Source organism: Polyodon spathula, chromosome 23, assembly GCF_017654505.1.
Source record: "Polyodon spathula isolate WHYD16114869_AA chromosome 23, ASM1765450v1, whole genome shotgun sequence".
NCBI lineage: Eukaryota > Metazoa > Chordata > Actinopteri > Acipenseriformes > Polyodontidae > Polyodon > Polyodon spathula.
The window spans coordinates 21,166,036-21,310,214 of NC_054556.1; the positions used below are offsets into that span (position 1 = coordinate 21,166,036).

At 37.4% G+C, this 144,179-nt stretch overlaps 2 protein-coding genes across 13 annotated transcripts; both read right to left on the reverse strand.

The window, feature by feature from the left end:
* Positions 1 to 938: 938 nt before the first annotated feature.
* Positions 939 to 102,177, reverse strand: LOC121298050 (phosphatidylinositol 3,4,5-trisphosphate-dependent Rac exchanger 1 protein-like). The gene is given in 41 exon segments (XM_041224802.1): positions 939 to 1,706; positions 2,086 to 2,153; positions 2,523 to 2,625; positions 3,215 to 3,402; positions 4,343 to 4,409; positions 4,843 to 4,957; positions 5,243 to 5,386; positions 5,514 to 5,616; positions 5,899 to 6,116; positions 7,332 to 7,373; positions 7,819 to 7,947; positions 8,052 to 8,142; positions 8,286 to 8,368; positions 8,602 to 8,690; positions 13,132 to 13,157; positions 13,159 to 13,342; positions 13,668 to 13,941; positions 16,368 to 16,578; positions 16,772 to 16,933; positions 17,526 to 17,707; positions 18,954 to 19,065; positions 19,594 to 19,733; positions 23,307 to 23,392; positions 24,284 to 24,432; positions 27,978 to 28,070; positions 33,333 to 33,475; positions 35,313 to 35,385; positions 36,942 to 37,017; positions 39,410 to 39,459; positions 40,113 to 40,216; positions 42,335 to 42,435; positions 46,869 to 47,016; positions 49,118 to 49,267; positions 52,885 to 53,000; positions 53,467 to 53,600; positions 58,239 to 58,400; positions 60,991 to 61,092; positions 61,365 to 61,469; positions 67,108 to 67,230; positions 68,599 to 68,664; positions 101,521 to 102,177. Coding segments are annotated over 41 exon segments (4,896 nt in total). The 5' UTR covers positions 101,662 to 102,177; the 3' UTR covers positions 939 to 1,663.
* An 8,396-nt stretch (positions 102,178 to 110,573) lies between these two features.
* On the reverse strand, positions 110,574 to 141,343 carry LOC121297892 (ral GTPase-activating protein subunit beta-like). 12 transcript variants are annotated; one of them, XM_041224500.1, is made up of 31 exons: positions 140,863 to 141,343; positions 136,679 to 136,887; positions 135,479 to 135,681; positions 134,351 to 134,514; positions 133,672 to 133,858; positions 132,490 to 132,621; positions 131,941 to 132,119; positions 126,631 to 126,782; positions 125,661 to 125,877; positions 124,404 to 124,439; positions 123,091 to 123,292; positions 122,076 to 122,243; positions 121,662 to 121,776; positions 121,202 to 121,349; positions 120,975 to 121,039; positions 120,511 to 120,643; positions 117,885 to 118,006; positions 117,309 to 117,491; positions 116,854 to 117,005; positions 116,554 to 116,741; positions 116,063 to 116,169; positions 115,745 to 115,900; positions 115,375 to 115,584; positions 114,985 to 115,143; positions 114,249 to 114,414; positions 113,890 to 114,012; positions 113,639 to 113,775; positions 113,021 to 113,129; positions 112,766 to 112,844; positions 111,673 to 111,821; positions 110,574 to 111,146 (listed from the first exon to the last, which is right to left on the reverse strand). In XM_041224500.1, the coding sequence occupies exons 1-31, from the start codon at positions 140,885 to 140,887 to the stop codon at positions 110,953 to 110,955; spliced, it is 4,569 nt and encodes a 1,522-aa protein (XP_041080434.1). In that variant the 5' UTR covers positions 140,888 to 141,343; the 3' UTR covers positions 110,574 to 110,952. The 12 variants fall into 12 exon arrangements, with proteins under 12 accessions (XP_041080434.1, XP_041080433.1, XP_041080431.1 ...); XM_041224499.1 differs by having other exon boundaries at positions 115,745 to 115,897; positions 116,063 to 116,166; positions 117,885 to 118,018; XM_041224497.1 differs by having other exon boundaries at positions 116,063 to 116,166; positions 117,885 to 118,018.
* Between the last annotated feature and the right edge of the window lie 2,836 nt (positions 141,344 to 144,179).

Here is a 144,179-nt window from a genome sequence, read left to right on the forward strand (position 1 = left end):
TTGTTTAAAAATTGGTACGTGGTTATGTAATAATCCCATATAAGCCTAAATGTAATAAGGCACACAGGGACATGGAATAATATTTTTAAACAACTAAATGATAATAATAGCCAATGACAGTACACACAATGATGAAGTAACACACATCTGGATATTTACTCCCAAAACTGCTTCATTTAGCACGGTATGGCTTTAATGCATTTTTTTTTTTTTTTTTAAGAGGTTAAATGTTGTCAAGAGACTGTTCACTTGCCCTTATGGCAGATGTTTATAACACAAATGCTTTAAATACGACATACCTTTACTGTTAAAAGTAATGCTTCTTAACTTATATAGATGCCTCCCTCTGCTTTGAAAGCATATATTAATTCTATATGTTGGTCCCACTGACACAAATAAAATATCTTTAATGATAAAATGTACATAAACAAACATAAGACATTTAAATACAGTAAAGACCGCATGTTCTTTTAACTTGCCTTCCTTGGAAATCTGCTTGATTTGTAATCGGTTAACTTTAATTAAAAAAAGCAGTACTGTTTCATTTGAGATTAATACACAGTAAAATAGTCAAAACAATAAAGAATCCTTAAAAATGGTCGTCTCCAACATAGCTAGTCGAAACGGACAAGTGATCAAAAGCACAATGCTGTTTCCATCTCTGAAGATGGATGAAAGCTAGCTGTTAATAAGCAGTAAGGAACTGATATTGCATCATAGTAACAATCTCCTGCTGCCTTGAGGAATTTCCTTTTAACAAACCAACTGCAACTTCCATCACTGCTCCACAATGTAGAATTTCAAAAATAAAAACCTGAAAATAGTTTGGAATGTTATAGACTGGTTATTTCTTTCATTAAACCTACTGAAATAATAATAATAATAATAATAATAATAATAATAATAATAATAATAATAATAATAATAATAATAATAATAATAATAATAATAATAAGCGCCTAGCAAGTTATATTAATATACATTAAATACATAAGAATACTTCAAAATAAGTAGACTAAAATGTTTCCAGCTAGTGCAGATTGAGTCATGCTTGGCACTTTATATTACTGCTGTATGCCCCAGACAGAATCAGTACATAACATGTTTTAGCAATGCAATGCTAGATTACAGTGTAAATGCGTCAGGTCACGTTGTTCCTGTATTTCAGGATCATCAAATTCCTGCTTTTGTTCCCCCGCATTTTCCAGTTATAATTCTTGTACCTGAATGCAAAAAATGATGACTTCTGCAGGACAGAGGCGTTGTGGTTGAAGGCAAGTTAATGCTAAATCCAACTAAATTTTCGCCGTTTTCTAAACCAGCAAAATGTTGCTCTAGCAGAACCAAGGCATTCGAGGTCAGAGAACAATGTATTTGCTGCCCTCTAAAAACACTGTAGCTTTTGCTTGCCTTTACAATGTTCCCATGGAAGTAAAGTTTTGGTGGATGGTGGTTTGCTGCTATAGCAAAGTGACTGTAGAAAGAGCTGAAGCTCTCTCCATGTACAGTGGTTGAAATCAACCACTATGTTGCATTATGTGCAAAGGTGCTAATTATAAACATAGTCCGCTCCTTTCTTCAGTCCTTATGCCAAAATTGTCTGTCAAATAAATGCCATGAAATGGTTGGCAGTGCTGTCACTTCACCTAAACATTTAGGTTCCTCATAGATCCCCATCTGTGGGCGGCAGGCATAACTTGAAAAGGCTAAAAGAAAGGGAGGAATGAAAGAACACGGTGAGTTTACAAATATCACTCAAAAAGTGAATCTGAAACCAAAGTGCCAAACCCTACCGAATTTGGCGTATTAAAGTGTTACTAACCACAGATTATATTTTATTCAAGACTACCAGTGAAGATTTTTTTTTTTTTTTAAATACTTAATGATTAGTTATAGCCGCACAGGTGTGGTTAAAAGAGGTGTCTTTAATGCAAAGATGTGTGAATGGCACACACGCATGATAGAGGTTGTTTGAAGTCAGCTGGATAACTAAATAATAGAGTTGGGGTTTTATTCATTTTGACTGTAACGCACACAGAGTACAGAAAAAAAAAAAAAAAGAAAAAACATCAAATAAATAGTTACCGTGGTGCAGTGGGTGGCATTTGATCCATCACCTTTAAATTCTTTGCAGATATTTCAACTCTTGTCCCCTGTTAAAACAAAAGTATCACTCAGCAAGCTTTTTATGTTGTGCAGTAATTTTAAATCATGCAGGTGTATGAATAACCTAAGCTGGGCTACAGCACCCCGACTTTGCATAATTTCGCTATTTACAGCAAGGCTCTGTGGAGCCGCCAACTGGACGCAATCAGAAATACCAAACTGCAATTTGCAAAACAGACAGTTCCTGTCCACATTGTATATATATATATATATATAATATATATATATATATATATATATATATATATATATATATATATACATACACACACACACACACACACACACACACACACACACACACACACACACACACACACACACACGCAACATACATACAGAGAGATATCAATTACCTGCTTCCTCATGATATCTGTTGCTTGCATTATACACCGAGGTAACAGCCCATGATTCCGTGCCAATATGATTGTTTGTTCCAGGGACGTACTTAGAGTGCACCTAAGTGAAAACAAACAAACAAAAAATAGATTATTAACTTAAGTAATATGTTCAGTTTTGCGGTACAAGCAGGGGAATGCAATCATATTTTGTATGGATAGTGGCTTAGTTCTTCTACTAAAAACAGTGTACATAAAGCACATGTAAAGTACTTCAATTGCAATTGTTTAATTTCACATTAAAAAAAAAATTAAAAAGTGCTGTCAAAGTGGAGGCCTGGGGCCCCCAAAGCAATGTTTCGTCTACTTCCATGAATGCCTCTGTGTTAGGTGCTTGGGGTCACTTACTACATTGGCATAGGTCCTAAAGCTGTAGTGCCTTGCTAATAGTAAGCATCACTAGATAATAAAAAGGGGTGATTGCAAGGGGTTCAAACCACAACACAACTTAGTTGCCTAATGCCATTGGAGGCTGCGAGAGTTTAGGAGCCCTTGCTCTGCTATATAAAAAAGACTAAGAAAGCGTTCCAGCTCCCACAGCGTACCTGTGAAGTGCTATCTCTTACATCACTGAGCTAGTCAAACAGGGACACACTATTCTGCAGGAGGACGAGATTAAACATGACATTTCCAGCTCTGTATTCTGGTACCTCTGCATTCCGGTAGCACACATGGCAATGTGACAGGCGCCCAGCCGGTTGCAGAACTCTGAAGAAACAGGGAGCAGACTGGCTCCAGATGGATGGCTGCTGGAGTTTCCTGAAGACCCCGGCTTTGTGATCACCAAGGACTGTATCAGTCTGCACAGATCATCCAATGCATTCAGTGGGCGGAGAAGCTAGTGGACAGGTCAAATAATACATAAATACAGTATATTAGAATTACTACTCTGGTACTAGGCAATGCTTTATAAAAATATGGTTGGAAAATGTAATTATATATTTATAAATACATAATTAAATATACAAATAATATGCTTATGTGTTTTTTTTAGATTATGTACAGTTTGTCCACTATGTAGCTATAAAATATTATGCTGCATTTCAATTTGTCTCAATTTTTTAATCCTATTTTGCCACCTTGTGGTCAATGGTAAGATTACATTAGGATTCCAGATTACTGCTCTTTATATATAAAAGTTTCGAAAATTTTGTTTTTAAATTTCTAAATTAACCGACTGTTTAATATATAATATATATATATATATATATTAACGTCTCATATATATATATATCTTATATATATATATATTTTTTTTTTTTTTTTTTTCATTTTTTTTATTTTTTTATTTTCATATAGGTGGGCCCTACCTTTTCAGTAAAATTATCATCCTAATAGTAAAGTTAATTTCAATTAAGCCGTATTTTTATTATCCAAATAATTATTTCCGTTTCCACCTTGTACACTTGTAAGTCCTGTGAACATTCACAGCCCTGTAAGAACGATAAACAGCACAATGCAATGCTGGCAGAGACTACAGTGCTTCATTGTAGATATAGAACTAGTTCAGTACACACAAGCAGTCATTCTTCATTGAGAGTGCAAGAGTGACTATTTCCCCAGAATCTTTATTGGCTGCTTTTCAGATGGTTGTAATTTGACAGCTCTAATTTAATCATGCTTGTACTACAGATGGACAAACAATAAAAGCAAAATAAATATTGCTTTCACCACAACTAAAGGGATTTTGTATTTGATCATATCACAGTAGCCAAGGTACAACCTCTTCCAGCTGTGCTATAAAAACAATCCATCCGCTGCTTAGCAATGCTGCTCACCTGGTCTATTTTCACGGCAGTGGTGTTGGAGTCTGTAGGTAAGTTGGATCTCTCAAGGTAAAACGCCCTAAAAAAACAATGAATTTGTTAAATGCTTCTATAAAACAAACGTTATCCCAGGTTCACTCTTGAAACAGTCCAGTGAGCAGAAAACCTCTAAGCAGATCTTGTTTACCCAATCAGCCAAGCATTTGTATCACTAGAGTAGGGCTTAGTTCACCAGTCTAACCAATATTCTGGTCTAACTGGGGTAGAACATATTGTAAAAAAGTTCAGTGCTGCTTCCAGAATTATAATAATCTCCAACTGTACTTAAGAAGGACCCGCAGCTTTGAAGACGAGAGCAATGTACAAGTATTTAAAGAGTATTTTTCACCCCACAGTGGGCGAGTCATTTCTGTCAATGAAAATTGTGAGTACTCGAATGTTTACATTGAAAAAGTATAAGTACTGGGAACTGCTGAGTTCAGGCATAGAATTTTGCACCTTCACAGTCTTACCTGAGTTTCCGATAGTAAGTTTTGACCTTCTCCAGGGAGGCTGTGTTGATCTGCTGCTCAAACTCTTCCAACGAGGCGCTGTCTTGGTAAACTGGGCTCTCTTGTTTTTCCAGTGCTATGGACAAAAGAAACGCAAAAACCGCTGAATACAATACTGGTAATGTCACACTGGGAGTTTTAGGGGGCATGGGCCATGTTAATTAGCAGCCTGGTCCAAAGTTTTGATTATTCCTCTTTGTACTTGCTTTGCACAAGATTCAGTGGCTGTTATTAACCACTAGAGGGAGACTGTCAGAAACAGGCTGGTTCAGAGCCACCTTACCACTCCTCCACATGACTTTTTGAGCAAGATTTTTCTTGCAGGTTTTCTTTGCAATGCAATTGACTTGTTTAGACCCACCTCTTGTAAACAGTACGGTGTGCAGTTTCAAGCTGCCTCCGTTCTTAAACTTGGTGGGCAGCTCTGAGAAATGGCAGCTGTCAAGATACAGGGTGATTTTCAGAGACTGTCTGCTTCCTTCCACATGATAACAGATAGATGTGTCTGGAGAGTGAGAGAATAAAACAGGTTAGAGATATGGAAAGAGGCACACTAATATACTGTGGGAGTCCATGTTCCAACTCACTTATTGATAATTCTGGTTAACATATTGCAGGAAGAGACATCTTACTTGCAACAAGGCATTCGTCTTCAAGTTGCCGGAAGTAAACAGTGACTTTATCCAAGTCCAGCAGGGCAGTCTTGATATCTTCAAGCATGGTGCGCTCTTCCTTCTATTAAAAGAAACATTCAATTAGGTGTTTGCCTAGATCTACTGGGTTCAGGTTAGTTGTTAAACATGAGTAAAGTAGTCATTCCTAATCACCTGTGAAATACGTGCTTTAACCATTATTAATGATATTGTACCGAACGACATGCCATTTTATTGGTTGGTAAGAGCAGCTTTGTTCGAGTTACCACAAGTGCTTTAATTACTACAATAAAAAATGAATGGAGCATCCAGGAGAAATGAAAGCACCCATTCTGAAATGGATGAGGGCTGGTGCAGCGCTTACCACATGAGGGGACAGCATGGACTGGATGTTCAGGAGGACTCCGATGGCAGCAATCTGCTCCAGCCACTTCATGCTGACTTCCTTGCTCTCCTCCTCGTACTCCCCGCTGTTGTTGTAGCGGAAGTTGAGTGCGGCGAGCAGCTGTTCAGACAGGGTGCAGACTGCGCCCACCAGACTCTGGCAGAAAATCCCGTCCCGACGCAGCTGCAGGTCCGTGTCTGAATTACAGAGATTACAACAGGTGAGGATTGCCCATTCTGATAGCTTCACCAAACACAGTACAGTAAAACCTAGATTATCCAGCCTGTCATAAATAGAACATGTGTTATTCAGCCCTCAGTCTCTGGTATTCACAGTAGAGCGCAGTAATGTATATTCTGTATTAAAATTAAAAGGGGGGGCAGGGCATTTTTTGTAGGTTTCTTGGATTTGGAAAGTCTAAGAAACAATTTGTAACTAATATTATCCGAACACCCTCTGGTCCCATTTATTTCTTGATATCGGTTTTACCGTGTACCGGTACCACTACAGTCCTTTTTTACCATAGTACTCTGGTCAGAAACAAGCATTTACATTACCAGATAAGGTCTATTAGGGTTTCTTTCTTCTTGAAAATATTATCCTTTCAGAAGTTAACAGTTCCATTCATGCTACTGCTGTAAAACACTGTTACAGCACAAGAAAAAAACAGCGCTCATATTTTAAAACTGGGCAGGACTCAATACATAAAAAAATCCCTCAAATAGCTGAAAACTATTCTGAAGATTGCATGGCACACTACACCTTAAACTCAATGTCTGAAAATAAGTATTTTTCAAAGTGGATTACACTGAGCTTACAGTACTACCTGCAGTCAGAATTGCTAGGTAACGTATTGGGTATGTTTTGTGAATTGCATTTGAGTAAAACTTCACTGTTGGATGAGCCTCAACCAGGTTATTTATAGTTTTCATATGTCCTTTTTTATCAAGTCCTGGATCAGTCTTTAATTCAGCATGAGGAAAGCCTGGACAAATAAGCTTGGGCGGACAAAATGACACTATCACAGAGAAGAGGAATGTGGATTAAAATAAACACCACACCCGTCTGTGCTTTGAAATGTCACAGTGCTTAGGGTGTAGGATTCACAGAAAGAAAAATCACAATACAGTACTGTATATAACTTGAGGGTTGTTTTATAAAGTTAAAGATTATTAAAAACAATGCAACTGCAACACAATCTACATAATGCCAGATGAGTGATGAGTGCACTTTCCTTAAACTCTAGTTACAATGTCCATTATCTGACAAAGCCAACCAAGGAAGGCTTGTTAATGGACTGCTAACGGCTGTTATAAGTGACTGTACTATGTAGGCCTGTGTCATTATTCCAGCTCTGCTTGACAGCTAGTGTGCAGGTCTGATCAACATATAAAAGGCTTCATCGTAATTACCTGTGCATTTCAATAGAGCCAGCAGCAGCTGATTCTTTCCATCTGTTAATAAAGAGAAAGGTTACTCATTATTTGTGAACAGATCTCTTAGGCAGTAAGAATAAACCATGCTATGAAACAGGTATGTGCAATAATTAAAGTGAAAAAAATAGAGTAGCAAAGCAAGTAAAGTAGAAAACTATGCAAATCTAGGCTTTACAGTAAACAAGATGCATCATAAAGCAAAATACACATTTTGATCATATTTGTTTTCCAGACAGCTAATGTATTATAAATGTTTGCTATGCATCTATGAAATAATGCCACAGATGAAATACATTCTTTAAAACATAAATTTACAGACATCTGCATATGTCGCTTCACTGGCATATAAAATCCTTTTGGCATCTGTTTTGAATCCAGTTTGAATACAAACATGAATCGAACCATCTCCGTTTGCGCAGTTTCCAGTAGATATGAATCATGAATTGTACCACTGCAGACTCACCTTCCACAAACCTCTGCAAACTCTCCACTAGTGTCTTGATTGAGCTGGGCAAGTTCCACGGGTCCTCCTGAATGTTCTTCTGGATCATACCACGGCAGTGCATTGTCCAGTCCTCGGTGTGCCGGAATTCTGAAAGGGGGAAGGGCTATTACACAACCGCTGCCTTCAAATTGTGTACATCCAGCGGTTTGAATCGACTAAGGATACATACAGCAGATAACAGACTTCAATACCTTGCAAACTGTAGTCCATTGGGAAGTGCTTGGTTTCCTCGAAAGCCTTGTTCATGACAGCTCCTTTGAGAAGAGAGTTAATGGAATCTACCTGTGAAAGTTTAAGAAGACAGCTTGGATTAAAACCAGAAAAACTAAATAGATATATTCTTTCTTTGACTGTTAAAAGTTTGCTGGTTCGGAGTAAAAAAGAAAACTTGATAATAAATGGCATTGCTACTACTAATCCTCTACCTGGTTAAATAGGTGTTCCAGACAGCCATGCAACTTGTCCTGCTTGTCGGAAGGTATTCTCATATCGCAAGGCAGCTCGTCCCCTGGGAAAAAAAAAAACACAATCCATTTACAACTGTCAAATGTATAACATGTATACAACTATTTACTATTAGAGATATTTACATGTAGTCTTTTTAATAATTCATGTTAAAGAATCCTGGGAGTAGAATTCTGGGGGGGGGGGGGGGTAGGGGAGGTTAACACAGTTTTGATTCCCTGGTGAACAGGTCACTGATTGTCAATGACTTAATAATACATTTCCAAAGCAGCTTACCCGATCCCATTTCATCACTGCCCAGGTAGGAGCTGTTACTACGGACACTGGTGTAGGACAGGACCGAGTCCCGGTTACTATTGCATTCGCTGAAACACACAACAAAAAAGGACTGTTACACAACCAAGGAGGAGGCTTCCTTTTACTTGACCTTTAATGTGATTCTAGGTCTGTGTCTTGTGAGAAAACATTAGCAGGACCTATGGGAGTTTTGTGTACACTTTTAAAAGCTGTTTATACACATTTCAATTATAGAACTGTTGAGCTTGGAGGCTTTTGTTTTTTTTTCTTCAGTAGCTATATTGGGAAACTGTACTGTTTATCCCCCTGCTATCCACACCTCCCGAGCAAACCAGAGACTTAATGATATGTTGTAAACAAGTTGTGTACTATATCTACGAGAAATGGAACCTGACCAGCTTGTCATTTTAGATGTGTGCCTCCCATGAGAAATACAGACTTACATAACCTAAATATAAGCGGGTCTAAATAAAGTTACATGGGCGTTGCAGGATTGTCCAGTATCTGTTTCAGTCTCGCCACATATATAGCTTTCTATATGCCACAGACACTAGCATTGTGCTGGTCCCACCCATACATTCCCTTTACATTTAGACTTAGATTTGCAGCTACCCAGTAACCTATAAATAAGAATTCACCTCTTAAATTCCAACCTTTGTGTGTAATGCACCAATACATCAATGTATTAAACCTGCAATTAGTTTGCTTCTTAGTTAGGACACTGGAGGTACTGAAAAATGAAAGGGGTTGACAACGCAGAGCAGTTTATATGGCTCGTTCCTGCAACGCTGTTATTAATAAGCTTTTGTTTCTGGTTCATTCACGCCTACCGCCCTCTCCAGTATTAATGTGGGGGGCAGGTATTTCGTTTATTTGTCTGGCTGCCCAGACTGCAGGGCAAACTGTCCAGTATATTATTGGATGCACACACAAACAAATGCCCACCAATCCCCAGCTTGTTATTGCCAAGGACATTATGCCTATAAACTGAACTTTAACAATGCACTGATGTGGGAGTGTTACTTTTGAAAAAACACGTTAAAGTCAATAAATGCATTTGTTATTGGAACAGAGTGTATACACTGAATGTTGTGCATATGGAATCCATTCATATTAATTTAACATTGAGGTGCTTGTTCTAAGCAGATAACAGAACAGGAGGAGTAAAGCTTATACAGGTAATAACGGGCAGAACAAATCCCTGGGTTTAAATGGGATTAACAAAGCTTCTGTTTATCATATTCTATATATCATTCTATATACCATATTCTAAAACCACTGTAGAAACACACCCTTCTTTTCTGCGCTAATAATTAAAAAAAGCTACTTTTGTTATGTCTTAAAAACCAAAAAATTGACCCACTAGCATTACATAATGATACTTTCCAGTAATCCTGTTTTGGCAGCAGGGACATGTTTCTCCAGGTTTGCCCCCAGAGGGCAGCAGAGCACAGTGCAGCTTGTTAAAGTCTCTGATTCGAACCACACTGACATAGCAGGCGCTGAAAACAGCACCACAGGAATGTTGCCCAGGGGATATGAAAATAAACATTATCCACACTGTTTCAGACTGCACTTTGATGTGTACATTTGGTTGCAGTAAAGGAGAAAAGTACACAGCCGTTTATCCACTACGCATCCCCTAAAAGACACAAGCACTGTATTTTGGGAAAGTAGAGACAAGTACTCAGCACTCTGCCAGCTCAGCAATTTTTATGAGTGCTAATTTAGGATTTCTAATAAAAAACGCACTATATCATTTTATATGCTTTTTAACTGACAACTCCCTGGGGTCTAATTTAAATACCCAAATTTAGAAAACATTCATCACCAGCTGTTTCTACAAAACATGTACTGTGGATACGTTACTTGCACTGTGATAATGTGCATGCAAGTCTAATATACAATAAAATAAGTGCAAACCCCACTGCTCAGCCTAGTTAAAAGACGAGTATCGCCATGGGATACTGCAGTTCATGATATCAAACTATCCATGAAGGAGTAATAAATTAAAGCTGTCAAATTTAACAACTGGGGGTAAATTAACTGAATATACAATCCTGGGTCTAGTATTAATAATTTGTGCAAGTCAAATATCTAAAAAAACCATTAATGGTAAATTACCATTGCCATTTGAGGGAAATTAAAATAAAACATAATGAAATGCAAATAACTCCCACTAACTAGACTATTGGTATGCAATAGGTTCCCTCCCTCTCCAGCAATACTGACCAATTAGGTATGCATATGATGTGTTCTAAATCAAACTCAAGCTCACCACACCCACAGCCTATCTTGAAGATGTTCTTTCTTACTGATGAGCTGTTTTGTGTCAACAAAAACCTCATTTAAGTAACCTCAAATATGCCTTTGTTGGGTAGAAACGTTGTGACCCAGAAAAGACACTTTTTATAGGGATGAGGAAGGGGTTCTTCTATTGCTGCTTGAAAAGGTTTAGCATTTCAGCACCACTAAGAATATAATGTTCTGGCTTTCTGAATGTTTTGAAAAGTCAACAGGAAGGGACACAGCTTCTCTTAGATAGTGTTCTTATGAGATGTTATGGTTCTTCCCCTCTGTTATTACAAAGTCGTGATTATTTTATCAATCTTTTCTTTGTCCAGCTTGTTGTGCCAGACCAGGGCACATTAATGGACAGTCCGCAATGTCTTGGTACAAATAAAACAAGGCCTGCCAAGAACTGTACTGATAATGGCGCCCATCACTCTTCCACCAATGAAACAATCTAAGTACTAACGTATTTGTTTTGCATTCAATCATTTTTTAAATTCTTATGCCAAGAAAAGCCATGCAAACTGTTTTTTTTTTTTTTTTTAATTCATCTTATAAACAAGCAGCAGCCTAAAGCAATCATAAACAAGTCACCATGCTTCTGATAGCCTTAAAGACTCGTGCCAATGGATAGCCATGGAATTCCAATACCAAGCAGAATCAAAATCGGATGAACAGTTCTCAAGATATTGCTGGCAATGCTGTGACACATCTTTGTTTTGTTACATCTTCATGGAACTCACATAACCTTCCTGGCACAGACGGCTGATCCGAGACATGGATCCAAGTCAAGACAAAACCTGGACAGAAACCCACAACCCACTGTTCCGAAGGCTATCCAGATGCAACAGAGTCAAGAGGCTGGTTTGGAAGAATGTGCAGACAGCTAATACATGTGGTAAGAAGCTGAAAGATGGTGTGGTCAGTAATTCAGAGACTCATTCAATCCACAATGGATAAACACTGACTGAAGTCATTAGTTGGTTATATGGGGGCAGCAGGGTTGACGAAACCAGACAGGCTTAACGTGGACAGCAATGACCATGTGGTATTGTGTGCTGCTAGAACGCCAACTGGAGGAACTGCCATAGACTGGCTAGACAGACTGAGATAGCACACACCTATGGGAAAGGCTTTTTTTCCCACTGTATCATGTTCACAATGACTGGCCTTATAAACTGGAAGCTTGGTCATGTCTAATGAATGGCTAAGTGTAAAAACTTCTCTGGTGCTGCATGTGTGTGGTTTTTAGCTACTGAGTCCCTTTTAAATTAAAGAAAAAGTAACAATTTATTCTGAAAAGGAAAACCATAAAAAAAAAAACAATTGTTAGTCTTAATTAAACACAGCGAGTGTAGAATACAACAAATGAGTCCAAACCACTGAGGAATATCCCAGTAAAGCTATGGGGTGTTTAGTGCCTCAAATTGGTTTTATATTTTTAAAGGATTTTTTAAGTCAGATTTTACTAGCTGAACAAGTACAGATTGTAAAGCCAATAGAACAGCAATGTTGACAAAGAACGACTGCAGATTCTGAAAAGTTTGTTATGCTTAGTGTTGTATATGGAACGAGTTACCAGAACTAAGCATCAGTAAGTGGAACAGTGAAAGGATACTGAAAACATTGGGCACACCTTGTTTTGAATCACCCTATAGAATTAACAAATTTTGCATCATAAAGTCGAATGAAACCTGATAAATAATGTTATGCTAACATATTGAATTAGATACCGCTTTGTAGTTTTCCATATACTTAATGAAAAACTGACAACTTGAAAAATGTGACATTTCAAACATGAAATACTGTACTACTATTACGGCTTTACTATGATAATTGCTGATTACTATTAGCTTCGGTAGTAGTTTTAACATTAACTGTAACGTTTTGAAAACCGATACGACTATAAAACAACTTTGTTGAAGAGAAACTTCCAGGTGTATGGGTTCAACATACCCAAGGCAATGAATGGGGTTTCCAAATCTACCCCAAAATGGGACTGTTAATTTATAAATTGTTAACAATTTGTATCCAAATTTCCACACACACACACACACACACACACACACACACACACACACACACACACACACACACACACACACACACACACACACACACACACACACACACACACACACACACACACACACACACACACACACACACACACACACACACACACACACACACACACACACCACACACACACATGGCCTATAGGAGTCCCTGGACATTGAGTCACAGTCGATGTCCTGAGTCTTCCTGGTCATCTTCTGACACATTGAAGCAGACCTTTTTGATAGCACAGTGCTCTGTCTTATCGATGTCACCCTCCTCTGACACCAGCGACTGGGGAGGGGCTTCTTCTGAGGTAGGGGGCTCGCAATCTTCAGACTGGGTGGGCTCCGTTATAGAGGAGAGAAGCCTGTATTAAATAAATCAATACATACATAAATACAGAGGGAGTTTAAGCAGAACTATTTCACACAAAGGGTGAAATAACATATGGAGTAGGGTAGCAAGAAACGTCACTGAGGCTTCTAGAATAAATGGCTCCATCAGAGAGCTAGATGGTGTTGCTGGAAAGCTAACAGGTTTCCAGACTAAAAAGAGTAGGATAGGAGAGCAGGGAAGCAGCAAGATGTGTGCCCCCATTCCGAATTACTGAAACAATTGTACATCACATTCTGCCTGCTGCTGCTTCCCATATTTTAGGTAGTAAGTAGGTTAAGCTTCTTGGAAAAACATACACATCTATCTGATCCACATATTGCTTCATCTCCTTGACAGCAATGTCCATCCTGTTGAAGAGCTGGATGTAGGCGTCTTGCATCTCCATGTCCTCCTGCTTGAGGAGGAAGCTCAGCCCCCCCTCGTCCAGGTTCACCCCCCCATTGTGGCTGAGGTCCAGCTGGCTCCCCTCCTGCTCCCCGTGGGACTTGTTCTCCTGTGGCTGACACTTCCACGATGGGGCCGCCATGCTGGTGATGCAGTGTTGGGTGTGCGACATCGGGTTCAGGTTAGCTGGAAGCACAGGCAGGCTGTGTTACTTTATAGCTTACTGGGCTACAAGTCTATATGTACACATGGTAATTACTACTGTAAACTTCACCACAGAGCCATTAAAAAAAAAAAAAAAAGTTTGTGGTTCATAATAGCACTATTGCCCTCCACAGTGGGCATGCTGGGCAAGATAATTGACCTTGTATTTCATTTACCATGTTTCTTAAAACAAACATGTTTTCTACCAATTAATAAATACTTGAGACATCCAACAAATACTGGGTAATTTAGGGGTACTGTCCTTTTCACATTGACACAGATATATGGAGCGCTCTTTGAAAGAATGTAATGCTGTGGGTCACACAACAAATGAGGTTCCTAACCCTATTACTTCAGAAGTAAGACTTTTGGGTTGAGCTTTTGATCTAAGCAGCAGGTCTATATTTCTATGGTTTCTGATCATATGTATCAAAGTCCAGCCTTGCAGAACCAGTAATGTTAGCAGTTTTATAAAGATGAAGAGCCACCAAATAACATAATATTTCTTATAACCATGCTAGATGCCCAAAGCAATGAATAAACTGCTTAATAAATGCCCCCAAGAGGATGCAGAGGGAATAGAGCTGAGAAATGTTGAATAGGGCAGCCTTCTTAAAAATGTGGAATCAAAAGTCACACTGAAAAACAATGTTCCCCAAAACCTTATGAAATTACAGGCATCCGTTCCATACTTAAATGGCTGACAAATTAAAACCAAAAAAAAATAAAAAAAAAAAAAAAAGAAAAGAAAACCCGTTTAAGGTTCAACATTTTTCAAACTAGCCAAATGCCAGTGTAGTATTTTCTGGGCAAAATTAGATCGAAAAGTCTTATAAAAAGTTATTCAACAGTTTCTCCTCGGTTTGTGTCTGTAAAAATCTATAAAATGCCAGTTAGTCTTATTTGGAGATTTAAAGATGACACTTAGATCTGCCAGTGGTTAGATCTATTTAGTACAGCCCCATGTGGGCTAGTGATTTCTTCCTACACTACATAGAAGCATGACTCTTTGTTTCTTGCCAAACCTCTATTGAAACAGATGTACAGTATAGAAATCAGCAATGTTCCTTTAACAAAACTACTTGCAATTTTCTGCATCATTTAGTTAAAAAAAAAAAATAATAATAATTATTATATTCTGGATGGCTCTACAAAAAATCAAAACAGGGAGACATTCCTGACAGCTGGGCCAACTAACCAGATGTGTAATAATGAACTTGTACTAAACCAAAAAGACCAAAGAGTCTGGTTTCGTCAAACTGTTCAAGTAGTGTCTTGCCATTTGAATCTATGGAGCAAGTACTGATTGTTTTGAATGCAAATAAATGGGAAATGTGTATTATGTATATATTTACTTGTGCAGTAGAATTCTTAACAAGTGTTTGTCTTATATAATACTTGAAGAATGGAAGAACCTTATGTTAATTCTATTTTGTCAAAATGTCAATGTGCCGTTTTTTTCTTTTTCAGGATTTCAGTGTATAAGATCATTGATCTACACCAAGAAATTTGATAATTAAGATTCTCATTCCCACTAAACCAATATATAAAAAATAATGACCAGTACACTGAATAGTAAATGGTACATATGCTCCAGTGAGTGCAATTAGCTCTATACCTTCCCCTGATTGAACCCAGAAAAGGTCAATTAAACAGTTTACAGAGAGAGAGAGAGAGAGAGGAGAGAGAGAGAGAAGAGAGAGAGAGAGAGAGAGAGAGAGAGAAATATCATTACTGAAGTATATGACTGTGGCATCTGTCTCCTATTGTTTCCCAGATGTAATGTTTATGCCATATGTTAAGTTCTTGGTACGATTCATAAAAACAACAGAAACAGGAATTACTGCTATCTTATTTTACCTTGTATAATTAACTTCCACACCGAGTGTTTTAAAACCCAATAGGAAGCACATTTCCCTCTCATCCGAGGCACTGACAATTTCAGCAGTAAAAATGTCAGTGCCCCGAATGAGAGGAAAAATCGCTTCCAAATTGGCTTTTAAAACACTTGATGCAGAAGTTAATTGACATTGACTGGTTCTCATATATTTTAGCAAATGTTTTTACTTAAAGAAGTGTTAACCAATCCTTTACAATCCAGTTTTTATTCCTTGTGAGCTTTATTCTACTTTCCTTATATCTCTTATTTTATGGCGCTGAGATTTTTTTGATTTGTAAATTTTTGTTTTTCACAGACTAGACACTGCTGCATCCTGGTACCTTTGCTGAAGGTCTCATGATCAGACTGACATTTGGATTGAACAACAACACATGAAAAATATGTACTATGAAGCAGCAGTAACTCTTTGTAGTGCTGTATTTTAAATATATGCATATCCTAAATAAAAAAAGCAAAATAACCTAATTATCCATGCATGCATCAATGCATCCATTTGAGAAATGTGTACCTTGGTCTGGATCCAACCCAAAAAATGAATTTTTACGCCCAAATCGGATACTGAAGGTCCTGCCTGCTGATGTCGTGCTTTTGGGGTAGGACACCTGCATGATGTTCACATGGCAGTTTGTCGGGCAGAAATCCAGGCTACCAAGGTGGTGAGGCTTTGTCGTCGCTTGTTTGAAGGAGGGGCAAGCTTTATCCTGCAGCTCCTCTGCAAACTTCACGGTTAAAAAAAGAAAGAAAAACCATAAACCTTGTGAGTAGCGTAGCTGTCTCTGCTATAGCATAGAAGAGTTGCTAAAGGTTTGCATATGTGGGTGTGCAGCATTGAATACGGTGCACTGCCCACACATCCATTTCAAAGTGCAGTTCGTTTGATAGCCTGATGTTTAGACCCTGCAATGGAGTTACCTGTTGGTAGCTGGAGATTCGCTTGCTGATGCTCTCGAGCTTGGTGTCGCAGATATCCCTGAACTCGTACTGGGGCATGGACACCAGCGTGCTTCTCAAGGAGGTCAGGCGGCGGCAGTTCTCCACAAACAGAATGTCGTCTTTTGCAAAGGCCTTCAAAATCTGAAACGCAATGATTAAGTTAGACCTCCCTCCCTTATCAAAAGTATTTAATATCATCCATTTACAATGTATGAGCACTTCTGGACCACCACTGCTTTGTGGAACACCTGCTGCTACAGGAGCAGATTGAAGATCACAAACCTCCCTGCCCTTTCATGTGTGGCCCTGGTTTTACTGGCAAAACCCATGCATATCAATTTCCAGTCTTCTCCCCCTTCCTTGTTTTCACTAAGACAGGGCAATCGAGCAGAGAGCTTTATATTTTTACCAGTAGGCAATTTTAGTACACACACACACACACACACACACACACACACACAAACACACACACACACACACACACACACACACACACACACACACACACACACACACACACACGTAACACAGTAACACAGTAGTCTGCTATAAACATCCAGAGACAAGTTTCAGATTCTTTCATAAATATTTAACACTAGTTACTCGTGATTACATTCATACACAGTTATATTGCTGTAAACGGTGCTGTAAACGTTATATTGCTGAAAATGAATTCATTTTAACTAGATGACAGTGACTGTCACTTTACACTCAACAGTGCTGTTTCCTGTACCTTTGCGGTCAGGCTAAAGCAGCCCTTTGGCGCCACCATTTTCTCCAAGACGTGGCTCTTGATGCCGGCAGTGCTGACGTACTCGTAGACCACGCCATGCTCTAGGTGGACATTATCTACCGTCAGGCTGACAATCGGAGTCTCATCTGAGATAATTAACTTACTGATGCTCTCCAGCGGGTCTGAAAAGAAAAATCAATAGGTAATTATTAGTGAGAGTAACAAGCCTGAACAAATAACCACTCAGGAACCCAAAGTTCATTACCGTGCTTTCCTGTTCCCATCATTTAAAATGATGTACCTTGCCTGCTCTTGCCTAATTGTATATTTTCAGCTAAGGGATATCGATATCTCAGTTAATTAAGTCACGCTTTAATTTAGTCTCTCTCGCATCACAAGGAACCAATATCCTGTCATATATGACAGCAACAGTTTCAAGTATTGGGGATCTGCCGGACAGGAAAGCATAATGTCGTGGAGAAAGACCAGCATTAAACACCCAAAGAGCAACCCCCTCTTCCTTGGAATATAAAAAATCCTAATTTGAAGAAATTTTGTTAAAACAAATGTCTCATAAACTAACCAACAAGCAGATTACTGTTTAAAACCATTTGATCATTCAAGTGGTATTCACGTCCTTTAAAACGAAGGAATGTTTGTTATGTTTGTTTGATGTGCCGAAGTTTAGTCTAATTCTTTTATACAATGTGCCAGTTAATTTGTAATGTAGTGTAGATTACCAAACCATTGGGATTATATGAAAATGTATCTTGCTTTCAGTCTATAATAAGGTGGCAGTGATCCTAGTTTTATATTTCACAGATCTGTATTCTGGACAGATTTGTATTCATATTATATCTGAAAAACACATCCAGCTTAAAACGTCTCTGGTCTGAGGGCCATGTAGACACATCGCATCTGTCTCCGCCTGGGGGTTCACTTTATGTTACTAAATGGCAAGTCCTCTAAAGACATAGGGGTTTGCCCACTCTTCAGATCCAAAAGGACTTTAGTCTGTCATTCACTGCTCATTAGGCAGAAACAAAGTCAAAACACATGAACACTGTGAGTGTCATGTTGTCTGGTGGAGCTTTGCCATGGGCAAGAAAAACAGTACAGCAGGTCACCAGTGAAGCCTGTCACTGATGTATACCTTCACAGAGCGCTAATGTGTTTCGTCTAGAGGTCCACTTTCTTGAATCAAGCACCTCTAGGGAGTAGGAACTCCATTATACATTTTAATGCCTTGCAGCTCGAGTAACTGTGGTGATACCTCAGCTTGTTTTACAGATGAATTAACTTTACATTACAGGGAATCCCTTCGTTCTACTTCTGTCTTTCTGGTTTCGTTTTTCTATTTAAACCAGCACTTAAGTGAGTTGCCAATGCTGAAACATGTAATGTTCTTGAATGTCTGCTGTCGCATACCTGCGCCCTGCTTGGTGTCATTGATATCATCATCATCCTCTGTCATGCTGGACCGCAAGGCTCTCTCCTCCTCTGCATCTTCAAACGTTCTGTACACCCACTGTGTCAACCCCTGGGGAGAGAATATGTATTACAAGTCTTTTCCGAAAATTGAGCAATACAGATTAATTGCTGAAATCAGACGTGTGAGTAATGGTAAAAATGACTGACACATCTTTACTTGCAGATAATTTATCAATTACTTAGATTCCAAATGTGGTTAAGCCACACTCTGACACACAAACGTAATTGTGTACTTGGACTGAAGAAGTTCGATATTGTTGAAAATTACTTTTATCTTGAAGACCTTAATATTTCTTGATTATTATTATTATTATTATTATTATTATTATTATTATTATTATTATTATTATTATTATTATTATTATTGATTTCTTAGCAGACGCCCTTATCCAAGTTACTGATGTAACAGTTTCTTTTTTTGTACTTCTAGTCACATTACAATTAAATTGTTTAAAGATACAGCACAGTCTTGGTTTGAAATATATTACAAGCATTCTCACACTATTGTATACAGTATACAGAATATCATGGCAAATAAAGTATTGGGAGAACACATGAAGGCTTAGGGATACTCTACCAGCTCCTGCTGCTCCTGGCTTGACCGGTAGGCTGAGAAATGATCTAGGACTTCATTGAAACTCTCACTGTTGACATTGTTACCGTTCACTTTCAGAATGCACTGGCCTGGCTGGAGGCCTGCTGCTGCTGCCTCGGAACCTGGAGAGAACAAAAGGCCCGTTTAGACATTACTGTAGCAGGCCACTTATTTCAAGCAAACACTGAGTAGCAGTATACTTTCGTAAACCCATAACATGATAAAAAGCAAATCCTATAATACAACAAAGTATTAACAAGACTTTTAACAAGTAAGAAATAATGCATATCCAACCTGCATAATAAGGCTGTAATTCTATCAAGGGTTTCTAGTGACAAATAAATCACGAGAACGCTAGCAATGTCTCACGAGATCCAGAAATCCTCAACAGAATTACAGCCTTACATGCACACTTTTTGTTTTATATTATTATCATCAAAAAAGCTAGCTCTACCTAACGCTATTCCAATTCAGCCCACACACAGTCCAGTCCGAATGTTGAAATGTGTGGAGCTGATCTCACTGCAGCAGAGTGCACTATTCCTGTCACTGACTGTACTGGTCGTTTTCATGCCTGATATCTGTATGCTCTGTCTATTTGTCAGTATTTAATATAGAGTTTAATGAATTTTCATCTCTAGTCTGATAACCTGCACATTAAAGTATGAAAGCACCTTGAAAGGCATCCAACCAACACACGATGATATGGACGTCCTATCAAGAAAGACATGTGCATGTCCTCTTTTATACCCTGATCCATGTAGCTAATTCATAAGGTGATCTCTTCATTATTCTGTGCAGATAAAGAGCTCTCACAATTCACACTCTCACTTTAAATTGAAAAAAGAAACCCTTTGAAAATGCAGCTGCAGTGTCAGTAAGGAACTCTGTTGAGTGCTTAAAGATAATGATAGTATCAACATAGTGCTTGTACTGCAGCCAGATTGTTCCTTAACAATACCCAGATTATGTTACAGTGACTGGCATTATTCATAACCACTGTTTACATATCAAAGAGGTTATTGTAATCTATTAACTGGCAGCAGCCCACTTGCATTATGATATAAATAATACAAATGTAATATAGGAATAAAAGGGGTGGGTAATCAATACAATTGCTCCCAAAACCCTAGGGCCACTGAAAAAAACAAATACTCCCACTGCTGTTTGCGCTTTCTTTATTTAAAATAATGATGCTTGTTTCAAGTTACCACCTGGGATCCCAGAATACACAGCGATGGTTGTGAAACAGTAAAAGCACACAGAATGTGTGCTCTATTTCAGTGCCGTATTCCTTTGGGGTGCTAGACTGAACTGTTATCAGTTGTGGCTAGTGGTTATCCATTTTGACATGAAAACTGATTCTGACAACTGGCTGTTGCTGATTTCAAAGCATAAAAACACACATTGAGTTCATAGATATTCCGAAATCAAGGATTCAATGCAATTTTAGCTTTTAAAAATGCCCCAGGTCTCAGTTCAACGTTCTTCTCCAGGGGATAGTAAGTGGTGTATGTAACAGATTTCAACTGAATCAAGTTGCAGGGGAAAGATGGTCAGAACCCTCAAACCCTTATTTCCCCCATGTTGTAAAGGGCAGCCTGATATCGAATATGGTGATAATAGAATGAAAATAATTATATGTGCTAGATACACATGCCATTCACTTGATGAAAACTTATAGCAAAATAATAGATAAAGCTTACGGAGTTACCGTATCTGTATTATTATTATTATTATTATTATTATTATTATTATTATTATTATTATTATTATTATTATTAGTAGTAGTCATCAGTAGTAGTAATAATATTATATAGGGAGATCCCTAGATGGATACCGGAAAGATTTCGGGTGAAATTCTATATGAGTACATGACACATTACGTGTAATGCGTATGCGGTCACAGTTAAGCATGAGGGTTATAAGTCAGTATTCAAACATAAAAAAATAGTATATTTTTTTTTTTTTCTTAAGAGAGTGACAAAACCCGATAGTGATTTGGATGACTTTCAGTTTTGTTTACATAGTTACAGCAAATATTGTCAGGGGAACACAGGATTACAATTATTTTTAGCAGCAATTTTATAGCACTGTTCCTTGTGAAAACAGTTTGCTCAAATGTTTTGTAATTAAAACAATGACATCCTTAGTCCCTAGTAAAAACAATAAAAGATGAAACATGTGTAAAGTTGTTCCAGAGTTCTTTAAACCAGTTCTATTTGTTTTTTTACACATTCCAGACATGCTGTGTAAGAAAACAACAGTTTTGAAGGTCATGAACAGCGATCAAACCAAAGAATGTGTGAAGACACAAAAGAAGGCTGTGCACCAGCTATGTTTCCCATATGCTAACAAATCCCAGAGGATTAAGGAGAAAAGATCTTGTACTTTCAAACTCCAGCTGCTGAACACACTGGGAACATCTTCTAAATAAATCATGAGGTGTTAGTCATAAATTTAACCTGGTCTTTTAAACTGAAGAAATGCCTTTATCATAGATCGTGGATAGCATGTGGGGTTCTAAACAAGTGCATATGGATACACTAACCTGAATTCCCTTATTCATTTATTTTTTGCAATGCTCAGTTGATACCTGACTACAATAATACTCGACCAAATAGAAATTCCACACAGAGCCAGCAGCCAAAGTTCTTTGATAAAGCTTGAAAATTCTCAGCTGTAAGTCATGAATCATGGTTCTTTGTCCATGTGGCTTGCTGCTGGTGGATAAAGACTGCATGCTGAAATGTAATGTTATCGTGGTTCACATATCATAAAAGCATGCAAACTCTAAACAAACCCCTTATTGAGGTCAATGTTGTCCATGTTGGGCCACATTTGCAAAGTCAGTGCTCCTCTGCAACACTTTGTACTAAAAGGCCCAGGTTTTTTTTTTTTTTTTTTTTTTGCATCGATCCATCGATGGTGCTGGTGCATACAGTACTCATAAAGACTGTTTGAGAAAGGGCTTGTCATGGACTTCTCAAGCAACTGTAGCATTCTGTAGCGTCCTTTCTTTGTCTTGCACTTTTGGGGTTTTCTACTGTGTGCCTAACAGGCTCAATGGGATCTTAATGTAACTAACCAAAACCACAGTATAGCTATGGTGAAAGCCATGATTATCTACTAAAACATCTGGACTTTATATTGCATATGCATTGTATATGCATATGCACTTTATTTTCCCTAAAGTCAATTACAAGAGCAAATGGCTCTCTCCAAGCAAAGCAATATCTAGAAGCTTCTCCGTGTTCTATTAATGTTCTTCTACCGTGAATGTTTAACACACACATTGTGAGATATCATTAAGTAAAGGATGGGGTGGCATTCAATTCTCAGAAACTTTTCTGTTTCCAAAAACAGAACTGTACTGTAGATGGTGATATACTAAATTAACAGGAAATAAAAATATAACCCTGGTAACTATACACATGCAAATATAAAAAGCTACTGTGGGTGAAATCTATTTTAGACAGGATATGAAGGCTGACACCTCTGCCTTCCCCTAAACCACTTTTGGGCAGCACAGTGCATCTTAACCCAAGTTACAGCAAAATATGTCCGACCCAACATGCACAGGCATTTCACATGCAGAACGTACAGTACTGGGGTAATATGTGTTGCCCACCTATGGTTAAGAGATATCACTATATGTAATATAATGCAATGAGGTGTAATGCAATGTGCTGTACCTCTTCTTACAGCACGCACATGGGGAGGAGCAGCTCCACCAATCTTGAAGGAAAGGGCTCCCGGGCAGTCTGGGATTTTGACAATCCTTAAAAAATAAATAAATAAATGTTACAAGAAATGCAATGGAGCACAAGCACACAGCACTAATTTTATGCAATGTTTGTGAAAGTGTGAATTTCTGATTAGTACTCCACTACTATTATTAGGATGCATGTAAAGCAGCAGTCTGAACTTGGACTTTGGATATACCCCCTTCTTTTTGTGCATGGGGGTCAATGTCACTGCATTAAATGCATTTTAAATTCAGAAAAATACCTTGAACAGAACTTTCTTTTCAGAAAAAAGCCTTTACAAACGTTTGCATGAAGCGAGAACACATTTTCTCGAGCAAGCCACAAGCCTCAGCTGGGTCACAACCAGCCACGCTAATGAAAACCTTCTTCGAAATGGCCTAGCACATACTTCCTGCTGGACAAAAATAGCTAAAGGAAGTGAACGCACACCTTCTTCTCTACACATTGGTAGCAGAGTGAATTCTTATTAACTATAAATCATTTATTCAGCCCAGAACTTGTGCTGAAGACTTTACTATCTGACAATCATAGTTGTACCAAAAGTTGACCAGATGCAGTAGATCTCATCTTGCATTGTTCAAATGTGCCTCCGTGACATGAACTGTACAACACTGTAAACACCTCCAGGTATGCTTTGGTTAAGCTTCAGTCTAGACTCTGATAGAGGTGCTTTCGTGCATAATATCTCATGTCAGTTCAGTACGGTTCACTAATCCTAACCTTCAATATTTCAGTCAGACAGCTAAATATCGAGTGAGTACTTGATTGTGTGCCATGGTTGCAGTACTGACTGGTGTTGTCAGGGGCGACGAAAAAATCATTTGGTTTTGTACCTTACACAAATAGGCAGTGGTAGCAAACACAGTGTATGCATAACCCTCATCAAGTCCTTCGTGACTTACTCTTTTGCCTTCGTGGCAACCAGCAACCTCAGTGACCTTCTTATGCAAAACGATTGGCTGATCATGGTCTCTACTTCCTGAAAGGGGCGCAGGAACACCAAGTCTTCATTAATTGTGTAAATCTTCCTGCCTACTTGAAGGCCTGCCATCTGTAATAAAGGAACAAATTACAATTATATATGACTCAAGTTACCTACACTTAAGATAACATAAGACACTGAACAATATTCAAAAGAACCAGTATAACTAAACAAAGTTTTAGACACAGTTTTTAATTGGCTGCTGTGGAACATCTCTGTTGTAATCTGCCTGCATGTGTTATCTACACTTGAGACAAAGCTACTTGTCAAGGTTTCCTGGTTGCATATGAATTAGTGTGATTTCCCACTATTTCATTCTCAATTTACCCCCATCTACCTCAACAGATTCCTCTATCGGCCTCTTTATCAGCTTTGGTTGTAATTGAATTGAAGGAGCTGCTTTGTCTTATTAGTAATTGAATATTTAGTCACCAATTGCACTTCCAACTATTCTGACATACGTGATGCTAGAATTAAAGGCTCTGAATCACGTACAGTGCTCTCAAAAGTATTCGCCACCCTTGGACTTTTCCACATTTTATTGTGTTACAACGTGGAATCAAAATGGATTTAATTAGGAGTTTTTGCCTCTGATCAACACAAAAAAAGTCCATAATGTCAAAGTGAAAAATAAAATCTACAAATTGTTCTAAATTTATTACAAATACAAAACAGAAAATAATGGATTGCATAAGTATTCACCCCCTTGAGCCAATATTTGGTGGAGGCACCTTTGGTAACAATTACAGACATGAATCTATTTGGATAAGTCTCTACTAGCTTTGCACATCTGGACACTGCAATTTTTGTCCATTCTTCTTTGCAAAATTGCTCAAGCTCCGTCAAGTTGGATGGGGACCTTTTCTGAACAGCAATTTTCAACTCTTTCCACATACTCAATTGGATTGAGGTCCGGGCTTTGACTGGGCCACTTCAGAACATTGACCTTTTTGTTTTTAAGCCACTCCACTGTGGCTTTGGCTGTATGTTTGGGATCATTGTACTGCTGGAAGATGAATCTTCTCCCAAGTCCCAGTCCTCTTGCAGACTTCAGCAGGTTTCCTCCAGGATTTCTCTGTACTTTGCTGCATCCATTTTACCCTCTCTCTTCACAAGCTTTCAAGGCCCTGATGCAGAGAAGCATCCCCATAGCATGATGCTGCCACCACCATGCTTCACGGTAGGGATGGTATTCTCAGGATGATGTGCGGTGTTAGGCTTGCGCCAAATATATTGCTTAGCATTGAGGCCAAAAAGCTCTATTTTGGTCTCATCAGAACACTGAATCGTCTTCCACTTGGTCTCAGAGTCTCCCACATGCCTTCAGACAAACTCTAGCCGAGATTTGATATGTGTTTTTTCAACAATGGCTTTCTTTTTGCAACTCCCCCATAAAGGCCAGTTTTGTGAAGCACCCGGGCTATTGTTGCCGTATGCACAGTGTCTCCCAGCTCTGTCGTGGAAGACTGTAACTCCTTTAGAGTTGCCATAGGCCTCTTGGTGGCCTTCCTGACTAGTGTCCTTCTCGCCCGGATACTCAGTTTTTGAGGATGGTCTGTTCTAGATAGATTCACAGTTGTGCCATATTCTCTCCATTTCATAATAATGGACTTTACCGTGCTTCAGGGGATACTCAATGCCTTGGAAAAATGTTCTTACATCCTACCCCTGATTGGTGCTTTTGAAGAAACTTATTCCAGATTAGCTTTGAATGTTCCTTCGTCTTCATGATGTCGTTTTTGTTAGGAAATGTATTAACCAACTGTGGGACCTCCCAGAGACAGGTGTATTTAACCTGAAATCATGTGAAACACCTTAATTGCACACAGGTGGACTCCACTCAACTAATTATGTGACTTCTAAAGACAATCGGTTGCATCAGAGCTTATTTAGCTTATTCATATTTTCTGTTTTATATTTGTAATTAATTTAGAACAATTTGCAAACTTTATTTTTCACTTTGACATTATGGACTTGTTTTGTGTTGATCAGTGGCAAAAACTCCTAATTAAATCAATTTTAATTCCATGTTGTAACACAATAAAATGTTGAAAAGTGAATACTTTTGAGAGCCACTGTATCATATACTACATGATATACATGATAAGCTTATCACTATTATCATGATACTGCCAGATAACCCACAAATAAGCCCACCAGGGTAGTACTTCTGACAGCTCTAGAGTTGTTTATTTTAGGCATTACAGAGAAGGGGAAGCCTCTTTCTTGACGAACTACAGCACTGTACAGTATCTCATACACACTTTCTACTGCAGTCAGGCATTGTAATGGGATCTGGCTTCAGTTAAAATGCTGGCAGGAAAGCTGTGTTGGTTCACTGATACTGCACCGTCTTTTCCACTTCATGTATTCAATATAATCTCTGTAGCATTAAGATTATATACATATATATATATATATATATATATATATATATATATATATATATATATATATATATATATATATATGAAAATACATTATTTTGGTTTAAACGTGTAAAGGTTAAATAATTTGTTTTAGGCCGTTTCGGACACAAATCCCTTTCCAGCACAGCTGAAACGTGGAACAAAGACCTTTACATAAGTGTCAAAAATGGTTTGAGACAACCATCTCCTCAACAGTTCCCTGCAGATATATTTGTAAGCTCTGTATTACACTGTATGTTTTCTTATCGAAACTCCTTTTCACATGTATCTGTATCTTCTGTATCTGTATCTCTTTGGTTGCCTAGTGAATGGCTTTCAGAAAACAAGTCCCGGCTTTTTAAGCAAAACATTTAGTATTCTGTTCCCCTCTTCCTCAGGCTTCACATCTTTTCAATCAGCAGCTCATTTATAAAGAGCAAGGCTGTCCTCTTCAGACACTGCGTATTCTGTTAATGGGTACGGAGCTTGTGGAGGAGATACCTGCATGGTGAGCAGCTCTCATTGCATCTGACATCAAGTGAGAATTTGAATTGGCATGTCTAATTACCCTTTATCACATCTGAACAAGAACTGGGGAAGTGATAAATATAACATTGTGGATTATAGCTTGACAATAAAAGCTAACAAAGCAACACTTTTTAAAAATCTATTTTATTATTATTATTATTATTATTATTATTATTATTATTATTATTATTATTAATTTCTTAGCAGGCGCCCTCATCCAGTCTTATCATCCTCATCAGTTGCTCGCTTGTTTCTAATTGTGCCCTTCACAGCCCACCGGCTGAGCCTACATTATTTACAGTACTCCTTTAAACCCACATAGGATTAACAAGCTGGTAAGTGCTGTAGGCCTCTGCATATATCATCATACTAATCAGACAAATGGTCCCCTTTTATTGAAACTCTAAGGAAAGTATGACTGGGTTTTTAGATGTCTTTTTATATTTAGGTTTGGTTACTGATACCTGAGGCATCAGAAAGTTTTCATCCGTACCACTGAATATTTCTAGTTATTCAGACTTGTCTCTGTTTTCTGTTTTTAGACAAAATGTTGCAAACACTTTTGAAAATGGGATTATTTTGAGAAAGAATGTCTCTAATTGAAAAAGATATTGTAATAAAAAATGTATTGGATTCCAATGTCCAGGTATTAAAAGCTGTGAAGTTTGTAACCCTCACCTCCGCATGGGATCCTCTGTGCACGGCCTTCACCACAATCGCTTTGTTTTTCTCTTCGATCTCAAAGCCATAATCCTCCTCCTGGGGGTGGATCTGTAAAGAAAACAGAATTTTAACCAGTTAACAAAGAAGCTAGTTTACTCATTTCAAATGCTCTCAAATATATCAGCTATTTCAATATATTCTGTTTTTTTTTTTTTTCATGAAATGGTCCCTTGACTGCCTTTCAATTGTTCATTCATAGATACCGGGTATATGTCATAAATGCAGGTGGTTCTGTGGATTTGAGACAATGGTTGGCCCTCAAGGGGTTAACTATTGAACCCTTAACTTAAACTACTTGGTCAAGCCACCTTGCTTGTCAATATAAACCAGCCTATGTAAGAAGAGACAACTTGATTACCTTAAAACAGTTTCCCCAGCTTAGCTATGTGCTGATAATCAGTTCTCCAGGCATTGGCTGAATGTTATACTTTTATCCACTTTTTTATAACAGCCGCTTAAGTATCATATAGAAGGTGGGGGGGGTGGGGCAGATAGGACACGACTGGCTTGAATTCAAGATTAGATGTGTATTACAGGGAGACCTGAACTCCTCACTCCCAGACAACACTAGACAAATTGATTGGCTTGGCATGTACCAATCTACAAAAAGATTCATTTAAAAGAGGCATGTGTTGTCTGTCACCACTGCCTGATTTATATATAGTGTAAAAGAAAACAGTCTGTCAGTGTTTATAGATAAGAGCACCGGTGCCTTTCTAATAATAGAGCAGTTTGAGCTTTCTCCATCATGAAAACCTCAGACCTCACAGAATTACTGGTCTCACAACAACTTCATTTTCAAATCTGACTTTGACAGACTCAAAAAGAACTGTCTCATTAAAGATGCCAGTGTCGATGTAAAGCTATCCAGATGCTAGAGTCCTGCTGTGCACAGATACGATGGGCTATCAAAACTGTCTAAATATAATCATTCTCCAAATTCAGAGGAGTCAGAAGAGGAGCCATGCATCTAAACAGGATTCAAATCCAAGAGAGACTGTAGAGAGTTTTCAAAGTAGGCGAGTGTGACCAGTAGCAGTTTAGAAAATAGACAGTTGGATGTTTTTTCTTTCTAAATGAAACAATGAGAGAGACTAGGCTCTCCTCTAAAATTAGCACCACTATAAATACATCTAGCTAATGCATACCAAGATTTCATACATAATGCTGATTTTGTTTCCTCTCTCTCATTCTTACAACACCAGCAATGCAAACGTCAAGCATTGAGTTTGTCTTTATGCAGAGAAGTGGGCTGATAAGCTATTCAAAATGGATTGTGAATAGCACTCCCACAAATCAATGTCACTACTGCTAGAAAAATGCACAGCACTTTACAGTGACGTCTGTACAAATGTTGCCTTAAACACAAAACAGTAAAACACATGGCAAAGTTTTATATTTTCCTGTACATTTTTATATTTTTAACACTGGTATAAATCAGCCAGTACTGAAGTCAATATTAAACTGGGTTTGGCATCAGATTTGTAGTTAATAAGACTTTACTACTTTACTAATGTACAAGATTATTTTGTCTTATTTTGTTATGTTTTAGACCAGAATTATATCTCCAATGTTAATGCAGAAATGTCTTCCACAACTAAACAACTTCAGTCTTTAGTATGTTGTTTAGCCTTCCAAGGGGTGAAAAATATTAAAAATCATATTGCTTAAAGATAGTACCGACATTCAAAAATAATCTGAACATGAGCCAATGTGCACACATGGGCCTACATAGGATTTGATACAGATGGAAAAAAAAAGATTAGATCAATAACAAAAAGGGTTGCAAACATCGTAAGTCAAATATCAGTGGACGCTATTCGGTCTTTTAAGTTACTTTAGTGTTACTGTATATTCTGCATTGTTCAAAACATTCTTCACATTACCTAAATAATGTAGGATTTAAAATGCCTTGAAACCATTTACTTGCCATTCACTTCCTTCCCAATGACTGTTTTATTTTTTGTTTTATTTTTTATGTAGTGTAGTCAGATTTAAAAATGACGTTTTTGTGAGACCAGTAATTCTGGTATTGGCGTCTTTTTCAAATTGTGAAGTGAAACGCTATTGAAAGCCAAAAATAGCATTTCTTTTCATTGTTGCATTTTAAGTGTCCTTGTTTAAAAAAAAAAAACCAAAAAAAACACAACAGTTACAGGGCAATATAGCGAGTGACTTCATTTCATCACCTGTCAAACTGCCGACATATCAGATCCACAGTTAATGAAATACCTCAAAGACAGCACTCATAAATACACCCATACAATAGAGATAATTTAGTCCTGGGCACAAGTTTTTTTTTTTTTTTTTTGTATCCTAGCGTCATTAATCTTGTTACACCCTTTGCTTTTTATGTTGGTAGTCTGGACAAGGGTTCAGCTCATTCAGTGAGACACGCTTTGCAGATGCAGGCTGCTTTAATTAAAAGATAAGAAGAGAAGTCTCTCTCAGCATGTTAATATGATGAGCAGCAGGGAGCTGTGCTTGGCTGAGACAACAGGATGGTAAATCATGCGAAGGCAAGGCTTCCCTAGTTTAGTGAACAGATATCAGACACTGTGGAGACTACACTGGGAGATGTCTGCGACTCCATGGGTTTCCTCATCACTACACAGGGAGTCATTTTACACAGCACTTTAATAGCACAAAAGCAGTGGGGAAGTGAGCAGTACTGGCAATGAGGAAAAGGAATACAAATGAACCCAGGTCCTTTTTTTAGCTGGAATATGGGCCTTGGTGGGAAAGAGAGTTACTATGGCACCATGGGAGAAGATATGCATTTCCGTTAGCAACCATTTTTGTGAATTACGACCCCATGTCTTTTTATATTAAAGCATTTTTGTTTTAAAATGTTTTTTGCCATAGTGAAATATTTCTTTATAAATAAGGTGTTTCACAGAAACACCTTATTTACACGGAACATGCATAGAACATTGCACACTCTATCACATTGCAGCTGCTACAGGCCCTTCAGGGGATACTGCTTGAATTACCTTGAAGCTGCTGTTATTAACTACTTAACAATTCTTCAGCCAGCTAACTCACAACATTTATTTAAAAAGCAACATCAAACAAAGTGATAAGGACTGGCTGTCTGTCACCCTTCATTTGAAGTCAGATTTTACAACTCCTGGTTTCTTCCATCTTCAATAACACATACCCAACATGTTGAATCAAAAACAATATATAGATATTAGAAACTATATCTAAACATCACAGTTTATATTTGTATTTGTACTGTGAAAGCGTACCAGCTACTAGATCCTTTCTAGAGGAAAAATAAAGAAAAAAAGATGAATAATTACTGTATTAGACATGTAAAACTTCAAACAGAATGGTCTCTTTTTAGGAAAAAAATAAAACTAATTAAAGCATTACTCTCAAATCATTTGCTAATTACATCAAAAACCAAACAGAGATGTTTCACAAGCATAATTGAATAGGAATTGTCGTCTTAAATATTGTAATTGTTCATATGGGACATATTATGTATTAAAGTAAAAGAGAATGTCAACATATTTCAGAAGACTGTTTTATGCCAAATTTCAAAACAGCATTGCTCAATGTTAAATGTGGTCAGAAATATACAATAGTATGGAAAGGAACATGATGAAATATTTATTTTATGTGTTTGGACTGCACAGGGTGTTAATGGTATATTTCTTCAGTGACAGGTAAGAGAAAGAACATAAAACAGACTTAAAGGTGACAGGATGCAAAGTGTTGCAACAACAATCTGTTTAATATTGTAGTCACTGTACATATCACCATGTGTTAAAACTGTACTAAAATACAGTGACACAAATACTGCAGTTATTCCATGAATGAGGATAGCCAAAGGGACAAGTGTGTTGTCAACGGGCATCCTTATGCGTGAGGATGAGCTTCCTGGGTGAAGTATTCCATAAACACCAGAGAATTACTTTGATAACACACACACAGAAATACTCTGTTGTAGTGCTGAATACAAAGAAAGTTAAAGCTAGAACTGTCAACACATGTTGTATAATTCATCATCGCCCAGGCACATGTAACTTTCTGTGCAAGACAAAGACTAAACTTAACACTTTTTCATTTAAAACTATAATAGATCATAGGGCATCATCGGGCTCTATGATTCAAATCTTCACCAGATAGGGGCTCAGCTGACCTTACACATTCTCAACACTGCAGTGTTTTACAGTGCAGGGAGGATTCAGTTCAATAGTGCGATCCACACACACTCTGAACTTCAAAACTGTTTCAGAGTGCACTTTAAAAACCAAAACAGCTCTTGAAGAATCAAGCTCATCAGACTGAGCAAACATGGATCGGTTTTTGTCTTGAGATTTTTTTTGTGAAACACTAAATGGAAGATATTCACTCAGAGACAAGTAGCCATGCCTCACTGCAGATTTTAATTATGTTGTGTATACAGTACTGGACATCTTACTGACCTACAACTGTTACTGTTGTATAATTTCTCAAAACACACATATATGGGATACATATATACAGTATTTTTTAACAGAATGGAACAAATTAATACAATACTTTTCTTTTATGGAAGCCTTATTTAAATGCTGTTCATTGAAATAATCCTTTTTTTTAATATGCAGCATAACAGAATGATGGCTATTATGTCTGAACTGAGCCATCTATTTAACTCCAATCATGATTATATCCTTTACATTTTGAAAGCTACATTTCAGCATTATTCTTGGCACTGGTGCCTGTGTCTACTCCAGAGCTGCCATTAAAACACACAATGCAAGATAGCTTCAGTATTGCTATGAAGCTGGCAGTGTGGTATCTTAACTCACTCATGTGCTTGGTTTAGCCTTCTACACCACAGTGGTGCACATTCCAATTCCACTGCTAAAGTTGTAGTGTCCTATATCCTTTTTTTTCATATTTACTACAAATAATAGTTCTATAGGCGTTTCCTGTAAAATGTCATCAGTATAACAAACACTGTCAACCACACTGGCTTTTTTTTCCTGTGAATAGAAAAGAGAACACATACAAGCTTCACAGAACCCAACATTAGATGGTTAGGCCTGACCCAAATGAAACAGTGACCGTGACTAGTCACTAACACAAGTTAGCCATAGGCTCAGCTCATCAGGGATTTGATTGAACTAAAGTAGAACAGGAAAGCAGAAACACCTTGCAATAGTGTACCATAAGTAGGTCAACCACAAATAAAAAATACCAGCCTCATTATGGATGATCTTTGTGTGCTGTAGTGAGCGTTTAAGCTGTGACAATGCAGTGCATCTGAACGAATTTCAACTCTTTAATCCAAATGAAAACAGTGCAGTTTCTTACCAGCAAAGACTTGGCCAAGATGTTTTCAATAAGTTTGAAGTCGTTGCGCAGCTGTTTGTTTTTGGAACTGGTCCCTTCCATTTCTTCATCGGCATAAAAGCGGAAAAATTGGGATTCGTCTTTGAACTCGCTTTTCTCCAGCACTGGCAGAGAGAAGAAGAAGGAGGAAATCACAACAGTAAACACAGGAAGGTCACTGAGGGAGACATGCCGCATTAAAAAACACAAGTCTTTGTTTCTATTTTTGTATTGGGACAGGAAAGTAAACTACAACACACAAATTATTTCAATCTGCAATCAGCTAGGACCATTTGGGTATTTTTTATATTTCATTCAACGGCTTTTAAAAAGGATGCTTAGTTATCTTCTGTTGTTAAAACATCAAATAAAAATAAAATAAAAAGGGCCATCCGTTCCATGGCATTCGTTCACACTTCAGGAAAAGTATGAAACAGCCTCAAGCCTGATGAGCAATGCCACTGATGTGCATTCAACAACTCAGTGTAGATCTAGCAGTACTGTACGGGCAACATGTAACAACTCAAAATGCATTCTGTAGGGTTAAAATCGCTGTTTGAGAATCAAAAGGTTGTATCTAGTAGCAAGTGCACCACGTCTATTTTCTGCTAGAAATGACTAATGTTTATCATAGCGCATATCATAAAACAAAAAAAAAAAAAAAATGCACATATATGTGATTTGCATAACTAAAGCCAGGAACACAGCATCTCCTGTAAACTGCAACGTTTCTTTCCATTATGTGCCCATGATAGATACAGGTGTCAGACTGTGTATTCTAATGCTGTAAATCCATCAGGGGGGTCTGAAGGTTTCATAAGCCTTGAGTTTTATGTATTCCTGCCAGATCCCTGAGATGGATTTGGTGCTTAAACTTGCTGTTGTTTGTTATTATTTTCACTATATAATGTTGCTGTCAAGTGTTTCTGAGGTAGCAAGTAATGCACTAACAGTATAAGATATCAGGTCCTGGCGCAGTAGAGAGCATGACATTATTGTGCTTTCTGTGAAAGATTATACAGTAATATATCTTCAGAGTGTACACACACGCACACACACACACACACACACACACACACACACACACGCACGCACGCACGCACGCACGCACACACGCACATACACACACACACACACACACACACACACACACACACACACACACACACACACACACACACACACACACACACACACACACGTACATATTACATGTACATGTGGTGTAAGTGTGATTATTTAACTGGATTACAATTCTAAAGCCTACTTTGGCAGTAATCGTATGGAAACAATTAAGAAAGGTGTGACATCCTGCACCAGGATTGCTATTGAACAGAACCCTTCACAGCTGACAACAAGTTACTTGAAGCAACAAATATCAGCTAAGGAACTGCGGGTCCAGCCTGAGATTGTGACAGAGCAGGAGGGGAGAGTTCCAGCTGTTTCAACATGAAACTGTTAGTGTGCTGGGAGAAAGACCTTAACAAATGGATTGAGAGTCTGTATCATAATCTAGAAATCTAGATCTCTTTAGACAAGCTTGATCCCGGCCACAGCATTAGGCTCTCTAACACTCTCCTCGAAAAGAACTGTGCAAGGCTGAACAGCAGCAGGTTGACAAGAGTTTTCAACATATACAACATTCCTGGTCTTTCACAAAGCTACACTGTAAAGCTGTACAGGCTTTTCATTACAGGTATGATTAACACACAGCACAAACTTTACATCACAGAAAGGTAAGCTGGGTGGGACTATCACTTTAATGTACAGAACAACCCCTTTCATCCAAACTTCTCCAAGGACAAGGGATACAAAAGGGGAGTATACCCAACACAGCACTACAGCTCAAGAATGCCAGTTCAATAGGTTCCATTGGGGATAGCATTAGTATTTATTATTGTTATTATTATTATTATTATTATTATTATTATTATTATTATTATTATTATTATTATATATTACCATGATGTATGAAGCCATTATTGCAGAGTCCAACCCCAAGTGTTACGGCCTCTTCCCTACTGGAGCAGTCTCCCTGCCAAAAAGAACGGGCATAGTTACAACACGGCAAAACAATTCACAGTCCACATCCAAAATGAGATGTATGTTTAAAAGAAATACATAAATCAATACAAAAACGAGACCAGGCCGTCCCAATTCTATCTAAATCTGAAAATAGCTGCTTTCCCATCTATTTTGGCAACAAGTGAAAAAGAATCAAGTAATGGGACTGGCTCTAACATGATGACAGTGGGCTGAGCAGGAAGGGCCTTCCAGTAAAGTTAACCAACAAAAAGCATTGTCTTCTATTTTGGTGTGGTGACCTAAAAAAACAGAACACACCTACATTGCATTGAATCTACTGTCAGACAATATGCAGCACACATGATTTACTAAGGCTGATTCCTGAGGGAAAAAAGTACCTTTTCATTCACTATGTAATACATTTGTTTTATAATTATTATTATTATTATTATTATTATTATTTGAATCTTGATTATTACACTGGGTCTTCTCCTATGGCAGGCATTATACCTAAATTTAGCTTGGTGTCATGTTTTCAGTTGTTTAGTATATACTGTTTGCTCTGTATTCCAGAGCCAAGTTGCTGGGTGGGAAGCCTTCATAGGTACTTAAGATTACACACTATTCAAACTGGCAGGAGCCAATATTAGTCGCTTCTTAAATGAACACGTAGAGAAGGTACCAGGACCACTAGTGCCAAAAACGAGAATTGTCCTGCTTAACTCAGCTCAGCAGAGACTCCAGTAACTCTCATCAAGCCCCATACATAACACCCACTAACAATGTTTTCACACTAGGCTTTACTATGGCAGTGAGAGCTAGATTCGCTAATGTCAGTCTTCACACCAGTGGAGAGCAAGTTAATTCCCTAATGATGTTGTTATAATCCAAAAATAATTCTGATGTATTGTGTGTGAAGGCAATTACAGCAGTAAAAAAATCAAACTGCAAACCAGAATCTGTATTGCACACTCCATTTTGAAAGAAACATGGAGCAATTGTGCATAAACTTGCTGAGAACTGAATGTACAGTTATGGGAACAAAAGGTTATTGTATGTGAAAACAGTACAAATCTCAAGAGAATTGATAACCTATCAAAATGACGTCAGTCAATAATCAGCCTGATAGATGGTATCATTATGACAGCACTAGAACGGCTCCAACGTGATTAAATGAATGACATCCGGACCAAGAAAGATTCTTCCTGCTCAATAAAGGCCTTGGGGGACATCAAAGCCCACCGTCATACTCCACTCAACAAGTACTTTGTGTTTAGCAATGCTTCATAATGGCTATAATTATTAAGAATCACAGCCAACACCATGAAATAAAAGATCAGTTAGCTCCTTAGCCATTGCTCACAGCACAGCAAAGACCGGGCTCCTGATCGTTATAGCTTCTAGAAGAGACCCATCCACATCATACACTGCAAGCTTGCTTTGCTTCCAAGATCTGGCAAGATCTAAAATATCTGCACGAATATGGAAAATGGCTAGTTGTCAAGCATAAAACAAACATCCCAGCTCAAGGTGTCTCGTAAAATTGGTATCTACTGACTCCCTTACCCAAGCTATCAGCCAGTCAACCAGTTTGCTAGCTGGGATCACAGATTTAAATGTCTTCAAATGGTAGTCTCTGTCCCTGCAGAAAATAAACACAAAAACAGCACATTAAATGCATACCTTTGAAAGAAGTGAATTGCATTTATATACATGGCTAACTGCATCACCAAATGGGTGCTTTCAAATCAACATCTTCATCATAATGTAAAAGTTGTTGTTTATTTAAGTAAAAGAACATTATTATTATTATTATTATTATTATTATTATTATTATTATTATTATTATTATTATTATTATTATTATTATTATTATTTTTAGTTGGAAGTTCATATATAACCTTCTAAGTACAACAGGATGCAGATGGTATACCAGTGCTAAAAGTCATTCTAATAGTAGTTTCAAACACATGTTCCTGATTTTATTACATAAATATGAATTATGATCACTTAAAAGGTTTTACAATATATACGAGATACACAATTTCACTAATTTACCTGTGATTTATTTAATTCTTACACAACAGGTTAAACAAAGGCTAAAGAGAAAGAGTTTCTAAAATCTTTAAAAATAACAAAACAGGATGCCCACAAAAGCAGTAGCGTTCTGTCTGCTAACAGACGCCTTTGCTGTTTATGTGCACTTATAATTGAACTGCACTACAGGACCATTAGTGGAAATAACCACATTTCCTGAAATCATTGTGCTTTGTGTTTTATCTGAAATTCTCTTAAGAATTCCAGACAGATATAAATCAGCCCGAAGTGTGGGGTACTGCCGAGTGCAAACAGTACAGAAGTCCAATGACCGTGGGCATTTCTCAGTTTTGTTTCAAGTACAATGTCTACTATTATCCCCGAAGCCAGGCATGAATGGTATGTCAGGCATGAAAATAAAATCAACAGCATTTTTTATTCTTGTAACACTGCTGCCTATAGACTACAATCGACTTGCTAAGTATTCCTGGAAGTAAAAGCTACCGCCTATTTTTAACACGGAAAGACACATAATAGTCATTTTTCTAAATCAATCCGGATTATAATAACTGGGTTATACTAATGGTTTATGCCATGTTGGTAGTGTTATTTGAATGTATATTTTACGGTTTTCAATACCTCACGTTTTTTGATGTGCAAGTCAGATAGTGACTTGAGAAGCACAGTTTTTATACACATGAGAACACAATTTGATTTTACCCCATGGGCAAGTTATGTTGCATTATTCCTTGGTAACAATTATAACAGTCAATGCACTAACACATTGTTGGCTTCAGAATGCAAATATTGCAAAAACAAAGCAATCTCTGGACTCTGCTCCTCACTTAACTGCATTCTCTCAGGGCAACTTAATTTCTCTTGAGGAAAGCTCTGTCTGTGATGTGGAGGTTTAGTGTGTGGAGTTTACATCATAGCATGACAGTGATAGTCTAAGACACCAAGGTCAAATTTAGAAATAGACTCAGCATTACTTCTTCTGCTAATGAAATATCCAACAAAAGCATTTTTTTTTTTTTTAACTGAAACTAAAATGATAAAACAGACAGCACAGCACAATAAATTCTATATTCTGCAACATTTTAGAAATTGTAAACACATTTCTGTGTGTTGGGCATTGTACTCAAGTTGCACTCTTTACTCAGGCAGATATTTTCCATATAGTATACTGGGGTTATAGAAGAGGTGCACATTACTCAAGGGATGTAACTCGAGACATCTCAGGCAAAGTTATACTCAGGTTGTGGGTTCTATTGAAAAGCTTATGGTGGCGAGTTTGCTAATATAAATGCTTTGATGCCTTGCATCACTTAAGGAATCTGGTTGTTCTGTGGACAGTTCCCTTAAATTGAGCTAGTTGAGCTCATGCTATAGGAAACAAAAATCAAATATGGATTGGAACAGCTTCTTACAAGCAAAACATCAAGTGGTTTATGTCAGAGAACGACAAAGGAAGTACAATGGTGCTTATGTCACCTCCCCAGATCCCTTCACTTCCCCTAGAAAGTATGGAGGGAAGGGCTGTAAGCAACTCCAAGTAACCTGGGCTGATTTGTTTGTCATTTTGGGCCTTATTCACTTCAAAGAGTTTTCAAAATTAAATCTTTGTGAAACAAACTTTAACACTAGGAAATGGAACAGACAGTAAATAAACCTAGATACATTTTATTGAAACCAGCCAACAAATGAATTAAAAAATGCAGATTTTTTTTTCTTCTTCTCCAAATCTAATTATATGTTAATGTGGTACATACTGAAGTCATGAATAATGAATGAATGAAATCCACAGAGGGCCTCAATAGCTTTTTGGTGTCACTGGTATAACCTTGAATTGTGTTGTAAAATCTAAGAGGCTTTCATGATGTCTACATTCAGGCTGGGAGACTTCAATAGGCTGTCTTCAAAATTTGCAGTCAACAGACTGATGTAAATTAACATATATGGCAGCAGAATAGAAAGTACATTGAAACGAAACTTACTTTATTACCGGGGTGAACAAGCTGTGAAGTCGACAGTAGAGTCTTACACCCTGAATTAAAAAATAAAAAATAAATAAATAATATAAACAAATTAAAATCCACCTCTTTGTTATGCCAAACTGCAAAAAAAAAAAAAAAAAAAAGTAATAGAAAAAAATAACTTTAAAATGTCAGGGGCTTTCATGAGGCTTTTTATAGAATTTTATAGAATTGTTTCATTTTAAATTTTCCAGTTCAAAAAACAATGCTGTAGAAAAAAGTCCTAGAGATTTACCTTATTGACAATGTATAATACAGGTCTATTTAGTGGTATTCTAATAGTTAAGTAAATAATTCATACTGAGGCATGTTCCTGGAGCATTTGTAAAGCTCATTAATTGCTGATATTCCCAAATGGACAACTATAGCAATTGAAGATGAAAGTTCTTTTTAACATATAGGAGGAAACTTGACTTAATAATGGACTGTGTCTGTGCCTAGGACAGTAAAAGGGCCTGAATGGTTTCCTGCACTTACAGAGTGAACTTAAGTGGTCAATAGTGTTAAGACAACGTTCAGTAATATAAAGGTATGAAGAGCAGTATACTTGGAGACGATTAGAGGGATTTCTGTTTATGAAAACCCAGAGTAACTCTCTGTAAATAGTTGTAATGTTTTAACTCACTATATCTATCTGTTGTCTATCTACTTCATGCATCCTTACCTTTGACATGATGTCCTCCATCTCACTTCTTGCCTTGTAGGTTCCATCGTCATATCGAAAACGATACAGCACCTGCTCGTTCTTAAACTGATGCTTGTCAGACACTAAAGGACAAAAACACACAGATTTTTCAGATATGTCAAATCATGATTATGACAATGATTATCACTGAAATTGGATTATTAGTCTACACAGGTGGTTTAAGATCCTCCTACTCATTACTAAAATCTATGGGTTTTAATTCCTTTCGATTAGCTTTTTACAAAATTCTGAGAGCTTTTGAATGTTCTTTATATCTGCTAACTGTTTTACACAGCAGGGAAGGGAGGGTTAAGTATTAAAACAATTTGTCCAACACTCAAACCTTTAAAAAAAAAAAAAAAAAAAACTGTTTGGATTTAGTAAAACGGCAAACGTCTTTAATACAGCTTATTTATAATTCCTAAGTAATCCTTAAAGCAGCTACAAAACTCACGATAGCCACCAATCTAGCATTTCACAGCCATTTCGTTCCAAAGAGGCTTTCTAGTTGGGGTTTCCAGCAGAAAACCTGCTACAATGCTCCTGTTGCAATATGCAAAGTCCTAAATACCATCTAAATCCTGAACCGGGTCAAGAAAACACAGCCTTGAAATACTAACAGGTCCAAGAATGTGCAGTGATATATACACATGATTATGTTTCCTCTGCTGCATTTCTCAATCCCTGTATAAAATCCTCCCTGTGCCGTTTACAAGTTGCTTATTTTGCCATTTACAAAATTGCTAACGCTTTCAGCAGGAAGTCAAATTCATTAGAGGCCTAATCTTGAGTATGTGTTTGCTGGTTTGCTATTTCGGTAGCATGTAGCACTTGAGAGATACCTGTACTTTGCTGTTTGTCACGCTTTTATATTTTCATGATGGGCACAAGCCGAATTCACAGTTTCGGAGCCAGTCTACCACATTTACATGTATATCGTTATGTGTGGAGCAGTAGTGCACCTCTGTGTGATTGTGATCACTGTCAGCATTGTGGGGTGTGACATAGATTCAATAGGGAAGTTTATAACACAGTATTTACAAGTGAATTATTGATAATGATATAAAGTGTTAGCAAACATTCTTCAAATACTGAAAAAGCTACTTAATTTCACTGTGCTGGTTTTGCTGTTGAATAAGCACCATCGATTTATACAGCACATATATGACATCTCTGGGCAGACCAAGACTTTCAGTGTACAGCTTCACATTTAACACAATGGCTTGAAAATATTGCAGCACTTATTTTATCAAATGGTTTCCCTTTATAAATACACTTTCCATTTTATAGCTAACAAATGTTAGGAGTGTTCTTGTTTCTTCTTTCACCAAACAGAGTAGACATGTGCGTCTTGACAAACTAATGGGTTTGAGTTCACTTTTATTGAGAAGGCATATTGGTACTTTTTGAAATGATCATTGCCATGGTTTTACTCTAAAAGGACTGACTTGTCTGCACTTTGATTGACAAAGAAAGTTATAAAGGACTCGGCTTTCTGTCATATCGACAATTTCTATGCTCTCGGTATCATCTGAAAGCATTTTGAGGTCTCCATGACAATGTGGAAAGAGAAGAAATAGCTGCAGTTATAAAAGCGTCAAAAAAATGATCGGTACTAGACAAAAGTGTTCTCTTCCATAATGGGTCCTGGCTTCCTAACTATTGATATGCAGTCTGCAGCTGAAATGAAAAAATATTCCTAAAAGAAATGCTTTGTCCTTAACTCTTCTCAAGACAAGAGAAGAATATAAAACGATGCTGATTAACAAGCAGTTGCGACTAACTATTGTGTTACCTCACTGGAAAATAACATTGCTGGATTCACGTTTAATTTTCTATATCCTTTATCCTAGCACCAGCCAATAAACTGATACAGAAAACAAGGAATTTAAACCCAGATTAAGCAATTTTATTTGTCATAATAATTAACTTGGTATTTTTTTTTCCTTTCCATTGTCTATTTTTAAGCAGTACATTTAACACACTTGAAATACAAAACTTGGTATCTAACTGCAAGTCTAGATCTCAGTATTTGACTTTCTACCAAGTTTCAGGTTATTTTGTGTCATTTTACTCAAGTTATTGCGATAACGTCCTCAGTATTAACAGACAATGGCAGTACGAAGCAGTGTTGACGACACGGACACTCACTGGTGTAACAGCACATGAGAACGATTGAAAAACCCTAAACCTTGACTCACCGTGATGGATGATACCGTTCTCCAGCAAAGCCTGTCCCAGATTAACTCCCTCATCTGGTTTACTGATCTCTCCCGTCTCAATCAGCCAGGACACAAACTCACTAGGAGAGGAGACAGATAAGCCAGTGTGAGTGGCATGTCCGAGGGGTTCCAAGTCTGTGTGTGACAAGACCTGATCCCTCTCCTCCAATCCCTCTGACAAGAAATGAACAAGCTGCATGGGGCCGTTTACCACATTTAAATAATTTACATCTGAGACAGTGTTTGCCAAGCATCCAGAAATGTGACGACCGCTAAACTGGACTTGCAAGAATGTCTTCCGTGGAATCGTTTTTAATGGATTATCCAGTGCCACTATTTCAAAATGAATCGGAAATAAGGAACACAGAACTATTAAGCACTACAAGAACAACCCCCAGTCCGTTATTGTAACCTTTAAAGCATCTTCTGGGTTAACGCTCCTTTTTAATTTATGCAGCACTATATTCCCCTTCAGGATTAGTTGCTTTCCAAATCACAATTCATACACTTTGACGAGTAGTGTCCAATCCAAGAAGGGTAAATAACTGTTTTTGTCAAGTTTGGGCATTTGCATTAGGAAACTCCAAATCAAATCCCAAATTCTTACCCTGTTAGTTTTTGTTTTAAATTATTGTTCTGCAATTACTGTAGCTGAATGATCCTGGAAACTACAGTATAATGCAACGGTTCTCAAATGTTTTCTAGCTGGGACCCCTTATAATGTGTGGTCTGAAGAACTAAACAATCTGGATTTGTACTCCATAAACATATTATATACATATTAAAGCAAAAGGAGTCAGTATGCTTTTCTTAAATCTCTATTGGATGATTTCAAAGACCTTGATTAGCAGTAACCTTGGACTACCTAATGTTACCTTAGGTAAGGTAGTCACAGACTAGCATTAATCAGTGAAACTAGCTGTAACGGTTTCCAAATCCAAAGCCTTGGGTCTATAAATGAGCAGGAAGTAGCCAGTAAGTCGTCTTGAGACCTCTCCCTACTTGCTGGGCATCAGGTTCATACAGCACTTGAAAAGTAAGTCAGAATTGTTTGAAATAGTAAATACAAGTGAGGGTTTCATTCTAATCCCTACCTTTGGGATTTTATTTTCAGAGGTTCGTTCACTGATTGGCGTTAAACTATGTAATCCATGAATTCAAAATCTCTACCTTACACGTATCTGGTTTTACACAGTTGAAAAACACAGACCCTTAATTTGCCCCAGTTATTCAGGTCTGCCATTATATAGCTGGCCTAAAGCTCCACCAGTACCCAGAAATCAAGACCAAATGACGACGCTGTAAGTGCACTTATTTTGGAATAACATGCAGTTTGCCATTTTACTTTATTATGGTTGACAAAGGCAGTAATACACATTTACTGTTTTTTTTTTTTTTTTTTTTTTAAAACCATTTTATCGCACACTATGCCTGTGCAATATTATTGTTGCATGCCTGCTTCCCATGGTGCAGTATTATGAAATTAAAACAATTACTGGTAATGACCGCTGGCAGGGCACTGAAAGGCTTGTGGAGCATTGTAGCCAAACCGAATTATGTAAAAGTCTGGGTAATTGCAGTGAAGTTCTCTCAGGGGTAACCCAATCAGGGTTGACAATTAAACCTCTGTGTATGTAACTCATTAATATCAATGTCGCTTTGTACGCATAGCACAATCAATGCTTTTCTGTAAACGGACAACGTTTTCAAACAAATTTTCAAGAGAAGCAAATTATTAACTTTATTAATCTATGAATTAGCATCAGTATATCCAGACTTTCATGCAGAGAGAAAATGAAAAGCAAGAAGCTTTCCTCTTATCAAGTGCTGTAAGAACAATTATCAATTTACAGCCCAGTTCACACCCTATCTGGTCATTCATCCCAAACTGTTCAGCTATTTCTACAACCCTGTGGAGTGAGGTTCAGACTCTTCATCATTGTTTATTTCTGTAAACTGCTTCACTCCTGGATATCTCAATCTCTTAAAGGCTCTTGATTTAGAGACATGTCTAGATTGTTTCCAATATCTTTGGGAAATGTCCATCTCAGTTATTATTGGTGTCTCTGTGGCAGCTTGTAATCCCATTAAAAAAACATTGGGGATAGAGACACGGTAAATCACTTGTAAACACAAAATGGTCTCTAAAGAATATTAATATAAAGAATATATAATTTCCAGTAATCCTTGCAAAACATATTAGCATGTTAAATATATAACTTTTTTTTTTTTATATACATGTCATGGTTATATGCTGCAAGGTTTACTGAAGTAAATCTGCAAAGCAATAAAAATTTCAGGCAGTACTTTTGGTTAAATCATACCCTGAAATGACATCACATTAACTTTACTGTTTAATTATTCATATAACTATATTGATGTATACAGTATATGGTGCTGAGTATCAGCTTTACTCATTTCACACAGAAGTGATGTTTTCTGGTTTGTACCATGTCTTCATGCAATGTTTTTTGGAAATGAAATGTGATTCTGTGGCCAATGGCGAATCCCTGGTGTGATTTAGCATTTACAGGCAGCATCAGCTCACATGCAGGGATCACATGATTACTAAGTGAATGACAGGTGAAGCAATCATGTCTGCAGCTGCATACTCTTTGGGGGCATTTAAAGACATTTACAGACAAAGTTGAAAAATTGTACTGTATTGGAAGAAGAAAAATTCAATTTTGCAAACCTCCTAGTCAGTTCAGCTCATATCAACAAACCCAGGCCAGTGCCAACGTGTCACAATAATTCCCCATGCCACTAACCAGACACTAAAATGACAGCTTTTAATTGCAGCTGGCAACCTTTTCAATTTTTTCCCCATGTCAGTGCGTAATGGAAAATGTATTGCTACCTCATCTTGCACTGTTTGCATTGTGCATTCATTGCGGCGAGAGAGACAGAGAGGGAGAGAAACTGATTAACTTCAACAGTCTTTCCAATTAAGCCCCATCAAGTCTGATCTGATCTGGCAAAGCGCTTGGCATGGTCCTTAGGAAAATGACTTACAGTTAGTTAATTCGGCTGTGAAAGGATAATAACACAGTTTACCATGACTGGTTCCGATGAAAAGCATTACAGTAAAACACTCAAGGAAACGAGAGATCACTGGATTGACTGCAATTACCTTTTTAGTAGGTCTGCTTCTGTTAGTCTCCACACACCAAAGGGGTGACCACCACTTTTTGTGCATATTGCTTGATAGTGAAAGGCCACCTGTGTACTGTCTGGTTTCACTGATCCAAATTAGCACTAGGAACCTTACTTTACTACCTCAACCATACATGTACTTTGCACAAAATTCTATCATCCCAAGAATTCCTCAAACATATTTTTAATGTGTATATTTCCATCATTTGGTTATACTGCCAACCACTGAACTACGTGTTAAAGTAATTGTTCAGAATGTTGTTTTTTTCTGGGTTTTGTGCTGTAGTAGGTATTTCTTAAAACCTAACCAGGAGTGTAAGCATCATTTAGTAATCCTGTCTGCTCAACTTGACACTCTGCCATCTGTCCCAAGCAAGTGCCAGTTCTGGATGCCTTTGTGATGATAATGTGTGTACTTGGGACCAGAACAGGTCTGCCTGTGCTCTACGTGAGACCTGTACCACTGTCAGATCACATTTCTCTGAAAAAAAGGATTTTATTTCAAAATAACCACACCTGAACACACATCAATTCCCTGCCATGCCTGGGGATATTATTTAGCAAAGTACTCAATCCACCTGAATGTTTATGTGCAACACCTGGCTAACCAATTCTCTTTCAACTGCTCTTTTCCTATGCCTTCTTTCACCTGAAAAGAAGAGCAATATTTTGGTGAAACTGTATATCTTGTTAGTGTCCAAGCAGGCTGGGGAAAATGTTTATCTGTCCAGCTGTCTGTATTTTTGTTAAACATGGAAAACCCACAAAACACACAATTCAACATCCCCAAAAAACAACATGCAGTCACTATGCTTGTAGCACTTGTCACAGGACCAGTACCTAAAGGAAACTCAGCTACTTTACGTTGTTTAAGCTTGATTTGAGCTGCTACTGATTAGGCGCATTTCTGCCTGGCAAATCGCATTGGTGCAGGACGTGCTGCTGCTGCCAGTTTACCTGTGCGGGATTGTTATTTAATTCAGGGTAGCTTTGAGTGCACTGAGAGCATGATATGGAAGTTTGGGAAAGCTATTCCACACCAGTCTGTTCAGGCTCCAGATGAGAGGCTGTTTAATTTGTGTGTGACTCTTTAAGAGTATAAGAATATGTATTTATTTTTTATTTATTTACTCAATGGTATTTAAACACTTCACTGGAGGATACTTTGAAGTGCACTTCCATTCGCTACATAGGTCTCAAATGTGCATTTTTGACAGAAACACATTTTACAACAAACACATGGTTAATGGAAGTGCTCAACCGGTAAGATTTATCAAATTATTTTATTAGCTACAAACAACATTAAGGGAGAATATCATTTGAGAGGAGAGGCAAGGCTTTGTATATGCAAACTTACTTTCCAAGGAAGCACTTATGGACAATGCTGAGTTTTCTTCGCCTGTCTTTGATCAGGTGTCTGCTTTTACTCATTATCATGTGATACAGCTTCTCGCCTTTTTCTGCAATCATGACGTAAGCATCGCGCTCCATACCCAGCTTCAAACCTGGAATTGGAGGGACACACACATGTCATACAGATGTGAGATATACTTCCAAGATCAAGCCCAAAAATGGAAGGTATACAGTCACTCATTGGACAAAATTCAATAATAAAATGCTACAAAACAAATTACAGTGAAGAAAAAAAAAACACTAATAGGTATTACAGTTTTAAACAAGGTGCCACACAGATACTTGGAAAAGCTGTTTCATGAATCACCCCTTTGGTTCTTCCCAGTGCTGCCTTTGCACAATAATCCAGGACAATCACTGATAAGCATAGACACCCTCAGTACAAAGCTGGACTCACAGGTCACTTCACTACATTCTGAAATAGCATGCAGGAATAGCTGATGCCCTGAGATATGATGCAAAAAAAATAAAACCATTATGAGCAATATCACCAATGAGCAAAAGCTATACTATCAGCCATGAGCAAGTGTTTACAATCGGTGGGCTCCTCAAGCGAATTGAGTGTCCTCAACCAACGGGATACTGTCATTCAACTGAAATTGAAAACAGAACGGGATGGAGTACAATAAAGAAACAAATGTAACATACAAGAATTAAAATCTTGCTTCTTACAACCAAAGTCACAGTGATTTTCATGAACTGCTTATACCAAGCTTGGCATGGAGACTTTGCACTTTTGTATGATGCCAACCTAAGCAAAGCAATGACTCCAGAATCTGCTGAAATAAACTTTGCCTACAATTGGAAACTTCTTAAATTCTCCCACCTATTAGGTTTTTTTTTTTTCCTACCTTGAACTCTTCAGCTCCCAACTTAAAAAAGTATGCAAAAGGGTCTGGTAATATCCTTTGAGAGTAATGCACACCTTGTGTCACTTCAGCTTTACTGCAGCTCTTGTCACCATGAGTTTTTTTTGGCGACAGAAATAAACCGAATGTAAACATATTCACTTGAGGAATAACAAACAAATAAATATTTGTATCCATGGTCAACCCTGATAGAATACAGGGTATGGTGAGAGTGGCTCCTCTTTTAAGAATAGTAAACAATTTTAGACTGGTATGTTTGGCTCAGAACAATCTGTCTGGCTGTCTGCCACTACTTTTTCACTCCCTGACCAAGGTCAGCAATTTGCTTTCAACACGTTTCAATTGTTTAAGATCAAGTGTCTTTTCTGTTTGCTGGTTTCTTTTTAAGCCCCAGACTATTGAGGTTTCATAGCACACATGATGCACAAAGGTCATGAAGAAATGAAAGTCCTGTCACGAACAGTGTAAAGTCCTTTTTTTTCTGTATTTGTTGTAGAGGGTCTTCATGAGCTTTTAGAAGCATGAAATATATTCAGCAGTCCAGAGCCATTTCATGGATATAAAACTGAATTTTATTCATGAAAAACGACTTTGAAACCCATTCATTAGAGGTTTGTGAATTGGGCTCATCATGTCCTGTTTTTATTTTAAAAAAAGTAATGGATGGAACTAAAAAAAACTACAAAAACAGATACTGAAAGTTGCATAGTTAATGTATAACACAGGGTCTTACTACTCAATTACTAAGCTGTTCACCACCAACAAATGAAATAGTAATACACTTTCTTTCAATATTACCTAATGCTTCATGTTTTTGCATCATTTATGTACAGTAGGTTAAATGAAATTCCATTTTGTTCGCATTAGACATTGATTAACTTACCACTCTATTGCTGACATAAAACATTTATTTCAACCAAGATCTGCTATTTTGTTCCTGTAAAAACCAAGCCACTTGTGTCCCATGTCAAGTGGTAAAGAAGGGGTGCAAAATTGATGTTCCCAATGCCCTGCCGTCTCTTAAGCACACGCCATGCTTACATTCTCATTACTGTCAACCTCTAACTTATGAAGCACTTAAAGTGAGCATTAAAATAAAACCGCAAACAGCATGCCAGGTCTGTACTACATACTGCCGCCAGCAAGCCTGTGTTGCACGGACCATCTGCTCCTCTGGGAGAGAAGCAGGCTAGTCCTTACCCTGACAGAGAGACTGGATGGCTTTCTCTTCCTCGCTTCAAAGAAGGCTAGCCTGTCAAACTGCTGTTCATCAAACTGCAGTCAGGAGGAAGAGAAAACACAAATAGATCTTCCCGTTACTCACTCTCTCTCTGCTCCCTCTCCTTTAGAATGGCGTCCAGCCACTTCTGCTTGTCCTCAGGGTTTTTGGCCATGCAGACAAACCATTTGTTTTTTGCTGTGTTGTGGATCTTCCAGCCATTTGTCACTGTGTAGCCATTGCTATGGTAATCCGCTGCAAAACACAAAATCAGGAAGAAGGAATGAAAATTCCAGACATGTGATGGGTTGTGTATCAGTCTTTGCCAACAGATTCAACTGCTGGAGCACATATAAATTGTGCGGTTGGCAACATTTACAGATATTCCCAGAAACCAATGAAAACTCATTTAAGGAAGCCTAACATAGAGCTAGCCCCATGTTAAGAAATTCTCCAACATCATAAGCTCATGCTTCATTGTGAAAAGGGAAAAGGGAAAAGGGAAATTGCTATTGCGGAGATGTAGCCCTCTTAAAGGATACTGAATATTTAAACCTTGGTGCTCTCCAGAGTACAAGAATTGTGCATTACATGGCTTCTCGATTATGTGGAGAAAGTAATTGAACGCTGAAATAGATTATTTAAGCCGAGACCTTGCAATTCACAAGGGGGGTAATACATTAAGAGCAGCCTTCTGTCTTTGGTCAGGCCACTAAGGATTCACTTTCATTAGGACTGATAAGAGTCCCCGCTCCAGGGAATTATCGTGGAGGCAATGATTTAAGGGCTTGTGAACTACGACCCATGTGGTCATATTTGCAGGTGATATTTGTATTGAAATAATGTGCTATTCATTTTTCAAAATTCTGTTATGTACTTTAAGGAAATATGAACTAGTATGTACCATTAATAACAGGTAACATATTTACATTATCTCCAGATTGAAAAAGATGCACCAAATTCAGTTCATATAGAATGTAACACAGAAGGCTTTGGGTATATACTGGATAGAGCTTCCTAAGTACATATATATGCATTTTTTTTTAATTCTCCTTACACACATACTTGCATTGCACAAGGCTAGACTTGACTCCTACCAATAACGTGCTGACCAGGGGATATCTGGCTTGTCAAAAGCACAGCAGCAGCCCTTTATATAGTCATACAGACATTCTCATAATGAATGAATGAATGAATGAATGAATACCAATTGCCATTGATAAACTTTACTGTATAGAGTGACTATAATCTGAGTGCTGGGACCGGTACTGGAAAATGCATTTAAGGTTTGCAGACTCAGCAATAGTCCTTCTCATTTCATCCTCTTGGTTTATGACACGCTCATGGGATGAGATTTAAAGCAGGAATATCTGACAGATTTCAAGCAGCGCATAAGAGAAGCTGCCAAAGAGTCTGGGGCATCATTTCATTCTCAACACAAATAATTTTTAATCCAATTCAAAATGGAATTGTGTCCATTAATATCTGTACCAAACCAATAGTAAAACAGCTGGATGACAAATACAACATTTGTATTCATTTCGGACTAGATTTAAAACTATTCTGTCCTGCTATTTTTTTCCGTTTGTTAATATTAGTGTTCACGGAAGGCACAGGTTAAGCTACACACAGTGCAGGTTGGCACAATGTTAAAGAGCATTAAACTCTTATTAAAAAACGTCACCTATGTCCTGCCTGTGCTTCTCCACGAAGTGCAACAAATAAAGCTTTCTCTGCTGCCGAAGGAAAAGTAAGTCCAGAAAAACGGACCCTCAAAACACAGGCCATGTCAAAGAACCCTGTCATCGAGGTTAAAACACGTAGAAACCATCGCTTTTAAATCAAAGAGTTTTTTTTTTTCAGAACTCTTACTCTGGTTTTGAAAAAGGGATTTCCCTGGAACATGACAGTACTGAAACCATGGAAACCACAGAATGAATACATGCACTGTGGTGTTGCCATACAGTAGCATTTCAGCTACATGTACTAGTGGATCCCCCTCCCCATCAAAAGTATAGTGAAAGCCAAGCTCAACAGAATCCCTGGAGCGCATTATTCTTAAGGTTGAAAAGCCATTCAGAGAAAAGTTCTCAGAGATGCAACCTAATTTACAGAGGTTCCTTGAAGGTTTTTTTTTTTCAACTTGGATTTAGCTAATAATAAAAGACCAACATCTAGCATTTGCAACTTCTGCAATTAAAAAAAAAAAAAAAAACTATTTTTCTGATGATTTGGCAAGATGTTTTTCTTTGTGGTTATGGAAGGGTGGTGGGTAATTCACTGACACAGGAGACAGACAGGTGAACTTGGCAACACCGCACAGGTGCCCAGTTTTATTTCAGGGTGCTCTTTTTCTTTACTCCCGCAGATGGCGCTGTGGGTCCGTGGTCTGATTTACCAACGATGGTAAACAGAACCACGGGCATACCAAGCGATGGTACACAATATCGGCGCCTTGCAGGTGCTCAAAGAAATAATAATGAAAACAGAAGGTGAAAAGAACAAGGGAAAATAAAACAGTAATAAAACTACAAATAAAAGGTGCTGCTCTCGGCAGCGTTATCCCGGTCGCCGCTACCCACACGACCCGGATCACCGTCCTACTCTGTCGACTAACTAGCCTGCTCTTTTACAATACGCCGGGGTCTGCCCAAGGGTTCCCCGCTCTCTCTGTCTCGCTGTGAACCTCTTTCTTTTCTCCCCGCTGATTCCCGGTCCTGAATCAGAGCCTCCGCACTGTCGGCGCGTCTACCTGGGCAGACCTGAGGAAACAGCAGAGCATTTTTTTATAGGGCTAGCAATCTGTCAAGACTCGCCTCTCAGCCATTCAGAGAGGGGGAAAGTCCACACAACTACCTTCCCACCTCCCCGTGTCACTGCCATGACTCACAGGCGGTTGTTGGAAGACTGCCGCCCTCTTCCTGCAGTACTGCGAACACGCCAGCAGAGTCAGCACAGATCTCTCCCTGCTACAGTGGTCTACTGAAACTTCACAAGCTCAGAATTGCCAACTGTGACACAGTGAAAAGAGTTCTGCAGATGAAACCGATAGCACTTCCTGTGGTGTATCTTGCCTTCAGCCACACTGACACTAGACTATAGAGAGCACGGCCATGACTTCGTTCCTTAGTAACACCATCTCTGAGACAAACCCATCTTGCATATAAACAAGATTCAGACACTGATATTACAAGATGTTGTAAACAGATCATTTATAAATATCTTAGAGATTATATTGTATCGTCATTGTCAAACATTTCACAAATGGTACAGTACATTTGGAGATATGACCAAAGGACAGTTCTTTGAACTATTAAATAAGCTACCATACCCAGAACAAGGCAACACTTTCCAATTCTGTATCTACAAAAAGGAACTACAGTACTGTTAAGCAGCATTTTCTTTTGTGCTATGCGGTGTGACCACTTGCTAACTAAAAATCTTGGTATCCCTGAAAATTAAAGATTTTTAAATACATGTAAATGCTTTCTCATCATTAATAAAAAAGAAAATCAAGAAAAGACATTGTTATACTTCCATATTTTTTATAATTGAGTGCTTAAAGTTACTGCAAACTCTGCCCACAAAACAGAACAGGATCACTTCAGTGAGTCTTGTTGCTTCAGTGAGTCTTGCTCTGCTTTGATCATTACCTGACTACAGAAAGAGGCAACATGTGTTCAGATACTGTTGTCTCAGAGCTCCATGGGGTTTCATCTTCTTAATAAGTTTCTTTGTAACAGCACATATTCGATTATAGGACACATGAAGAAAAAGGTAAGACAGGACCAGAAGCAGTGGATGAAATAATGACTGTATCTAGCCACCTGGAACAGACTAGTCCCATCCCTATTGATACTCCAGAGGCATACCTGTCCCATCTTCCACGTTCTCCACCTCCATCACCTCAGTGTTTATTCTCCCTCTGAACAAATAGAGAGGTCCGTTCATCGACTTTGTCCTTTTAATTGATTTCTTCCCTGCAACTCTGCACATCAAGTTTGGAAACAAACATTTTAGTACCCAGGAATCCACTACATTTGTATATTTTTCTGGTTATGTTTAATTTTATACACTAAAAATGTCCCCCACCATTCCTGCTGTTGTTATGCAGTATGTGCAATCAAGTTGCTCTTATGTCATGAGTAAGTAAAACATTCTACTATAAATCACTACCCATTAACTACAATCCCAGGGGAAATTCCTTCTATGTGTCTCTTCAGGTACCTTTCTGGTGTAAGAGAACAGCTGCCGTATACTGATGATGCCACAAAGAGGCAAAACATGCCCATGCCCATGCCCATGGAGTGTACATGACTAGAATGTAGAATCATGCAAACTGAACAGTCTGCATTCCATTTTAAAAGAAAATCCAGAATCAGGGGCATGACTCATGGCTGCTTGTATTGTGGTTCTTCACTAACTATGCCCAGTAAGAATCAGACATACTGTACCTTGATTTCCGTTTACAGTAGACTAAGAGATTATCGAAGAGGAAGAATACTCTCTCTTGAATGTTTCCCGCAGAAATCTTCAGTAAAGTACCATGGAGTAAGGGTTCTGTGCAAATATCAGTCAGATTGGTACCCTGCACATTAAGACAAAACACACATTACAAACAGAACAATTCATTAGGTTGCAGTATTTTATGATAATGGTATACTACAATAAAACTTTCATTTACAGAACAGATTCTACCAAAACTGTAATGGCATATATTTTGAACCAGTTACCTGTTGACAAGGAGTCGTAGACGTAATTTGAAAACATATTACACAATAGTTCAGTTTAAGGAGCTTTGAATAAATCTCTCTTGTTACATTATAACCGAAGTTAAGCATAAGTGGCAGAAGGATTTAATAAAATTGTAATGTCCCTTTAATTTTTCTTCTTAACTCGAAAATCAGTTATTTTTTAGTTCCATCTAACAGGCATTTAACAGTCTGCTAAAACACTGATAGGAAATCCTGTGCATCTTTCTGTTGGCAATCATCCACACCTCCCTAGGAGAGCATGTCCACAATTAGGTTTACATGTATATTGTTTATTAAAAATGTGTAACTAACTGTAACTGCAAAAACCTTTCTTCATCCTGGTAAAATAAAGAGATAAGCTGATACCAATGCGTTTTGTAAAGAAGGTACAATACAAGATGATCAACAATGAAAATTAACTAATGCTTGATAATCGTGCAGGTTTCATTTAGAGGATGAGTGTGTTTCTGTGGGGACCAAGAGTTCTGTTTTTGTTTTATTTAAGCTTGTGCTTGATTGCCGCTTTTTGCTTTTAATTTCCACATCCAACACTTCTTTAAATAACGATTAAATCTCTGTGCAAAATCATGGGTACTGTGGCCCACAAAAGGGGGAAAGAAACAATGATGTCTCAGTATTAGACACCAGAAAATGGACTGATTACTGGAGCTGACTGTGCCTCTCCCTAAAACCAAATGTGTTCATTTTACAGTCAGTGTTGCTTTCATTTTATCCAGATACTATTGTGGGTGTTATCATAGGGGTAGAACATATTCAGATTGCAAAAGCTCAACCAAAAACTCAGCTCCAAGGAGAGAAATCAGATATTGCTATTGCAAAGCAGCTATTAATGCTTTGGTTAAATTAGGAAGCAGAGGCACGGGAGTCATACTAAAGTGTGTAATGGCTGAAACTTCCCTGCAAAAGGAGTCTCACTTGGTTCCTCGATCACTGCCTGATTCTGCTGATCTCCATCTGTATTTGACAAGCAATTCATGTAGTCAGCCTGGATCAAAGCAACAGTAACTGAATCAATCTTTCTGCAAAACCTCCTGCATATTCCACACGCTGTCTAGTTACCATGGTGTGTGCAGAATGAGAGGTAAAGGGGTTACTGCTGTTGCCCTGAGTTCTGAACCAAGAACCAGCAACTTGAAGAGTTAACGTAATAAATTGTGTTGAACCGCTCTGAAAATTCTGAGATCATGACTTCATGCAATAAAAGGATCTGGATCCACATCATTGTATAAGAAATTGAGGACATTTTGTCCAAATCTTCTAAAGAAGTATTTATAATAACCTTCACAGTCCGCCTATTTTGTAACATAAAATTTCACAAATAAGGTCCTAGAAAAAGGCACAGAAGTATAAACAGTTTTTGGATTGAGGTCAGATGTGTAGACTAATTGAATCAGCCAGCTTCTGTTGTAGGATGTATACAATAGTGACAAACTGAGCTTCCACTCCTAATGAGTTTAACAGAGCAATTTCAAAAATGATCATATGTATATAATTTACATCCCAGTTCAAAGGAATATGTCTTTGGTTAGTGGTGGTTCATAATGTTGCAGGTGTCCTCAGATGTTGAAATGCTTTGATACAGGACAAGAGAGTAACATCATTTAAAAGTGGCTGTATTGGAGCAGTAAACTCATGACACCCACAACCGATGACCCTTCTGAACGAGGCAATTCCTTTGACCTTTTATAAAAGGTCAGACAGTCATTTACTGCATATGAAATCATTTATGTATCAAAATGTGTGTGTGTGTGTGTTTTTGTCTATATATATATATATATAGCAATATATAAATCTGTACTGGGACAATTCTGCCGTTTTATGCATTTTTTAACTTTTAAATATCTTGTTTTCATCATTTAGAACTTCAAAAAATGCATGACATTGCTAATGCAGATGCACTACAATGACAAATATGTTCTCTCCTCTACTACCACAGCTGTATAACAAACAAAAATATCTTTATGATGTGCTTGACAGTGCTGTGCGGTGCCTAGAGTTTTCACACCTATGTCTTGCCAAGATATCAATGATAAAAATTAAAATAAAAACAAGCAAAAAAAAACACAATGGTGCTACTTATGAAAAACAGTGAGCTGGATTATTATTATTATTATTATTATTATTATTATTATTATTATTATTATTATTATTATTATTAGGATGTGTAAACATATACAGTATTTTTATTTTTCTCCATTTGACCTCTGCCACTATATATGGACAGGTAGGTGGGTAGGTTTGTTTTATGGTAATTCTATTCTTTGAATTGTAATGTACCCTTTTTATCAATGTCAAAAGCATACAATTGAGGAACCACAGAATGGTTTAAATTAAGTGAGAGTACATATAAGCAAATACTCAAGTTCTTTCTTACGAGTGTGTTGCATGGTACACTATCATAGCAATACACTCTACAGTAAAGATTTACATCGCTCTTCGACTTCACCCATGACCTGTGAATTCATTACAGTACACCACTTACGCTAAATATAAAAGGGAAGAAAGAAATGAAGGTCAGCATTAACACATATGTCAAACGGGTAGTACAGAAAATTAGGAAGTGGTACTTCTAGTTTAGCTGGTAGTATCTATCAGAAACTTGGAATGTACTTTAAATAGATTTAAGATGCAAAACTTTAGTGACAATTAAATGGATACCTGCAAAAGAATGTTTTCAGTCAGGTCAAAGAATCAGTTTTTTTTTTTTTTTTTTTTTAAATATACATTTACCTCAAGATTTCTACACAGCACACCAAGCCACTAGTGGCATAAATCATAATAATATTTTTTTTTCTGGATACCATGCAAGGCCAAGGGCAAGGGGTGGTAAGAAGGAAAATATTCCATGTTAACAGTGCCTATATTGCAATACTGTGCATGTTTCTATATACTGTCTGTCAAAAATGGATACTGTCAAGTATCACAAACTTATGTTAAACATCCAAGTTTCAGAGGTGCAAATGTACACGTTGATCCTGTCATAAAAACCATAAACAATACACACACTAGCACACAATCACAATGAAATAGCCTGCTATTGGAAAGGCTATCATAAATAATTCTATAGGGCTTTGTAAATGCAGACCATGCATGAGACAAGCCACCATTTTTGCTGACCTTTAATGAACCAGAAAAAATGACTTCCCCTTCTGTCAGCATTTTCACTGCCTTGTTCCTTCTTCACGAGATCTACATTTCTATCACTTTACAATGCAGAATTTCTATTGCACAGGCTCTGTGTTTTAAAGAATGTGAAATGTGTGTGACTACGTGTTCATTTTCTCTTTTCCCTGTTTAACTAAATGGTTTATGACTTTTTTCTTTATGAAGCTTACAGTCGATGATCGTTACGTGATCAGCTATCGAACAGATGAAATGCAATACACATCAATAAACATCTATCCATGTATATCATGCATTCCTGTTCAAACCCTGTAAAACTGGAACTGCATATGACTACACACTGAATCTGTGTGCCAGCATGACAGCGCAAGAGATGAGTAACTTTAAGGTTACAAGCCTGTGTTAAGAAATGACACCTTGAAAGTAGACGTTCTGACTGTCAACCACAAACCAGTTGCTAATTTTCTAAGACTGCTGGGCGTCAAGTACAGAGAGTGGATTGTACCTATCAGTGCAAGGTATCATTGCTGTCTTGGAAGCAAGTATCTTAAACTGTTACACTTCGAAAAATAATATGCACAATCACCAATTTACATTAAATATGAGTTGTGCAGTATACTAGTCTATGCTGTATATGATGGTGTTTTCAATTATACAAGAGATGCAAGCAAAGGCATCTCAGCACATTCGGGTTATACATGAGGTGTGTATTATATGTAGAAGATTACGGTACCTGTACGCCTAGAACCAATGTGTATTGTGTAAGACAAACAAGAGTGATGTTCTTTTACAACTACTGTTAGCAGTATCTAAATAGTCAATTTAATCTTTTTTTTTTCGAGTTAAGGGCACTTACATCCTATTGTAAATATATGAATACAGGTAAGTGTTAAATTATACAGTAACTAAATGAAGACTGTACTATGATTCAGACTATAATGTTGTAGAGCAAAAATGTTTGAAAACATAAACCCAAGTACCAAGTCCCAACAGTATTCAAGAAGAACTGGTACAAGTATTTCTTTTTTAAATTATTTATTTATTTATTTATTTATTTATTTATTTATAATTTTTTAGTTGAAGTCTGTTTTGATGTTGAAATTATATTAAAACTCTGAACTTGGTCTAGAAAAAAAAGGATTAGTTACAGGATAATGTATTACAGTTTCTTTGTAGAACCTATTCTCTCTGCCTGAAATACATTTTTAGGTCTATAAGAAAGTGAGCGTGGCAAATCAACTGGAGGCAAAAATAAATGTGTTAATATATGTAGATCACACCAGTTGATGGGTTTAGAAACACAATACTGATAGTAATTAGCATCTCACCTCCCATCCCTCAATGTGTGACTGGAGCTGTTCCAAGGCCTCCAGCTTTTCCATTTGTCTCTTGGTCTCGTTGATGTTAGAGCACACTGTCTTCATGGCTTGAAGTGCTTGCTCCACTGCGGGGCAATCAGGATGCTTTTTGGGGGTCCTTTTCAGCAACTCCTGCAAAATATTCAGCAGAATTGGAAGTCAACAATTTGGAACAATGCTGCAGTACTTATAAGTCCCTTTATTTTAAATGTACTTGAACTTTTATACATTTTACTATTGTAATACAGCAGGAGTTAACAGGTTCTTGCTCTGATGAAATAGAAATTGCTCGAACAGGGTTAAAACTGCAGTCCTGTCCCTACCATGCACTTGTATTTACAGTATAATCGTAAATTACGAAAAACTACTCACTTCTACATCTATTGTAGTCATTTTTGTACTACTTTAGTATAAATACATGTTAATTTGGATTCATATGTTGTTTTTTTCTGACTTTATGTGAACGAAAAGACACACATTTGCCCATTTTCCCACTGGAAATAGTGATATTTTGAAATATCACTGTCCCGGTCACAAAAGCAAAGTTTGTGGGGAATAATAGCCATTTTCTATACTTCTGAGGCATAAGCAATTAGGAAATAACACTTACTACCCAGGAACAAAAATTGTGTTACATAGTGTAATATATTTCTAGCTTTGAACTCATTCCAAGGGTTCATGTTCTATTTTCCTGAGATGAACAAATTACACAAGTATTTCATAATTAGCATCAAAAGCTTTTGCAAGACATTGAAGTCACATAAAGAATCGCAGACACAAACACAAGTTGCACGGTCAGCAGGATGATGAATCAGATCATTTCAAGAAGGAAAGAAAGAGACGCCAGTTCATTTTGACAAACTGATATATACCGATCCATTTAATAAAATGCAGGTTTTCCCCATTACGGTTGAGTCACTGTGTTCTTGAAACCTAGGGGGGTATTTTATGATGTAAATAGCGGCAGACAGAAATACTGTCATTAACTTGTACTGGGGTGATTTGAGGATCCAAATAATAAAAGTACTACAATAATTTACATACAATAAAAAAGTGAAATCAGGTCCATACATTTTAGAGCGCCAGCAAGATCCACCAGTGTTTATATCTTTAAAATATATCCCCTAGTCTGAAACCCTTAGTAATTTCTATTGTCACAATGTGTATATATTTTTTTTTTTTTTCAAAATCTCTAATGTCTAACTGTAACCACAGCAATTATCATATTAGGACATACCAGGACAGTTTTGGAATAAAGACAATCCAGTCTGAAATATATGTCATAGCATAACAAAGAACAAAAAAAAAAAAAAACAATAGAAAATAACACAAGAAAGAAATACAAAGGGCTTTGAAGTCCCAGAAGAATTGTCCATTCTTAGCTTTGTGCTAATGTTTAGCTTAGATAAACAAGCTGAAGCGGGAAGCGAGAAAGGAAATCTGTTCCATTAGGAGAAGGAGGCGTTCACACATAGTGGCTTCAACTCCATTATCTCTGAGAGAGAACCAAACAGTGTGTAACCTCAACTTCCTCTCGCATCCAACCAGGATCTTCACTGGCCACAGAGCTGGATCCTATACAGGGAGCTGATGGTTTGTAAGCTTATTTGAACCAAAAATGAATCCACTGAGAGAACACTTGATTTCCTTTTTGTTTGAGTGCGTGGTGGGGTTGGGCCATTATCTACACAATGTTTGCTTTTCTTTAGCAGAGACACAAAAAACATTACCTAAAATTATAAGGTATTAAATAAAAATGTATGTTCTAATTAATATATGATGATTTAGTGTAAAGTATAATTTAATTTGTTTGTACAAATTAATTTGCTTGATAACCCCCTGTGACAAAGTGCCCGCCCCTGTGTATATTATCTGTTATGTGTTGCGTGTGGTGTGTTTAAATGTTGGTGTATAGACATTTGTACACGGGATATAAACGGGTCTGTGTAACACGAGTGTTTAAAAAATATATATGTGTATTTAGGCATGAGGATTGCACAGCACTTCACGTGCAAGTAAAATGTAGTAATATGTGAGCACGGGGAATTGCACTTTATTAATTCATGTGCTGGGATTCAAGTGAATAATTAATTGGTAATTGAATCCCAGCATAAGAGTATATATAGATGCACGTTGTCACATACTCGCGGTTGGGTGTTCGGTGAGTGGAGAACGGGAGAAAGAGGGTAGGAGAATTAGATATTTCAATTGCTATTACGTGCTGGTGGGACCAGCACGATACTTGTTTATTTAAAACTCACCTTGTTTGTTTGTGTGTCTAGCTGCTCACCGTTTTTGTTAAGTATTAGTCCGTTTTTGTTTGTCTGTTTTATTTTGGCTACCAGTGCCGTGTCCTGTTTCTGTTTCCCCGTGTTTAAACCTTTTATTTACAATAAACCGGTGCAAGCAAGTGTCATCATCATTTCACATCATCTGTCTTTGTGTTCATTCCTTTTCCTGGGTCTGACGCCGCCCACTTCGGCCGTCTCTGGGACACCCCCCCCAACATTAATTTTCCTCTCTATCATGTGTGTACCTGGTTGCTATGCAACTGCACAGCCACAGAGGCCTATGTGTTTCTCGGCAATCAAGCTTTATTCTCAAGTTCTTGTTTGACATCATAAAGGCTGTCTCAGGCTACAGTATTTACAGAGTAACTGACTACTTGTCTTGGCAAGGTGCATAATGCAATTTGAAATGCCAAAAGAAAAGAACTCCCTACCTTGAGCAGGAGGGGGTATTTGCAGATTCTCTGGATCGGTGACAGAAGATGACCCTCTAATGGGACGTCAGTTGTCTTTTTCCCTCCCAACAGCATGCAATGCTGAAGAAAAAAGAATCCCGCCACATAAAAAAAAAAAGTCTTCACATCAACGGTTTTCTATCCATTGAGCTTAATAAAATGAAATTGCTAAGGTTCAGTATTCTCACAATATATTATAACAACAACATTAAGGCAGACAAAGAAACTCAGTCTGCATCTAGGGCATTTTCAAATTAAACAATCATAGATTTATTTGCATCAATATGCCAGACCCTGCCAAAGGGGAATAAACCAACATACATTTGTAATTGAACCCCATGTTGACTACTTACCAAAAGGAAGGTCCTCACTCTAGGCATTTCGTTGAGTTCCATTAGAAGCCTCAGAGCTTTTTCGTGGTTACTGCAGTACTCTTCATAAACACAGAATCTGTCTTTCTGAAATGACAATGAAGGAAAATCATCATGAGATACTATACAGTCTAGTTCTGGGGTGTTCCACTCCAGGTTTAACAGGAAAAAATGATGTCATTAACTACACCAGGGTCTGGTGGAGGTTTGGCCTCTCCTGGCCCAGTGTGCAGACATTAATATATGTTAGGGTTTAGGAAAAGTAACAACATGCTGACCAATCGTGACGGAACTCAGTAACAACACTCTTTATCACACCTTACTGAGTGTAATCTGGGGGCATATGGAATGTATTTCTGTTCAATGTTCATCTTAGTGTGTAGCCAAATAATATTTCACCTATAGATGAATCTAGAGTAGTCCACTATTACAAGGACTCCACAGATATAATTGTAATGTATTTTCCCTACATGCTTGTTTAAACACCCTTAGTAACAAATTAAGTCCAGTACATTTAGTAAGGAGATACACATGCGTGACATCCCAAGAAACACAACCCTCTCACTAATGACCTGTTTTCTACCGCTATTAAACAGCTAAAAAGTAGAGCACTAAGTACAAAACATGAACTACACAGGTATTATTTACCAGGTGTGGGGAGCACAGCACTGTCTGTTTCAGTTAACCTCGCTACAAGATGGGGAGAGGCTATGAATGTTACTTCTGCTGTCCTCAAAAACACTTAAGAATAGGTGAATGGCTCAGTAAGCAGCCTATAAGTATTGATGAAGCAGTTAAATGAGAGTTGTTAAACATTAGGTATATGCCATTTAGATTTAACAAAAACTAACTTCCCAAAAGCAATAGAAGAGGGGAAGTAAACTGTGTTAGAGGCAGCATTGGTATAAATAATAAAGTAAGGAGCTGGTTCTCAATTGGCAGCATTAGAATAAATTATAGCAAGTGAACGGGTCTGAGAGGGTTAGTAGATAGCATTACTGTCTGCGATGGATTCATGTTGAACACATTATGTGACACAGACATTTCCAAATGAGGATTATTTTTTTTTATTCCTTATAATATTGCTGCGTTGTGCTTTTTATTATTAAAGAAGACAGCATAGCATAATATCCATTCAAAACTGCACTGTTCACTTCCTAACACGGTGGAGATGTTACAAATAGTATATATATATATATATTATGAATATACATACAATATATATATATATATAATATATATATATTATATATATATATATATATATATTATATATATTTATATATATATATATATATATATTATATATATATATATATATATATATTATAAAAAAAAAATTCGTAGGTAGAGCATTCGTAGAAAGTTGGCTTTGTAAAAATATGTATATTATAACGAGATATACCATACGTACATGCATCTTACAGAGAGGTATGGTTACGTAAATATGAATTATTTGACATTATAATTAAAGTAACTTTGTCATAGATGTTGTTTAACCTGCAGTAAAATACAGTAATGTTGTTAAGTTTTTTTTGTTTAGTTTAGCAACACAACTTAAAATTGATTTAATAAAAAGCACCCTTGCCTCTACTTGAAAAAACTAAAGTTCAGAATTTAAAGAAAAATGCCTTTCAAACGATTCACAATTTAAATTACACAATTAGCCTTGCAGGCAAGTATCACTTTCCAGTAAAAAAAGAAAACTGTTTGGCAGAAAAAGGGGACATTTCAAGCCCTGCAAATATTTTAAAAACAAAGTGAATCCTCAAGCAGTACAGTAGGCAATCCTGGGGAAACTGAGTACCAAACAAGCTGTTACATGACGACTTCCATAACAGAGAAAGGTAAAACAGCTCTCTAGACAAGTGTGACATCCAGACAGACAGGCTCCGTCGAACCCCACAATCTCAGACTGTCGATAACAAGTTTCATCACAAATGAATAAGCGCTTCTCTATATATGTGTTGAATCTCTAAAGTGTAACATACTGTGCATATAGAAGGGTTTCGATTCCAAAGAACAGTAAAGCAGAAACTCAAATATACAGCAGTGCTTTGTGAACATCTGTTTTGGCACATGTTACTAAAAAGGGGGCATTCCAAATTAAAATACATGTAGCAAAAATGTATTTAAAAAAAACAATCAAGACTCTTGCCAATAGCATTGTATGTATCTGTCAATAATACAAATCTAAATCATTTTCTTTGAAATTATTTTAAAAATCAAAACTTTTTAAATGAACGTAGTAGAAACATTCTGCGTATTTGAAGGCAGAAAAAGTTTCCACCACGTTGTTCTCATCAGATATTATAAGAGCAATTCCATTCCAGCAGGACTGAAATTAAACTTGATACAAAAAAGCAGTCTGGATTAGAAGACGAAAAGGTTCATGAGGTGCAAAACGATGAAGCCCACAGCCATTCCTGCCCAGGGAATCTAAACCAAAGATGAAAGGCTAACACACCCTGACAGTTCAGAAAACACAAAATTCATAAAGACAGAACCTGCTGTATTTCTGCAATACAGGAGGATGCTAAAACCACGCTCTAGAAAGAACAAGACTAGATTAACTGTAGCACACCTCAGAAATAAAAAAAAATAAACCCCCTTTCAAATGAATTCAAAAGCAGATTATAAATATAGAAAATGCCAAGTGCGCCTGAGCTTGAACCTGATCAGTTCACATAGAGGCTGTTCACTAAACAAAATATTTCAATAGGTGACTTGTAGAGTTGTGTTGGGTCTCTGATAAGTAAAATGTGTCTCTAAAAAATGTTACTGGGTCTATTTGAAGGATAGATAGCTTACAGGCTTTCTGTGTGGTTTCAATGTAACAGATATAATACATAATGTACAATATGTGCATTTACCTAATGCACAATACATGCACTACAGTATGCTAAGAGCACCGACAAGGTCTTACAAGCTTTACAAACAAGAACAAAATGAAAAGTCATCTGAATTTCAATATTGAAATACACAGTACATCTTGTACACTTAGGTGACGCTCTGGCCAAACAAGTTGCTGCACAAACTTTTTCAGTTTTCTGGAATGCTTTAACATGAGGCAATCATTTAGAAGGCTCAAGGGGAGCTGATTTGTTTAAAATAAGCCAAGTTAAACTCCAAAAGAAGTTTTAGGTGAAAAGTTGAAATTTTTACAACCAATCACAAAGACAACATATTGTATATAATTCACTTCAATATGTTTTAAAAGGAAATTAAAGCAATATTAAATTAGTGAATATTATAAAATTTAATATTGCTTTAATTTGTTCGCAGGGATTTAAGAAAACAACTTGATACCAAACTAGAAAAAAGTTATTTTAATAAAGTGACTCATGATGTCTGTGTAATTGCAATGCACAACACAACATTTACTATATTTGAAATGATTGCATGCGCTTTTAAATCATATGTGCACTTTAAACTCCAAAATAGCATGTGATATTTTAAGATGTTCCAAAGTTAGGAGGCACACATCATTGTATCTATTACAGAAAAGGGGGACAGGGAGCAAAAAAAATTCTGCAAAACATCTCTGCAATAACGCCTGATCTCGAGACAAGCCGCTTGACCTTCTCAGGATCCTCCAAGCAGGGTCTCAATGGAACCAAGACAATGCTACGTCTCATAAGGGGGTATTGTCTTTTATGAAATTCAATTAGAGTAAACCTCAAGCAACAACACCACTGGGGATTTCTGAAGAGCTGAGTCAGTTCTGGAAGGGTGATACCATTAGGGATGAAGCACCTGGGCTCAGAGCAGTGTTCAGATTGCATATGTATGTGCAAGTGTTACGAATTGCCTTTTGATCTCTCCTCAAAACAAAATCAGATACTGGCTTGGCTCCAAATATTATGAAAATGGGGCTCTCCAGATGAATGTACAATAAAATAGTGAACGATAGAAGGGGGTGGGGGCAGGGATACTGAATGTGCACAGCAGGATTGCATACCAGAAGGTCAATATGCTATACAGGGACCCATGTGGGTAACCTCTGCTAGTCATCCCATGAGGAATTAATATTTCAGGCAGAACAATGCAATGCAACAATATGGCAAGGCATCCAGGCCATATGCCAAAAGGTCTGTGTTGAACTGCAGTGAACTGACTTATGCTGAACCTTTCTGAATATCCCTGCTGTGCATTGCTTGAAGATCCCTATGGCAGGGGCTCGCTATCCCAAAACTGCCAGACACCTTTTACTGTAACATAGCCGGACAGCATTATTAACAGACACCCTTCAAGATTTGAGCAGTGTGCTAGTCCATCTGCTGCATTAGGATGCACAGAAAAAAAGAATGTCCACTTGTTTCATTCTTGAGCTTACTAGACCACAAACTAACTGGTCCCCGTTATCTACCACAAGTCATTTATTACAGCTCTTCCTATCTAACAGCTTGTTACCTGATTCCAGAAAGGTGTTATTCTATTACAACACGTGTATTGACCCTGTTGGGAGTATTTAAAGTGTCCAGAAGACTGGGTTAATAAACATGTCTTATTAGAGCATCTCTTATGGTGTCATTGTGACCAGGGCAAGAGTAATCACATTCTGGCCTAAGCCTGTATGTGTTTATAAACATTGCATGGCATGCTTATAACTGCAAGCAGCTGCTGCAAAATCTGCAGCACATTAGTGGACGAATCATCTGTGAAACATTTTGATGTTTTATAGTGCTAGCAAACTGCTGATTTACCTCAGTGTCTAGCAGGGTACTGGCCCCTTCTATTCAGCCCCTTCATTGTGGTCTAGCACTGACCTTAACCACACTCTGTAAGAGTAGGTGTTGATGCACTATTCAGGCTACACTTTGAAGCACTAACTGGAACTGGATAGGGCTACAGTATTGCGATTGACCACAAACAACTTAGTATCAAGCGCTGTTGGAAACAACCCTTGACTCTACTTAATGTACTCTGCAGTTACTGTATTACTGGATATACTGAAAAGTGGTAAGTAAATATTACCTGAAATCAACTGTGACATTATTCCAATGTAAGTCATCAGATGGGCTATACACATATACTGTACATGTGGCAATACTTGCAATACCTTTGACACTATTAAGTATATGTAAAACTCTATTATTTTGTTGTTTTGTTTGCTGTGATGCACTGCTCCTTTTAAACCAAAGCTCATTTCCTTCGACTGAACAGAACAATAACCACAGTACATGTTTCAAATACTACTTCCTGTCCCAGTAACCAGTGTTTTAGAAATGCGTTAATCTCGTTTGTGCAGCATACAAAACACGGTATACAAATGTGTTTTATAATTCACTTTGAACATATGTCTATATGTAAAGACAGTAATACACAGTAAAGGTTATATAGCCTACTTCAGGAAATCTGGTTGATTTCCTTCTAAAACCTCTTAAAAGCACATTTATACTGCTAGTTAATTATTTTATGTTTACAGCTATACTGGTGGCTTCTTTTTATTGTTATTTCAAAAGCTGCATTCATTCATACAACTTTTTCCCACCACACACAGGCCTTTGTACAAGCATTCTCACTTACCGGTTGCCATGGTGAGACAAATGGGTTGCCGAGAGGGACAGAGCAAGAGCGCGTTCAGCCACCAGACTGCCAAACTTTGCAGGGTTGTGGATAAAATGGGAAAAATGAGGAGGGGAGGGGTCACAAGACAGGATGCAGGATTTACAGGGAAAACTGGAAGAGGTTTCTAGCAGTAGTATGAAGTGAATGTACTCACGAACTGTAGGAAAACATGACCAAGTGTGTGCTGAGGATGAGGCTCTGGCTGTAAACACGACTCCAGGGCTGCCAAGAACTCCTTGTGAACTTCAAGAATATCTTCAATGTTGGAAAACAGAATCTGAAATAGGAAAGCAGAAAATAATGGCCATTTGTGAAGTATTTACTAAGGAAACAGTTTATAGTGGCAAGCTCTGCACTGAAAGCTCTTTATGTCCGGGCTTCCCAAAGCAGGAGAGCTTAAATACAATGTGTGTACTGTCTTCCATAGCTCTCTCTACACTACATCTGAAAACACAATTCTGTATCAGGAATATTCACATTGCAGGGTGTTACTAAGCCATGAAACCCTTACAAAAACACACAGCAGCATGCAGTACAGCATGTACAGGAAGTTAATATATTATATGTATGATAACATGTTTTATAAGAGCTGTCATTTCTCAGAGTTCGGATCCACTGTTCTCCTGCCCAAACTGCACAAAACAACATCTTCTATATAATAATTGACAATCTAGGGCTCCTGAGTGGTGCATCCGGTAATGGTACTCTGCCCGGAGTGCAGGATGCACCCTATTGCTTGGAGATTGCAGGTTCGAATCCATGGTATGCCACTGCTGACGGTGGATGGGAGTTCCCAGGGGGTGGTGCATAATTGGCCAAGCACTGCCCGGGTGGGGTAGTAGTTAGGCCAGTTGGGGAGCCCTTGGCTCACCGCACACCAGCGACCCCTGTGGCTGGCCAGGCACCTGCAGGCCAGCTGGTACGCAATTCAGAAACGTGTGGTCCTCTGACCCTGTAAGTTCTGGATATGGCTGCACAGCAGGCTTGCAGAGTGAAAAAAAGTGGATGGCTGACGGCACTCGTTTCGGAGGATGCGACTGCTCGTCTTTGTCTCTCCCGAGTTAGTTCGGGGGTTGCAGCGGTGAGCGAGGTTGAATAATAATAATAATAATAATAATAATAGATATCCTATACACAATGTATTAACTTATAGTACATTGGTAATGCAGTATAATACTGTAGTATTGCTTTAAAAGGATTCAAACTGCAATATCAGTACGACAGGTACAACAGCATCTTGCAATCTCTTTACGTGCATGGGTGACAAAATGTGTTACAGTAGCATCTAAAACTTTTGGCACTGAAAGCCTTTACTTGCTTAACAATGTAGGGAATTCTCAGAGTACATACAGTGTTTAACAGCTTCAGGCAAAGTTTGTGAACAGGGCAATTTTGAATCTACAACCTGTTCAACTAAACATCTGGCAGACAAGAAGGCCAGTTGCACTATTCAGAACTATGCCCCTGGGTTATGGATTGAAGTTGCATTTTCTTTTTTTAAGAGCATAAACTGCTCAGGATCACCAATAACCATCTGCCAGTGTGTGGATCAACAGGAGATACTGCTCTGCCTTTCAAGGCAGTGGTACAGTACACACAAGGGTATATATTTAGACATGCAATTCTGTTAAATTATTGTTTTTACCTTGACATTTTCCTCAGAGATACATTGCTGGTCAGCTGGAGTCTGACGAATCCTATAGAGAAAGGCCTGGGGAAAAGAAAAAGAGGTCTTAGTTATCTTAGAGGTATTGGCACTCAGGTGATACACATATGCTTTAAATTTAAAGACAAAAGCCTCAAGGGTACAACATTTCAATCAGAATAAAAACCTCTGACTTGTGCATTGTGTACTTGTGTCATGAAGTGGCTCATCCTTCCCAGTGCTTTAATGAGCAAAGACCCTGTCATCTGGAGAACATTGACATGCTACCTATTCTACATATGCATTCTACCTATCCAGTATTATTAATCAAATGGATTCTTTTTTTGACAATATCGGAGGTTGCAAGGGACTGAGGCAATATCATAAAACTTAGATATTCTCTGAAGGCAGTTCATTAGCTTTGTAAAGTTCTACCTGCTCTAGACACTGGACCAGATTCTCAAAGCTTCAAATTGTTACTACATTAGAACATTTGTATTTCTGAAAAGGAGAAAAAAAAAAAAAAACACTAACTGCAATTGTAAAACATTATTCCTAGAAATGTTAATGGTCATAGAAGAATTACACAATGGAGAGATCTAATTGAAAGAAGGGTGGTCATAGTTCAGAGTTTACACATTTAAACAGTGTCAGAGGTTTGGAGTCCTGTCCACGTACAGATAAATGTTGTAGTAATTAAATTTAAAAACAGTATTTTAATGGATCGATTCATCTCATATGGCTGACTCATTGCTGACAAAGATTCCCACTAAGTTCAAGTTTAAGTGTGTTTATGAAATTGAACAGAATTTAACTTCTCTGACTGAGCATTGTACAACATTCTTTTGGGTCCTATTTTTTTTAAGCGGTCCAGTCTAGCGTGCTATACCCTATAGTATATCTCTATATACATGGTAGAACCAGATTGTAATGGTGTTCATCACATAAGAAAAACCCTACTGGGTAATAAAAAGGTTTTACAGCACACGTCATAACACCTGTTTCGATCCAATGTGAATTTGCCATACTGCCTCTTGCACACACTGCAAATGGAACAGATCTTAATGCTGTTGCAATTACAGTCCAGCTTTTAATCTGACGCCAGGTCCTTTGTTTTTCTGCACTAAACCATCAACATGGTCATTATGTGGCAAATTTTCATTAAAAAAAAAACAAAATAATTTCAAACAACTTGCTTTACTTGTGAATTAAAGTTGTGGATTCAGCACAAAGTCTAAATGCTTAGAGCAGATCATTTCCATTCATTAAAGGCATCTAAATGCAGTTACTGGACTTTCCCAGTAAGTAAACAGTGACAACTGTTTACTGTGATAGAATGCATTCAATATTATCAGGGAATACAGTTCATGATAATTTAATAAGATAATCTCAAAGTGTGTGTGCATCAACAAAACAAAAATAAAATAAAAAGGACTACAATCTCTTACCCATGGCAAGAGGAGAACAGACAGAAAGTAAGGCGTATATCATCCATAATAAGACTTACACAGGCAGGATTTTATAATTAGGAATGCTAGAGGAAGCCTGATGCCTTACCCGCAGCTTTAATTCCAGAAAATTTGATTTCCATCAATCCAGCTTCAGGCAAGTCTGTGATTGTCTAAAGCTTGGCACTTCTTTTTAACAGCTACTTTACCGTACACTGCTTAACTCCAGAAAACAGCTAAAGCACTTTGGACTTCCCTCAGCAGGTCTGGGACCAGTTGTTTGTTTACAGTTGTTTGTTCAGAGGCTAACACCAGCCTCTGAACATCTCAGCAGCTCTTTAACTGCTAGTTAAAGAAGAAAAAGGAGGGAGGGGGGGTCTGGATCTCGTCACGGAGGAAGATAAGTTAATTAGGTGAGGAAGTCTACCAGTCTGATAGCCGTTTGCAACCATAAGGTTCGAGATTCATGTTAAAACACAAAAAATAAACAAAAAATAAACATTTTGCATCCATGACGATAGGATCCTTCAACTGGGATTTACCAATATGTCTACATTTGAGGTCAGTATGATAAAATGATTCATGTTAAAGGATCTTTAGGAGTTCCAGCCCCGACTGGACAACAGATTATGTTTGCCCCAGCTCTGGAACAAGCCATTCAGGTGTTCTTTTGCATTCAGAGCATACAGGAGGAAGGAGACGGAGAGAAGCTGAACTAGAAAGATCCCCCTTTATTCTCTCCAATAAAAGAGTGCAGTAATGGGATGATCGAACTCTACAGGAACCTCCAGTGAGAGAACAAAGCTATAATAGAACAAGCCCCTTCTAAAACATCCCCTCACAACCATCTTCCGTTTGGGCCTTCCCCCCCCCCCCCCTTCAAGAATGCCTAGGAGGTTTTGATGTATGTGACAGTGGGCTTCCAGAAAAGCTCAAGTCTTCCACAACGTTGATTTAGTCTTCCTTCCTGAGGCCATTCAGGATAGAAAATTTAAACAGGCTGAAGAACTGTTTTAAACATTACCAATACAAAAAGCCAAAATAAACACAATAGAAGATCAAACCATTGGTTCTACACTGGAAAGACACATTTCATTTCCTTAAAGATTTTTTTTTTTTTTTAATTGGAAATGCAATACCGGTACTAGGTGGCTGCCCTACAACAGATTATTATAAGTCAATGGCGATGTTCCATTACAGTATTTAAAAACAATTACCTAGTTAAGATGGAAAAAGAGCTAGACCTTGCTGATAATATTAAGTCTCGCCCCCTGAAAAGGTGGTATTGGAGTAACAAGAACATACTGACCCCATCTGAAGCATTCAGACAGCCTCAGTCACAAATACTGTAAGTCCATACCCTTTCATTAGCAATGAGCACACACAAGCTTTTATATGAGCTTTCTTTGGCAGGAACACAGCCATATTTTGTTCTTAGTAAATCAATAAACAAACAAACTCCGGACACCAATTTCGTATTCGTGCAGCAGTTCCAGGAGACTGTAGTTTCTCCACCCTAGCCAGTGAATTAAACACAGTCCAGCTGACGGGCAATTTAATGTCAAAGGTAGTTTGTGTTCTGGTGAGCTCTGCTAAGCCTGAACGAAGCACAGGCTGATTACACCAAAAGTACTCTGGTGGTCTCAGCTCGCATTACCCTCACACTAATGTGAATGTTATGCTGTGCTTTAACCTCAGAAAAGAGAGGGAGAAAAGAATATAAGGAACAATAATCCAAAGCCAGCCCTGCAGAGATAATTCAACGGAGGTAGGAACTTTAGTGCGATACTGTACTATGATGAGTACACAATGTATATATACATAATCCAGGCCACACAGCTAGGCTGGCTGACTGTATTTGCTGATTGTAAGGGCAAACTTGCCAATAGTCAATTTCAATGTCCCTCTGTACTGTATGTTACATTCCCCATATTTAACCTAGTTACATCCTGTTCTGCCAGAGAAAAGTAGTGACATAATAACAAGGTACCAAAGTGTGGCATTAACAGAGGATGTGCAATTCTAATCCAGCTTTACTGAGACTAAAAATGGTCTGTGTAACATGGCTGCTCAGTTTGCTGCCAGACAGAACAAATAAAGTGTGAGACTTTCAACATGATTATACAGCAAACACATAGAAAAGTCCCCACCCCGCAGATCTCTGTTTAGACTTGACTCAATCTAAGGGTGGCGGGAGAAAGTTTACTGTACTAAGGTGTCCCTAAACCCTTCTGTAAACCAATTTTGACTCAACACTACCACTGCATATTATTTTCTTGAAGCTGAAACCCTGGGATCCTTCAAGAAGCTGCTTGATGAGATTCTGGGATCAATAAGCTACTAACAACCAAACGAGCAAGATGGGCCAAATTTCTTATGTTCTTATGTTCTTATTAATTTAGAAAACAGCCCTTCCAGTTTAATAAGTGAGATGCCAGCCACCAGCCCACCCATACATTAGACAGCATGCACCACATGGCATCTAAGCAATCCCATTAAATGGCCTCGGCTTAGCGCGTCACCTTCTTGACCTCACACAAGTATCAGTTCAGTTCTCTGATGCTGGGCTGCTGTAGACATTGCCAAAGGTAGAAGCAACCAAAACAAAACTAATTAACTACCATTAGTAAACATCCTAGGGTAGAATCACATCAACACTTTATGTGTTCATTCTACTGACAGGATAATGAGGTGAGATGGGGAGCAGAAGGTAGGAATTAGACAAAGCTGCAGCTAACTGGAAAGCCTGTCCCACCCACCAAAGCATTTGAAAGGTTGTTAGAGAATCTGAATTGTCGCAGTGGAGATCTCCACAGCTATTACCTAACCGTTAGAAGCTGCATTTAATAAAATGCCTGCACTTAAATTCACAGAGAAATACACAAACCTCAGTTTAAGTGACACAGAATATAAAACAATTCTACATCCAATATTGCCTCTAAAATTAGAAAGGATTTTATTCATTAATTTTTAATATATTAAGATGGAACTTTTTTTTTTAACTTATTGAATACTTACTTGATTTAACTTATGAACTTATGAATAAGTCACAGTTTTCTGTATCCTACCCAGAATACTGTGTAGTTATTGTTTTTAGATGATTTAGATGTTTTTTGATAAGCACACAAGTGTCACCCTACCCCCATGTGACAATGTGCAATGCTTTGAAAAGTTAAGTTCAACCAGTTTAGGATTCCATGTGGTTAAAAGGACTGTGAATCGATGCATTTTGCATTACATAATTTTTTTTTTTTTTTAAATAATTATTAATAAACATCCATATGATTTGTGTTGTTTGCAATGACTAGTTTAAATTAATGTAATGATATTTTACCTTTTATAGACAATAAAATATTAGGGTACTTTGTCAAAGCCATCTTCCCAATTTGCCCACAAACTAGGCAAGCCCCTTCCCCAATGAAAGCTGTCAGTCGCATGTCAATGGACACATTTCACTGAATGAACCTACACAAAGTGCTTGCAGTTAGTCTATTTGACTCTATAATGCAAAGGGTTTTTCTGTGGGGTCTATAAATCCTCTGCCAGAACACTGGATGCCTCTCATTTAAATGCTAAACTAAGGAAGGAAAATCCCCTTTATAATAAGCCAGCTTTTAAAGACAACAATTGCTGGTAAATCAGCCAACCTACACAGTCTTTAATAAAAAAATAAAAAAAAAAGAAAATCTGACATAGGCTCTGCATGCTTCTCCAGTTTCTAATAATATGCACAAATTATCCTCCTATACAGTCACTGTAACACTTCAGTTGTATTCTCCTTTAAAGAAAACACAATTGACCTTTACGGAGATCCATCTTAATGTTACATTGATTTAAAATGGTTTTATTTATCAAGAAGAAACCATATCTTTCCAAAGCTCTATCCTTTTCCAGAAGGGAAGTGTCTAATCAGCGACCCACAGTAGCACTGTATTTATTTTACATAGAGAATTGTAATGTTACACAGAGACTAAAGTCTAATTTTCAGGGATATCAAGTGTACTCAGTATAATAACTTTACACTGAAATGTTACCCACTTTCCATTATCAAAGCAGGGCAATTGGGCGCCTGTGTGCGTAACAGTGTGCTGCCTTCCGGGAGCCTCGGTCAAGCACATCACTGAAAACGTGGACAGGCTCCTAGAACGAACAGGAGACGACCCGGTAGTAGTCGTCCACATCGGTACAAACAACATTGGAAGAGACAGACCAAAATCCCTGCAAAACAAATTCAGAGAGCTAGGAAGGAAATTAAAAGAGAAAACCCAAACTGTGGTATTTTCTGGTATACTACCCGCACCTTGCAAAGGACCATATGGACAGCTGGAAATAATAAATCAAAACGCATGGTTGAAGACGTGGTGCACACGGGAAGGCTTCACCTATCTTGATCATTGGACCACTTTCTACAACGAGGACTATCTGTATAGACGGGATGGACTGCATTTAAATAACAAGTTGTAAATAGCAACTAGTCTACTTGGAGAAAAGATCCTCGAGCAGGTTCGGAAGCATTTAAACTAGAAAGGAAGGGGGGAGAAATCAACAAAAAAAACAGAAGGGAGACCGCATCAAAACAAGAACAACAACTCAGGTAAGACAACCATTAAATGTATTTATCTAAATGCTAGAAGTATCAGAAACAAAATTCTAGAACTTGAAGCTACTGCACTAACAGGTAACTATGATGTGATAGGTGTTACAGAAACGTGGTTATCTGAGAGTGATGGGGACGAATATAATATTTGTGGGTATACACTGTATAGGAAAGACAGGCAGGACAGACGAGGAGGAGGGGTAGCGCTATACATAAGAAACAGTCTTGAAGCCCAGGTGTTAAACCTGGACAAAGAAAATAAAACCGAATCAATATGGGTCAGAATAACAGACAAAAATTCAAAAGGGCATAATAATAGGAGCATGCTATAGACCGCCAGATTCAGACGGTGAGCACAATAATCTGTTATACAATGACATTAGAAATGTGTGTAGCAAAGGAGAAGCCATACTAATGGGGGATTTCAACTTCCCCCAAATAAAATGGGAAAACCCGGTGGGTAGCGCGAAGGATGAAATTGAAATGGTGGAAATGACAAATGACTGCTTCCTAACACAATTTGTGAAGGCACCGACTAGAGGGGAGGCATGCCTTGATTTAGTCTTTTCAAATAACGAAGATAGAATAACTAAAACAGAGGTCAGAGAACCACTGGCAAACTCAGACCACAACATGGTCTCATTTGAAGTGTTTTTTAAATCCTCAAAAGTAAAGACTAAAGCTAAGGTTTACAATTTTAGAAAAGCAAACTATGAAGGCATGAAACAGAGACTAACAGAAGTAGACTGGAGTAAAATAGAGAAAACACCCACAGAAAAAGGATGGTTGTTCTTCAAAAACGTAGTACTAGAGGCGCAAAACAATTATATCCCTAAAGTAGACAAATCTAAATGTAAAACTAAATTGCCAAAATGGTTTAATAGATCAATTAAAAAAAATATTCAGCGAAAAAAGGCACTTTACAGAGCATTAAAAAAGGACCAAAAAGAAAGTACACAGAAAGAGTACACAGAACTGCAAATGCAAGTCAAAAAGGAAGTTAGAAAGGCCAAGAGAGAAATAGAAATGAACATTGCTAAGGGAGCTAAAACCAATTCCAAAATGTTTTTCCAATATTACAACAGCAAGAGAACATTCAAAGAGGAGATTAAATGTTTAAGAGATACAAATGGCAAAATCATAGAGGAAGAAAAAAAAATAGCAAATATGTTAAATGATTACTTTTCACAAGTTTTTACAAAGGAAGATACTGACAACATGCCCCACATGTCATCCAGTTCCTATCCAGTTTTAAATAACTTTAGCATAACTGAGGCAGAAGTGTTAAAGGGACTAGGAGCTCTTAAAATAAACAAATCCCCTGGGCCGGATGAGATCCTCCCAGTAGTACTCAAAGAAATGAAAGAAGTAATTTACAAACCGCTAACCAAGATCATGCAGCAGTCTCTTGACACAGGGGTGGTACCGACAGACTGGAAAATTGCAAACGTAATACCGATCCACAAAAAGGGAAACAAAACTGAACCAGGTAACTACAGACCAGTAAGCCTGACTTCTATTATATGCAAACTTATGGAAACTATAATAAGATCCAAAATGGAAAATTACCTATATGGTAACAGGGTACTGGGAGACAGTCAACATGGTTTTAGGAAAGGGAGATCGTGCCTAACTAACTTGCTTGATTTTTTTGAGGATGCAACATCGATAATGGATAATTGCAAAGCATATGACATGGTTTATTTAGATTTCCAGAAAGCTTTTGACAAAGTCCCGCACAAAAGATTAATTCTCAAACTGAACGCAGTAGGGATTCAAGGAAACACATGTACATGGATTAGGGAGTGGTTAACATGTAGAAAACAGAAAGTACTGATTAGAGGAAAAACCTCAGAATGGAGTGTGGTAACCAGCGGTGTACCACAGGGATCAGTATTAGGTCCTCTGCTATTCCTAATCTACATTAATGATTTAGATTCTGGTATAGTAAGCAAACTTGTTAAATTTGCAGACGACACAAAAGTAGGAGGAGTGGCAAACACTGTTGCAGCAGCAAAGGTCATTCAAAATGATCTAGACAAGATTCAGAACTGGGCAGACACATGGCAAATGACATTTAATAGAGAAAAGTGTAAGGTACTGCACGCAGGAAATAAAAATGTACATTATAAATATCATATGGGAGATATTGAAATTGGAGAAGGAATCTATGAAAAAGACCTAGGAGTTTTTGTTGACTCAGAAATGTCTTCATCTAGGCAATGTGGGGAAGCTATAAAAAAGGCTAACAAGATACTCGGATACATTGTGAAAAGTGTTGAATTTAAATCAAGGGAAGTAATGTTAAAACTGTACAATGCACTAGTAAGACCTCATCTTGAATATTGTGTGCAGTTCTGGTCACCTCGCTATAAAAAAGATATTGCTGCTCTAGAAAGAGTGCAAAGAAGAGCGACCAGAATTATTCCGGGCTTAAAAGGCATGTCATATGCAGACAGGCTAAAAGAATTGAATCTGTTCAGTCTTGAACAAAGAAGACTACGTGGCGACCTAATTCAAGCATTCAAAATTCTAAAAGGTATTGACAGTGTCGACGCAAGGGACTTTTTCAGCCTGAAAAAAGAAACAAGGACCAGGGGTCACAAATGGAGTTTAGAAAAAGGGGCATTCAGAACAGAAAATAGGAGACACTTTTTTACACAGAGAATTGTGAGGGTCTGGAATCAACTCCCCAGTAATGTTGTTGAAGCTGACACCCTGGGATCCTTCAAGAAGCTGCTTGATGAGATTTTGGGATCAATAAGCTACTAACAACCAAACGAGCAAGATGGGCCGAATGGCCTCCTCTCGTTTGTAAACTTTCTTATGTTCTTATGTTCTTATGTTCTTATGTTCTTATGTAATGGGAAAGTGTGTTTATTATGGAAAGCAATGTTAAAGTGTTTTATTTTTGTTTGTTTTTTTTTATATGAAGAAGATGGCAATGACAACTTGAGACAAATCAAGGCGTTGTTACATCAACATGTTACTTTGAAAGAGAAATCAGCATGTGTTCCAGCAGCACAAGCTTGCCATCCATGTTTTCCCTGAATCGTCCCAGTTTTGAGGAAGGTATCCCGGGAATTCAGCACACCTTCCCAGGACACTAAATGCCAAAACCATAAATTGAGCACAAATGAGAAAAACCAGGATACAAATACAATATTATTGCGATAGACACACAATATTCATTGGCTGTCAATAATATAGTAGTAATATTATCAATGATTCCTATTGGATGAATATAGGATTTCTAAAGAGAGTTTGAACTTTCAATGGCCTCCGTTCCATTTGGAGGTCCCAGTTTTTCGTACAACAGAGGTGGCAACCCTAGACAAACTACGTTTAAATGTCTACATTGACAGCGGAAATTAATTTTATATTAAAAAAAAAAAAAAAATAATTAAAAAAAAAAAAAACATTATTGAGTGCTGTACGACTAGCACAGCGGTCTGTCAATGCTAAAACCACTACAGCCTTTCATTTTCTGGAAAACAATGCAATCAGACACTACAATAAGGATTTTCCATCTGTACTGTGTAGAGTCTAGAAGCACTTCTAGCTGGAGGCAGCATGCCCTTGTTTTGCACCGAAAACTTAAGATTGTAAAGAAAGATCCTGAACTAGGTGACTCTGATATGTTTTAGGCTTTGTGTATTTGGCCTATTCACAATGAACAAAGTCAATGCAAAAGAAGTCTGCTTTCAAACTGATTGTTTCCTATAAGAGTTAATCACTTTCTGTCTCTATGATCAATAGCATTTCCCTTATGTTATCCAAACCAAAGGAAACACAAAGAAACACATGACTTATCAAAAACACTGGAACTGCAGTCAAGTAGATCTGTTGGCACAACTCGCAAGGACTACGGCCAACCAATAAACTCATCCCAGTTTATCAGTTTAATAAAGTTGGTATGGCTCCAGCTACTGGAGCAGCTGTCGCAATTAAAGAAAATGTAGAGCTCTTTAAGGATCAACAAAAGCAATTCACTGTGAATGTTGACATCCCATTGAGTTGTATATGAAAATGATTTGTATTTTCAAATTCTTCAAGCCAATCTTACTTGTTTAGTTAAGTTCAATTTACATTGAATTCAGTTTGCATGTCCCGATTAGCATTTTATACCAAGATGACTGTCACCATGACCTTCACATTGTCTCGTCAGGCTGCAGCCTGCCAGCTTTTGGGAAGTGGCTAAAGAGGAAATACGGTGATATTTTCCATCCTTCTAACCCTTCCCTGTTTCAGGCTCAGTCTAATCTATTTGTATTGCTTTTTTGTGTTGATAGCTTCCTTGAATTGTTCATTATCACAGAAACAATGTGACACTTTGCAGCAATGCAATTACTCATTGTATGTATTTAGAAAATTAATTTTTATTGTGTTCGCTATAATGAATTTATATAGATCACTTGGGAGGAATATAATACAAAAAAATATTACTTTTAATTGTCTCAAACCACTGTGATTAACATACAGTATGTGTTTTCTATACTTTCTGCTACCTGGAATTAAAACTAACAAGCTTTAAAGAATATAGTTACATATTTACATTCTGTATTTATGTTATAATTTGTTATTGCAGTATCAGGATACTAACATTAATACAGTGTTTAGGAAATATGAAAGCCAATTATTTGAAAATAACAGAAGATTCGAAAAGTGAAACAGGTGAACCAACCTGGATATTTTCTAATGAAAGATGTACTTACTAGTGTCACATTTGGCAGTACAACAAACAATTATTATGATGGTATTTAACAAATGAAGTCCTCATAAATTAAATGTTTTAAAATAAAAATACATATCTGTGTATTCATGTTGTTATACAGTAACTTATAGTTCCCAAAGACTTTGTTTAAATATGTGATAATGTAAACATAAAACATGCTTTGCAGCAACCCTTATTATTGATCTTTGTCTTAACTTCAGAAAGTCTTAACTTTGTCTGCTAAACTTCATATTGCATTTCCCCACCAAGATCTTGTTCCTTATTGCAAATCTGCAAAATTGTGGGTGTGGTGGAGAGGAGGGAGTCCACAATTTTGACTGAAATCTGTCATGTCAAAATCTAATTGTTCATCTTCGTGAGCCGAATGATCGGGTCTCCTTTTCACCCATTATTCTTAAGGTGAGTGATTAGTGCAAATTAATTAGGTAGCATGTGTTGTGGCCCATCATAATCAGCCTCCACAGACTTCCAAGTCTGAACAGCATATAACCAATCGTGGCATGCAGATGGCTTTCACAAAGAACAACAGCCTGCTCTTATTTCAGGTCCTGTAGTGTAACCCCAGATCAACTGATTTAGAGGGAACACCTTGCAACCAAGCTGTTCTTGTGATTAAAACAGAAGTGATCTGGCTAAGCAAAACCATTGCAATCCACACTATACGTAAAGTATTGTTGTATTTCGTAATGCAGTAAAAAAAACTTGGTGGGTCGTAAATGATAACTGTGCAATAACCCTTGCAGCTCTCTGATATCTTATTATTTCATGATAACCGACAAACCACACACACAACTCTTACTCAATATCTCTGCATTCTAATCAGCCCTATCAGCTCTGACGCTGTATCCTCTGCACCCAGATTAAGGCTGTGTACCTCCAGTCTGTGTGCAGTTCCAGTAACAACTACAGAACAGGTTCTCATGAGTGGTGTACAGTACATGCAGTCACTGACAGTATGCTGTTGGTCAGTCAAATAACATTACAACATTTGTTTAATATAACTTGCACACAGCAGCCAGCCGAAGGGGTTTTAAACTGGCTCCTTGACAGACACTTGAAAGATTCTGTTGAGCATTGAAACTGAGGCGTTAAATAATTAAAACAAAAAAAGGACCCACCCATATATTGATAAAAAGATGTATGTTTCTGTCAATGGGGAAGTACAGTATAAATATAGCTCAACATCCATCCATCCATCCATTATCATTAACTGCTTAATCCTTTACAGGGTCGCTGTGAGTACAGATATACCGTACCTAAGGAAATTGGTCTAAATTCCATGTGTTTTAGTATAACATAGGTTACTGTTACTCAAAAATCACAAGAGGGGAAAGTCAAAGATCAACATCTCTATTAGGACATTATACTGGCCCCATAACACAAATAAAAAGAGAGAGAGATACATTTCTGACTCTTGCTGCAAACAGGGATTTGTCGTGAGGTCTCAAGTTTGTTTTTTTTACAAGTCTTCCTAAGGCTTATAACAATAATCTCACTATATTGTCTCTGATCTGTTTAACCACAAAGGATGTTCTGTGTATAGTCACCACTTTGAGCGACAGTAGAAGCATATAAATTCATTTACTTTGGCTCAAAGCAGTGAGTGCGGATTACCCAGACTGTCAAAGATCACATAAAGATCAATTCACTGAAATCCCTAATGCATTTCACACTGTACACTCCAAACACAATCTGGGTTTGATTTGTGGTGTCTTGGAGAAAAGATGGAGGAAGCCTTGGAAGGGTCTCTTTAGCCACATCTGTGCTGGCTTACTAAACTGGAAGCTTAAGAGTTGTGTGGGTTTCCTGCATGTTAATATTAGTCTGACCGTCAAATGAACCTAAAAAAATAAACCATTCTTTTTACATTTGCTTCGACTGACAGGACTTGCAAATTAAGTACTAATTTCCAGACAACGATCTTCAAAACGCACAGATTGTCCATGCCATATGCTTGTGTAAGAGTTAATTGTGTGAAAAATATATAAGTGCCTCAACATCTTTCTATTTATTTACTTAATCAGTTCACCATTAATATGGCAAAATCTGAATTGAAACACAGTGTTGATGCAGCAAATATACCTTATAATGCCTCTGTGATAAACTCTCAGAAGGTATTGGATTTTATTGAATATATGTTCATTAAATCAGCTTTCATTCGTGGTCTTTACAACCCTCAAGGATTTTCCCAATTAGTTTTGGCCATCGAAGCATGACGTATTTACCAGTGTTCAAGATAAAATGTATAGCTACAGAAAATCGTTCAGTCTGACCTTTACCCTCTTGTCAACAGCTTATGATACCCCAAGGTACTGCACCAAACCAGAATACTGACTTTTGACAGCTTACCAATTAACACACATTGATGGAATCTGATACGGTACAAGACTGTTCTCGTGACATCAAGCAAGCCACAACACCATGATACACGGTTATTCCTTGGGCAATAAAAGGTCCAAGGCCATGGTCATCAATGCAGCGTCAATCATTCTCACCATGCCTGTCCATGGTAAATCCAGATATTAAGCCAATGACCAGAGCAATGAGACTATTCAATGTCAAAGTGGATGCAGATTTGTTAGAATGTCATGTGCATTAGTCATGAATAAGTGTTACATTCCAAGAAAATAACCCAGCAAAACATGATCAATATCATTCCAAATGTAAATCATTTGAAGATTAGACCTGCATGCATCAATAACATATTAAAAGGTGCAATATGATGATGGAAATTAAATGTATTAATTGTAATCCCTTTATATGAAGGACTGTGCTGTACAGTGGTATTAACAATATGATATGTCACAACCACAACGAAGGCAACGCATACATACTGTCACAATATTTTAATTTTCTGAAAGCTCCCATGAATGTTTGCTGAATTTGCAGATCCAGACATCTGTATCAGCTGCATCCCAGCTGTTAGTAGCTCTAATAGACCATAAAACCACTCACCACATGTTAGACAATGCACTCAGCATATTTATTACAGCTCTCAAATCTACATGTATTATTTAATTAAATAATGTATTTACTAGTATAACACACCTAGATTATCCATAACGCTAAAACACACTGAAAGTCAATAAATAATGAGATTAGAAATACTTAAAATAAGGAAGAAAGTATAGTCTTTGTTTAAACAACATGGCAATGTCGCACAAAACAGAAAGATCAAGTAATTGCAGGTTGTACCAGTTGTCTACTTTATATGGCAGGAGTTGAAAAGGGTTAATGACTGTTAATAACTGTCATTACAGGGATTCACTAGACCTTGGTCGTAAACATGTGCCCTTTTGATCTGACTGTCTGTAGGTCTCACACTGAAGATGGGAGGTATATAAAGCTTTTGTTCCACTAGCTCTTAAAGCAACAAAGACCAGTTCCAGGACTACAACAAAAAAAGCAGCTTTAAAATGTATAACCGTACACTGACGCCATGTGCACTGACACTGACTAAAGAGCTGAAAAAAAAGAACAAAAAAAAAGGGGAAGTCCTGGTATTTATATACAAGGCAGACATCCTCATATCACGTGCAAGTGAGAAGTTACATTTCACAAACTTTGGGGGATTAATATGAAAAAGCAGAAGCGAGAAGCTGGGGGAGGGTAAGGGTCTCCATACCCTCGCTCATGAGTGAACGTTATCAGACCCGCACTGAAACCCTAGCCCATTTGGTAGCAACGGTAATCTGAAACTCCTTCAAAACAGAGACACAATCCACTATTAAAGTGTCAGCTGTAAGCTTTCTCTCAGACTGACCCAGAATCATCTATTTAACATTAAAGCAAACCTCCCTGTGCTCCTTCTGCACTGCCTAGTGCCTGGAGGTGGAAATTATCCAAATGTCATGGTTTTATTTCAAGTGTTTACTGTATATTAACAGCCGAAAGCACAAACCAAAAAGTTATTTTAATTTTAATTATTTTTTTTTATACTGGGATAATGTTCTACAGGGTTTGGTCACTTTATTAGGAATTAGACACATGTGTCAATGTTATGCACAAATTAAATGATGTACAGTGTTCTATATGCAATAAATGCATACAATATTCAGCATTTAGTAATCATAGATAATGTACGATAACTGTGTGTATTGTTATTATTATTATTATTATTATTATTATTATTATTATTATTATTATTATTATTATTATTATTATTATTATCTTTACAAGTAACTTTCTTTTAGGAGCCTATCTGTTCAGAAATTATTTACCAGATAATTATCTAAATAAAAACGATGATTAAATACAGTAAGCTGCTTTGCTTTTGGATCTTATAATGTGTACAGTCTAGTGCATACAAGCAGCTGTTTAAAAGTTGTCAGTGAAAGTGTGGGTCTCTTCAATGAGTGGGTGAGTTCTTATATAGTCATAAAGAACATTTGCGAAAGTTGAGTGCAATCGGTGAAAACTCAGCAAACTGAAAAGGAGCCTTTTCCCATGAACTGAGCATTACAAAAAGAAGCAGAGTAGCCAAGAAGTCTCCAGCAGACTTTATGAAGACAATCTGTTTCACCTCAGCCTGCTTTTTCACAATTAGTATATGTAAAATTGCATTCAGTGGACATGAACTGAATCATTCCAATAATAAAATCTGTCAACCTATTGAAATGTTAATAATAATAAAGCGCCTTTCATAGTGGACCACCATCATGAAGTGTTTTACAAGATACGAGACTAGGGTGTGTGAACTATGCATCAGCTGTAGAATCACTTAAAACAAAGTCTCACCCTAAAGACGGAGCACAAGGAAGTTAAGTGACTTGCTCAGGGTCACACAGTGAGTCAGCGGCTGAGCTGGGATTTGAACCAGGGACCTCCTAGCCCATTTTATAGGCAGCACCCACTTACTGCTGGTGTTATTTTTTCAAAATAAGAACTGTTTCTGTGACAAATTCAGGCACTTTAACTGCAGCAATTGCTAAACAGGCTTAAACTTGAAAAAGATTGCATGTGTAATAACAGCGATAGCCTTCAATGTGATTTGCAGTCAGTGCTATTAAACCTCTGCTGAGGGGATGACATATATGGTTGTCATACTGGTGAAAGGCATCGGTAACCATTAAGAAGTATTATTTTGGAGTATGTGCTGCCACCTTCATGTGCGAACATCGACGTTGCTGAAAACTGAAGTTCGGAGGCGCTTAGAACACACGTGAATGGTGAACCCGATTTTAATAACGGAAGCAAGTGGAATAAGTTACTGATAACATCTTTACTGGTGGCTTATAGATAAATCAGTTATGCTAAAACTGTTATGAGCAGGATATTTGTCTACCGCAAAAGTAAGAAAACAAATTGCTTATACCGTACTTTTGACCTCCGAGATGAAAAATACCTTACAGCCACTCTCTGTCAGTCCCCTATAATTAAGAAGCGCACTCTCTATTATGAACCGCACTCTATCAAATACCATTCCACTCAGTCCTTGGGGTATTTGTAAGATAGACAGCATAGTAGTTTGATACATTTATGTTCTTGTATGCTCTAGCCTGCATCCCATTTTATTACAGTATGTTCTCTATGTATGTGAACATTACATACAGTTAACAATCCTGTAGCTGGCACTTTAGGTTGATGGCAGGCATGTGGAAGCTTAAGGTAATTGTCAGCATCTAATAAAATCAGCATTCAATTAATTATAGAATACCCTGATTTATTTCTGGTTGTTTTTCTTTTACTTTTTAATATAAGTGTGCAATGTATAACCCTAACCCTATCTCTAATTTTAACCGTTCACACAAGCCAAACACATTTATATCCATAATGCAACAATTCGACAGACTTCTAAATAGATACACCACTTTTATACTGGGCATGAAGACAGCAGTCTCTGGTACAATCTTCAAAAAAGCTGAAGCCAGTAGCCAAAAAGAAAAGGCCACCTGCTAAATGTGTTTTTGGAAAGGCATCAATCGGCAAAGCTGCAGACAAGGTCTTAGTCCTCAGCTTTTCCTTCCTACTCCTGGGATTTGAGTGAACAAAACATTTTATCAAATCTTAAAAGAACTCCCTTGGCTCAGTTCAATCAAAGCCAGGATGTGAACCCATGACCTGGGGAGAGCAAGGGCAGTGCAGACCGCTAAGAGCACTCTTTTTAATGAATCGCAGTTCATGAACAAGTGATTCAACATTTATAGACAAGAAAGAACGAGTTTAATATAGGGGGAAGAAGTAGTCTGGTTTAGTTTATGCAGTCACAGAAGATCACGGGACAAGTGGTGATTAACTTGTAGGATTTCTCACTTTTAGTGTGCTTATTCTCTCCTGCATACAGTAGCTTAGTTAAGGCCAATTTGATCAGCTCAGATTCTCTCTGTGGAGGTGGTGATGTTCTCCACCTATAATTTGTATACAATTTCTTAATCAATGGCAGGTCAGGAAGATTCACAAGCACACGGGTTCACCAGTACTGCATTAAATTCAACTATACTTGCAGTAAGTTGTTCCTACCACGTATGTTAGTGCAGAGGCATTCGGTGTCTTTGTAATATTGGTAGTAAAATAAAAAGTTTCTGATGTGGACGAGTATGTTAATATAACTGCATCCCATTAATGCCAAATCATTATCAGGTTACTGGCAGCAAATTTTCTTTTTTCTTTTTTTCCTGTTGTTTTTCAAAAATACATTGAAGCAAGCTCAGTATGCAACAGGCAGGGATAATGAACCATTCAGCAAGTGGAAAAAGGGTATTTCTCACTGCAATGGCTAAACCAAAACACAGCATGGAGATCTAAGTATGTTTGTGTGTACTGGAATGTAATGATGACAGTATGCTTTTTTGTTGATACCATTATGTGCATTCATGAAAATATTCTGCCATCATCTGTCCCAGCCCGTGCTCCATTCCGTGAGCCTCTAAAAACACATGTCTTTTGTCTTCCTTTTGTTGCTTACTCATGTGAAAGCTCAGCTGGATCTTTAGCCTTGGGCTACACGGCATACCGAGTTTCAACTCGGCTTGAGAGCAACATTGCAAAGTGGCGATTAAGGGTTTTTACTGCACCACAACAGCCTCATTAAATCAAATTGTGAGGGAGTTCAACTCGGGTTCTCTAGTTTCCATGAGCAAGCATGAAATTCAACTCGCGTTCAATCTGTACTCGTCAAGCCTCGATTCTCAAAGAATCCTGCACTAACAAGGGGCCTCATTATTGTCTCTAATCTTCTGATGTTTCCACTACTGAACACAAAGTAAAAATTATGCGCAGACAGAACAATCATTTCAAGCCCGGACTCCACAGCAAATGTTTCCTTGTTTGAAATACAAAGTGCTTCAGGTTCAGATAATGCTACGTTATTTCAGTGATTCAGCAGCAGGTACAGTAACATCTGGTTTAACTGGAGTTATTTCCACATTAAAAAGAACTAACCAATTACATCTAGTGTTTTCAGTTAGCCAGCCTCAGAATAACACACTTAGATTACAAACTGGTCAAAGTACAGTAATCCCCAATGGGGGAATCCCCATCAAACAGCCTGTGCATTAGGATTACATCCCAAAGACATCAAAAATATATGACAGCGGACAGCTTAGCAACCTGGCTAGAGTACACTGGACTTACAAGGGGGAGTGGTAGCGCAGGTGGCCTGAAGGTTCTTCCTAAAAAGGTTCTGGTTTTATTCCACACTGGTAACGGTCAAGAAAAATGGGAGCTCTGAACTCCCGTCATCCAACTAAAAGTGAAACTCCCATTATGCTGCTCAGCGAGGGTTTGGCTTGCTGAAGAAGGGCTGCCCCTGTTCAGAAGGAGCCCTTTCATCTCTGTGACGTGACATTGAATAAAGCAGCCCCCTCTTTGTGGCAAGGCCCAGTAGAGCGGGACAATGGCCCAGTACCACTACAGTGCGCCTGAATGATAGAGCCCCCAAGTGCCCTCCCTTCTCTGGCTGGCAGCACACTCAGGGAGGGAAACGAAGTGTACATTCTTGGGCCGGATTTTTAGTAAGCTTTTTTCATGCCTAAAGGATTTTTTTACTAAGCGTTCTTCAACAATGTCTTCTTTCAGTCTCTCCCTTGTCCCCAACTTCTGCTTTTAATTGCCAGTTCACGGGTATTTGAGTTGCTCACACATCTGAAATGGGTAATGGATGGCAAACATATGAATCCCCAACTCCCCCACCCCATGAGAAAGAGAACCACTTCTTAATTATTCACATAAACCCCTCCAACTCTTCAGAATATGATTCTAGGCTGATCTAGGTTAAAAATCCAGATCTGATGCTGATGGTAACAAATTAGTAAATGCTTTTCACCCATATCTGCTCTGCCTCAGCTGCCCACAGTTCTGCAGTAGTAAGGGAAATGGGTTATATAGCCCCCACTAACAGAGGAAGCCAGCTGGAACCTTTTGTTCATTTTTATTCATTAACCGCACGCCCTTCAAAATGTAGACCTGTTCTGAAACTGAACCACCATCTGTTATGGTTTTCTGTGCATTCAAATCATATGTATTACTCCTTTCTGCTTGACATTTAATTCATTACAATAAATATAAAAATCGGATTATTTCACAAATTATACATGTGTCCCACTCACTCTACAGGATGCTCTGTATTTAAATGTGTTCTTTATCAAAGAGCCACACTGACTTGTTACACACTAGTAGTTCATGCAAAATTAAAAAGTATATATTAAGGGATCAAAGATTGATTCACATTTAAATCTGAATTGTTTTATTTCTGAAAGGCAGTCAGATACTGCATGCACACCCTTCCAGCAAATTGGTAGACAGGAATCAGTTAACCAAAAGAACCAAAAACAGTGGTGCTGCCACGTAACACAAGCCAACAGGAAACAGCAAACAAAACAGACTGCACTGCCTTAGGTGCATGTACAAGGGCATTCTTCAAGGAAGTGGTAAAGGAGATGTCACAGATAAACTGGAAGCAAGATAAGACCGTTAGAAGCTACCAACAATTTCACAAAAGACACCAAAGAGCGGAAGCTACCAGCATATCTGAGCATCATCATTATCACTACAGACTCTTAATCAACTAGTATATAGATTAAGTCTCATGCTGTAATGCAATGGAACATCACGATGCTGCACCTTCAGAAATCCTCATCAATATACATTTTAGAGACAGTGCAGTAAGAAAGATTATAATAACCAAAACCAAAATGTCATTCCTAATCCAGGAACTGCTGTAAAACATAAAGACTTCTTGTAAGGAAGATCATGGATCAAGTCACCTTTATAAGCAGTCTAGCGGAAAGTTGTGCAGCTTGCATTTCAGATGATGTATGGTGCTATATCATCAGGGTTTTCAACTAAAAGCCTCTGTAATGAAATTAAGTTTTCTCATCCTATCATACCAGCATTCAGCCTTCTCAACAAGCAGGTAAATGATCTCTTACTGGAAAGTGGTCTGGCAGATTTTGACCAATTGAGGGAGGTTTTTCTTGTCCTTTACTTTATAGGTTTCTAATCAGTTCAAATGAGTAAGTGCTCTATATCCTGAAATCCTATCTGCTCAAGAACAGTAACTCCATCTGAGCTGGCATGTGTCAGTACTGATAACATCAGAACAGATTTCGATCGCCATCTGGATCAGATTTTTCAAATCTATCCATAGCTAAAGGGTTGTGGGATGAATACTCTCTATGAGAACACAGGGTTACGCACTAGAATGGCTAACAAGCATGTCATTCAGGTTGGATATGCATACTGACTGGAAATGTACATCTGACCACCACAGTAGTATTCCACTTTCTGTTTTTTCTCAGTGTTTTCAGATTGAGCCCATAAATTACTGCTTTTTTTGTTTGATTAGTAAAATAACTGTTAAAGAGTAGAATTCAATTGTATTTGTGTAGTGGTAAAGGTTGAGAGTTTGACCAATGTTACACAATTAAAAGTTGTGAAATCTAGCATATCCCTCTTGGCAAAGACAATAAAATGACAGGCTTTCAGGGGTCTATTGCAAGTCAACTTGACTGCTTATAAACTTACAAATACTACTGTAGGTCACCACACATGTGTCTTAATGTTTAACAGACCATTTGAGTTAATTTTAAGTACAAAATAAACTTAAAACCCATCAGAACAAGCACTCAAATTCGGAAGTCTGTGGTGGTATGGAATGTATCCATTTGATTCGCACATTATGAAAAAGCTGATATAAACAATATCATATGTTTTTAGTTTTTCCACTTACAGTTAAGTCAGCCATGAATGAATACCTCCCAACTTTGTTAGCTGCTGAAGTTCTCAACTATACGTTTAAATGGCCAATGCTCATCTGAAGTTCTTGTCCTTTGTGGGGTTAAGCCAAGCATGGAGCGAGTACCTTGTTTTTTTATGCAGGCCAGTTTAGGATTTGTGCAATCTGGAGAAGAGTCAGCTGTGTAAAGTATGCTGAACTGGATGATGTTTTTGGATTAGCCTACGGGGTTCACTCAGTCAACTTGAGAACATGATGACACAAAACCTTCAAAAGGTCTTTCCCCTTGTGGCTTGACCTGGTTTGAGTCAAGGACCTCTGAGGTAAAAAGACTAGTGACTGTTGGTCTGTATTTTTTTTTTCCCGCTGGCCTCTTGGGCTGCCTGGAGACTCCAGACCCACACGATACCTCAGAATGTGTAACCAAAGACAATCCCCAGAACACAGTTTTATAAAAGTGAAGAAACCATTGAGGTTATCTACTGTATAGACATAGAACTACTCAAAGGAATGGTGGTGACCTGTAATATTGCTGAAAATTTTTGTGAAACACAATTCCTATGTGACTACTTACCACAGTCTTCCATAACTTACCCTTCCGTGAACTCTATTTTATCGGAAACCAGACTGTTATTCGTGGGTTGTTTACATTTTTTAAACTGCAGTTTCAATGCTAGGTAAAGCTACCTCTCTCCTTAAAGGCATGGCCTTTTTTAAACTCAACTAAACAGGCATGCTATTGCTACACTGCATAACCGCAAGCAGTTTGAAATGTGACCTGCAATCCTGCTGTAGCTTAGGGAAGGAAAACTAAAATATAAACAAAGAAAAAATGGAAATAAACACAGTATGAGTTTATGTTATTCATAGCATTTACATGAACTTATAAGGCAACAAGCTTATTAAATAATAAAGTCTACACATTTCAACAATCGGTATGTTCTTCGTTGGACACTTCATATCTCACAAGCAGAAATGCAGGTCTTTACCATTTACAGCATTTACTTGTCACTTACTTATATTCTAAATGATATAAGAAAATAATTTCAACGTGGTGTCAAATAACACATTATACATTTCTGTCACCCACTGACAATCCATTTTCATTGTGGTCAATTGCCCTGCGATATCGACACACAGTCAATACACAGCATGCTACATAAAGCAACAAGCCCATTCACATACCCTATTCATGTTCATTCACCAGCATTCCACCAGGTAACCCATCTAACAGCACAAAGGGAGAGAACTTATAAAAAAATGACATGGTGTTGAAGTGGTTGGAGATGCTGTAGAAATAAGCAGTGTGCTTTTAAAATGACGACAAACTTTTCTAAGAGCTAATTTTAAGCAGAACACATTTTACAATTTAGATGCAACTGAAATTAAGATTTAAGGTTTATATTTATGTATATATTTTAATTTCCCACCACTACACCAATTGCACTGTAAAACTAAACACGGAGCAAATGAAATGTCCCTACAAAATAAGTTGCTGGTTTGGTTTATTTTCTAAGTTAGAAAGAAAGAAAGAAAAAAACAGTCAGCACTTTGAGTATGATACTAAAAGCTGTGAGACAATGTTCTCTGCCCACACAACATGTGCAGTGGTGCTCCCCTATAAAGCTGATAGGTTTAAATACATGATAAATGTGAGTCTGGGACAGGGAGGACATCCGTGCCATCCCAGGAGCCTCTGTATGTGGAACCGGAGACGATATCGACAGGGCAGTGAAGGTCATGCAGGGCGATAACGAGAAGTAGTGCCATCAGTTTCTATTTCAACAGAGGCATTGATTGCAGCCAAATAAAAGGAGGGGGGACAGACATCAAATAAATGCTACTGACCTTACAGCTATTTTTTTTTTTTTTTTTTTTTTGCTAGTGTGTAAATGCATGTTGTTTTTCTTTTACTACAGCAAAGGATCATAAAGAAAAACAGTCAAATCCTGTATGATTATCATAAAAAAAAACCTGAACACGGTTTAACGGATTTTGAAACATAGACAATTTGAATAAGTCAAATCAATAGGTACCATTAATGAATCATTTCTTCCAATAATACAATAATAATGAACCTACATGGAGACACTGTATTAGTTTTACTGCCTGCTTCAAAATGCACTGGCAACCTAATGTGAAAGATGTAGGAGTTCTCTGACGCAGGTTAGTGGGCGGGATCAGCAGTGCAAGCTGACTTATGTAATGTTTCTTTCAGACACTGTGCGTTTTGTAGGGTTTGATCGCAATAAAATCTTAGGAATTGAGCCTACAGATCATATGACATCAAAATTAAGAACAGTATTCTACAAATCATTTTTCATCATCATTGTCAATTACATAAGACAACAACATTCTAAATGTGACTGTGCACAAATGACTGTGGTGCTACATTGCAAAAACACATCTAACCTTCATGTTTCTATATATAAAAAAAAAAAAAAAAGTATCTGTTGATTTTGGTATATAATGCAGTATTTAAAGTAGAGTGCATGTACTACACAGTACCGAAATAGCTGAAACACATCATGGTTTCAAATCTCAGAGGTTCTGGTATGGCTCTCAAGAGATGCTTCTCCATTTTCCATCAGAGCCTCTGATAAATCTGTACATACCGCAGGGGTTCGACTGGATGCCCAAACTTGTTTTTGCTATACTTGTTACCTGCGTCACTTTTTTCTTTTCTACAGTAAATCTACTCCATGAAGACTTTGCTCTAGTCCTTATTGTAAAGCACCATAAATATGATTGTAATGAAAGATGCAACAGCAAATTGACTGCACCTCGTCTGCTCGCAATTTGCATTGAAACATGAAGAGTTAAATAGTTAAACTTTGAGGTAAACTCATTTTGAAATTACCTGGAACCTCCCTCACATACTTCCCAAGTTTCTTTCGGTAGACGGGGTAAATGCCAACTAGCTGTGCCACGCTATCCCCACCAACTCACCTTAAGCCTGAGCTTATATACTCCTAAACACAGGCTACCGCATGACAGTGCGCCCTGGCATGCCCTTTCAGTGCGCCCTGGCATGTACTGTGTTTCGGAAGCCCTAGCCTTTAATACAAAGTAGAAAAAAAACTTTTAAAATCAGATTTTCCACTTGTTCTGCCCAACCTATCAAATTAGCCATAAATGATAACGTGAGCTTCATATTGCTAAAGGCAACATTATGAATCCTGATTTAGCATACATCAAAACCAACTTAAACTCCGGGCTGAAAAGAAAGAAGAAATTGTTTTCTTTTTCCAGGGAACACCAGTGGGCACCTGGTCTCCACATCTGCACCTCATCTTGAATGGCACATACAAAGATGTGCTTTATAGTTTGGAATCAGATTGCTTTAGCTTACATTTGCACCTTCTCTTTACAGCTCGCTGCCATAGTAAAGATACACACGCAACACGCTCCATGCAACTTGTGAGCCATACGCTGTGCTGCATATGCTTCAACATATTCTGGGATGCCAAATAATACCACTGATCAGACTAAGCAAAGTCTAGTCTGTGACAACATATTCAACAGCTTTGGTTTTGTTAATAAAAAAACACCTATATTGGATTTATCAAGTTCATGATGAAAATGTATTGCTGAAGGACATACTCAGGCTTTATCTAATTGCTTTGGAGGTTCAGTCTAATGTTTCTATAAGTATGTATTTGTGCACACCAGTGCTGAAGAGCTCAAGCAGCCAGGTTCTCTCCAGCTGGAACATCTGGATTAGTTTGGGTTTCTTGACAAGCCTCTATCCCTAACTCATGCCTAAATCATCCATGCAATTCCCTCAGGAAACAATAGAAATGCTTTAAATACTCATTGGGAAGATGGGCCACAGGTTAATTTACAAACATCCATTAGGCTTCCAGGTTTGTAAATATATAAGCACTGGTGAACATTACTTAAATGAAGAAAGGAAAACACAGAACCGCTGCACAGGCAATTCTTTTCACATGACCAGGTTAAGACAGTAGGTCTCAAAGACTTTGTGCTCTATTTCAAGGAATTGTGACTTCATAAAAGCACAGTTTCCTTTCGTTGTGAATTTAAAATTCAGACAAGAAAAAAAAACTGTGCGCTTTCTTTAAAGAAGTTATAAAAGAAACCAAGCTGTTTTTGCTGCTGACCTTTTGAAATGTCAGAACTGACTGACTTTACTCACAAATCGAATACAGCATGGCTGCAATGGCATTATATTTTAGTCATTAGCACTCATTACCCATGAGAAATCGGAAATTCTTATCTTGAGAAATCAAAATAGTGGATGGAACGATACAGCTGCTCATCTGATTGAATTCAATAAGTTAAGTCAATGCATGTTACATAACATACCCAATGCATGCAGTGGCCTGTATCTGTGATATCCGTATCTGACCTGTATCCAGAGATCTGTAGACCCCTTTTATGTTAGTCATTTTAGAACTTCCAACACAATGGAAGCTACATTTTGGTTGATTTACTATCCAGCTGTAGGAATATTTAGGTCTCCTGCTGTTGTGCTCAATGTAACAGACCCCATTGGAGTGGGATAGAAAACAAGAACATTATTTCAAAGGTTGTAACTTTTAGGACATTGTTTTGTCTCTTTAAACAGAATGCTATGATTCATAAAGGCAATCCGTATTGCCACATCTGTAAAATGTGTCAGATTCAAGTTTGTAATCCACTGTTTGAGTGTCAGTTAAGGTTAGAATACAAGCACAGTGCAACTATACAGTTTGTCTCAACCGCATGTCACCTATCACTCTACCACCCTTAGCAAAGCAATATACTTCATGTTGTAATTTCTAAGTGCTGGAGGGTACATTTGGCAGGTCACATCCTTTATTACATTCCCACTGCTTAGCTTAATTATATTAGAACCAATAAAAAGGAGGCAATTTATTTGACCCCAAGCCATCAAATATTAGACATAGGAAGATGAGTTGTGACAGAGGTACTACTCAAATTGTTTTAGCAAATAACATTATATCTGTTTGAACTGGATACTATAATACCATAAAACAAAATGTTACTGTGAAGAACAGCTTGCATAGGACCTAGCATGCATTAAATGAAAATACATTAATCAATTTCTTACAATTGCATTAGCCAAGTGGGCTATTCAATTTACACAAATGTACTGTATTTGCATGTTTTAGTTGATTATGATTACACAGTATGTTTTACACACAGGTATAAAACGCATCCGAAACCAGAACACATGGGGGGGGGGGGGGGGGGGGGTCTAAGACAAGCAGTGAGTCTTACAGCATTGCATTTTTCCTCACTCTCACACTAGGCACACGTAAAAACTCATTACAGCAGACAGACAGCAAACAAACACGGGGATTCAACAGGGAACAGTATTGCCCTTCCCTCTTCTGGCAAAGGACACAATGAGTGATGAACCCATGCAGCAGGTTGGTTCTGGAAAACAAACAACCCATAGCAGGATCAATAAGACAGAACATGCCTTTGCATACAATCTCAGAAATCAGAGGGGAGATTCTGAAAAAGCCTGCTGTTCAGAAGAAGTGCTTTTGAAAGGTTTTGCTTTGATGTTTGGAGTGACAATCAACACACGTATACGCATTATAAACTGAGTATGCAGAATAGAAAATCTAAATAAACGGAACAGTCCTTGTATGATTTCTTACTTGTTTTATATGATGTAACATTTGCTAACAAAATGCTTCTGTTTATGTGGTAATGTACAGCATAGTGCATGCTTATGTATGCACATATATACTCTAATAGTAATTCCAGATATGTATATGAAACAACCAATCTCGGCTCTCTTAGAGACATCCCAGTTCAGAAATAAGCAGTTAACACATATCTGTTACTTCCCTCTATCTGGCAGCATGTGAAATTCTAACCTTTCCGGATCAGAAATGTAATTATCTATAACAGGCGTGTACATCATGAGAAAGGGGGATGAGGATTTAATTGAGTTTCGCGGTGTGACGCTGTTTGCTGGTTACTTATAGTCACAGGCAATAAAAATAAGTGAATGCAAGCCTGCAAGTCAGGTTGCCTAGGGCCAGAGAGAAACAGCAAGGTGCTGTGCAGGAAACAGACCCATGCCTTCTTTAAACCGTCCAACCATCTTGTTTGTGTGGTCGTTCGCATATCCTGTGGTTCAATGGCAGAATGAGCTGTGAGTGGTATCTAGGAATGCCATCTTACAGATTGTATTAAGAGACTGTAGTCAAAGGAGTTTGAAATCTACTTACATATAGTACAACATTCATTCAAACATTAATTTCCCTTATACTTGTAGTGTCCAAGGAGTAAATCATGTATAAACACAAACGACATTGCCACGCATGTTTAGCAGAAAAGTGACAATTTCTCTTGTTATAAGGACATGTAAAAGACTCTAAGGGGCTCAGTTTTTTTTTCGTTTCAAGATGGGTTAATTACATACAATGTCTCAGACAGGTGGTCATTATGCTGCTTTATTGCAAATCAGAAGGAAAAAAACAAACAGATGTTTCAAATTGGCCTGAGCTGTTAACACATTGCCCTCGCAAATTTCCAGGCTTCAAAATTATATTTTATTTTATCAGTAAAAAAAACATAAAGTCTCTCTTAGTCAATTACTACACTTATTTCTATGAGAATTAATTCTTAGCATGCAAGAATAGTAACATTCTTAGACATGATTATTGTAGGAAATGAACTTGACATTGTCGATGGCAAGTTTATCAGGTATCTTACGGTACAACACTTTTTATTCTCACACTTTGGGTGAAAGAATGTCCTCTTCCTTTTTTACTGACTTCATTTTTTCTTTCATTTTTTTTTTTTTTTTTTTATCAGCCAAGTTCCTCATAGAATGGCCAATGGTCCACACTCTTTATTTACAGTGAGACTGTATAGTATCACAAGCACTCCTGACCTTTTACCATTTTCTTTTCTGAGGAGTCTGGCTGAAAACCAAAACAGCATGTATTTAAATGAAAACATCTTAAGAGCCCCACAATAAAGATTAATGATTGTAAAGTTGAGAGCCAGACCTTTTTAGGTGCAAATATTGGAGTTAGGAAGTCTGTATTACTATACTCCTACAAGTGATTTCTTAATAAAACCGCCCAGGAGATTTGTATCCAAAACACTTTCCTAAAAGAGAAATGTACCTAAATTTTAGCACATAACTGGATAACATAAATCTGGCTAGGGCACAGAAAAGTTTCACTGTGAATTCACAGTGAAACTGTGCTTCAGATCTACTTTAAAGTCCATACGTAGTTCTACAACTTAGTTATATCTGTCCAATTCAAAAACAAGACTACACACTGATAACATTCAAGAACACAAACAAGCTGGCTTTAAGAAACAGAATACTGTACATCTGGCTGTCTGGAAATGGTGATAGAAAACACATTTATTAATGCTATATGCAGGCACTCGCTGTACAAGTCTACTCCCTCGTTAAAAGTTCAAACAAGCTGATTACGCATACTTGTCAGGGTAAAGAATGCATGAAATCCTGCAGCTAGGCTGGGATTGTCACTGCTTGATTTATGGAAGCCAGACATAAGGTAGACAATCAGGTACATCATAGTCTTTTTCCAGTTTCCCATATTTTCTTTATGGACATTTTAGATCTGGTTCAGCCTCTACAAAATGCATTAACTCCTCAGCTTACATCCATTTTTGACACAGCTGTCAGTCGAGAACCAAGCAACAGCAATAAAACGTCATCAGTCTGTAAAGCCTTTTGATCTAACACACCAGGATTTGATTCATGACGGTTTGCATTAGTTATAGTGACCGATGTGCAGTATAGGAAACAGACGATTCCTAATGCAGCTGGACTCAATAAAGGGGCTTCTAAAAATACACATGGTCCCACACCCATATGATCACACAACATCTATAGATCTGTTCCTTACAGAAAACAAAAATTTGGAACGCAGTTGAGTAAGAAGTAACAAGTTATAATAATATTGCAATAAAGGAATTTTTCAAAACATACTGACCCTGTTAGGAGCATGTACAGTACTCTTTATTCTAAAGGAAATAGAACTTAACTGGTAAATGAGTTCAAGAAATTCATGAAAACACTAAAATTACAGATGCATCTTAAAAGTCTCAGCTGAAGTATGAAGGATTCAAACAGCCATCTTGTGGGGTTTCTTTACCTTCCCTGCAAATGAAACTACCACAGGGCAGCATTAGAAGCACAAAGGGACTTGTCTGATGAGGACAAGATGTCACGCTTAGATTGATTCAAGTCTCCAATCCCCCATTCTTTCTATATGCTGCCTGGCAATCTTTACACAAACCATATGCCAGGCCTTCTAGCCTGAAGCCAGACGCCTTAGCTGTACCAAATGAGCCTTTAAATGGCGTAGCTTTCAAAGCAATAGCAGGAAACCCCAGAGCTGTCTGGAGGACTTGCGCAAAATAGGTAACGTAGAATGTCTATGCTGCTAAAGGGAATGCAAACACACGTCTGTTAGGGTGGAGACGTTGGGTGTTTTAATAATATACAATTTCCAGAGGGCTGAACTAGCAATCTGTGCTTTGAGGATACAGCGGGGCTAGCAAAGGCAATCGCAATAGAGCATTTTGTTCTTGTGTTAAGACTAGAAAATAAGTGAACAGCAGTAAAACCCCAAGAGAAATTACACGATCGTGATGGGAAAATAGGCTAAATGGTGGTTTTATTTGATGACCCCCCAATGCATTTATTTTAACTATGGTTAGTTAGGTTAGTACCCTTGAAATTGATGACTTTCTGTGGTCATAAACTATTATTTCAAACATTCTGAAGACACGCCTATGTATTAATTGTAAACTTTTGGACTCAGGCGGTCACGTGCAGTGCTCGGACTCTGATGCATATGGTCATGGGTTCAAATTCAGCCTAGGGACAGCCCAGCACTGCTGCATATAAACCAGTAATCCCTTGAACCGCTAGGAATTCCTATTGCACTTATCAAACATCATAAAAAAAATATGAAAAGTCATGTTTTGAAATGAGCAAATAGGCACATTAACTGCAAAATGTGAGCAGCCCCAACAGACATGGTGATATATTCAAACCTCAAGTGTACTCTGATGTGAATGGACGATTCCAGCAGGCAGTGAAAGAGTTAATGCTGAGGGCAGCCCTGTGTGGTTTGCTCCTCTCACCAGCACTGGGGTGTGGATTGAATTAAGGGATTCCGTATGATGTAATGGGGGAGGGGCATACAAAGAGACGGGCTGCACCGCTCCCAGTCAGGGTTTGCAAACAAGGGGCTGCCAACCTGGGGGAAAGGTTCCCGGGAACTGAAGAACCATAGCAAAATTGTCTTACAAATGTATGCGTGTTTCTTCCATTACCTGGAATGACCCCCCCTCACTTGTCAACTGGCCTAATGACAAGTATTAGTAACAATAAAAGAAGAGCTCTGCTAAAATGAACAAGATATTGTTGAGCAACTGTCTTTTTTAAAACAATAATAATAATAATAATAATAATAATAATAATAATAATAATAATAATAATAATAATAATAATGTTAGCACAGCTGTCTGCCAAAGCCACAGTAATTCAGATTCCATTAGGCATTCCCATTCTGGATTTTGTTAAATTTAGCGTATAGCATGGCTTATAAAGCACATCGCTATCTGTAATACATTATCTGAATGACCCATGGGTGTATATCTGCACATTGGGCATCTAGTAAAGTGGTCCATTTTTGTTGCGGAAGTCTAGTTAACAAAAAGGAACACTGCAAATGTGTGTTCCACCTCCTCCCTCTGGTTCTTGGGTTGTCAGAACCCGGCTAACATGGGTTTAAAGCTGAACTGGCAAACATTTATTTGACCCCTTCGAACATGGTAGTTTATTTATTTATTTGCTTGTTTAACTACTATATGTTTTACTGAGTGAAAGATGTGCAGGTGTACAGTCCCATTCTTCAATGCACATAGATTAACTCCAGATGTTTTCTTTATCATTTCACATGGGTTATGGTCTATGAGGGTCCTGCAGCAGTTATCCATGTTATGTTCATAACATTTTTTGGTGTGAGGGGGAAATAAAATTTTCCTCAATGGAGCAATTTCATTTGAAATAAAATATTTCATTAATGTGAATCACTCACTGTGATACAGAATGTATTACGTGTGGCTCTAGGGACCAGTGCACACTTGACTACTTGCAGCAGCCATTAATTTTGTAAAAATAAAACAGGGGAAAGAGTAAGAAAAACAAGCTAGTTGAGCCACTGAAATTCCAAAATTTCTCTCCTATTTGTCGTGTTTTCCTACACAGCATACTCGGCAACTGTATTGCATTGAACCCAATTAAAATCCACAGCCCCAAGGGACAACCAAGGGCAGTCAAACAAAGAGGGTACAGTTTCCGAACTGGAGTAAAGCTCCATTGCTAAAGGAAGAGAAGGGATAAGGAGCTCACCCTTCATCTTTGTTAACGTTACATGCATGCTGCACCTTATGAGCTCCACTTCATTTTAAATTAGTTTAGTCCATCAAAAAACAGCCCTGGATTGATGGTATAATAAGTCAGTGATATGAATGACACCCATCTTATGAGGGTGCACTACATGATCTGTGGCTTAGTCGTGTCTTTTCTAACAAAAGGAAGTCTTTGTTCTGATAAGAAACGTGTCCTATTCAAATTCAATACATTCACCCTAATGTATTTTAACTGTGGTGCCGCTAGCATTACACCAATAACACATTATATGTTTACTGCGAGCAATTGTTGAATTATAATACTGCACACAATTTCCAAAACAAGCAGTTGACTTTATTACAGTTGTTGTGTGCTACTTTCCAAAAGCCACAACAAGGACAGCGGTGTCATTTTAAAAACAAGCACTGGGTAAATCGTGTTGTATCTGTTTCTGAAGACAACCAAGTCTACCCCCTCCCCCCCCACACACACAAAATAAATAAATAAATAAATAAATACAATCCCCACTGGATAATGTTGTACACATAATCCGGCTCTTCATTCATTAAACAGACTACGAGAGGATTGACAATTAATTTGCATTACAAGTGCCTTGAGCAGAACAATAGCAGTTAAGAATAGCACATGGTGCAGGCTACAGTTGATTTTAAACACCATCTAAACAGCAGCAATAGAAATCCCAGCCCGGTCCATTGAGAACATACTAAAACGCACAGCTGTACATTCCAAACACAGTAGATTATTAAATATTCTTATTATTTTAATGCGTTTAGTAGTTTGTATTTCGGTACTATATATGTGGTATGTGTTCACTACTTTCGTAAAATGCTGCGGATTAAAAACCACAAGATTTGTATGCAGCGATAAACTGTATGGCTTGACCGATGATTAACAAGGCAAGCAAGAGAATTTCTATTTTAAACATAAAAACACGTGGTTATGCATAAAACTGATCCAGAACAAAAGTGGTTAGCCACAATATAACTTGTCCACGATAATGAAATTGTCAGCGATGTAGTCTGTTTTGATTTTAATTATCAGAGCTGCCCAATGCGCCTCAGATATCTACACAGTAGCCTTCTGTTAATGTTATACAAGCAAGGAAGTCGCCTGCTACTCTGAAACAGTTTCAGCAAAACATTGATACCGCTAAGACATGACATTAAATCACAGTTAGGTAAAATTCCAGCAAAAGTACTTATTTTGCTCACATAGTTGTCTATTACATTAAAAAAGCAGGAAAAAAAAAACTCTATTGCATGATAAATATGTGCATTCTCTGTTACTGGTTATTTCATTCTACTGGAAATCTTCTGTCTGTTTACATATAGCACTACACTCGTTTGACAAAACAAGGTTTCCATGAATTAGATACACAACTGCATTCCCACTAATCCACATTGAAATATTGACATTATGATATTTAACAATATTATCTGTTATACAAAATTGCACTGCAGAAAAAAATCGAAACGTTACATCTTTGGTTTATAAAATACCGTGCTTATCTAAGCTAATATAACGTAATTATATTTGCCATGTACTTACTGATTGTAGGAATAGCATTGTACGCACATAGTCCCTCTCGGTGTTCAAAACCTCATTTAAAACGCATAGTCTCAAACGCAGCTGGCGATCTGAATCCTTCGTAGTTTGCAAACAATTCTCAGACTTTCTGTCTTCATCCATTGTTTTTATGTGTTAAAAGCAGAATGCAAAAAAAAAAAAAAAAACACTTGTTTACCCCACTGAAATCCACAACAGAACGTCTTTTCAGCTAATTCATCCCTATCGGTGCGTCTTGAGAAACTGTGCTATCTTCATGCTTGAATCTCTTAGGCTGTGGAACGATGTCTGTAATCGTTTACCCGACACTTTAGCATACAATAAGAAAGCGATGTTTTCGTGTTTCTTATATTTCCAGAAATATATTCCAATGTTTACCCCTTCAAACACCAGTCAATAAGTCATGCAATGCCTCCTCTGCGTGTGTGTGTGATAGAAACTTCTGAGTCTTTAGTTGCTGGTCTTTGCAGGTCCTTGGGATATTTAGTCCAGAATAACAAAAATAAGGCGCAGCAGTTAAGCAACGAGAATCATCAGAAGTAAAACAAAACAAAAAAGTAAGATTTATAAAAAGCACACGTCCCCCACAAGCAGCGTCCCGTGTCAGCTCTGTGCTCTTGCATCAAGGCAACACTCCACTACCACACTTCACATGCCTGGTGGTACACAGGAAAATATTTAGGGGGCGTCTCAGAATTCTCATCATGTTTCCTGCACGATTGACACTTTTACTGCTCTTTTGTTGAAAATAATGATTTGTATTCCTTGTATGATTTCAGATAATTACGGACAAATAACAACGACAGAGCACTAAAAACTGTGGCTGTCATTTATTTTATTTATTTTTTTATCATGTTAAGCGAATGGTATTAATAAATGCAAACTTTTTTTTTTAAGAGATGCAACAATCCAAATATTATATATATCTATATATATATATATATATATATATATATATATATATATATATATATATATATATATATAATATATAAATTCAGCTCGCAATGAATAAACTCGTTATATTTACATGTAATAATAGTGTACTGGTATTTAAGAACCATAGTACTGCACAGTACGAAGTTGTTTTAGTGTTATTTAGAGACGGACCCTTGTTGAAAAAAAACGATGTGGCAATTCAGTGAAAATAACACATACATAACTTTGAGTTACAACAAAAAAAAGGTTGATAGCAATTGCTTTTTTACACTGCTGATTTACAGTGAGTAATCAATATAATGCAAATATAGTTGTCTACAGCTCGTATACACACAATTTGTATTGTCCAAACCCAGGATGTTATTCATGTGTAACTTTTACATAAACACACTCTTGTATTAATTTAGAATTAATACATCTAGCGGGACTTGACATTCTTTATCAGTAAAACCATTTGGGCAACTCTGATTAATTCTGGATTATATAGACTAGAGCCTGTCCACTCTATAAATATATACATTTGTAGTCTAGGTGTCATTAATGGGGTCATTTTCGTTGCATTTGCTGTAGGGTTAACAAAACATGTGTCCAAAATAAACTGATACCATTAAATTAGCATAAACACGATTTTGAGCTGTATGTAAAACTTCTCATTTATGATGCATATATAACTAGCTATTTTAAAATGTAGAGATTGATGCTTGCCCTAAGGGCAGATAACGGTGACAGATTACTTTATCGGTAATGGTTATCTTGGTGGCCTCTCAACAACAGTATAGCTCTGCCTGGTCAAACATAACTGGAAAATAATTGACGGTCCCAGGTATTGTTGAACAATAACACGTTATCTGTTATATATATATATATATATATATATATATATATATATATATATATATATATATATATATATATATATATATATATATATATATTTTAGATATACATGGACAATTAATTCTGCAGTGACCCAGAGTATTTGTAAAAGCGTCAAATACTGTTTGCATGAGTGATTTTTTTTTTTTTTTTATGCACTGCTGTAGCTTTGATTTGTGCATGAAGACCCGAAATGTTGGGCTCATCCTGTTACAAGAAGTTGCTATTAATTGTTAATAGTCTTTGATCACCCTTAAGAGACAGTTCATTAAAACGCCCACTGTTTAATTTCGATTGGAAATATACCATTTTAGGATTATTTGAAATCCACGGTCGGTTTAGTCAAATCTGACTTCTCTTTCCATACCTGTGTTTAAAACATACTGTATCCAAGTAAATAAATCCACTGGGGAGATATTGCATTGACTCTATCTATTTTCCATGGATCATTCCACCCACAACCTTTTAAGGAATCAGTCATACAAATCCAAGGAACGTGCTCGTTTTGCAGACTGTATTATTTGTAAAAGATCACAACCAGAGAGCAATCATGAAAATTGCATTAAGGCATGGTTAAGCATAGGTAAGCATTGCAAAGCACAGATAAGTATGGTAAAGCATTTAATAAACATGGCAAACCAGGTTAAAATGTGGCAAATGCATAGTATAGCCATGGGGAAAGCATAGGAAAACTGCACAAATAGCGTGCAAAAATATTGTGGTAAACAGGGGAAGAAGCAGACCAAGCAATAAAATTACACAAGGAACACATACCTTACTCAAACCCTTTATAGCACAAGGCTCATTTCTTTTTTATAGGTGAATAAACAAAAATGTATACAGAACTGTACATAGTGTAGAATGCGTCGGTATTAACAGTATTTAGGGGCATCGCTGAACTGGTGAGATGTCTTGACTAAGACAATACTATTATCTATTCAATATATTTAATGTATATATTTGTAATAAGGTTAAATGGGTAGTACATTCTGCACCCCAGTTTATCACATAGATACATGTTGGGGTAACATTGTGCTTGTTAGACAGCCTGCTGATCAGTGTTTTCTGTTTGAATAGTGGATGAAAATATTTTCAGGGATACCAATAAATTTAGCAACACTAGAGTGGGGAAAAATGGGCAACACATGCTTAACCTCATAACCTAACACAGAATGTAATCTTTTGGTGCACCAGTTTACAGTATTAACAAATTATTTCCAACCCCAATGCAATGGTACTGGAATGGCTGTAGATAGGTTTCATTTAACAAGTTATTCTACAGCCTTGATATATGAGGTTAGCCAGTGTGAACATTCATTTTCCATACTATTTAAGGAACTATTTTTGAGAACAATGAGGCTTTTTTATGATTATCAGATATCTACAAAAATTATTCCCCTAGATCATCAGTGACAACGGTACTTTAATCTGTTCATATATATTGTTATTGTGTAAGTGTTGCGCATTGCAACGATTAAACAGAATGGTTTAGTAATGTGTTGGCTTATACAGTACAGTATAGAATTGAATTGACAAGGCAGGCCACTCTCTATCCTTGGACTGCTGCTAAATCAATCAGCATAGTTCCTGATTTGCTAGCGGTTCAAAGGTTCTCTATGCAATTTTGCTCCCAAGGACATAAAAAAAAAAAAAAAACATCACATTGTCACTCAGCACATTACACCAATTAAATATTTGAGGTCTCTTCCTCTACCACAGTTAGACAGCATGCATACTGAATGCTGAATAGATGGGGCTGTTGTTTACATTCTATCTTCCGTCTGTTGAAAATATATTATTATTTCTTATCCAGAAATGTGGCATTGCTTGCGTGTGTTATAGTGATTTAACACACTAGGCCCAGGGTGGCCAATCCCGATCCTGAAGAGCCACAGGGTCTTCTGTTTTTTTGTTTTTTTTTTCACCTGAGTATCAATTACTTAATCAAACCAATTTTTTTCTTAATTGATCAACACTAACGTTTCTTCCAGATCTTTAGCCATGGTTGAGTTTTTTTTTTTTTTTTTTTTTTTTGAGGTTTACCCTGTAAACCTGCTGGGTTGTGGCTCTCCAGGACCAGGGTTGGCCTGCATCGCTCTGTGTCCTCTGAAGACCAGTGCAGAAACCTGTTTTGAATGATAATAATGCATGATCATCTTAATTCATATTAAGATGAAACTTGGTGTTAGCCTTATTTACCATATTATATTATGTGGATATATGAATGTGTCTGTCTGTCCATACATAATGCTTTTTTTTTTAACAGACTTTACTGTGATACTACCACCTAATGACATCTAGGTCTTAAATACCACTTATCAATTTTCATTAAACTACTCATTGCTTTTTCTTATTGTATACCATTGGTAGATATCTGTCGTGGTCATTTTGACACAGGTGAACCGTGTTTATTCTGCCACAGCACTGTAAGCTTGATGGAAGGCCTCGAAAGGGTCCTCTAACCAGCCTCACCTGAGATAATTTTGTAATCTTGTGGCATGGCAAATAAGCTTTAACTGGAGTCTGATAAACCGCAGTAAATAATAAGGGTAATAATATGACTGTTATCTGACCCCCTTTTGTTTACACAAATGTGTTATTTTTGTGTTGTGTGTTCCCCAAACCAGCATAAACAAGTTATTTACTCCTTGTTATTCAATGTTATTTTAAATTTGTTATGTATATTTATTTTTATACATTAGGTTAATGATGAATATTGGATAATCTTCCAACACATCTTGAATAATTAGGTTCTGTTCAGATGCTCAAATCAAAGATGGGCAAGGTCAGACATTGCAGCAGTGCAATCTGGAAATGATATCTACTTAATATGAGAAAAAAAAAACAACACAACAGTATTTGTCAAATTCAACTATCTGAATATAACCACAATAAGCAGAGACTCACACAATATGATATTATTTCACTTTTTATTCCAATCCACAATGACTGTTTTAGACCCAGTGAAGGCCACATAGAAATATGTTTACAGGGTGTCGAGGAAGTGTGATTATAGACTTTCTTGTCTAGTTATAATCTTCACACTTTGATAAGCATCATTGTTTAACCTCACACCCAACCCTAACGTTCTTCCACGACATCCTGTTTTTTTCAAGGTGAAAACGTTTTTTTCATCTAAAACTTATGAGCGCCTCTGTTAGTACATAGTATATTATTTTTTTATTTGAAAACAGGCAACGCCCTGTCTTCTGTTAAACTGAATATGGTTTGTTTCCTGAGATGACTGATTGAAACACCAGGACTGTTTCTAAAAGGTTGCATTAGGGTTTTAAAATCAGTTTTCTCTCTCTTGATTGGCTCCACTATCTACTACCCGCATACCATTATTTTTAGTAGGTTCTATGCTTCTGTGTAGAACATTCCTTTCAAAGGCAATATGTAGTTCTGGAATTCACCATTTTCATTCAAGCAGAATGGCACAGCATGAGTGTTCTAAGTGGGGCTTCAAACTGTTAAGAGAGTCTGTTGAGCAAAGAAAAAAGAGACTTCCAAAGCAGAAGAGAGGACTGGTCTGCAGAATAAAATTATTCACTGGTTTAAAACTGGAAAACTGTTTCCCAGACGGTTGACAAAATGACAGAGTAGGTAACGAGAGTGTGAGGAATAATGCTTCATTGCATACTGGAGTTGAAGGTGAACAGGCTTCCTCTAAGGCGAAAACTACAGTTAACATCTCTTCTATTAGACCTGTGATGTCAAAGGGCAATAGTTTCTTTGGATTTTGACTGATTTTGAAGTGATATTGGCCAGTTTGTGGGTAACAGTACAAACTATTAGTGTCATGTGACACTGTATTAACAAATAGGGATGGAAGGTTCAATTTTGGGGTTTAATAATGTTCAAGCTCAACACAAATTCAGTTGTGATATGAAATAGTGTTTTGAAATATTGAGGAAATTCACAACTTCTCCAGAGCGGTTTTACAAGTCCTATCAAAAACCCAAACAAAGATGTTTGGGAAACTGCTTTACATAACAGGACATTACCAATAAACCAAACAGGAATTGCAACTTGGCTTTGTCCAGCATTTCAATACTTCCTTTTTATTTACTTATGTATGAAACAGGAACACAACTTGCTTCATAAAATGAGTAATTCCTAAAAGGATAAGTATTACATTTCATAGAGTTTTTAATTAAAAGTAATTAGTACATGTATTTGATTACTTTTTAAAACTGAGAAAAAAATCCTGGCAGTCTGTTGTTATGAGTATTAGACAATACATACTGCATCTCTTGCTACTTTAACACATTGAAGTTATAAGATTTAATTTGGCGTCTTCCAGTGCTTAAATCAATCAAACTGTCACAATGTGTGACTTAGGGTGCTAATTTACCCCCGCTTGGTAATGAGAGACAGAAAGCTGCCCATGAAAAAGTCTTATGAGCTTGGAAACCAGCTGAGGCACCTTCTTTGTTCCACAGTAACACTAAAAACAAAACTGTATTACAAATTGATAACTTTACATTTAAACTGAACAAACATTTGCAAAAATGTACAGCAGTATAATTTCCTCCAAATAAATGTCTTGCTATTGCATAGATCATAACACAAGGTGGAGCAAAACATTCTGAAATATCTGAATTGTGTACTGTCAAATTTTTTACAGTAAGTACTGTAGGTTAAGTAGCCAGTTTCAGCTACATTAGTGCCACAAACAGCCCATAAGGACCTATTTCAAAGCAAAAGCAAAGTTTTTTGTTTTTTTTAAATAGTAAAAAGAAACTACCAGCAGTAGTCTCTTGCTACTTTTATACCATCACAATAGTGGTGAATAAGTCATCATAACTATAAAAAATGCAATAGTGTTAAAGAAAAACATTAAGAAATTTGTTACTTAGGCAACCCTTTTCGGCCAAAACCTTTTTCTGCATCTTAAACGATACAATTTTAATCAAAAAATGTAATTCAATTAACTACGTTTATTTTAGTATTTCTGCAAGTGTTGAATCATGGCTGAAATAATCCATTTGGCTCCTACTTTACAGTGGATTTTTTTTTTTTTTTTTTTTTTTTTGAACAGATTCAACACTTACCCAAGTTTAGTTTTTTTCAATTAGAAAACTGATCTTTAGCTGCGTAGTTACTAATACCCATCCCGTCCGAGTTGAAGTCTCCAATCAAAACACCCCCTCTCCACTTTCTCAAACTTTACAGGAGTAAACTCAATATATTTACGGACAATGTAATGTGAAATAATGAGGTTCTTGTTTCGTAGGACCTGAAACAGGAAGCAGTTCTCCAGTGACTCACACTTGAGATCACAGGATCTCCATACCCGTAGCAACTATGGATTGTTCAACATGAAGCTCCCACTTAAAAGTGTTTAGTACTGAGCTATCGCCCAATTTCCATGTTTAAAGATTTTGGTATGACAGAAACGACCCCAGACATGACGCCCTTTTCCTTGTAGATTACCATGTTTCATAAAATGAATATTGCACTTTCAGTATATTGCCAATATACAGTACATAGAGTACTGTATTATCCTGCCCCTTAGTGGTCACAATAATTTACTGACTTTCATGTTCCTGTTTTTAAAATGGACAGGGGTGGTACCAGTAATTTAAATCCAAACCTGTTGAACTTTTGGTTACACTGCCTCTGTGTCCAGATCTAGTTACAACAATCTTTAAAAAAAAAAAAAAAAAACACCCAAAAAAAGTCAAGCACCAATAGCCTGATAAGTCTCATGTAACTTCCAGGAACAAGGAAAAAATGAAAATCACACTATCAAAAAAAATAATAATAATAATAATCAAATAACAAAATGAAATGTGCCAACACCACCAAAAAAATCCAGTCCCAAAAATGTATTTAAACAAAAATCAAATTTTTCAAATTTTATTCCATACATATGTGTTACATTCAATATCCAAACATGTTGCTTTTGGATTTATATATAATTGGCATAAATACAAACAAGCTTTTGTACCTTTCCTAAAGAACAAAGAGATAAAGTACAGACAAATTAAACATGACATATTTACAGATAGTCCTCCTTTTCTATACATCAAGTTAAAGCCTGCAATATTTACAGAATACAAATATTTCATAAGAACAGAAAAAAAAAAATCAAATCTAGGCAATGTGTTGAAATTCAGAGAATTGCACATAGTGTACTTTTTTAAAAAATTATTTTTCTTTACACACAGTGGCTTGTGAATTTTAGTCCTGACTGTATTTCAGAAAGCCTTGTGTGTGTAAACAATATGGAATACATGTATTTTATAATATACTATTTTTCATGACGCAAATGCATTAACCTTTAATATAGTTTGTACACTTATTATACACCTTGCCTTCAAACTGGATCCTTTAGTAAATATAATCTCGCTCTCTCAACCGGTTATAAAAAAGCCTCAGTTTTACTCACTGATAACGCCAGATATAAAAACCACTTCCTCTGCATTTAAACACACATAAATGCTGAGAAACAAACTGAAATACCGAAACACACAAATATATTTTGAAGACACTTGGATTTTTTTAAATCATTTAAAAAGCTTTCCCAGAATTAAATACCAACTGCGACAGTGATCTGACCTTAAACATGGTTGATTCCAACCTTAAAAATCAACAACGTGTTCAAACATGTCAATACCGAGCAGAGAGATATGCCGCCACCTGACAAAATGAAATATGCCTGGTATAATAAAATTGGGACTAGGAGTTACGCTGACATCAGTGAGGAGTACCTGGGTGCTAAATGTAGAACGCCGACTACAAAACAGACAAACTTGCAGATAAATTCAACTTTTCAAACACTAGATGCAAGAAAAATAATATAGGTGGAGCCATAAGCCAAAAAAAAAAAAAAAAAAAAAAACTTGCTTTGAGCCCTTGGAAATTCCATAATCCTTTGATAACCACATATAAAAGAAAAAGTACTCACAGCTTTCTTTTGAAATAATCATTCTTTTCTACATGCAACTGTCCTAGAGAGCTACTTTATCATCATCCATGGCTGCCAAACTGTTTAACAGAAGGATGAATGTCCAAATATTAAACTCAAAAGAGACAGCCTGCAGCTATTGGTGATAATTCATACTGTTCTACAGAATGGGAAAAAGACAAATTTTAATGCATTCTTTGGAAACAAAGACATGAAGGCTGCAAACCATGAAGGCTGCAAATCCAACTAAATATTGAATAATATATATATATATATATATATATATATATATATATATATATATATATATATATATTATATTCCGATGTGATAAGAAACTAAATCAACAAAAGTCCCAGTCATTGTTATCATATGGGATATTTAACAACTCACAGTTAACCTCTTTAAAGCTCCTATCAAGTTCACCCTTGTTTTCTCAACATGTTTAAAACTGTGTAATGACTGTACTGTGGTAAAGAAGATGAATTTCACCGAAGCAGAGCAGAAGGAAGGGGTGGTCGGTGGTCTGGCAGGTTGGTTGGGTTGTGTGCTGTGGGGATACTTTATCACTGGTCGATGCTCAAAGTAAACCTCCTCATTCATATAACATGGCCACCAAGTGCTGATATAAATAGCAAAATAGCTTAGAAATATATAGAATCTACGCAGTTATTATGTCCATCTCATGGATTCAGCTTCTTTTGTCCCACTTCTTGAAAAAGTGAGGTGTAAAACTCAGGCTCCAGCTGCTTGTTCCGGTATCTGTTCACAATGTCCACTATCTTCTGTTTTCTGCGGACATGTGGAGGGTTGTAGGAATCACTTTCCAGCCTCTTCCTTCGGCAGACATTGATGACCGTCTGCCGCACTAAGAAGCCTGCGAGAAAAAAAGTCTAATTGAATCCAGATAATCATCCCTTTTTAAACACTTCATTTCATTTTACTCTGCAGGTCTTTTTTGAACACAACCATTACCTTGAGGTATGTTAAGGCTGTAAAGTTAAACTAAATATATCTTTAACGGCATAGTTTTTGAATAAAAGTTTACATTAATACATCCTGTTTTATTAGGATCTTGTGATCCTTGATTAACATATTTTCAAAAAGTGTAATCATTTATAGCCTTTTGATGCATTGTAAACCACTGTAAAATAGAGGGCTGTGCAAGAAAATCAGTTTGAAAAACTGAAAACATGAATGATGGTTTAAATTACTGTTCACACAGAAGATTTCAGCATTTAATCTGATATTAAAATCTAGGTTCGTAAGATCCTAATAAAACAGGCCATATTCTGGTAACCGTTTACTGTAATACTATAGGACTTGATCATTTTTAAATTAGGCATTTCACGGGATACCCACAAGCTCCCCACAGTACATGTGAATAGTATTAGGAGTCTCACCTAAAGCCCTCCTGCTGATTGCCATGCCGTCCACTAGAGGGATGACCATGCTGAACTTCCCAGCGACTCCCTGAAGCTTTATCCGGAATAGACCGCTCTTCAAAGGGTGGATAAAAATAATCGGAACCTCCTTTTCTGACATCACTGGCCTAAGAGAGGAAAAGAAGGATAGGCCAGATCAAATTACTGTACTGTGAAACAACTGAAAACCATCAGCAAAAGTACTTCCAAATTTTTTTTTTTTTTTTTTTTTTTTTTTTTTTTTTTTTTAAGTATTTTTAGAAAAACAGGTTTCAGGTTTAACAGATTGAGACTGTAAAAACAGCCAAAGCTTTCTTGCTCTGACTAGGTACTCTACCTATATGCAAAAGGAATTAACAATTTCCTGTTTTGACTAGGATGCTTAATTTGAAATCATACACAATGTAGCATTCATAACACCTTCATAAAAAGCCAAATAAAACTGTATAACTCTGAGAATAATCCTTCAGCATGTCAGAGAAAACGTACATACAAGTATTCATTAAATGTGTCAATAACAATACATTTGGTTTGTTATGACATCATGCATACTTGTATGCATGTTATTTCTGTTCTCAAAGTGATTTTAAATGCTCCTGCATATAGTCATGCAGTGTTATGTAGCCTTTATAAAGGTGTCATGAATGCTACAGTGAATGACATACAAAAAGACTAGGTATTCAAGTACAAGGAATGCACCACTCACTATGTTCTACATTGCATTACAAACTAAGCCCATACAGCTGGAAGATATGAAGAGTCCATCACATTTACACTTCGCAGAAAGAAACACGTGCCCATCACAGAAATTCAATTAGGAGGTAGTGAAAGGCTACTGAGAATCAAATCTGCTTTTTGGTTTATTAGTTTTATCAGATTATGACTTGTATTCTTCCACCAATTTTATCATATTGACCCTATTACAACTCATTTAACCAATATGCCTAAAATATATATTCAATAACAGCATAATAACCACATTATTTCCATTAGCTCTCCCATCCACCAATGCAATTCATGGTCTGAAATCCTGTTATGAAGATACCCAACCCGTTTGAGAGAGGACCTGTACCTCAGGGATGTGCTGCTGTTCGTTGTTGTCTCCACTCCTGTGCTGGTTTCAGCCAATAGATCAGAAAGAGGGAAGTTTTCTGGGAAAAAAGAAAAGAAACGGTGTAAACGACATTAGTAATTGTGTGAGCCAATGTTGGCGTTATTTCTTCTTTAACAAGGGAAAAAAAGAGTTACTGATTTTTGTTTTAAAGCATGCTATGCTAAAACACAGATCAAATCACACATTTATCTTAACAAAAGACACAGAGTGTACCAATATCATCGTAGCGTTCAACCCACACCACCAGCACTTTCGTCTCTGGGCCAAGTGGAGGCATTGTCCGACCAGGAGGCATCTTCTTTGCTTTAGTTGTGGGACTCAGCTAACATAAAAGAGAATACACTTCAATGTAAGTAATAGGTATTGTTTATAGTAAAACTGAATTGTCACAAACACTTGGAAAGGACAAGATGATGCTGGATATACTGTATACCGATAATAAAACAGGCAGAGACATTTTGTAGCGACAATAGTTCAAACTAAACTAGCTAAAAAAAAAAAAAAAAAAAAAAAAAAAAAAAAACTAAGAGAATTATGTTTAGACAGAAGATGTTACAACTACAGGGGTTACTTACAAAACTCAGCTTTTGTATTTCAAATACACATTTAATATTCTGTTGTGCTGTTTAAGTAATGCACCAAATAGGAGTTGCCTTTTTAGATCCGAACTTTATTAACTAACATTCTTAATGCAAGTTTGTGCATGCACATAGAACAAAGTGCATTAAACGATTAACTAACGTCTGACCTCCTGTGCAACATAACCACTACTAGCAATACCTTGCAATGGATTCCCATTAGGGCTATAATTACACCGTTAGCCTTCCTTACCCTCTGTGAAGAGCCAAGATTGTCAGAGTGGTTTGGGAAGAGCTCCAGCGTCAGACTAGACTGTTTCAGTAAACTAGGCAGCAGGTCTATTTGGGAATCGGCTTCCAGGGTGGGGAAGCTGCTCTCTGATGATTCAGCTACCAAAAAAAAAAAAAAAAAATCACATATTGCACCTTTGCATGTACCTACTTTTTGTAAAAAAAAAAAAAAAAAAAAAAGAACTTTTCACAAGCGAGATCCAACTTTCTTACCAGAAGAATCCAGTAATGATGGAACAACATAGGCTATTTCAGTCAAGGCATCAGCATAGTAAAGCACCTTCTTCTCTCCACTGAAGATACCTCCACCGGTGTCCTCCAAGGTAGGGGACTCATCTGTAGGGGGAAAGAAGGTCATGGCTTCAGACATTACTTACTACGACTCTGGATTAAACCAGCAACCTTCTCGACCCATTAGGAGGCAGCCTCTTTAAAGGCAATGTTATTGTTGTACAGTGGATAACTTTGAATGGAGGCCATATTTTGTGCAAAAAATTACAGACAGACATACATCCCTGTGAGGTAGACTAGACATTACACAGAACAAAGCAATTTTTGAGTTTCTAGCTCACCCTGTGTCTGACTCTCGCTGCCATTGCTTGAGTTAATTGACCAGCTGGTGAAGACGTTTCCTGTCCAGCCAGGGTGTTTCCTCACATCGACGGGCCAGCCCAGAGACAGCAGGAACTCCAGGAAGTGGTGCTGAACATTAGCTGATGATTCAACATTCCTTAAGATCTGAAAACAAACCAAAAAATTGAGAAGCAGATGACAAGCAACACAAGGAGAGAGTGTCAACATTCTCCACCTGTAATTACAAATGACAGATGGCTTAGTTAATGAAAAACTTAACATTTTTTAAAGCCTGATCCAGGCTAGAACACTTTGTTTAGTTGTGCACATTCTGGTGGATATTTGCAGTAGGGTAGGGTTCAATTTTGGTGTAACTGTCACTAACATAACCAAACAAGTCCATTCATGAAATGTACAGTACTGCATTCACAATATCTGTGTGGTTGACGACACATGTTTGGGTTAGAAAACAAAACAAACAGAAACACTATAGGGCCTGTATCTCAGACCCTGAACTGAATTCTCTTCACCAATCTTTCCTTCCCTAATGAACACAAGGGCAAATGTACATGACAAAAATTGCTGAAACACTTCAGATTGGATTTGTTAATAACGTATCAGATATAGGACAATGAGCGACATAGGATTTGAGTCACTGACGTTCTGGCCATAGATGCACAAGTTGTCTACTAAACAGTCAAAATACACCGATATCTGAAGCCACTGACTGCTCACCTCCTGACTGCTCTTCTGCCCTGCCCTCATGTAGAATATGAAGACAGTGTCGAAGGGCCGGCACGGCAGCAGGTCCAGATACCCAATGTCATCGAAGAAGCCAGGGAGGGCTGAGTCCAGTGCAATAAGATGAGGAGGTAAGCGGCTGTTGCCAGGCTCCTGAAAGAGATGCAGTGAAGTTAACTGTTAAGCAGTAGTTGATGTCTGCAAAGCCAAAAAAAGGCACAAGCACACTGAGGTGGGCTTATGCAGACCAACATTTCTGGTGATCAACTGCTAGAAAATGAGAAATTACGATGACATCTACACAATTAAAAAATACTATATATAGAGGTGGAGTACAATTTAGGCAGATCTGCAGCAGTTCATCATGTTTACTGTGGTTAATACCTTTAATGCTTCGAGTGAGAGGAAGCCGAAGTGCGAGAGGAGGAGGCGTGCAGTCTGGAACTCCTGTGCAGGGGGGGGGGGCTTGCAGTCTGTGACAGGGTCGGGGAAGCTCTTGTTTCTCCAGAGATCCTCGCTGTGCCGCTCCAGAGCCGACTCGTACTCCATCTGCTTCACCATCACATTCCGCAGCTTCTCGTGCTGGATCTCAAGCTATACAGAATAAAATCAGATTGCGTGACACAAATACATAGCGAATCTTTATGTCTGATTCATTCATAATATGTTTTTGGCCTTGAAATTTACACAGATGCATAGGAGTTTGTATTAGATTTAAAAGGCTTTTTAAATAATCTTGTCCAGCCTTTCTTACCTCACTAGTCACAATCTCATGCAAGTCTGGAATGCTCAGGTCAGCTTTCACAAATGGAATTTTATCAACTTCCTCAGGGAATGGTCTGTGTTTCACAGCAAACCGAATGCCAACGTCATTTTTAGGAGCTGGACGGCTCTCTGGAACGAACATCTGCTGCAAAACAAGATAAAACCAATTAGCTTTGAAAGAAAAATATTTGTGAGCTTTGACATATACTTATATTTAAAACAAGAGAATAGATTTCATATAAAACCAGGAGTTCTTGATAATCAGAGCAACAGAACAGTGATTGGACATGCTCTGCCACTACACTACCTTCTGGTGAGCCCGTGCCCCTCTGGGCTGGTGGTAGAGCTGCATGGTCCAGGCATGTCTCCCTGACATCCCTCGTATCAACACGGTCACTGACGGACAGGGATCTGCTGGAAAGCATATAGCAAAGAATTAAAAAGATATCCTGCCACTGTAATGCATTCATTAAAAAAGAGGCACCTTCAAATTATTAATTGACATTAACAGCTTTAATTTTGTTTCTCTTTTCTTGAAGGAATGTTACATATATAGAGATATTTTGGTATTAAATATGAATATAGTTTGTTCCACAAGGGTATGGATGGATTTCTGATTTTTCTGATATGTAAGTGAACGACAAAAAAAGGGCATTTTCTTTAATTATTAGGCCTTTCTCAATTGAAACTAATTATGTCCATGCTTTCAAAAACACACATTTTCTGCAATTCTAAAGCTGAACTGAAGAGACTCAAAACCTCCTAAATCTCCTAAAGTTACCTTAATCTATTACTCACTCTGTTCGTTTCCGAGGGGCTGTTCCAACATGGCTAAAATGACAGAGTTATCCAGGACGAAATAACGAAAGTTGTCTCTACTTGTGGAGGTCAGCCTGGAGTATTTAATTAGAGTATCCTCATTTAAAAGGCTGCATGGTGAAGCAGGTCCACTGGGAGATGGGAAAGCTCCAAGCTGCTGCATGATACTACAAGAAAACAACAATGTAAAATCAGTCAAATAACTTGAAGTGAATGGGAGAGGACATACAAAAAATGACAAATTTCTCAATGAAATCAATATTAACGATGGCTCCGTACCATGTGAGAGTGGCCTCTGCTGCATCCTTCACTCTCATGGAAGCAGGGCTGGGCTCTTTATCGCTTTTGTATCGCACCTCATGGTCATTGGTCTTTGACTTGCTCCCTGATATGCCCAATTCAACAATCTCCAGGACTTCTATGAGGCAATCCTGAAAAGATGACAAGGGTTCACTTCAAATCCCATGCAAACTACAGCTTTAAATAGCAATATTAAGGCTGTAGTATTTAAGACTATATATATATATATATATATATATATATATATATATATATATATATATATCTATATATGTATATATATAGTGTTTAATCAGCCTAAACCCTGAAATGGGTTAGAGCATTTTACAGCACCAGGGTATCCCCCCTGGATTGCATCAAGCACATTTTGTTACAATGCAGGGTGCTTCCCCATTGTGACTTGCATGAAATAAATGATGAGATTAATGACTTGCCTTCTCATTGAGCATGTCAGGATGCTCCGTCAGCCACACACACAGGCACTGGAATGCTGCAACTATCATGGAGTGGAGATCTCGAGAGTGGAGTGGCGCCGGGCGGCTGCACTGGTACACGATGTAGCTGCAAACAGAACTGACTGCACGCTTTCTGTCTGCTGAGTCCACACAAACCTTCACCTGAAATCAACGACAAAAAACATAACAATTGAAATAAAATATATCATATTAATTTAATGCAATTTTAAAATTTAAGTACTGTGAAGAAAACATTGAACTATCAGAAAGATTATAATGGTATTACTATGTAATATTAAAACTACGATATAGGCTAATCAGGATTCTTTTCATTAAATAAACTACTTTAAATTATATGGCTTATCATATAATAATACAATTACTTGCAGTTCAACCCTGCTGTTCTTTCCATTTGCAACCTCCTGTCCAAGAAGAGCTGCTTTTCAGTCTCTTTGCCCAGTTATGTGGACGGTGGTTTTGTATTGAGATACAAGGCAGGGGTACTGACCCACTGCCCTGCCCAGCCACCTTAAATGGAGCTACCTGAATCTTTACCTTGGCCAAACCAGCAAGAAGCTCCAGCGCAGCCAGGGAGATGCTCATGTCGGGTCTCCACTGGGAGTTAAGTCTCTGTGTTACCAGGTGGATGCTGCGAATCAGGAGTCCCACGGCAGTATCTGTATGAAGAGCTATGATATAACCCCAATACCACACACCACAGAGAGGGAAAACAACTAGGTATTAGTAACTACGAGCAAAGCAATCCAACAATCAACAAGCACATTTAGCCACAGTCAGCATACAACAACTAAAGGACTGCTATCCCAATGGCAACTTCCGTGCAAAAAGCATTACAAATAGACTCAGTATTTGAATGAAACGAATTTGTATAATGTATAAAAACATTTAAAATGGATTAGTTTACAGTGGATTGAGTTCACGTATCAGGGGTCCTGCAAAACTGCTAGTGCACGGTCACACATGTATGTACTGTAAGTAGGCAAAGTATTCTCGTTTCTCAAATTTGGACCAATAAACAAGTTTAAAATGGGCATTGCACACATGGACCCATGGGACTACTGAAATAGCACCTCAAGGAGTACCTACAATATACTACCTGCAAAGTACTTACAAAGGAGATTTCTTTACAGAAACATGTGTCCCTATTCACAAAGCATGAAACATTCTTTAAGGATTTTTATAACCTGCAAACTTGTTTAAATTAAACAAAAATGCGTTTTAAAAAACAAACATTCCTTACCAAAAAAGTCTTGTGAATAGGGATAATGATCTATAGAAGTGGAGAACTTAACACAGGCCAGTTGCCAATTGGGATGGGTGGCACACAACAAACATTTCACATTGTTAAAATCCATGCAGTACAATTCCAACACAACAAGGGTTATACTGGTAACACTTTCTGATGAACACTACAATTAATGAGCTATCATTTTTTGTTAGCTACTGCAACGTAACAAATAACAATAGCGGTCAGAAAAAGGGCACATCATTAGACATGGCTGTCAGTTCTTGTTCACACCTCCTCAGTGTGTTAGTTTTTATGCTCAATGTCAATGTAGTCACATTTCTTTATACCGTTCTGCAGCTAGTACAAGGTAGAGCTGCCATCACTTCAACACCTAGCTTTCATAATCATTTGAAATGTGCAGTTGAAAAAAACATATCTCGCTTTCACTTTTTAGTCTGATAATCCGATTCAAAAAGTGTTCTACTTATACTGCTAATGCATCATCTTAAGCACAAAATACTGCTGTTATAATGTTAATCTTCCTGGTAATTAAAATACATTTAGAAGCCTATTTTGTATATCAGAAGATGGTCTGGACAAATCAAACCCCAAGTTTAGGATACTGTTGTCCAGCTAACTTTGAAGACCTACTTCGTAACTGGCAAGATTCTGTGCAGCAATGCATTTTTTTTCCAGGGTTAAATAGTAGACAACTTCCTGTAAAATTAGGTTTTCATCAAACATTAACGTAATTTAAACCACAAGCTACTTTTGAACATTACACTCATTGATCTTAAATGTGTCTGATTTTGAATATCTATAGTTTATTAGTCATGCAGAGTCAATGTGTCTCTGGCTTGGTCAGTATTACTTTAGGAACAAGTCTGCAACACTGTACTTTTAAGATCATGTAAACATGATCATTTTGCAGTCCTCACTGCTAATGCATGCAGATGCATGTAATTAGTATGAATACATACTTAATATAGTTTTGCATTACATTTTAATGGTAGGCATTTTACTTTATACAACACTAAAATTATGTTTAATAGTTAAACTAATAACTGAAAACATTTAAAATAACTGAAAATAAAAATATCTGAAAAAGAAATGAGAAAATAGTTTAAAACACTCCACACTCAAGAGGCACACATTTTGGAAAACAGACTGTTGCACGTACAAATACGGTTTTACCCAACGCTTTCTACAATTCCATACCACTTGTACCATGTTAGCTAAAATGGCAAATCCACAGATATGGTGGTTAATTTTTTTATATGTCTTACTTAACCATTTAATAATTTTAGGGTTCACATGACACTGTAAAATGAAGACAAATTTAAGGGAAACACAGAATTAAAACTGGGCTTCTGGGAGAGACTTGTAAGAACTTTAGTAAACAGTGGGCACATTAGTCACATGGGATTGAATACTATAAAACAAGTGCATTTGATAGAAGAGTTCAGGTTGAAGTGAGCCTAGAATGTTTTTACTCAATTTTTTATGCAGTATTTCATTTCAAACTTTCAAGAAATGCAGAGTAAATATGCTAATAACAAAGCAAAAACAATATAAGGCATCAATTAATACATATAATTTAAGCTGTAACAAATCTTTGCATATAATAGTATATTAGCACAAACCTAATTTTTAAAGCAGTTTACTCTAAGGTGCAATTTACAGCATTCCTGTAAAAGTAACGCATGCTAATATGTTACAAAATTAGGAAGAAAGAACTTGAGTGGATGTCAGAACATAGAACTGTTTCTCACTAGCTATAACACTTACTTTCTTTTCACAAAACCTTTGTAAATCACACACTAAAATAAATCCACTTGATAAATAGGAGCAAGAAAGAGGAGTGTTCCTTGAGGAGGGAGTGTTTCATCCACACTATCTAGCAATGACAAACACCAGAACATACTGACTTACCATAGTCTCTCAGGAGAGCTTGTGCTGGCCTCTCGCTGTCTGGAGTGGTGGCTTCTGAACTCCCTCCACTGGCTGTGCTGATCCCACTGTTATTGCGGCTATGGCTCTTCAGGTGATTCCCTTCACTACTGCCCTGCAACACCAAAGCAGCACAGGAAGGGAAGAGAAGGCACAGAGCTATTCAAAAGCCTATTTTGCGTATGTACACATTTGCTGTCCTATACAATAGCGAGATTTATTCCAATGACAGGACATGGAGGATGGAAGACACTAGACTGGCGAACATTTCTCCTTATAAAGCAGTGTATCAAAGATCTGGTTGAATACAGACATAATCACAAGCTGTTACGTCATTTACTGGGCTGTGCACTAATGAAAGTTCTTAAGCTGATGCTTCTTAGGTATCACAAATATATCCTAAACTAAGAAGAGGCATTATTAGAAAGGAAATGTACAGTTCTTACCATTTCAGATTGAGCTCCTCTGGATTCTAAAAGTGCTGAATCCTGAACAATATTTAACATTGCACCTGGAATGAATACAGAAAACATACATAAAATCGCAATTAGTTCAAACATTAATTTGCACAGACAAGATTCATAGCTTATTCATTTGGCTCACCAGGTGAAACATCTATAAAATAATAAATCAAATGAATCTTCTTCCAGTCCAGCCAACCCATTTTACAAACCTAGGATCATCTGTGTGTTGTTTGGGTCCGTTTCAGTCTGCAGAGCTCCTATCAAAATATTGACCAGCCTTAACTTCAGCGAGAGGAATGTGACTGGTTTGTCGTGAGATGAGCTGTCATCATTGCTAAACTTGCCTTCCAACAGCACCTACAAAAAGAGGAAAATATCGTCACTCTTAGAACATACTTCACTGCACTTTTCAGCGTATAATGCAGGTTCAAATAAATGTATTAATAAACACATCCATAATTTTACTCAATCATGCATTTCATGGTAAAACTAAAGCAAGACAATAAAGGCTTTAGCTAATGTAGCATTAGACAAGTTTGTCTACGAGACGTGGTTATTTAAATATAAGAAATAATAAATGCACTGCCTCTTACTAAAGACCCAGATTAGCCATCACTGGCATGCCAGTGTTTCCTGTAGTACAATCATCTATCAAAATACATGACCTACCTCAGATTTTACATTGCCAAAATGATGGGGAAGAGGCAATAAGGACAACAGAATGAGGATGGAGGACCTTCTCAGATCTGTGGGGTTCACATAAGCCTTAAATTTTGAAAGTTCCCTACAAAGGAGAAAGTAAAACCATTTAAAAATACCATGCAAGGAAAAGAAAAAAAAAAAAATCAAAATCAGGTAGATCTTAGATCAAGCATCCAAGCACAAAATGAATAAATAAATTAACCTTTAACTTAATCTAAGTAGTAACCCTTGCAAAGGATGATGAACATCAAAAATATTAAAACACATAGAGATTGTATTGCATTTAGCCAGGTAGTCGCTCCACACCAGTGTGGGCTACAGATGCAAAGTTAATGATGTACTTTGATGGAACAATATACACTTACACCACCAACTCCTTACCTATCAGGCAGAATGGTTTCCAGTGCAGTGATAAAATAAGGTACCACAACATCAACTCCTTTTAAATCAGTACAAAACAATGCAGAAGAGTTGAGGATGATGCTGGCAAGAACAGGGCGGCAGATGAAATCTCCTATCTGTAGACCCTGAATCAGACCCATGTAATACCTAAAAAGCAGTAAACAAATAAGACATGGTAATAAGATGCAAGATCAGCATGGATTCGAGATTCATTTGTGGCAAAAATATGTTTTAATCTTCTAGTTAACCACTGACTGATCACATAAAATAATTTGGGTCAAACACAGCCCTCTAAACAAAGTTTATATTCATTGATGAAGAAATCTTTCTGTACAAACCAGACATACGTATAAGGTTGTATCTATTTTAAAGCAGGAGAGACAGTGGGAGTGGACTTGGTAATTTCCCTTGAACCAAAATAACTTCCATTGTTCTTATCGCTTTTCACAAGATGGTTCAGAACAATAACCACATATTTAACAGTGACTGCTGCTGCCTTAGATAGGAAAGCTTTATTGATATGATTTTTCCTGCAAGCATTGGCTCAATGTTGACTCTGCTGTAGGGAAACAAAAGCAAGCAACAAATGTGTATGTAAAAAGCAAGGGTAATTTTCATATAGGCAAATAAGCAAGACAAACTAAACTGCAACTAGATAGGACACTTTGCACTATCCTACAGCTTCAAGGCTTTAAGAACAAGCCATGTTATTAACAATTGATTACTCGTGACATTAAAGGGAAGCCTTTCATACATTCAGTGCCGACAGTACACAAGTGCTAAGCTCATCATGTCATGAAATGGAATAAAATCCTATTGTCTAATAAAATTTGAGAGACACAGACAAGCAATTCTTCTGACAACCACAAGCAGCTTGGTGTGTTCTAAATAACACAGCGCTGGGAAGGATTCATCCTAACAAGCCCCAAGATTAATTACAAAACAATGGTGTGCCTTCTGCAATTCTCTTTAAATGACACTTCTTATTATTTACCTGGAGAGATACACCGGCAGGATTTCTTCACCAGTCTTCTTACTGCAGAATATTCTACACAGTGTTCCACAGGCTTCTGCCCTTCCTGCTTCATAGTTATCTGGGAACTCATTGGCATCAAACAGGGGGTTGGAGATCATGGTGTCAGTGGACATCTGAGAGCCTTTCCTACGGAACTCTATACCCGCTTGGGTCGCCAAAGCTGTGGAGAGAGGGAGAGAGATACAGCACCTAAATCGGACATGCCAGCATCTAACTGGCTCATGGGACTTCTGACACAAAGATTTTGCAAAAAGCTAAATAATAATAATTTTAAAAGCAGTAACCTGTCCTACTCTCCCTTAGATGCAATTATGTGTTCAATAACCAGGGTGGTAGACTAAAATAAATCAGCTATTATCATCTTTTTCTTTAAAAATGACTCAGGAAACTAGACCACTGCCCATAACTGACTTTTGACAGCTGTAGAAAGCAGAATAAAAGAGATTTGTTAAACACTAAAGTTATCAAGAATGTAACTGATATATATATATATATATATATATATATATATATATATATATATATATATATATATATATATATATATATATATATATACATACATTTATTGTGAACTTCAACAGAGACCGACACAATATGGTTGCCTTCTAATAATTTTAAAATTGCTATGCACGAATAAGATTTTATCTTAGAATATCTTTGAAAAGTGGACTGAAATGAATGTTACTTTTTACATTAATATTTGGTACTTTTTCAGCAGTTATTTTGTCTTGTTGAAATCACACAGAAAAACAGTTTGTAATAACCTTTCTTTTGATGAAACTGCTGAATGTCGATTGCAATGTCAAGCCAAGCCTTGACGCTGAGTCTGTCTAAAATTTAACTGGCCCAGCAAAGCCTCTCTGTCATCTCCCATGAGTACATTGCACATCAGGACAGCATTAGCAGTTTACTGGACAAACATACACTTCATGCATTAGACACACACAAAATCAAAGTATAAAAACAACAACAACTTTCAACTCAAATTAAACCAAACAAAAACAAAAATGGTTAGTGCAGTGTCTTGGGATTCATGACGTGAAACTGGCATGAACGGTCAGACTAATCTCTGGCCAGCCATCTTTCCCATTCAGAAACAGAGGAAGGAAAGAAGTGACAAATTGCCTTTCCTCAGAAAACAGTGCAACAGCAACAAGGACCAGATGACAATGATGTTAAAATTAAAAAGGTAAAAATGGGGGTGATGAGCAATGACAAAAGAAACAAAAACTGACTGCAATTTAAGAGAAGCTAATGTTCCTACTTACAAGATTTATAAGAAAGAAGAATTTGGATAAAAGATGCTGCAAGATAATAGAAATAAAAATGGAAACAAATCAAAAGACAGCAGTAGTTATAAATAACTTTAAAAGATGATGAAATCAGATTTTTAAATATGTAAATAGCAGCTGCCTTTAAGCTTTTTATTTTTTTAATGGGTTATTAGAATAAAAGATTTTGTGAGTAAACTAAACTAACTAAAAACACACAGAAGATTGGCAGTCAGGTTGAAACAGCCAGGACTTGGACAAATCACCATGCAAAACGTGAACAGTGGATAAGAAAGACAATTGGCATAAAATCAGGGCTTTGTTTTCTCTTTCACAGAAGCATGTTGTTTTAAATTCATTTTATTAACCCATTCAGCTCGGAGCACTTGATCAAAACATGCAATAAATTATCATCAAGAACATAAACTTGTGTAATGAATGGTCTGGCATCCACTAAATCCAATCTGTGATCACATTTTGTTGCAAAACGACTACGCTTTTAAATAATGAATGTATGTTCTGGACAAAATATGCATTCTAATTGCAAGACAGTAAGATATGGTAAAAAGAGAATAAAGGCTAGCTGGCCCATAACTAATACTGCTGTAGAAAAGCACCATAAAAAGTGGACATTGTAATCATTGAATTAACCTTTCATATAATAATTCTTACACTGAGCCATTGTAAGTGAATATGTAATTTAGCTTGAATTTAAAAAGACTGCTTACAGTTCCAAGTCCAGCTGCTTTTTTTTTTTTTCAGCTAAAACTGTGCAAACATTATAAAACCATAAAACAGTAAAATGCAGGTGCTATAAAAGTACCTTATAAAAGATCATGGCTCTCTTCATTCTTAACTAAATTATATATTTACACAACATTTTTTTTTTTTTTTTAAACCATACATGGTTGAGAAGTTAAGCATGTGAATACAATAGCTTTAACAAGCATCATATGATGCCCATATTCAGTGTTATTGGCCCATTAAGTTGATGCTTACACAAGCTATAGTTACAAACAATAAAACAAACAGCGCATTCCATCTTACTGCATCGGAGCTGAATGGGGTCAATATGCAGGATTACATTTGCAAAACTGTAAAAGCTATTAAGCATTTGGGGTTTTAGATGCACAGCAGATGGAACTATTAATCTTGCAGGTAGGAAATTTGAACAAACAAACACACAAACAAACAAACAAACAAACAAACAAACAAAAACACAGCACAAAATGTCACTTTGCCAACCACTCTTACCAGTCATGCTGTTGTCCCTGTTCATTCCGTTATGAAGTTTACAATGAACCAGCGCTGCATCAAACAGCCACTGGCCAAACAGATTGAGGATGCTGTTGACCTTTGGTCTAGTGGGTGCGGGCAGTGGTCTGGGCTCAGAGCTAGTTTGGTTGGGGCTCGACAGTGGTGAGGTTGTGGAAGTCTGATGCTGGATTTTGGGAGGGTGGGCGGTATTCCCCTGGGGAAAAAAGAAAGTCAGGGATAAGAACTTACTGGAACCCAAGAAAGTGCTGCTTGTGCAAGTAAACCATAAAAGAGTTGACCATTCTTCCCTGTTATTAGTGTTAGCAATGCCATCACTGGACACTTCCCCTTAGTATTGAAGATCTTTTATTATTTGCTTTAATTGGTGAGACAGATTGTTCAAGTACCAGGTAACAGCATTGGAAACTTTCTTCCAGGTTTCTTAATACTTCCTTTGTCAGATCTCTCCCATGGCTAACCACAGCTGACCTTCAGTACATGCAGTGACAGGATACCAAGAGGCACTATTGCAAGCAGTTACATTTTTTTAAAAATCTCCACATACACGAGACAACAAAAAGGAGACCAGGGATGTTGCTAATGCCAGTAAGTGAAATTAATAGATTTTAAAGCCTTGATTATGACTCTGACAATCTCTTGGAAACTGTTGTAACAGTATTATAATTCCCCTACTGATAATTCACATGAGTTTGTGAATTACTTGGCTGTGAGAAATCAGCCTCTACTAAAACACACTAGTATAAGAATTTCAATCAACAGAATGCTGAAAACATAACTGACAGTTACCGTTTATTCATGTTTTGTTAAAAACAACTGTAGAAAGTTTCAAATAAACATCCATAATATAAATATTAGATTTGCCCGTGCTGACAGACATTGGTTTATTCCACTGTTAAAGCCAGCATATTCCTTGTTTCTGGTTTAGGTACTCTGGCACAGCACTTACTGTAGTGGCTTTCATTGTTGTCTTGTTTACAGTGACTGCCCGATGCCTCCTGCTGTGAGGTGGGGTGGTGTTGCTTGTAGTGGTTGCTTGAGGCATGCTCAGTCTGTTGACAGGAGTAGGAGGAGCACTGTCCGACCTAGGCCTCGAGATACCTAGCAAAATGAGAAAAGCAAGTTACTGGCAATAACACACCAACTACAGTACGGACTGCCCAGCAACCAGAAGAATTTCACCGGGCTGGTTAGAAATTTAATCTGGTAGGAACATTTGCATGGCTGCTTCGCCACTGAAAACCACAATATGGCTGAAAAGTATTTGCACGTATCTGCTTGACTGCTGTTAACCCTTTGCGGGTTAACCAAGTCCGACATCAAAAAGATGCCAAGCACAGGTCTCTAGTCTAAAAAGGGCAGTAATACACTTAGCCCCTGCACCACAGAGATAACACGGACATAAACTCAGACGATAGCTGCTTCTGCATCCAGAGCTCAAAGAATATCACAGACATTTGCAGAGCTTTTTGAGATGTTACAGTAACAAAACAATGACTTAGATTGCATTATTGAGGAGTTTGGTGACAAAACAAGCGATCAGGAGATGATTTATCAGTATGCAAAGCGATGAAGACCGCAAAGGGTTAAAGTGCCAAAACAAAAATGACCACAGTTAGATCTATGACGTTTTACTGTTAGGTTCATTAACAGCTATATACATTACTGATCTGTGCTTCAAGTAAGATGGTAAAGGGTTTATACTGAGGACCAAGTGCTTCAAAGTGCTATTTTTCAGATATATTGTCTAGCAGCTGCAAGTGATCAGGGTTAAATGATCTAAGATTAAATTAGCACACATCCAGACTGCACAGTGCACTCCTACACTGGTAGGAAAGTTGCAAAAAGGTGCAGCATTGTTCTAATATTTCTTACATGTTTTTTTTTTTTTTTTTTTTTTTTTTAATAAACATTTAAGACATCAGCAGTAAAGGCAAGGTTTGTGGAATTTGGTACACATTGCACAATGAAATACTGCAGCTTCTAGTTTTACACCACAACCAAGTTATAATCATTGTATTTGTTTTGCCCGGGTTATGCTCCCTTTAGATTGGTATGGAGCCATAGCTTTGTATACCAGCGGAGGGCCGTCTTTCACGTGCATAGCTCTTAGAGACGATAACGCCTGTGAAAGAAATATAAGTTCAGACTCCTGCAAAGAAATGCCATTTCCTAAAGGAAAAAGAAACCAAATAAAAGAAAAATACTATACTTGGGATTAACCTAAAAGTTATTATGACAAAAGCTGAGGACTACCTGTGTTGTAAATTTTACTCCTGTTCAATAATAATGTAGCTGCTGCCTGAACTCAACATTTCAGTTGAGATCCCTGAAGATTAAAGATAATGCTAAATATTGATATCTTCAGACCCCAAAAAAGTATTCTGATTGATCAGATGAAGACTTCATTTTGCTTTCCCTCCCCCTGGTTATTTTTGGGAACTAAAGTTGCTAAAGCAACATTTTCCTGAATATACCAAACAAAAAACTGGGAACCAACAAATAAGATTAATCACCTAAAAATAGATTTGAATTCATTATACCCGGAGAGTACTCATCTGCTCAGCCCTGTTTTGGCAATTGGTCTATAGCTATGTTTTATATTGTATCAGTATACTGTGATAATATGTGAACCTGATAACATGCATGTTAAAGTGTTACTGAACACTAGGAGTGTTTACAATAAACGCATACCATAAGATGGGAGTCTTTCACGTAAATAATTCTTAGAAACTGCAAAGCCTGAAGAAAAAATAAATTAATTTGCTATGCGACAAAAGGGGAAAATCACATTTGTTTTCATTACATTACAAAATGGTGAACAGGGGTGAACTATGCATTAGCAACTGCTGCTGCAGAGTCACTTCCAATAGGACCTCAGTTTTAAGTCTCATCTGAAGAACGGAGCACAAAGAGGTTAAGTGACCCGAGTGGCTGAGCTGGGATTGAACCGGGAACCTCCTGGTAACATGACCGTTTCTTTAACCACTGGACCACCAAGCCTCCTATATAAACCTCTTTTGCTGTTACAAATTGAAGCAGAAGAGCCCAGGTTACTGGTGAATAAGTTAATTCCACAAACTGAAGGAAAATACCTGCTTACTGTCCCCTGAACTAATCAGTCACCTGTTTGTTCACCAGTCCATAACCACCAGAAGGGGTCCCCACACCCCCAATATAAGTGACAGGGCAGACACATGCAGCCCCAATTATTCACTCCCACCTGTGACCCATTAATTCAAGTTTCACTGTAAATGTTGAATGGTTCTGGGTTACGTTAATGCCGTGAAAGATTTACAGTAAATATAATCACAAAACGCATGGTGACTAAAACAGAATTCCAGACTCACGATCAGTAAACATGCCCTGTGAGTTATCGCGGTTGAAACGATCACCAATTCTACTTTGAACATGCATACAGGGACTGGACAAAAATTAGAAACATCTGTTAAATTGAACACACACTTTCAAGTACATGTTCCATTCCTTCATAAATGCTATGAGAATGTTATCCGGCATGTGTTCTGTATATAAAACATGCATTTCCTTGTTACCAATCAGTTTCAGTCATGATGGTCAAGAGAGCAGACAGGTGCTCAGTTGGCAGGTGACTGATGTTTCATGAAGTAGTCTCAAAAGTTATGACTATGGGCCATTCTTGAGAACATTTCCAAGGAAATAGATTGTAAACCAAAGAGGCCACAGATATAAAATGTTTTTACAGCAATCCTCCAGAGCAAGTGAATCACTGCTGTCTGCTCATGGGGACCCTACACCTTCCTGACAATGTTATGGCAGCTGTTTCTAATTGGTTTTGAGGAACCCCTGTATAACAAAGAAGAAAAAGTATTCTGTTTAGCTGTGCTATGAACACTAAGAATTCACAAGTGGGAATAGTCTTCAGATATATATATACACACACACACACACACACACACACACATATAGTACTGTGCAAAAGTTTTAGGCAGGTGTGAAAAAATGCTGTAAAGTAAGAATGTTTTCAAAAATAGACATGTTAATAGATTATATTTATCAATTAACTAAATGCAAAATCCAAAAAAATCAAATCCATATTTGGTGTGACCACCCTTTGCCTTCAAAACAGCATCAATTCTTCTAGGTACACTTGCACAAAGTCAGGGATTTTGTAGGCATATAGTCAGGTGTATGATTAAACAATTATACCAAACAGATGCTAATGATCATCAATTCAATATGGAGGTTGAAACACAATATAACTGAAACAGAAACAGCTGTGTAGGAGGAATAAAACTGGGTGAGGAACAGCCAAACTCAGCTAACAAGGTGAGGATGCTGAAGACAGTTTACTGTCAAAAGTCATACACCATGGCAAGACGGAGCACAGCAACAAGAAACAAGGTAGTTATACTGCATCAGCAAGGTCTCTCCCAGGTAGAACTTTCAAGGCAGACAGGGGTTTCCAGATGTGCTGTCCAAGCTCTTTTGAAGAAGCACAAAGAAACAGGCAACGCTGAAAACCGTAGACGCAGTGGTCGGCCAAGGAAACTTACTGCAGAAGATGAAAGACACATCATGCTTAATTCCCTTTGCAATCGGAAGATGTCCAGCAATGCCATCTGCTCAGAATTGGCAGAAAACAGTGGGACCCTGGTACACCCATCTACTGTCTGGAGAAGTCTGGTCAGAAGTGGCCTTCATGGAAGACTTGCGGCCAAAAAGCCATACCTCCGACGTGGAAACAAGGCCAAGCGACTCAACTATGCACAAAAACACAAGAACTGGGGTGCAGAAAAATGGCAGCAGGTGCTCTGGACTGATGAGTCAAAATTTGAAATATTTGGCTGCAGCAGAAGGCAGTTTGTTTGCCGAAGGGCTGGAGAGCGGTACACGAATGAGTGTCTGCAGGCAACAGTAAAGCATGGTGGAGGTTCCTTGCAAGTTTAGGGCTGCATTTCTGCAAACGAGTTGAGGATTTGGTCACAATTAATGGTCTCCTCAATGCTGAGAAGTACAGGCAGATACTTATCCATCATGCAATACCATCAGGGAGGCATCTGATTGGCCCCAAATTTATTCTGCAGCATGACAACAACCCCAAACATACAGCGAAAGTCATTAAGAACTATCTTCAGCGTAAAGAACAAGGACTCCTGGAAGTGATGTTATGGCCCCCACAGAGCCCTGATCTCAACATCATCGAGTCTGTCTGGGATTACATGAAGAGAGAGAAGCAACTGAGGCTGCCTAAATCCACAGAAGAACTGTGGTTAGTTCTCCAAGATGTTTGGGCCAACCTACCTGCCGAGTTTCTTCAAAAACTGTGTGCTAGTGTACCTAGAATAATTGATGACGTTTCAAATGCAAAAGGTGGTCACACCATATATTGATTTGATGTAGATTTTTCTTCTGTTCACTCACTTTGCATTTTGTTAATTGATAAATATAAACTATTAATTTTTATTTTTGAAAGCATTCTTACTTTACGGCATTTTTTCACACCTGCCTACAACTTTTGCACAGTACTGTACATATTTATTTTTTAAATATATGTATATTTTACTATCATATATTTGTATAGTTTTACTATGAAAATGATTAGTAAGTGCAAACTTTGGGGAAATGTTGAATGACTGGTATAATCCATCTTACTGGTATAATAGATCTTATTCCCAAACAATACTGCAGCTTCTAGTTCTGCTCTAACCACAACCAAACAGCTGGAATCATTGTGTTCAGTTATAATTATTTATAGATTAATTATTTCATTATTAAGATCGCTCCCTTTTGATTGTGCTGGAGCCACAGCTTTTTATACCACAAGTTAGAAGTCTTTCATGAATACAGATCTGAGAGACTGCAACACCTGTGAGGGGAAGAGAGAACATACTGGAGAAAAACATAAACTAACAATTCCAGTCGGGATCTTGGTTAATTTACTTTACATTACAAAAAAAAAAGTTTGTCAATCTGCTTTTCAGTTCAATGATGTAAAACAAAAAAAGATCTTAATACTGCCACCCAAAACTGTGTAAACCAGATTTTTTTGCTGGGTCTATAAATCACCCCTGAGGTAAAACACCAACAGGACTTATACAGAATGAAAGTGTCGTGGTATTGATCCTACTGAAAAGAGGCTACACTGAGGAAGATTCAATGAAGTTTCATATTATTATTTATTTCTTAGCAGAAATAAAGCAGAAATAAATAAACAACATGTTACCCCTTTATACAAGTCCTGCTAGAACATCCAGACAACAGAGTCCAGACCTTTTACCTAGGAATGCATCGACCAGACAGCTGATCCCTCGCATGGCACGGAAGAAAATCTGAGGCAGCTGTTTGAGGCAGGGGTGCTGAGTAATTTCCTGGGGTACACCAGTGACATTCAGAAGCTGCTCTTGGAACTTCGGGGTGGAGCTGATTATTGCTGGGTTACTCAAATCCACAGGATTACTGGAAAAGAGCAAGATGAGAAAGAGAGAGGGGGAGGGGGGGGGTTCAAGTCCACATATTGTCTATGGATTGCAAGAAAATTATTCAGTGATAAGAAATTATTTTACATGTACCAATCTCATTTCTCATGATCCACATTGCTGGCACAGCAAGGAAGAACATGCAGCTAATTAAGGAATGAGTGCCTCTAGAAATGCAGATCATTTAAAATAGCTTAACGTGCTTGTGTGGAAACTAAATCACCCACTCATCACATCATAAAATATGAGACATGCTTACATTTTGAAAACATTCATATTCTTCAATCAAGTCACAGATATGTAGGACAACATATAAACACGGCTATTTTAACTTTTTACTGTTTTCATACCTCAGCATGTGCAAAAAGCGAAACCAAGTCTGGGCAATGCAATCATTGTCCATTTCAGCAGGAATTAAGTTTGCATCTTCATCCGGGACTTTAAATGGAGGAAATGACGGGCCGTATGTAAAGCGCAGCAATCTTGAAAAGTAAATAAATAAATAAATTAATAAATAAAATAATAATAATAATAATAATAACAGAACATTTTTAATTGTTCATAACAACATTTCGATCTATATTTTCAATAATGCAAGAAATGGAACAAGAAATTAATTAACATTTTTGTATCTTCAATAAATACCCCATGGGGTGGGTGGGTGGGTGTGGGTGTTTTTTTTGTGTGGACTTCATGTGTGCCCTTCACCAACCAGATAAAATAAAGGAAGCTGGTTTTATATCCATTAGAATTGGGCTGAAATTTAAGTTTGACAAGGAAGGGTACTCACATTCTAATGTATGAAGTAGGAGACTGTGAATTCTCTTTGGAACCTGCTTTTAATTTGTATTAATAAACTTGATTTTAGCAGCCAAGTAATAATTTAAGCAGCTGTGCTATACAACTAGGGGTCTACTTCAATCGTGGTAAATGCACATATTTTTCATCAGTAGGTTATGGAATAAAAAATTATTTTTTAAATAAAATAATCATGGTTCAGGTTTTCTTTCTTTTTTAAACATACGGATAAGCCCAGAGTTTAAGCCGGGATGAACGAAAATACTTTAGCCATGGACATCCCGACTTAAGTGTTGGTCCTATGTTGACTGTCCTTATGAAACAGGACGCCACTGAAAAGTTCAAAGAAATTTCGACAAACAAAATACAAAGACAAATCGACGGTAACATCTTCAGAAAAGCAAATTACACCACTAAGACTTAATTATAGCGATGAATCGTATTTTCTCCAGTCACAAGATGTGCAAAACAATTTACCTCCATCTGTATATACAATTTATTTGGGACATTTCTTAACACAATCCTCGGCCAAAATATACTTTGCTTTCTCACCCATTTTTGGTATTTTACCTCCAATGCTGAAAACTACTTAGCAACCGGATCAAAATAACAATGCAGCACTGACTCCCGCGCCCCCCCCTATATATAACAAAGTTTCCTTGAGTTTTTATGTTTGACCACAACATAGATGACTAGCTGTCTAAAATAAAAGGTCCTATTTTCTACATGCTAACCTGGAGGTCAGTGCACAGATGACCCTGCTCCATTGTTCCACCACAGGCGGATGGTGTCTCCAGTTGGCTAGCATCTCCCTGGCTGTCTTCCAATAGGGAGGGGTGGGAAAGCACCGGGTGCATGCCAAAAACCACACTTCAAACAAGACACTTATCAGCTTCTCTGCCAAATGCTCAGCAATTCCACCTAAAGGTAAAAAACACAGGATTCAGGGAACCAATAAACATCAACACAATATTCTTTGGTTATTTCACTATCTAACTTAGACAACAAATTAAAGAGAAAACGCAGAAAGCACTGAATTAGTCAGTGGTCCTTAGACAGTAAAGAATAGTTCATCAACATGGCATAAAAGTACATTAAACTTAATTTAAGGGTGAACTTTATAATGGCTGCATGTATTAGCTACAGTAGTGAACAACTCTTTATCACAACCACTGCCTTCCTCTCTGCACCAATTGTGTGAAATATTAATGAATGGATTAACATCCTTCAAGACACCTTACAGCAAATTAACATCCTTCAAGACACCTTACAGCAAATGGTACCCCAACCCGATATTAGGTACAGGTCCTATTAAAAGGAAATCAAACATACATAAAGCTTTTTTTAAATGTATTTTTTAAGCTAAATTAACAGTGTAATATTAACCTCATAATAAGAAAAAGGCTGACTGACCCGGGGCAGTTGGAGAGGCTAGAAGTGTGTCATTGATCTGCAACAGGAACAGTAACAGAACCTCCCAGGTTTCCCTCATCATAGCAGCGGAATCCCGAGCCAGCTTCTGTACCGCTGTTAAAACCTGCTGGCACAGTCTGAACTGGTTGGGAGCATTGTCCTGCCTTCAAAACACACAAAGTAATAATTACTGTTATTTTTACATATATATATATATATATATATATATATACACACACACATATAGGGTCCGCCCAATGTTAAACAACCTCCCACGACCTGGCCTTTTAACTAATTTTACTCAGGCACTGTGAGAGAGAGCCCTGCTTGAGGAGAGGAGAGTCAGATCTTTAAAACAAGGTTCTATTTGTGTAGTTCCGGTAGAGGAACATGTTAAGATATAGCTGTGAATGCGAGTGTTTTGCAATGTTACTGCTGCGCCGCAAGACAGACCTACCTCAGTGCAGTAAACAAACATTTTGACAAAAAAAAAGAAAAATGGCAGCATGAAAAGGCATGAGGACCTATTTTCCGATGATATATATATATATATCATGGATCAGATGCACAAGACCTGTTAGGGTTATTAGGCCATGGTCACCACCGTGCTGACCATTCAAGCCACAGCGAACAGTAAAAAGCGTTAATCTTTGTGTGTATTTTGTTAACTGTATTGAACAGGGTGGGTTTCAGACTATTTCACTTTTTTTTCTATGTGAGCCCAGTGTGTGCACGTTCATGACATCTTTATAGTTAAGAGTTATAGCCACAAATCTATCAGACATTAAAAAAAACAGGCAAAAATAGTTCAGACCCTACTTAAACTAGGCCTAGAAAATTAGAAAATGAAGGTTTTTGTTTTTCTTTCTTTCTTGCTATAATTAAAGCATTAAAATTTAAAAATAGCTATAGTTACAATATTTTGCCAGTGGTTGGTAATGTGTGAAATTGAAAAAAAAATGCAATGGGAGAGTAAAAGGATTGTAATTCAATTTTTTTTAAATATTTGTGTCCAGGTTAACGTATGTTCAACATTGTCAGCTTTTTAGGTAAAAGGAACAGGAGTATGATTGTTTGAAGGGTGAACAATTATTTATACAAAGGGGTAAGTTATCACAGCTTTCTTACCTGGGCACAAAGAGATTGTGGAGGTGTTTGAGAATAGTCTGAACATAGAGGTTTGGTTCCTTGATGATTGGCTGAGGAATAGAGTCTCGAGGAGCCACCAGTGCCATAATCCAGTCAGTATACACATCCACACAATTCTTTACTGTATCTCCGTCTAGAGGCAGGGTCAGCCCGTAACACAGAACTTCCATTGTCCATTTCACCTGCACAGCACAAACACTGCAGTTTCACTTAACTTATAAAAATAAGTACAGCCAGGTAAAGTTTATCTGAACTACTCTAAAACCACAAACAAGCTCTGTTATCAACAAAATCTATGACAAGTCTTACTTGTATCAATGACAAATTAGTGTAGAAAGCGTGAAAAACAGGAAAACTGTGGTAGTGTTGACATTTACTCTACCTGAAATGGTGCAATTTCTAAAAAAAAACAAAAAAAAAAAAAAAAAAACTTTTGTTTTGCAAATAAATCAAGAAATAATGCACGTCAAGAGACTTAAATACTACCTAAAAAGTTATCAGTCTGTTCTTGCATCGTAAAAAAATAATCAAATGTATGAAACTTGGCAGGTGGTGTTCTACCTTTTGTAGAAATCTAAACTTTAAAAAGTAACGGTAATGTATTGGACCCCAAAAAAGTGCCACAAGCATACAGCTCCATCAAAATCACAACCCTGACCTTTAGATAAATTACTGCATTCATTGTTTTAGGTTGTGTATATTCAGTTTATAATTAAACACAGATACTGTGCAAATACCCCACAGAATCACCATGGGTCATAAAATGCTTAACCCTTAAGCAGTGAAGGGGTCAAAAATAAATTGTCAGAAATATGAAAAACAGAAATGCATTAGGCTTGCCTATTTAGTAGCTTGTTTTATTATTTCTCTGCTTTTGATATGCATATCTAATGACCGTTCCAATTATGCAGCCACCAGACATCTGGAAAAATATACAGACAAAAAAAATATATTACACTGTCAGCACCTCTAATTGCACATTACCAAGGTAAAGCTTTTAGACTAATTGTTAAAAAATACAGTACAGGAAAAAGTCTAGAATCTGAAGCTCTGCCATTGAAATATACACTACTTATATCAATAACTGAAATTACCACTCAACCCCAATTAAGATTTCAGTGATCGCCGTGTACAACCATACTGCTGTGTAGTCAGAGTGTAGCTCAGAAGACCTCTTACCTCTTTGTCTGTTTTGAGGATGCTCTCGACCCCTATGGTGTTTAAGCCCAGTCCAAGCGGGCGCACCACTGCGTTTGCCACATCACGACCCACACTGTCAGGATAGCTGTGCAGAACACTCATGTGACCCTGATCGCTCTGGATCACGAGGTGCAATGACCGCCACTCTGAATACATGGTGCATCTGTCTGTGCTACACAATCCAATTACTACCTGAAACAAAGCAGACCTTGCGTATTAGAAATTGTGCAGCACAGGGGAGCAATAATGAAATCAGGGATTATTGGTATTGTCCATTCATATATAACTCATGCTTTCATACTGTACAACATTACATAGATTGACATTGTACTCCATAACATGATTAATAAAATGCTGTGTTTTGTACGATTCTTGCTGTACATTAAGAGCACATGGCTTGCAATAACCGTCAACGTTAAACTGCTTTTGGTAAGAAGTAATGATTTTTTTTGTTTTGTTTACTTCAATTCAACAGCAGATTCATGTCTGCCTTTACTGATCTTTAATTTCTACAAAAGGCTTTATGTCTCTTAGTTTCAAGACATCTTTGCAATTTGTGATCTGGAACCACAAGCATGCTTAGTTTGAGTTATGAACTGCCGTCTACCATAGCCTCTCTGACTGTGGAGTTGGAAGGCTCATCAAGTAATGTTACATTAAGCCTAAGATATAGCTATCTGCCCTTTGCAGGTTCCCACTGGTGAAAGAAAGCTTTCCAGAGCAGATCTGACAGTGGGCTGTGCCAATTAACAACAAACAAAATACATGTTGTCATCTACTTGTACTTACATGCCCAAAGGATTAGAAGAGGTCGGGTGCGTCCTTAATGTTTTAGAAGCAAACTTGTTTCATAGTAACAGCAGAACATAAGCTTACAAGACTGTATAAAATACCACAGTACCCAAAGTATTGCAACTGCCCCAATTTTTCATACCTTGAGTCACTCCAAAGCTTTTAATTATTTATATTTTTGTTTTTTAATGTTATGGCTTGTGACCTGCTATTGGTCGATAGCAAGACGATCCGATGGTCTGAAATGAACTTTCATTCTCTCTCACTGATTTGCATGCACTGGAGTGACATGGGCCAGAGCTGCTTGCATATATTTTGTTTGCAAATGCCTAAATAAATGTGGCACTACTTATCAGGAAAAGCCAAGAGGGTAAAAAAAAACAAACAAAAACATAACAGCTTTACTCTCATTTTGTCAGGTGTGATCATCACTTTGGTGTGCACAATTATTTCCTTTAGTTTAATTTGTTCTACTCAGCAAAGACAACTGAGGATCATTTTAAAGTGCAGAACGTGTTAATAGCTAGGCAATATAAAGAATATGACATTAGCACTGTTGGTACAATGTCAGAGGATCATTATAGCTGAAGAACCCCCATATAATGCACTTTATAGTACTTGCACACAAAGACACTTCCACCATTTACTTCTATCAAGAAAAGAGATCTTAATCTGTTAGGAGGTTGAGCTGCATTCATGACCTCAGCACTTCAGCTACTGTAAACCTTGAGCTGAAACTTCAACTGTTCACTTGATTTGTTAGCCTTAGTTCTGTCACATGTGCAAAAGGAACATTTGAACATATTTTAATTTGACAAGTACTGTATGCGAAAGGGCAATGTTTATGACTAACTGCACAGCTTCGATATGATCTCTGTAAGTTTTATTATCAACAGAACTATTAAAACAGGAAAGTTTACTTTCCTGAATACCAGCAGTGAATCATGGTTTACTTTTTCAAATACGAATCATCTGCTATATCCAATGCATATTCCCTATTATTCTATTTACCCTAGAATTCACTTTGTGCACAAAGATCACCTTTATTTTTCAGTTTAGGGAAAATAAGTTGCCAAGTTCTTACTATTAACCATCCTCAACAGAAGTATCAACAAGCCAAGCAATTCAGTCAACATATCGAATATCTTGGTTTTGAAACCAAGCTCAGCTACTGACTAGTTGTGTAGCCCAATATTGGCCACTGCCCTAGCTAATTCTACAATTGTGTGGGTACAATAGGACCACACCGGAATGTTTTATTTCATAAAATAGCCCTAAATAATGTGCCACCTCACTCAGAACCATGATGAAACTCTACCATAGATGTCTCCTAAACAAAAGGTCTCTTGTAAGATATTATTGGTTGCTGTCAAGAAATCTCATTATAAAAGGGTTAATAATTTACTGATGAATGCATCAACAACCTTCAATTACATAGCAATGCTTAAAGTTCTGGGGATCTCATCCCAATAGATTTGTGTTTGAAACAGGAGGCCAATTAGTTTATGTGCAGTCACAAGCACTTTTTATTTATTTATTTTTTGTGCCAACACCTTTAAAAGGGAATTCCAATACAACAATGTTTTTTTTTTTTTTGTATCTTGAAATATATTTCATTAAAAACATTGAAATGAGCCTGTCTGTTCGTTTCAAGATCTGGAGTGTTCTGCTGCTAAGCCTAAAGTTAAAATCAGCAAAATCATAACAATTGCTCATCAATCTTTGTTTTTTTCAAAAACAAGTTGTTTGTTTATACTGCAGTAAATGAATAGTCTCTGACAAAACCAGCACTTCATAATGCTTTAAACAATGCGGTTCCAGTTCCATGTGCAGAACACAAGGAAACATGGGTTAGCCCTTACAATAACATCCCTTTGTTTAATCTGAAAACTGTTTTTGTATATTTCCTAAATTTGGAGAAGTGCAGTGTCTAGCTATACAATGGTAATGGAGTTTCATCAGAGGTTTAGTACCTTGCCATTAGCAGTATATAAGACTGGCTTCAAACCTAAGATAGGCGTCTATTTCTTCAGTCGAAGAAAAGACGCTTAAAAACACAGTACCTATTAAACTGGCACACGGTTAACAATACCTAATCATTCAGGAGATATTATTTCCCTTAGAGACATGAACCTAACACGTTTCCATTGCAACAATACAGCCAAAAATGCAATTTAGTGTACAAGTCCAGCTTGTTAACGTATTTTTAAAACACTTTGACACACAAAAATGGTTCCCAAAAAACAGCCCGACTTCAACTTTGCATCTACTTTCTCTGTGTATAATAATAATAATAATAATAATAATAATAATAATAATAATAATAATAATAATAATAATTAAAGTTATACTTGAGCCACATCAACTAATAAGGTGTGGCATATTGCGTCCTCTATTACTATCACTGTAGGGGACAGCTAAGCATTTAGTAACATATATAATTTGCTGTTACGGTATGCCAGTGTATAAAGAATGCAGCACACCATGGTCTGCCTGCATGCTAACATAATGGTTATTAAAGTTACACTGTGACAGGAAGTAAACACACACACACTTGTTTTTACAGGTTCGCCACCATTGCAGTACATAAACACGTTCATAAAGGCTTGTTGCAAACAGATATCAGGAAATGTTTTGTCATCGTTATGTTTTACTGTATATAAAGTGAATGCTAATTTGATTAGGATTAATTTGTGCCGCTGGCTAATGTGCTGCACAATCGTATTAAGATCAGAAAGCAGAAAGGAAAACATGTAGCCCCCACAGCACAATCCTGACTGGAGCCATGAAGGGCGGAAGGGTTGGGCTTAGATTCTCCCGAGCACGATACAATAATAATCATACATTCTTAAAAATGACATGAGATTTGTGCTTATCGAGGTTTTTCAAGAAGCTATTGTAAGCGTTGTAAGATATTTCACGAGGTATGTTTTGCACTTGTATACGATGGCCAATGCCAAGAAAAACAACCCTAATAAGATTCATGCATAAAAAAGATAAAACGCAACCTTATAAACTAAGCGATATAAAATAGAAAGAAAAAAAAAATACTGTCACAATATTTGCACCTTATGCTTGACTGTCATATTAACACAGAGTTAATACAAACTCCCGGTCCCTACTCCTAATTGACTCAAATGTAAAACCAGAGGCTCTCTAGTTTATGATTCAGCGCAACCTACTTCCTTGACCAATACGACTGTGAGTAAACGACGTTAAACATGTCACCGACAGTGTGTCTAAGGCAGACCCAGATCAGGTTCCTATCACCAGCCATTGAATGGACTCGAGTCCCCTGTCGCACTCGTGCAGGCCACACTGCGGGAGAAATAAATCCCGAAAGCCTGGTCCAAGAAGCACGATTACGGTACCTGTCTGAACGAGGAAGGTTGGCATATCAAAACGCCTTGGCTCCGCTACATCGCCAGCTTTACAGTCCCTGATACTTCAGCATCACCATTGTATCTAGACCATCAAATATCCCTTTCCGCCCTGTCTCCGTCCGGCGGAGTCCGGTAGAGCGACTGCGGGCATCGGGAAGCGCTGCAGATTAGCGAATTCAGCCGAGCGCAGCGCCCCCTCAGTCTATGCAGTATGAAACACACTGTCAAATACACAACTAACCAAGCGCGGCGATCGTTCTCCTAAATACACAAAATAAAAACTGGGTGAAACTAAAGCAAAGTTTGTAAAATCGCCATTAACGAATTGTGTTGTAACGTCCTCGTCCAAAAGAATCAGCATAGCGTAGTGGGATTATTATTTCACATATTTTACAATGAATCAAACGTCTAATAATATCAGCTCTTGTAAATGAAACAAGCATACACCTCGATTTAACATTAGCAGTTCTATTTTTTTTTTTTTTTTTAAGAGTTGAATATGACGACAATGGTGGTGGTGCTGCAGCAACCAGTTAAGGCAAAATGAAAGACATGCGTCACCTGATTAATTCAAATCTGCCCCATTGCACAATTATGAAGTCACGCTCTAAAACTAACCCCAGTCGACATTATTCCACATCTCTAAACACCCTCACAGTTTGATTAGAACAAACGACAGTTGCTTTTGAGAGAGGCCCAGGACTGAAAGCCAGAGGTTGCCAGGTCAGGATTCATTGAAACCGCTGTAGGGTGTAATAGGGTAAATACACAATACAATTATATATATATTATATATATATGATATATATATTATATTTCATATAATATATATAATATCTATATTATACAATATATATATGTTGTTTAACAAAAATCAACAAGTAGTTCATTAAAATTTGGAACGTGTATGCTGTTATCATTCCCATAGAAGTACAAAAATATTTTCCTAAAAAAAAAAAATACCCACACAAGATGAATACAATAAAATATTAACATATGCTAGTGTTAAAAATTTACATCTGAAATTATTTTTAACAATGTGATATTTGTATTATACAAAACCATGTTCATTTGGTAAAATCACATTCAATTTACATTGTTAGAATTTAATCTATTCATTAAAACAATGTAGCATCAGGTTTTCCTACCCTGTCAGTTTTTCCTACCCTGCCATTTTTTTCTGCCATGTCAGTTTTTCCTACCTTGCGTGCTACGCTTGTCCAAAGCTTTTACTTCCTTGCAGCTCAGGAGAGGGCATCACATTTTGCTTCTACTGTTAAATATTGGAATTTGTTTCATTCTAATATTCAGTGTGATCATGGCTGCAAAGGTTTCAGTTATTTGTGACTGCCTAACCAATAAAATCTATCCTGAAGGCTACAAAAAAAAAGCAAAATTTGAGACGTCTGGCTTCTACGTTTTCGATTGAAGGTTGGTGCAATTTCTGTTAAATTTGTGTTTGTTTTTTTTTTTTAATCACATTTTTATTAGGAGAACATAAAACTATACAACAGAACATTACACATTTTCCCTACCCTATATCATAGCTAAGGTAGGGAATTTTGACACAAGGTGAACAGCCATCACATTTTTCCTCTTTTGAATGTTTATACTTTGAGACATTTTGTTGCAGATAGTAACATTTGATGAGGTAGCAAAATCTGGCAGTTGTACTTGTCATATTTTGCTACCGGTAGGAAAATTTGACGAGGTAGCAAAATTGATGTTACAACAAACCTATAACCTAGAGGTAATAAAGGAAGCTGTGTAAACAACAATAGTATACAGTACATGTAAAACTGCAGCACTTAAAATGTTTTACCTGGATGCAGCACTACAGTTCCGTGCTCCATTTGTTCTGATGTGCAGGGTTGTGTTCAAATGTCCTGAGGCTGTGAGATGAGCAAACACACCCTATGCCTGAAGCAAATATTGTGACCAATGACATAATGGACAGCTTCCTGCTTCCTCCATTTAGTTAGTGTAATAATATTTTATGAGACGCATTCTAAATCGTTGTAAAAATCAGAACTGCCAGGAGTGGGATAGAGAATGTTTGATATGAAATAGAAGACCACATTACCAAAACAATTACTGGTGTTAAATGCAGTATGTAACAGTATGGCAACCCCTTCCACACACTCTCTTTTTTATTAAACATTAGATGTACATTTAGTTCATCTGCAGGTACACAACGATTCTCAATCTTTGAAGCCCGTGAAAGCAGGATATGAATGTCATCAGCAAGCTCCACAGTCTCTCACAGGGTAGCAGTGAATATAAAACTGTTTTGTTGTTATACAGATAATATTTTACCTGAATTATACACTACCTGGCATTGTTTTCCATTGTTTACGCTTCTCCTCATGAGAGAAATAAACACTGTGCCCCCATGAATGTCCATGAAGAATTCTGTTTATCCAACCAGTATAAGAAAGAATGTTTAACTTAAATAAACTTAAATAAACTTAAATCCAGGGAGTGGCTTATATAAAGAAAACAATCTTGACAAAGCTAGAACAATGTAAAGATCTCAACATAGACACCAGTGTGTAGTCTTATATTGACAAAGACATGGGCAGTAATCTGGGCAGCTATGATGGGCAGGCCTTTAAAGAAAATGTTTTGGGTTTTTTTGTTGTTGTTTTTTTTTTTTTTTTTTAAAATATGTTGTGTGTAAGGAATGGTATTATATTATCTCTCGCAGTTTAGGCGAGAGGACTGAAAAGACCCCCTACACACAACGCGATATTTTGTAAACATGATTTATAATACATCTTTAAAAGCCTGTCCATCATAGATGCCTGGGTGCCTTTGTCATTGTTTACATTTTGTGAGCTCGCAGATTACTGCAGGTCCTAGATTCAGTACAGCCACTGTAGAACCATTGTGCCATATAAGCTCACTACAGTACAGCTGTCAAGACATCTTACCAGGATTATACACAACACTGCTTGACTGGTGCTAAAATTAAACTTGGTGGTATTTTAAACCGTCCCCTGGCTTGTTTATCACAATAGTAAAGGACATTGTTATTTATAATTCCAACATGACCAGCATATGTTTATATTAATTAATGCTGTGGAGAGGGGATGTGAAAAATACATATGTGGTCATATAAGGGACATTTCCCAGCGCAATAAACTAGTGAACAGAAACCCTCACCTTTTAACCTGAATTGGTCTGTGTTCAAGAAGTACATTACACTGCACAATTTATATTCCTCTGTATGAGTGATCCACATTCCCAAACCCACTTTCATTGCCGTACTGCTAAAACCAAATTTTTAAATTAGAATACTGTAG

Bases quoted from the DNA above. Each gene is read 5' to 3' on its own strand.
- LOC121297892 (XM_041224496.1), bottom strand. From the start codon at position 140,887: ATGCCAACCTTCCTCGTTCAGACAG. The intron at 132,622-133,671 runs GTTAGCATGTAG...TTACTTTTCAAG, and splicing joins ATCTGTGCACTGACCTCCAG to ATTGCTGCGCTTTACATACG. The intron at 123,293-124,403 runs GTAAGTAGGAAC...CTCTCTCCACAG, and splicing joins TCTTCTTTCTTATAAATCTT to CTTTGGCGACCCAAGCGGGT.